The sequence below is a fragment of the Acartia tonsa genome, chromosome 6, assembly GCF_053477335.1.
Source record: "Acartia tonsa isolate MP-2025a chromosome 6, ASM5347733v1, whole genome shotgun sequence".
Taxonomy (NCBI): domain Eukaryota; kingdom Metazoa; phylum Arthropoda; class Copepoda; order Calanoida; family Acartiidae; genus Acartia; species Acartia tonsa.
In genome coordinates this window covers 38,421,542-38,565,720 of record NC_137265.1, presented here as the reverse complement: position 1 = coordinate 38,565,720, position 144,179 = coordinate 38,421,542, and the positions used below count along the sequence as shown (strand labels likewise).

The following is a 144,179-nucleotide window of genomic DNA, read 5'->3' as shown; positions in this document are numbered from 1 at the left end:
ACTTGATGGCCCCTACATCGCTCCTACATCGCTCCTACATCGCTCCTCCATCGCCCCTTCATCGCTCCTTCTCCAAATTTATATAACATTGCAACTTGATGGCCCCTACATCGCTGCTACATCGCTCCTCCATCGCTCCTACATCGCCCCTTCATCGCTCCTTCCACAAATTTATATTACATTGTACTTTGATGGCCCCTACATCTCTCCTCCATCGCTCCTCCATCGCCCCTTAATAGCCCCTTACCTTAATTTATATAAAAAAGCCCCTACATAGCCTCTCCATCGCCCCTTAATAGCTCCTTACCTTAATTTATATAACATAGCCCCTACATAGCCTCTCCATCGCCCCTTAATAGCCCCTTATCTTAATTTATATAACAAAGCCCCTACATAGCCTCTCAATCGCCCCTAATAGCCCCTTACCTTTATTTATATAACAAAGCTCCTACATAGCCTCTCCATCGCCCCTTAATAGTCCCTTACCTTAATTTATATAACATAGCTCTTACATAGCCTCTCAATCGCCCCTTAAAAGCCCATTACCTTAATTTATATAACATAGCCCCTACATAGCCTCTCCATCGCCCCTTACCTTAATTTATATAACATAGCCCCTACATAGCCTCTCCATCGCCCCTTAATAGCTCCTTACCTTAATTTATATAACATAGCCCCTACATAGCCTCTCCATCGCCCCTTAATAGCCCCTTACCTTAATTTATATAACATAGCCTCTACATAGCCTCTCCATCGCCCCTTAATAGCCCCTTACCTTAATTTATATAACATAGCCCTACATAGCCTCTCCATCGCCCCTTAATAGCCCCTTACCTTAATTTATATAGCATAGCCCCTACATAGCCTCTCCATCGCCCCTTAATAGCCTCTTACCTTAATTTATATAATCCTTACCTTAATATATATAACATAGCCCCTACATAGCCTCTCCATCGCCCCTAAATAGCCCCTTACCCTAATTTATATAACATAGCCCCTACATAGCCTCTCCATCGCCCCTTAATAGCTCCTTACCTTAATTGATATAACATAGCCCCTACATAGCCTCTCCATTGCCCCTTAATAGCCCCTTACCTTAATTTATATAACATAGCCTCTACATAGCCTCTCCATCGCCCCTTAATAGCCCCTTACCTTAATTTATATAACATAGCCCTACATAGCCTCTCCATCGCCCCTTAATAGCCCCTTACCTTAATTTATATAGCATAGCCCCTACATAGCCTCTCCATCGCCCCTTAATAGCCTCTTACCTTAATTTATATAATCCTTACCTTAATATATATAACATAGCCCCTACATAGCCTCTCCATCGCCCCTAAATAGCCCCTTACCCTAATTTATATAACATAGCCCCTACATAGCCTCTCCATCGCCCCTTAATAGCCCCTTACCTTAATTTATATAACATAGCCTCTACATAGCCTCTCCATCGCCCCTTAATAGCCCCTTACCTTAATTTATATAACATAGCCCTACATAGCCTCTCCATCGCCCCTTAATAGCCCCTTACCTTAATTTATATAGCATAGCCCCTACATAGCCTCTCCATCGCCCCTTAATAGCCTCTTACCTTAATTTATATAATTTTTACCTTAATATATACAGGGTGCGCCACATAAATCCGGACTTTTTCTTATTTTTAAACAAATGAACATAAAATCGTCAATTTTAAAGATTTTGTGGAATTTTAAAAACTGGAAAGCAAATTAGGTATATTACTATTAGATTATTCAATAAAATCGCCGCCAGAATCAATCATCGCCTCTACCCGCCCCCTGAACCGCCCGCCGACCCTGGTCACCATGTCCCTGTTCAAGCAGGCGAAGTTCTCCATGATAGGAGCAGTGAGAAAGGTCTTCTTGGCATGGGCGCGTCTATTGGTTCATGCTTTAATGGCGCTCCAGGCGCAAAAGTCCATTGAATTAAGATCGGGGCTGCTGGGAGGCCACATATCCTTAAGGAGTGAGTAACAGCAGGATCCAAATTAACCCATCTTTAAAGCTACTCTTTGACACGGCGGCTCTCATTTGGGTCATAGTTAAGCTAGAACAACGTTTTATACCTTTTTAAAAATGGCATGAAGATTGAGATAGGGTTATGAGCGCAATACATAGTCTAAAACGGGTTTCAAGGTTCCATATGGGCCCCTGAAGTCAAGAACTGAGAAATTTTCAAGATTTTTGACGTTTTTGACATCTTAAAATCTATCACGATCCACTTTGTCGGAGCACTACAGCCAAGTCAGCTGGGATAGAGAGCTATAGTCTTTTCTAGTGTTTTCACTAGGTATCTGATAGTATCTTCAGCAAGTTTCATTAGTCCATCTCACCTACAGATGGGCTGAGGTCAGATTTAGTAGGCCCAAGTCATAAATTCACAGTAATTTATCTGCGCAATTCGAATCTGCCTTGTTGAACATATGCGCGGCCAGCTCGGCGTACAAGTCCTCCATCGTCCAAAGATTTTTATGGGCAAAAAGGTCATTGCCTAAGCTTTTTATAGTGGGGTCAAACGTCCTGATTGGTCAAGTAGTTTTGGCGCTATGGCCGTTTAAAAAAAGTCCGGATTTATGTGGCGCACCCTGTATAACATAGTCCCTACATAGCCTCTCCATCGCCCCTAAATAGCCCCTTACCCTAATTTATATAACATAGCCCCTACATAGCCTCTCCATCGCCCCTTAATAGCTCCTTACCTTAATTTATATAACATAGCCCCTACATAGCCTCTCCATCGCCCCTTAATAGCCCCTTACCTTAATTTATATAACATAGCCTCTACATAGCCTCTCCATCGCCCCTTAATAGCCCCTTACCTTAATTTACATAACATAGCCCTACATAGCCTCTCCATCGCCCCTTAATAGCTCCTTACCTTAATTTATATAGCATAGCCCCTACATAGCCTCTCCATCGCCCCTTAATAGCCTCTTACCTTAATTTATATAATCCTTACCTTAATATATATAACATAGCCCCTACATAGCCTCTCCATCGCCCCTAAATAGCCCCTTACCCTAATTTATATAACATAGCCCCTACATAGCCTCTCCATCGCCCCTTAATAGCCTCTTACCTTAATTTATATAACATAGGCCCTACAAAGCATCTCCATCGCCCCTTAATAGCCCCTTACCTTAATTATATAACATAGCCCCTACATAGCCTCTCCATCGCCCCTTAATAGCCTCTTACCTTAATTTATATAACATAGCCCCTTCATAGCCTCTTCATCGCCCCTTACCTTAATTTATATAACATAGCCCTACATAGCCTCTCCATCGCCCCTTAATAGCCCCTTACCTTAATTTATATAGCATAGCCCCTACATAGCCTCTCCATCGCCCCTTAATAGCCTCTTACCTTAATTTATATAATCCTTACCTTAATATATATAACATAGCCCCTACATAGCCTCTCCATCGCCCCTAAATAGCCCCTTACCCTAATTTATATAACATAGCCCCTACATAGCCTCTCCATCGCCCCTTAATAGCCCCTTACCTTAATTTATATAACATAGCCTCTACATAGCCTCTCCATCGCCCCTTAATAGCCCCTTACCTTAATTTATATAACATAGCCCTACATAGCCTCTCCATCGCCCCTTAATAGCCCCTTACCTTAATTTATATAGCATAGCCCCTACATAGCCTCTCCATCGCCCCTTAATAGCCTCTTACCTTAATTTATATAATTTTTACCTTAATATATATAACATAGTCCCTACATAGCCTCTCCATCGCCCCTAAATAGCCCCTTACCCTAATTTATATAACATAGCCCCTACATAGCCTCTCCATCGCCCCTTAATAGCTCCTTACCTTAATTTATATAACATAGCCCCTACATAGCCTCTCCATCGCCCCTTAATAGCCCCTTACCTTAATTTATATAACATAGCCTCTACATAGCCTCTCCATCGCCCCTTAATAGCCCCTTACCTTAATTTACATAACATAGCCCTACATAGCCTCTCCATCGCCCCTTAATAGCTCCTTACCTTAATTTATATAGCATAGCCCCTACATAGCCTCTCCATCGCCCCTTAATAGCCTCTTACCTTAATTTATATAATCCTTACCTTAATATATATAACATAGCCCCTACATAGCCTCTCCATCGCCCCTAAATAGCCCCTTACCCTAATTTATATAACATAGCCCCTACATAGCCTCTCCATCGCCCCTTAATAGCCTCTTACCTTAATTTATATAACATAGGCCCTACAAAGCATCTCCATCGCCCCTTAATAGCCCCTTACCTTAATTATATAACATAGCCCCTACATAGCCTCTCCATCGCCCCTTAATAGCCTCTTACCTTAATTTATATAACATAGCCCCTTCATAGCCTCTTCATCGCCCCTTACCTTAATTTAAATAACATAGGCCCTTTATGGCTCCTGTACAGCCTCTGTAATTGTATTGCCCCTTCATTATAGAAGGTAGGGCATTAAGGTAAGGAAGGAATGTGACCCTCTACAGTTTTAAATTTAAGTTTTAAAAGGATGACAAGGATGACAACATTTATAAAAGCAAAGCTCTGAAACGGTAGAAAAAAGTTTAATGAACATTAATAATGTAGAGTGTCAGAACTGAATAGTCAGAACATAAATTTAAAATTCGAAACAAAATTGTAAGTAAATTTATTGAGAAATTGCTTACATGCAGGAAAATGCTTAAGGACGTACTCACATTTTTTGGACTTGATTATAGATATGATTCGCTTATAACATTCTATTTTGTTGTCCTAGGAATCAGTATCCCAGAAATCAGATTAATCGGATAATTTTGATACATAAAAATTTGTTCTAAGTTAATAATTAGTATGCTTAAAATGGACGTACGGATATTCTGATAATGATTATAGACTTTCTAAATCGTACCTTTCTACTACAGGAATCACATGCCTAAATTAACGAAAATAGCTAACCGTTACAGACGTACGGACTGATCCTTAATATAGAAAAGCTTTGCTTTTAAAAAGTTAAAAAGATTTTTTGAGGGGATTGGGTAATATTTTTCTTGGGGTGAATTTTCTGGGAGGGTGGAGATACCCTCCCTCGAAATAATTATAAACCCTCTATGAACTTAAAAGAAGCTTCACTGTAAAGGAGAACCATATAGGTTCAGCGGTTAGCTTTTCTACAGACAAAAAAAAGATTACTACTTTATATAATAGGTTATGAAAAAGGAAAAAAAAGCAAGATAACAAGGATAACAACATTCACAAAAGCAAAGCTCTAAAATCAGGAGGTCAAACATAAATTTTGTTAAAATTAGCGTAAATCTATAATACAAAGTAGAATGATGTCTGTCCATCAATCTGTCTGTCTGTCCGTCTGTCTGTCCGTCTGTCAGTCCTTAAGATCTCGGTAACCACTGGACCGATTATATTCTACTATTCAGGGAATATACCTACTGGTCCTGTGGTGGTTTTAGGCTATTTTCTTGGGGGGTGGGATACCCTAAACCCCCCCAAAAACAAAAAAATCCCCCCCCATTTTTTTTTTGCTGAAGATTTTCTTGGTCCTATTACGAATTTCGCCAAAAAAAATTTTTATCACCTCTTGGGGCAAAGCCCCTAGAGGCTAGGGGCGAATCTGCTAGTATAGAATATAGTAAAAGGGCATAATTTTATTTTTAGTATTTGATTATAATACTAAACCTTGTTGTCCTAAGAAACATTACTCCAAAACCCAGATGAATGGGACAATGATATTATACAAAAAAATGGACGTACATACTTTCTAGTAATGAATATAGTATTGTACCCAACTGTTATAGAAATCATTCTGCAAAGTTTGAAATCGATAGGATATTTATAACATGTCTAAATTAAAGAAAATGTCGTCAAACCGTTTGGACGTACGGACAAACCAATCCTTACTATAGAAAAGTTTCGCATTTAAAAAGGAAAATTATAATGAAAATATAATGAATTAATAAAATAAATATAAATAATATAATAACATAATGAAATAAAGAAAAAAAAATAAACTAAGAGAATGAAATTTTTTAGTTAAATAGAATATTGAATAAGGATCATATAATGGACAAACAGACAAAGTAAGTTATAGAGCAGACTTTAAGAGAATATGCTATTACTCAAAGATTATCACGAAACCTAAGTCTTTTGAAGCATAATTGAGAGACAGACAAAATAATTTATAGACTGGATATACATATGTCATGGGAATATTCACTAAAAATCTCAACAGTCTATCTTTAACAATAGCAGAGAAAACCACATGCTTAACTTAATGAGAAGAGCAATGACGAAAGGACTAACCCTAATTGTAGAAAAGTCTCTCTTTTAACAAAAAAAGTATTTTTTTTGGTCTGAAGCTTAAAAATTTCATAAACTGACTAAATTCTCCATTTAAGGGAAGCTTCACATAGGTCATGGGATGGTTTTTTGCTTTTTCATTTTCAGATTTAAGCCCCTAATTGGTTTAGGCTATTTTTCTGCCTCCTTACATTAAAAAGAGCGCAGCTGCAAGTGAATAAGAAAAGAGAAATATAAAAGAAGAATACATATTATCCTATTATATAAAGTAGTAAAACATAAACAAACGTTGGAGTGGACAAACCTAGGAATGGGACAATCGTCGGAGTGGACATTGCTTATGTAAAACGCAGGAGTGTCTTTTATTTTATTTATAAGATAAAAATCTTTCAAAACAAAAAAAAATCTTGAATATCTTTTCTCACAGACTGAAATTTTAAAATCAGTCTAACAGTTTTCCAAAGTAGGTAAGTTCTATCGAAAGGCAAAGGTTTGAAACAGATAGAACATTTCATTAAACTAAAACATATTTTTTTCTCACATTGTTTACAACTGTCAAATATGTTTTTTTATATGCCTAACCCCTGCAGGGGGCTTATTTGTATATTTATATCTTAACCTAACCTAACCTGTGTAGAAATAACTAAACAAATGTTGTTGAAACCTAATTTTTAAGATATTATAGACACTTCTGCGTTTTACTTATATAATGTCCACTCCGACATTTGTCCGAAACATCCTGCGTTTGTCCACGTTAATAAGGCTTTCTGTTCTGAAACTTAAGATCTCAATAACTACTAAACAGATTGGGCTTTCTATTTCAGGTAAGCTTAATATTTGTCTTGTAATGGCTTTAGGCTATTTTATTTTAAGTCGAGGGATGGTTTTAGGCTATTCTATTTTAAGTCCTGGGAAGGTTTTAGGCTTTAATTCATTCCCCTTTGAATACAGAGCCAATAGATGCTGGGGGCGTAGCCGCTAGTCGATATACAAAGTTTTTTTTTGTCTGTAGCAAAGGATCTCGTTTGCTGCTAAACCGATATGATGTATGTCTGTCTGTCTATACCGTAGGATCTTGCTAACCGCTGAGTCCTGAGATGATTTTAAGATAGTTTATTTTTTTTCCTTATAATAAAATAACAGGATATTTGTCCATATGAAGCGAAGCAATATCTTAATTTTTGTTGTTGGAACTGTTATTCAGTTGATTATACCAAGGATCTAAAGGAATAAGACAATGGCCGATAAATTTTTATCCATCCCTAATAACGATACACAAAATTGCAACACTACAACCAAAATATGACAAAAGTCCCCAAAGTTTTGAGCCAACGAATAAGAAAACTTCATTATAAAACTTTGGAGACTATTGTAAAAATTGCCTAATGTTTCCTTTCTCCCTGAGATTATACAGACTATCCTTAAACTAATATTTACATTAACGTAACAGGATGTTTATCAGTATCAACTGAACCGATATGCTTCTCCTTTACATTGAAGCTTATTTTACTCGCAGGAAAAGTTTTCATTTTGGGGAGGGGACCAACACTTTCAGCCCCCGGAAGGTATCACTTCCCTTAAATTCTTAACCTTCCCCCTCCCCCCCCTCTCCACCACATCTATTCATTAAAGTACTCCTAGGGTCATCTATGGGATTAGCCGTTAGTGACTTAAAAATAATTCAAGTGCAATGATATATTTACCAAATTAATACGATAATTTTGTATACATTTTTTATGAAAAAAAATTATTTTGCCAAAGGCAGCCAAAAAATAAGCAGCAAATATTTCAAAAATGCTCTGATAATCAGAGATCTACAGGGATAAGACGATTGTCGATAAAATGATATATATACATATATACAGTGTGTTTTTTATGAGAACTTTTTTGAAAGCAATTTTACCTTACTTATAGTTATCAGAATTTAATGATTAATGGCTTATTCTCTTCTTTTTTATAACCTTTAATAGAAAAGCAAAAAATATTTCAGTTTTTATTCAAAAAGTACAGTAAATTAAAAAATTTAAAACTTAGGTGTCAACATCTAAAAATGGTTTTAGTGCATTTTTCTTATAATCTACCTTTGCAAGAATGGCTGCAAAACGCTTCAAAGTTGAGATATAGAGCTAAAAATTTATATAGATACTATTTGTGACATGTACTAGAACATTTTGAAATTTGAAGGCCATATCTCAACCAGGGAGGGAATACTGGCCCCCCAATGTACTCCCTCCATTCTTGGAAAGGGTAGAAGATTTGAGCATAAGAAAAATGCGCTAAAACCATTTCTCGTATTCATTTGAATCCGGTGGATAGGAACCGGTTCTCATCCATACGAAAAAACTATGTCTAGCATCGTATTATATCCAGCTTTCTACGAATATAGATATGTACAATCATAAGATTAAACCCAGTTTTTTTAGCCGGTGCCTTCGGCACCTCGGGCCTAAAAAAACTAGTTTTAATCTCATAATTGTACTTTTTATATCCGCGGAAAGCCGTTTATAATACTATGCGAGAAATAACTATTTTAGATGTTGACACCCATGTTTTGAAATTTTGAATTTACTGTACTTTTTAAATAAAAACTGAAATATTTTTTTGCTTTTCTGTTAATGGTTATAAAAAACGAAGAGAATAAGCCATTACTCATTAAATTCTGATAACTATAAGTAGGGTAAAATTGCTTTCAAAAATGCTCTCATAAAAAAAAAACACTGTATATATATGTATGTTTATATATTAATTATTCCCATTGATGATTCACAAAATTACCCCTTCTTTAGTTTAGAATTAGTGGTTAAAACATTTAGACACTCAACTTAATGAACTAAACAATCACAAAACAATAAAAAGTCCCCAAGGTTGTTAATCTAACGAATAAGAAAACGGTATTATAAAACTTTGGAGACTAGACAGCACTCTTGGATAAGCCAACTTATAACACTTTGGGAACTATCCTAATCCTCCCTGGCGAAATGACAATGAGATTTTTTGGTAAATTTGTGGCAAACTTTATTCTTAATAAATTAGCACTTGCCAAAATTATACTGGAGAGATATTTCATTGAAGGATAAATCTTTTTTTTTGCCCAAACTTTTCATCAGCCAATAATAACAGATAAGTTAAACATTGTAAAAATAATATAGTAACTTAACTCGAGTTGTCAACGGCAGAAATTAGGTCCTGAGATGGTTTTAGGCCTGGAAAGGTTTATAACAATTTTATCTGTATTTCTTAAAATAAATTAACAGAATCTTTGTCTGTATGTATGAATGTCTGTCTGTACCGAAGGATCTTGCTAACCGCTGAACCAATATGGTTCTCCTTTACAGTGAAGATTCCTATAGGTCCTGAGATCGTTCTCTTTAATAGGGTAGCTTCTCATAGGTCCTGGGGAGGTTAATAACTATTTTATTTTAATCCTTATAATAAAGTAACAGGATCTTTGTCTGTATGTATGTAGAGGCTATGTTATATAAATTAAGGTAAGGGGCTTTTAAGTGGCGATGGAGGGCTATTAAGGGGCGATGGAGAGGCTATGTTATATAAATTAAGGTAAGGAGCTATTAAGGGGCGATGGAGAGGCTATGTAGCGGCTATGTTATATAAATTTGCTATTAAGGGGCGATGGAGAGGCTATATAGGGGCTATTTTATATAAATTAAGGTAAAGGACTATTAAGGGGCGATGGAGAGGCTATGTAGGGGCTATGTTATATAAATTAAGGTAAGGGGCTATTAAGGGGCGATGGAGAGGCTATTTAGGGGCTATGTTATATAAATTCGGGTAAGGGGCTATTAAGGGGCGATGGGGAGGCTATGTAGGAGCTATGTTATATAATTAAGGTAAGGGGATATTAAGGGGCGATGGAGAGGCTATGTAGAGGCTATGTTACATAATTAAGGTAAGAGGCTATTATGGGGCGATGGAGAGGCTATGTAGGAGCTTTGTTATATAGATTAAGGTAAGGGGCGATGGAGAGGCTATGTAGGGGCTATGTTATATAAATTAAGGTAATGGGCTTTTAAGGGGCGATTGAGAGGCTATGTAAGAGCTATGTTATATAAATTAAGGTAAGAGGCTATTAAGGGGCGATTGAGAGGCTATGTAGGGGCTATGTTACATAATTAAGGTAAGGGGCTATTAAGGGGCGATGGAGAGGCTATATAGGAGCTTTGTTATATAAATTTAGGTAAGGGGCTATTAAGGGGCGATGGAGAGGCTATGTAGGGGCAATGTTATATAATTAAATTAAGTGGCTATTAAGGGGCGATAGAGAGGCCATATAGGAGCTTTGTTATATAAATTAAGGTAAGGGGCTATTAAGGGGCGATGTAGGGGCCATCAAGTTGCAATGTAATATAAATTTGGAGAAGGAGCAATGAAGGGGCGATATAGGAGCGATGAAGGAGCGATGGAGGAGCGATGTAGGGGCCATCAAGTTGCAATGTAATATAAATTTGGAGAAGGAGCGATGAAGGGGCGATGTAGGAGCGATGAAGGAGCAATGTAGGAGCAATGTAGGGGCCATCACAGTACAATTTAATATAAATTTGGAGAAGGAGCGATGAAGGAGCGTTGTAGGAGCGATGGAGGGGCGATGTAGGAGCGATGGAGGGGCGATGTAGGGGCCATCAAAGTACAATGTAATATAAATTTGGAGAAGGAGCGATGAAGGGGCGATGTAGGAGCGATGAAGGAGCGATGTAGGAGCGATGTAGGAGCGATGTAGGGGCCATCACAGTACAATTTAATATAAATTTGGAGAAGGAGCGATGAAGGAGCAATGTAGGAGCGATGGAGGGGCGATGTAGGAGCGATGGAGGGGCGATGTAGGAGCCATCAAAGTACAATGTAATATAAATTTGGAGAAGGAGTGATGAAGGAGCGATGGAGGGGCGATGTAGGAGCGATGGAGGGGCGATGGAGGGGCGATGTAGGGGCGATGTAGGGGCCATCAAAGTACAATGTAATATAAATTTGGAGAAGGAGCGATGAAGGGGCGATGTAGGAGCGATGAAGGAGCGATGTAGGAGCGATGTAGGGGCCATCACAGTACAATTTAATATAAATTTGGAGAAGGAGCGATGTAGGAGCGATGGAGGGGCGATGTAGGAGCGATGAAGGAGCGATGTAGCAGCGATGTAGGGGCCATCAAGTTGCAATGTAATATAAATTTGGAGAAGGAGCGATGAAGGGGCGATGTAGGAGAGATGTTATATAAATTAAGGTAAGAGGCTATTAAGGGGCGATGGAGAGGCTATGTAGGGGCTATGTTATATAATTAAGGTAAGGGGCTATTAAGGGGCGATGGAGATGCTTTGTAGGGCCTATGTTATATAAATTAAGGTAAGAGGCTATTAAGGGGCGATGGAGAGGCTATGTAGGGGCTATGTTATATAAATTAGGGTAAGGGGCTATTTAGGGGCGATGGAGAGGCTATGTAGGGGCTATGTTATATATATTAAGGTAAGGATTATATAAATTAAGGTAAGAGGCTATTAAGGGGCGATGGAGAGGCTATGTAGGGGCTATGCTATATAAATTAAGGTAAGGAGCTATTAAGGGGCGATGGAGAGGCTATGTAGGGCTATGTTATGTAAATTAAGGTAAGGGGCTATTAAGGGGCGATGGAGAGGCTATGTAGAGGCTATGTTATATAAATTAAGGTAAGGGGCTATTAAGGGGCGATGGAGAGGCTATGTAGGGGCTATGTTATATAAATTAAGGTAAGGAGCTATTAAGGGGCGATGGAGAGGCTATGTAGGGGCTATGTTATATAAATTAGGGTAAGGGGCTATTTAGGGGCGATGGAGAGGCTATGTAGGGACTATGTTATATATATTAAGGTAAGGATTATATAAATTAAGGTAAGAGGCTATTAAGGGGCGATGGAGAGGCTATGTAGGGGCTATGCTATATAAATTAAGGTAAGGGGCTATTAAGGGGCGATGGAGAGGCTATGTAGGGCTATGTTATATAAATTAAGGTAAGGGGCTATTAAGGGGCGATGGAGAGGCTATGTAGAGGCTATGTTATATAAATTAAGGTAAGGGGCTATTAAGGGGCGATGGAGAGGCTATGTAGGGGCTATGTTATATAAATTAGGGTAAGGGGCTATTTAGGGGCGATGGAGAGGCTATGTAGGGGCTATGTTATATATATTAAGGTAAGGATTATATAAATTAAGGTAAGAGGCTATTAAGGGGCGATGGAGAGGCTATGTAGGGGCTATGCTATATAAATTAAGGTAAGGGGCTATTAAGGGGCGATGGAGAGGCTATGTAGGGCTATGTTATATAAATTAAGGTAAGGGGCTATTAAGGGGCGATGGAGAGGCTATGTAGAGGCTATGTTATATAAATTAAGGTAAGGGGCTATTAAGGGGCAATGGAGAGGCTATGTAGGGGCTATGTTATATCAATTAAGGTAAGGAGCTATTAAGGGGCGATGGAGAGGCTATGTAGGGGCTATGTTATATAAATTAGGGTAAGGGGCTATTTAGGGGCGATGGAGAGGCTATGTAGGGGCTATGTTATATATATTAAGGTAAGGATTATATAAATTAAGGTAAGAGGCTATTAAGGGGCGATGGAGAGGCTATGTAGGGGCTATGCTATATAAATTAAGGTAAGGGGCTATTAAGGGGCGATGGAGAGGCTATGTAGGGCTATGTTATATAAATTAAGGTAAGGGGCTATTAAGGGGCGATGGAGAGGCTATGTAGAGGCTATGTTATATAAATTAAGGTAAGGGGCTATTAAGGGGCGATGGAGAGGCTATGTAGGGGCTATGTTATATAAATTAAGGTAAGGAGCTATTAAGGGGCGATGGAGAGGCTATGTAGGGGCTATATTATATAAATTAAGGTAAGGGGCGATGGAGAGGCTATGTAGGGGCTATGTTATATAAATTAAGGTAATGGGCTTTTAAGGGGCGATTGAGAGGCTATGTAAGAGCTATGTTATATAAATTAAGGTAAGGGACTATTAAGGGGCGATGGAGAGGCTATGTAGGAGCTTTGTTATATAAATAAAGGTAAGGGGCTATTAGGGGCGATTGAGAGGCTATGTAGGGGCTTTGTTATATAAATTAAGATAAGGGGCTATTAAGGGGCGATGGAGAGGCTATGTAGGGGCTATGTTATATAAATTAAGGTAAGGAGCTATTAAGGGGCGATGGAGAGGCTATGTAGGGGCTTTTTTATATAAATTAAGGTAAGGGGCTATTAAGGGGCGATGGAGGAGCGATGGAGGAGAGATGTAGGGGCCATCAAAGTACAATGTAATATAAATTTGTGGAAGGAGCGATGAAGGGGCGATGTAGGAGCGATGGAGGAGCGATGTAGCAGCGATGTAGGGGCCATCAAGTTGCAATGTTATATAAATTTGGAGAAGGAGCGATGAAGGGGCGATGGAGGAGCGATGTAGGAGCGATGTAGGAGCGATGTAGGGGCCATCAAAGTACAATGTAATATAAATATCATGAAGGAGAGATGAAGGAGCGATGTAGGGGCGATGTAGGAGCGATGAAGGGGCGATGGAGGAGCGATGTAGGGGCCATCAAAGTACAATGTAATATAAATTTCAAGAAGGAGAGATGAAGGAGCGATGTAGGGGCGATGTAGGAGCGATGAAGGGGCCATGGAGGAGCGATGTAGGGGCCATCAAAGTACAATGTAATATAAATTTCAAGAAGGAGAGATGAAGGAGCGATGTAGGGGCGATGGAGGAGCGATGAAGGGGCGATGGAGGAGCGATGTAGGGGCCATCAAAGTACAATGTAATATAAATTTCAAGAAGGAGAGATGAAGGAGCGATGTAGGGGCGATGTATGAGCGATGTAGGGGCGATGGAGGAGCGATGTAGGGGCCATCAAAGTACAATGTAATATAAAATTCAAGAATTAGAGATGAAGGAGCGATGTAGGGGCGATGTAGGGGCGATGTAGGGGCGATGTAGGGGCCATCAAAGTACAATTTAATATAAATTTCAAGAAGGAGAGATGAAGGAGCGATGTAGGGGCGATGAAGGAGCGATGAAGGGGCACTGGAGGTAAAGGACTATGGAGGGGCGATGGAGAGGCTATGAAGGAGCCATCATGGGGCTATAGTATAGCCTCTTAACGCCCCTTCAAAGGAGCTATTAAGAGGCCATGAAGGAGCTATAGCATAGCCTCTTATCATAAGAGGCGATATGAACGCTCCTTAAAAGGGGCTATCACATCGCTCCATATGATAAGAGGCTATGCTATAGCTCCTTGAAGGAGCTATAGAAAATCATCGCCCCATATGGAGCGATGTCATGGAAAGGACTATACCCAAAAAATCTTATACTAAAAACCATATATAAGTTATAGGATAAGATTTATTTAAAGATTTTTTTTATTTAGCAATTTTGATTTAGGATCAAGCAGATTTCCATCAACCCTAGGTCAGTGCTTGCATTTTGTAACAAAGATTAAGTTATAAATATTGTACAGTTAGTACTCATAGTATTTTTTTCTTCATGCATATGACATAAAAATAGTCTCCTTTCAAGATGAACTTTAATTTAATTAAGTTATTTGCAGCTAAGAGCAATTAAGAAATATATTTGTTTTTGTATTAATATTTTATGCGAATAAAAATAAGCATTTCTACTTAAAGTACATTTAATCATATTGTACAAATCTTAAAAATGATCCTGTGCGTTCCTTATTTGTCTTTAAAGTGGTTTATGTCAAGGCATTTAGTTTATTGCATATAAATAAATATATAAAAATGCAAACTGCATATATCCGCATTCAGGGGTGCCAGAAAGTTACCGTAAAGTTACAACAATTTTTCTAGCCCGACACACATTTATTTCACTTTTCTAGTGTATTAAAAGTGTTCTAATTAAAATTCTTTACTACGCGTCTAAATACCAATAAATAGGTTAAAACCACCAACAGTTTAAAGTATGTTATCATGGTGTATGTCTATACTTAATGACCTTATAGTTTTTTAGTTGACAAAGCATCGAAAGAATGTTTTAAAAAGCTTATTAACAGGTGACCTTAATGGAAAAGACAATTGACGATATATTGATGTACATCCCCATTACACATAAAACGAATCAATAAATAGATTGTATTTTAAAAGTTTTTAAAGTAATAATCATCATGTAAAAGATGTTTTTGCAAATAATCCATGTAATTTGTTATTCCTTTAAACAAAATAATTCTTTAAATTCTTTGCAGTCATTCTCAGGGATCTTGAGGGATAGGACAAAACACGATAAACGAATGTAAATCTCCAAAAGGATTAACAAAATTACCCCTGTTATAGATCGGTTAAAAAGTGTGCTAGTCTGAACTAACCAATCAAGGTTTGACAGAAGTACCCAAAATTTTAGGTTAAAGAATAAGAATAGTTATTTCTCGCATCGTATTATAAACGGATTTCCGCGGATGTAAAAATGTACAATGATAAGATTAAAACCAGTTTTTTTAGGCCCGAGAGGTGCCGAAGGCACCGGCAAAAAAACTGGTTTTAATCTTATGATCGTACATTTTATATTCGTAGAGAACTGGATATAATACGATGCCAGACATAGTTTTTTCGTATGGATGAGAACCGGTTCTAATCCACCGGATTAGAATCAGTTTCGAATGAATACGAGAAAGCTTAGTTATAAAACTTTTAAGAGCATCATAAATTACATTACAATGTCCCCTGCCTCCCTGAATCATACTACTTCCTCCCCTGATTTAAGAACGGGCAGAGGTCTTAATGTTTTATACATTTTATCTCTTTGTCATTTTTAGGCTAGCTTTGAGACCTTGTAGGTCCTAGGGAGGCTGGGTACATTGGACTGTAAATTACACTGTTACCTAAAGTTTTGTATTCACGTTATCTCATTCGTTGGCCCTAAAACTTTAGTAATTTACAGGGTAATTTTATTTATTTGTATTGGGGATGTTTGTAATTTATCGTCCATGCCTTGTCGTCTTATCCCTTAAGATCCCTAAGTAGTTCCCTCATTTATTACAATATTATGACCAGGTTAGAACATTTTGATTTGAAACAATTAAACGCTTAAGACTTGAAATTATTTGGTGCTAAAATTTTTCAAACTATTAATCATTCCTTATTCCTGCTGTCTCTGATGTGACTATCATACAATGTGCTAATGTCAGGGTGGACTCTTAATTATGCTATAACCAAACTTTTAAAGACATGATCTATCCATTCGTAGGTTAAAAATTAATTTTGATTAATGCTGATAAGGTCCAAACTTTTCCACCGATAATTTTAATTTAAAGAATTTGTAATTGTGTCAGGGGTGTAAATCATTTCATCGTCTATTGTCTTATCTCTGACTACTTTAATTATGTTAGTCACAAGTATTGTTCACCTAAAAAACTGGTTGTAGATTTTAACACGTCTTAAAGGTATATAAATTTTATATGTCTTTCTAGATGCACTTTACACCTCAAGGAAGCTAAACAATGTTAAAAATGTATGTAAAACTTTTTTATATTAATGGAAAAAATCACGAAACCTTACATTGTTGGTTTTTTATTATCTGTAAAATTTCTGTGATACGATACTTCATATGATTTTTCAGTATGGCTAAGAACCGGTTCTAATTCAGCGGATAATAATTGGTTGCGAAGTCACACTGGAAAAGTATTTCAAATATCAAAAATTCTTAAATATCCTATAAAATATCAAAATAGTTGACCAAACTAATTATAGGTTCCAAGTAAAGTTATCTCCCAAAACTTTTAATAACTTCTGTGATAGTAATTTTTAATTTAATACATTTAACAAATCCTTATCTTACAAGACATAAGTTTTGTGAAAATCCGCTCCGTTTTCTAACGCATAATGAACGAACTGTTTATTTATTAAGAATTCTAAATAGATAAAAAAAACACTTATTGCTAAATTGTTATTTTAGCCCAAAATTAGAAATAAGAACATAGTAGTTAAAGGTTTTAAAGTAAAAGGATAATTTATAAATTGCTTTTTCCTGTTGACTAAGACAACACACCTTAATAAATTGCGCATTAATTTGCTGTAATCCAAGCATAAGAAAAAGGCAAAAAATCTAAAAGCTTGAATCTAAAAAAGTATAATACTATCTCGAGACCTATACGAAGTTCTAAAAAAAAGGAGAACTCAACCAGTTAAATAGTTGAAAACCCCACTGCTTTATATAATATAGGATAAAAACATTGTTGCTTATGTACGATTAAAGTTTTTGTCCTTGTGTCGAGAACTGTTGACAGGGCTGTGGTGAACAAAAAGCACCGCCCATTATAAATCTTACTTATTTCAATTCAAAGATACAGACAATTATTATCAAATTATTGTAAGAGGTGGCTATTAGTCATTTAGGCTATCGTATTGAGACAAAACCATTTAATTGCACGACTATCCTATTATATTAGGTAAGTAATAGGTTTTTTTAGTTTGCAGCTTATAAGTTTAAAAACTACTAAAAAAATTAGTTATTCATTGATGGTAGCTTTACATAGATCCCGGAATAGGTCTAGGCTATTTTTTTTTTAGATTTAAGTATTTTCCTATTCTTTCAAATACTGAGCTCCTAGATGCTAAAGGCGCAGCCACTATTGTCAGAAAAAAGTAAAAGTTGTGCTTTGAATGAGCTAAAACCTTCTGATCGTACACATGATATACAAGAAAAAGTACCAGAGATTGTAAAGCCTGTTTTGAGATCTTAAATAACACAAATTCCTAGACTAATTGTCTGTGTGTGTGAAATCAATTCTTAAAATGTCAACGTAGCGCATCTTTAATACTAGATATTCATTATTAGAATGCTTATCAAGGGGTTACACTATATCATTTCGATGATCCCATGTATGACTAACCATCATGATACACAACATTTCCCCTTCGTAGATTTCATTTATTGGTTGAAACGTTTGGACAATCAAATAAATAAACCAACCAATCAAAATTTAATTAAAGTCCCCAAAAGTGTTAAGCCAACGAATAAGAAAACGTTATTATAAAACTTTGGGGACAAGCGGAGTAAACATCCAAATGTCCCTTCCCTTCCTGACAAAACTTACATTTCTAGACCAGAGATGTCGTGTCATCGTGAGTTTTATTTAGGGGTTTTTAGTATTCTTTGTTAATCTGTTATAACAGAATCCCACCGGTAATTTTGGGTTACACTCACAGTTACATATATCATGGAGGTTAAATCAGGGTCTAATTTTATACAGAATATAAAAATGTATTTTTTTTTCGAGATCTATATGTAACTAGGGGATGCGCTTGTATCATTTAGGGGGCTCTTTTTACATGAGATAGTTAGCAACAGAAAAATTGCCTAAAAACATCCAATAACCTTTATGAAGATTCCCCATAGAGGAGATATCAATCACTTTAGTAGTTATTGAAATTGTAAGCTTCATTAAAAAAAACCTTAGTACTTTATATACTAGGATAGAAAGAGTTTATTGAAATGAACAAAGCAATTTCGTTTTTAAAACTAAATATTATTTCAACTTTCAAAGAGAGACATTATTTCAGTGGTTATATGGCCTTGTATTGCCTACATTCTCTGACTCTTGGTTATCTGTCACCACAAATATATATACGCACTCATCGATGTGCTGAAATACGATTGCCTATTTCTTCCCTAATTTCCAAAGTTGTACAGCAGATAACCCAATTATTGCAAACGCTATTTTCAGCTACTCCGGTCAAAGGGAAAAGCGATACAATGTATAAAAGGTTTATACAGTATACATTCAAAATTTTAACTTTTCAAAATTAGATTTTTTTAGAAGTTTGAAGCTTTTTTTTAGCTAGTAGTAAATATTGAGATTGGACGCGGAAGCTAGGTACACTTTCCGTAACTAAAATTCAGTACATCCACTCATCATTTACTATTATAAAGCACTTTAAAAAAGATTATTTCAATCTTATTTGTAAAATCAAAATGTATATAGCATTCTTAAAAGCGAAGCTTTTCTGTAATTTAGGTCAGTGCGTCCGTACGTCACGGACAGTGAGCTCTTTTCGTTAATCTAAAAATGTTAGATTCCAAACTTTGCGTGGTGATTCCTGTTGTAGTTAGGTACAATTTTGAAATTGTAGTAACCCTATAATCGTTACTAAGACAACAAAGTACAATTTAATAAGAAAGCATCTCTATTCTAATCCTAAAAATGTGAGTATGTCCTTAAACTATATCCAGTTTTTAAACAGACTAACTTATAATTTTTTTCGACTATTATACATTTATTTTCTGATTGTCCAGTTCTGACACTCTACAAGTGTTAATGTTCATTTTGTTAATGTTGTCATCCTTGTTTAAGTATATTTCTCTAAAAGAACTAACTAATATATTTTTTAATAAGCTAATAATATCTATTATCATTCTTATTATCATAAAATCCCTATTTTTGATGTTAAGTTTTTATTGCATTACCAAATCAATTTTAGAGTGTTTTGCTTATCCATAAATGAAAATTGATGTTGATGACATTATCACAAAGTTTTGAACCTTTTATTCTAAATACGACAATACATGACTTTAGATGCGAAGCTTTTCTATAAGTCTTGGAGCCTTTAGTCTACATGATGATCTACTATAATTTGATTACTGACGTCATTTTAGTATTCTTTACTGGCCGTAATTACTCAGGGATGTTAAGGGATTCGACTATGGACTATATATTGATATACTTACTTTCCATGGCACAAAACATCCATCCTTTTCATTCTCCTATGAACAAAGGAGAAAACGCGCTCTCAGAGACAACAACAAACTCACGCACTCAAATGCCGCACTCTCGGAGGTAAATTTAAAGGAAATGTCGTCTTTTCTGATTCAACGGAATAAGGTTTTAAAAACTTGGGAGATTTTCACAAAGAGCACGACAAACAACCCAAGGAATGCTTCCTTTCCGATACACTTACCTAATAATGAAAAAAATACATATTATTTAGATTTCAATTATTGGGTAAAAATTTTCCAACCTACCAATCACTAACAATTTGATAAGAGAACCCAAGGTATTTGTGGCAACGAATATAAATACGTGTTGTATATAAGTAAGACTAGTATTGACTTAAAGGGTTTTACTATGATATGACCTTTATTAAAAATGAGGGAAAAAATGAAAATAAGAAAATGCACATTTTCAACAAGTCAACAAGGACTGTCATATCCTATAGTAACAATAAGCCGCATATATGTATATAAAGCTTATTGCTTACAGCTTATAGACAGCTTTTCACGGATCAAATGAAAAAACATAAGAACTTAAACCAGTTTTGTTATCCATAAGGGGCTAAAGGCCTGAGCTAATAAAACTAGTATCAATTTTATGATTTTTATTTTAAAATTTGTGGAAATTGTCTATAATACGATGCATTTTTTGTATGCCTGAGAACCGATTCTAATCCAACGGATATCAATCGGTTTCGAAGCAATACTAGAAAGAAAATTAGCAATACTAACAGTAGAACAAACTAATATAGTAGCCTTGCTACTAAAAACAGTTTTTAAGTCTTTGGCAAACATACAAATATTAAAAATTTACCAATTTAAAAATTGTGGGTGTATAATTTAACACGCTAAATAAGGCATTAAACACAACCAGGGCAGGGGGATAGGGCATTTGGCTGTTTATTACACAAGTCCTTACAGTTTTATCATAACATTTTATCAACCGTTGGCTTAACAACTTTGAGAACTTTCATTGAATTTTATTGTTTGGTTAAATAAGTTGAAGATCCAAACGTTTTAGCCACCAATTGTAAACTACATCAATTTATCGGCCTTTGTCTTCTCCCTTTAGATCCTTGAAACTTATCCCATATTGTTTCTTCAAAAAATTTAGATAACAGTATCTAGTAAATTGAATATCACCAAAAACAAAATAAATGTTTTTTCAAAATGGCTTTGAAACCGATTGATCTCCTTAGGATTAGAACCAAATCTTAGCCATATCTAAAATCAAGTATAAATATATCGTATTACATACAATTTTCCACAAATATCCCTTAAAAATTGTGAGATTAATAACATATGTGTTAGCCCGGGCCTTCAGCCTCTCAGGGCTAACGAAACTGGTTTTAATCTTATAATGTTTCATTTTAATATCCGCGGAAAGCTGTCTATAATAAGATACGATGAATAACTATCCTAAATTTTGATTTTGAATGTCATCCATCAATAATTTGATTTGATTGGAAATCCTAATAGGATCTGTTAAATGCTGTTAAAACAAAACAAAAACATCATAGATTTAATTGTATCTTTCAAATCTTTCAAATAACTAGCCAAAAAATTCTAGACCATATTATTCGGATTCATTCGAAACCGATTAAAATCCGATGGATTAAAACCGGTACTAATCCATACAAAATAACTAAGTCTAGCATCGTTTTATATCCAGTTATCTGCATTTCGGGGTTAAAAAGACTGGTTTTATTCTTACTAGCGGAATTGCCCCTAGCCTCTAGGGGCTTTGCCCCAAGAGGATTGATCAAACCAATTTTTCGTATCTAAGATTTAAAAGAAAAATGGAGAAAAAAAATTTCTTTGGGGGGGGGGGGGGTAGTCGACCCCACTATTTTAATTTTAGTTTTAAAAAGAATTTTTTGGGGGGCTGGATATTTTTCATTATAGGGTGGGTTGGGGGTGTCCCACCCCCCAAGAAAATAGTTCTAAACCTTTCTGGGACCTATGAGAAGCTACCCCGTAAAGGGGAACCCGATCGGTTCAGCGGTTAGCGAGATCCTTCGCTACAAACAAACAAACAGACAAACAGACAGACATCGTTCTACTTTGTATTATAGATTTATATTTAGTAAAAGGTTTCGTGATTTTAAAAATTATATTTTATTTTATCATTAAAGTTGGTTAGCCAAAAAAGAGCTTTTTTTCAAATAAAGAAGGATTCTACAAAGTAGACTATGGATCAACAAAAAAAAATACATTTTACCATGAAAGAGACAAAAAGTCTTATTTTATGAGAATGATTCTTTAATATAGGTATAAAATTCTGCATCTAAAACGGTAACAATGATTTTTTTCTATTTTTCTACTATTTTTGTGATTTTAATTGACAAGCAGACATCTTACAATGTTCATATTTGAATATGTTATATTTAACGAAACAAATATACAAGTTTTTTTTGAAGATATTCAATGCAAGCTCTTGTCAGGAATATGGGAAAAAGTAAAATATAAAATATGTAACTTATGTTGTAAAATACACCATACACAATGACACATGTTCTGTAAAAAACTATATATTTTACTGTCTATGATACTAGGTGGGATACTGGGTGGTAGCTTAAACACCCTTCCTCTTAATTCCAATCTCATTAAGTGATTTTATAATTTTAATGGTATCAATAGGTTTTGAATATCATAATCATGTTTTTTTTATATCAGTAAATAAAAAGTAACTGATAGACAGACACGTCAGATTAACGTAGTTTCGCCAATGAAAAATAACTACACAAACAATTTCACTATTTTACTTATCTTCTAATTGCTGATATTTTTATGTTTATTATGTTCATCAGACAATATTGGATCAATATACATACAATGTATTTCAATTTCATAGAGATGTGCCGAAATTTTATAGTATCATCGATAGATTTATATATTCTTATATGGGGAGATATTTTCAATTAAATGACAACATCCATAAGAAGCGAAGCGAAGCCAAACAAACAAGAGGAAAATATTGCAACAGAAATGATGTAAAATTGTGAGCTAAATTTTTACCAAAAAATCAGAATTCTTTCTTAAAAAGCAAAAGAAAATATTCATTTTCCTATATAAATTTTATGCCCCCTTGAGCAATAAAGATAGACTTACGGTCTAAGTGAGTTATAGAGTAGATGCTCACTGTGTTCAGAAGAATCTTCACACAAAAAATTCAACCATCTATCTTGAAAATCACGTTCCCCCTAAACGTAGATAACAGATGGACATTACGAGTTATAAAGCAACATCGCTACTTGAAAGCTTAGCACTAGTTCCAAAAGTCACAGAATTAGAATCAAGACGAACCATCTTACATTCTGCTTGGTCTAATCACTTAGAGGTAATATGTAAAAAAAAAATTATTTAAAAGACCTAGCTAATTTTCCTGGTTTGTACTTTTGTGTTTGCATGTTTGCCAAACTCGCCAACTATGTAAATTGATGTTTAGTTTATTATTAAAAAATTACGGTATTTTTCCTCATTTATGCCTAAAAGGTCAAACAAGTATGACATATACCCATAAATATCACAACAAAACTACGGACTATCAGGTTGAAATTAAATCGATTTCAGCAGTCTATCTCAAATAGCAGATGATTAAATAAAAATCTTCCCAAATAGTATGCTTGAAGGAAAATTATTGATTGTTTATTACTTTAGGTTGTAAGTTGTGCTAAGATGCCCCTCAGGATTAAGGCACATTAGTTAAAGCCCCCCCCTGCAGGGGTAGTTAGGCCTATAGAGAAAAACATTTCCTCCTTGCTGCTAAAATTTTTGAGTGTGTTTTTAATTGGCACTTTGATTGAAAGCACCGAAATCCTAATGCAAAATTTTCGAAAATAAATAAACAGACGAGTAGATCATATTACCCCTATGTATATTGTATATACAGGAAGACAGACATGGTGGATATAGAGTAGTTGCACTTCTAAAAATAACCCAAACTTTTCGCATAATTTACGCTAGGGTTATCATGGAGTTAAAAGCTGTTTAAAAGCATATTCAAAAAAATAAAAAAAACAAGGACAATCTTGTACATTACCTAGGTAATTACATTGAAGTGGCTGGATTCTTTTTCGATTTTCAAGTGCTCATCTAAAGAAGCCAGAGCATCTTAATCATAAAATGCGATATTCTACCGCCTACTACATGATATTATGCTAAGTAGCATCCAACAGACAACCAACCCTTTGATTGCAAGACCCTTGTCTGGAAGTCCTAACTGTGCATGGTAATGAGTTCCACCTGTTTATTGGCAAAGGCACTCTCCAAAAAGTCCTTATTTGTGACACGTGCAAGACATAGCAGCAAAGGCATCATTTTTAACGTCTTAAGTATGACGATGGGTGGACTGCAGGGATAGTAACTAATAGGGATTTAGAGCCCCTGGAGAATCTTCAAACTTAAAACTTATTAAAATAGTTATTTCTCGCATCGTATTATAAACAGCTTTCCACGGATATAGAATGTACAATTATAAGATTAAAACCAGTTTTTTAGCCCCGAGGTGTCGAAGGCACGGACTGGTTTTAAACTTATGATTGTACATTTTTATATTCATAGAAAGCTGGATATAATACGATGCTAGACATAGTTTTTTCGTATTCATGAGAACCGGTTCCTATCCACCGGATTCAAATGAATACGAGAAAACTTATTAAAAGTTGAAAGGGATTTAGATTTAGGATCTTCAACTGTACCCATGAAAGTCACTGTTATAAAAGTTTATCTTGGCTTTTAGAGCAGCTTGGCTCCTAAACAATGTAAGATAAAAGCAAATTTTTAATTTGCATCTTATAAATAACAAAGATAAAAGCAAGGTGTAGGGACATTTATTTTAGGGGATGCACAAAATTAAAATCTCCGAAAACTTAAAGATTTAGACTTTATCAAGCTTGAAAAAAAAAGTAAAATTGATACTTAAAAGATTTGGCTAAAAAATATAAATATAAATTTGTATACCTGTTAATAATTATAGGAAGCTTTCTAGTAAAGGGTAGTCATACCGGCTCAGCAGATGACGAGATCTTTAGGTACAAACAAATAGACACTTGTATATAGAAATTTTCACACGCCTGACATATCCGAAGAAGTCAACCTTTCAACCTAATAATAAAATTCTTTGTAAATTATGCTTAACGTAAAAAAATCTTCTAATTTAAAAAAAAATCTCTGTAAACATTTATTTAATGCATAACAATAAAAGTATTTTGTATAATAAATCATGCTCTTTAATTTCATACAAAGAATTATATAAATTAAATGGCAAAGACGGATGTTTAAATGATTTAATCATTTATCATAAAAATAAAAAATCACCATGTTTAAAGGGGACATATGGACTTTCTGGTAACAATTGTAGAGTTGCTTCGCTTCCTAAACCATACCTACCTGTTACAAGAATCACCACGAAAGTTTTAAATTTATAGACAATTCAAAGTAACGTAGGGACGAACTGACCCTAATTTAAGAAAAGCTTTGTTATTTAAAAATAAAGTTATTATGCAAATACTCTATAATGACGTCTGCTAAAAAACTTCAAAAATAAAGGCAGCTAAAAAATTAAATAAGGTATTTTTTAAGGATTAGGCTGAATCAATCTTCCTAAGTAAAAAGTTGATATAAAGAAATTAACAGTTTAATCAAATTATTCATTGATTTCTTCAACATGAGTACACACACACACTCAGTAATGTGGAGCCGGAGCTAGGAACATCCAAGCTTTTTTTATTTTGGAGGATGTAAAGATCTGGATAGGGCTGTTATTTCACTCTTGAGGGAAAATATTAATGGGAAAAGTACTACAAGGATAACAACATAAAAGTGAAGCTTTGAAATCAAACAGTAGATCAAACGAACATGAACACCAATTGTTTCAATAATTAAAAAGCATATTGTAAATATAAAAGTATTAATATATTTTACACTAGCGGCTTCGCCCCTAGCCTCTAGGGGATTTGCTCCAAGAGGTTTGATCAACCTAATTTTTCGTATTTTAAATTTAAATTTTTTAAATTTTTTTTTATTTAGTTTTAGAAAAAAAAAATTTTGGGGGTTGGGGGTATTTTTCGTTTTTTTTTTGGGGGGGGGGGGTGTCCCACACCCCAAGAAAATAGCTTAAAACCATCACCGGACCAGTATGTATATTCTCTGAAGAGTATTGTTACAGTAATCATTACCCAAAGTTTGAAATACAATAAGACAATTCTAACATGCCTAAATTAACGAAATGTAAGGACGTAAGGACAAACAAACGGACATACAAGCCCTAATTATGGATAAGCTTAATTTTAAAAAATTATGGGAGTTCAAAAAACCAAGCAAAAATGTGCAAACTTCAAGATGCTGAAAAAAAAACGCGGGGAGATGAGCGAAGCAGGGAAAAAAGTAGACGCTGAAGAAAGAAGTGATGCACGTAAAAAGCACTTACAATGGCAGAATAAAACACAAACGTGAAGGGAATAATAGTTATTTATCGCATCGTATTATAGACAACTATCCGCGGATATTAAAATGAAAAGTTATATGATAAAAATGAGTTTTGTTTGACTCTAGGGGCCGATGGCCAAGGTTAACAAAACTGGTATTAATTTTATGTCTTTCGTTTTAAAATTCGTGGAAAATTGTCTTTAATACATGGTTTTTTAGTATGGATGAGAACCGGTTCTGATCCAGCGGATAACACTCGGCTTCGAAGCATATAGTATATATTTATATGTGAAGGGGTGAAAGAAAAACAATTGATTGAGTAAAAAGGGATGGATGGGGGTGTGTAGTTGACGACAATTGCTGCTACGTTTTTACAAACTTTCATAAGAAAAATAAATAGCTGAGATTGTTTGTTTTGAAATTAAGCAAAAACAAGGATGACACCTTGCATAAAGCTAAGCTTCTAAAATATCAAATTAATAAAACTAAATTTTTAAAATCTAGTTCAGAATAGCTCTTTAAAATATTGAAATTATTATGAATGTCATAGTTTTAAAGTTTTATACCAATCAGACGATTCTTTTGTATCTGAAAAGTCATAATGTTAAAGAGATATAAATGAAAATTGCTAAAAAAAAATCTGCCAGTTTGTAAATGTACCGACTTTAGTGGCGGTTGTTTGAGTTGTGTTCTCGTGTGTGTATGTGCGTGTGTTTGTTGTTGATTGTGCTTCGGGACCGCCAACAACATCTATTTAACTGATGAGCTGTTGTATGTGCGGTGTCAGTAATCAACAACAGATCAATCCCACAACATCTTTTTATAAAGGTGTGTTTTTGTGCTTTTTTTGTGGCATTTTTTTTTTGTTATAGGCTTTGTTGATCATATTGTACAAAATTGATCTGGCATATCTGTAATTACATATGTGCGTCCGGATAGCGGATAATTTTTATCGTTAATATAGTAATGTTAAAATTGTCCTAAGAATTTCAAACCTTGTTTTTTACTATTTACTCTGTAATATAGAATGATTATTTTAAATTATTTGGAGACTATTGGGAAATAGCTAGAATTTTGCTGAATGAGCTACTTTTAAAAATTAAACTTTACTTCGTTTTAAGTTAATTTTAGACATAAAAGATTTAGTTTTTTATTCAATATTTATATGCATAACACATAATGTGCTGGTTTCATTTTCTAAATTATTCCTTTAGAATGTTATTTATAAAGGAAATACAATTTTTCATTGAATTGATAAGTTGATGCTATGCTATCCTATATTATAAAGTAGTAAGGTTCTTTTGATTGTAGCTTAAGATTTCCATAATTACTGAATCGATAGAGTTCTCCATTTTATGGAAGCTTTTTATGGGTTCCTGGATGGTTTTATGCTATTTAATTTTTTTATCCAAGTTTGGTTTTAGGCTGTTTTCAAACTTTCCTTACTCTTTCGAATACATAGCTCCTATATGCTAGGAGCGCAGCTACTATTTTATCATATACTAATGGAAAAAAATAGCCTAAACCTAATTTTAAAAATAAAATGGGCAAGATCTATCATGTGAAATACATGAAGCTTTTCTAATATAAAGAAATCAATAGATTCCGTGGTTATCGCTATCTTAACGGCAATAGAATAAAGTAAATCCAAACTGCAGGCTAAAATGCGATTCTGGCTATTGTATGTAAATAACAAACAAAGCTACTCTGACTCATAATGATTTTATTAAATGCTGATTAAACACGTAAATTGCCCTTGCAATTCTAAGTTATAATTTCATCTATTTTCCAAAGGTATTTTACCGTGTTTTAAGACCATAATAATTTGTTCGTTTTGGTGACCGATTGGTATAAATGGAAGAATTTTTCCCTAAATTATATTTCAGAAGGGACTATCAATATCTTCTTGAAAGAGATTTTTGACTTCTTTTGTAGTTTATGATTGCTTTTAATACTGCATATAACTTTTTTTCATAACAAAAAGTATACATTGCTATGGAGGAAAAACTCATTTTAAATATGAACAATCATTTTAATGAACAAAGTTTACTATCTTTTTAACGAGATAATAATTGCACCCCATCTTGGCAACACATAATTTGTAAGGAGGGAGGAGATATTGGACTGTAAATTATACTGGTACCCAACGTTTTGTAAACGCCTTCTCATTGGCCTAATTTTTAGGGACTTTTATTTAATTTTTATTAGTTTAAATAAACAATGCATAATATCTATCATAATGAGGGTGAAAAACCATGTATCGTCCGTTGTCTTATCCCTTAAGATCCCTTCATAATTTGTACACTGTGTTTCTGGTATAATTTAGGTTAATGGTATTTATGAGGTTTTATGCTTTAAATTCTATCATTTTAAGCGAATCAACTGAATAAATCTTACATTCTTCTAAAGTGTTTATAAATTTTAAAAAGGTTATTTGTAAAGATTTTAAGGCAATTCCAAGTAATATTACTGCGCTACTTTTCAACAGTTTTTCCTTGTTTTCCATTATTTTTTTCTCATATTTGTAAACAAAGCATAATTATTTAAAATTAAAGTTATTTCCACCACCCATGGTTGGGATTGGAAATGAGCTAGAGATCAAGAGATTGGTAAACTCCTAAGATAAATTTTCCTGAGTTTAAAGGAATTATTTGATTCTACCCATAGATATTGATTGAAAAGACAATGGACGATAAATAAATATAAGACTTTTATTACGATAATCAAAACTATCCTTTTTAATGGTTATTATTATTGGTGGAAAAGTTTAAACACTACTTATTATTAAATTTGCATTTAGGAGAAAAAAGTGCTGTAGATTAATATAAATGTAATTGACCAATCTTTAATTGATCATATTTTTAGACTGATATACATTCCCCTTTTTCCCATGATGTTGGGACGGGCCCACACACTTGTTGTATTTTTATTACCCAAACTCCATTATCATGTTACTGCCATAATCAAGGATTTTTATATATTAGCTTAAAGGTTTAACTTTAAGCTAAACTTTTGAGTTTTTGTATTAGTTTCTATTAAATTTTCAAACTTGTATAGAACTTTTGGTCAACCATCTACATGATTGCCTCAGTAAAAGGTTAGATGAATTCTCCTAATAAAAATGAACCTCTTCCTCAAAAATCCTTTACAGTCTACAATTTTACTTTCGGCTGCGCCCCTAGAGGCATGTAGGGTTACTATAGGAAAGACGGCAGTTTACTTTCAATTTTAGTTTTAAAGAAAAATGTTTTTAAAAATTAGGAGCCATGTCTTTTTAAAGGGTGGAGGTACCCTCCCTCAAAATAGTTATAAAACTTTTCCATCCCTACAGACATAAAGACAACCTGTTACTTCAATATAAGAATTCACAATTTTATTGTGTAAATGAACTAGATTACACCGGTGTATCAATAACAATGCCAGAATTAAAAACCTTTTTTCCCATTTTCATTTCCATATGAGTGAACATTAACTTTTTTTACCGTTAATGTAAACTTAGGCTGGCAACACTAGCAATAATTAAAAGCGAAGCTTTTCATCCATTAGAGGTCTGTACGTCAATGACAGTTAGGCCAATGAAAGGAAAATTGGACGTATAACATGTATAGAATCTTTTTTAAAAATTTTATACGCGTTTATGGTTTTTGTCATGCTTGTTTGTATGTATAAGATATTTTTTGTCTTTTTAAACTAAAGGACTTTTTAGTCATTTTATCAAAAAATAAAAAGACGATAGTTAAAACGGTGTAGCTATCATTTTGAAGGCTGAATAGTTTTTTTCTTGCGATGCAATATCCATTTCTGCATTTAAATGCAGTTTTTTGATACCAAGGGCATTATTATTAAATAGATAGTTCTATCAAAAAATGGTATATTTATATTTTTCCTGCTTCCTGATTTTTGTGTTCTAAAAAGTAATATTATATGTTGTATTTTGACTTCTTGTGATGTTTACAATATCTAAAACTGTCTTTAATGTTTCATAGTATTATAATAATTAAATGCTTTGATTTTATTGATAGCAATTCTAAACTAAACTATCTATGACGATGACTTTTTAAGGATAAAACTCTTAAAACATAGTAAATATTTTCATACAACATATATTTTGTGTGCTATTTTGTATCCTAATATGCGGGAAATCTTTTGTTTAAAAAAATCTTCCCTTCCTTGAACATCCCAATTATACAAATGTTTTGGATACAAATGATTTAAATAATTAAATATTTAAAATTATTATTTTGAGAATCTTTTCTTGAAGACAGTATGGTTAGGTAATATTTATTAGTTTACAGTCCCAAAGAGAGTGTAGGGGGGTCTCTAAATTCTTTAAATCATATTTACCAAACCCAAAACTATAAAACACATATCTAGTATATTTTATGGTAAATTACAAACAGAGAACAGAATTATTTATTTAAAGAAAAGTGTATTGCCGTCAACTTCTCGGTACGTATAAATTCAATTGAATGTAGTATTATATCATTGCGGCACACTAATATACAAATAAACCACAAATTTACCCAGATACCTTGGCTCGAAACAGGCACAACTCATAACTATACACATTTAGGACTTTCTAACAAAGGTCTTGTAATGAAGGGGTTGGTTGTATCATGCAAATTAATAGCAAGATTAGGTTCATACATACGCCATAAATAAGATCGTATGTGATTTATTTTATTTTTATTTGTGGTGAAAAAAAGAGTTAAAATATATTTTCTTCAGAATAAATATACCTCCCTAAAAGTGTACACTAGAGATTATGGACTATGGTATCTAAAATGGGATCGTAAATGCAGGATCAAGAGGCTAATAACTAATATATTCAACTTGGCTGCTTATAACCACCAATATTTAAGTATTAGGAGTTGTCAAAATGCATTAATGGCACGTCCGATACTTAAACATATTTTTTTTGTTGAAAATTTAACTCCTTATTAATTTTATGTATTTTTGAAATCTATTATTATGGTAGATATATATGCTTCTAGTAGAACTAATTCAGTTAAAAACACTACGTTAGGACCATAGTTATTAAAAGAACCGAATATGGTTAACAAACAAGAATATTTTTTAAGAATCCATCTTTACTATGTAATTTATACACTAGCTTGGTCATTCTATGAATTATGCAAAATACCTCCTACAAAATCCTCCTCCCAATTATTTGGCAACATCCCTTTCACCGCCTATGGAGCAATCAAAGCCCCCCAGCCCTAATATTGAAGTTTATTATAAAGAAAAAAGCATGTGTTATGAAAAGTTATATGTTGGGCTTGTCTTTTACTGGGATAGAAACAGTTTTAAAGCCTAAAAATATAAGGGAGGAGGGATATGGTTAAAACGTTGATTAAGTGGATTTTACCCACAATTTTGGCAAGAAAAATATGATTATTATCAAGTTGCAGAATCACACACACTTTTGTGTGGGATATGATGGGGCAATTTTCCCTGTGAGATTGGAGAATCATGTTGACATACATTTTTCTTAAGTTTTTTTTATAACATGGTATTGACAAAGCCCAAATTGTGTAAAAATTGTGTCAAATATGATCTATTTGACGTAAAAAAATGACGGAGATGAGAGGAGAAGGGGGAAGCAAACCCCTAAAAAGAGATGGATAGATATTAGTCCCTCATTTTTATTACGTCACAAAGATCTTTTTGATACAATTTTAACACAATTTGGGCTTTGACCATGGTATAATTAAAGTGGCGATAATGGACAAGTTTTCATAATTCTGTAATGGAAGTTAATTTTTTTCTGTTGTTTAATATTATTATAATTCGTATATCATTTTTAATTTAATCTAATTTGCTTCCTTGAATTAAATCTAAAATATTTGATAATGCAAATGCGCAAATCTATCCTACTGAAATTTTGCGAGATTTGCAGTTTAATCATTTTCACACACACTTAAGAAACAATAGGATAGATGAACATTTTAACATTTCATTTTAACATTGTACATAATGGAACTTGTATCAACTATTGTTTGTTTGTGCGATTTATCTATTCTATCTTTTAATGTTTAGACCTCATTCTTCCTTTTTGAGTTAGTGTTATTTAAGTAAACAAAATTACCCCTTATGTAGATTTCAATTAGCAGTTAAAACGTTTGCACACTCAACTTAATGAACCAACAAACGAACTTTAATAGAAGTTATTAAGTTCTTATCCTACCCTATAAAATACCATTGCATTTTGAATAAAGTCTGCTATTGTCAAGTTTAAATTCGAAAAACAAAATGTTTTGTTTTCTCATTCCTTTAGGAAGTAAAAAAGCCTTCATGCAATTTTGTTTTATTATTGTGCTTTATATGACTTTTTAGTAATTAATAAAGAACTTTTTAAAGAGCTGGTATACTTTTAACAAGTTATCATTATCATAAAAGATAGAAATACATAACTACTAGGAAGATAGACTTGTTAAATTTATATAGGTATAACTTCCTTGAGATGTGTTGATCTATATTTTAGATTTTAGTTTAATCGGTTGCAAAATTCTGTGCCCGCCACTGATTACTATCCTATATGAAGATAGGCATACCTATATTATGTACCTATCTGTGTGTTTGTGTATCAAAGAATCTCGCTAACCGCTACACCGACATGGTTCTTATTTATACAGATTTCTTTCCTCTTATAGGTCCAGGAAAGGTTTATAACCATTTTTGAGAGATTACCTCTTACCTGAAGTGGTCATAGTGGCCTAATATCTAAAAATATATTAATTATGATGGTTTTTTTCAGATGCTGTCCCTCACCCTCCTTCTCCTTGTCCCCTACTCCCTCGCCCTTCCCCAATATAGACAGAACTTTGATAACTTCCCTTCCGTAAGTATATCTTATTATTAGTAACACAGCTACTCTATAATCATATCATGTCAGTACGTCTAATAGACAAATTGTAACTTTTTGCCCGCCCTTTGATAAAGTCTCTTCGTTAATTATATTTGTCTAAAGCGCAGCAACTCTATAATCAATTAATGTCAGTACGCCTAAACATATTTTTTTTTAAATTCGATTCATTATTCAGCTAAATAAAAATAATTACAGTAAGTTTCCAATTTTATACAGTAGCTGTTTTGTAATTTTTATTTTATTTTTCTAAATAGACTTATTTCTAAAAACAATACAATGAAGCTATATATTAAAAGCGAAGCTTTTCTATAATTAGGGTAGGTCCGTCCGTACGTCCGTAACAGATAGCTTTTTCCGTTAATTTAGGCATGTTAGAATTGTCCTATCGATTTCAAATTTTGCATGGTGATTTCTTCAGTAGTTAGGTACGATTTAGAAAGCGTAGGAACTCTATAATCATTACCAAAATGTCCGTACGTCCATTTTAAACATGTTAATTTTTTTTACTTTTTTAACAACAAATTTTTATGTGATCTAATCATCGGATTGATCTGATTTTTGGCATATTGATTCCTGGGACAACAAAGTATAATGTAATAAGCGAAGCAACTCTATAATCAAGTCCTAAAAATGTAAGTATGTCCATAAAAATTATCCTGTATTAAGCAGTTTTTCAACAAATTTACTTACAATTTTGCTTTGACTCATAAATTTATGTTAAGATAATTAAGTTATAACACTATACAAGTGTTAATGTCCGTTTGTCCTATCGTTTCAGTGCTTCGCTTTTATGGATGTTGTCATCCTTGTTAAATCCACTTTTAGACGCATTATTTTACTGGATATCATCTTTTGTACTTTTTTAACTAGTGTACATTTTCGTCCAACTGGGTATCCTGCAGTTAAAAGGGCTTGTATGCATAAAAGTTCATAAAATCCATATATCTTTAATCCCCAAAATGACATATCATGAATCTAATCCCTATTTTAATCTTTGTTCAGGGCAAAGCTTTTCAGTAACTAACTACAATCTTTTATTTTGTCAAATTTTGGTTTTTGATTGTTTTATGCACTATTATGAGACATTACTATAATAAAGTCACTATGGCGTTATTATGAATAAATAGTTTTTGAAGCGCGTTCAAATTTTTATCTAAAAGGTTTTGATACTTTAACAAAATTGTCAACGCATACATACGCATTTTTTCTTTAAATGCATGAAATAACATCTACTTTATAGATGTTCTTTCATTTAGAAATCACGTTCTTGTGTCGTAATCACGTGACATATCATGATCTCTTTTTATTATCTGTTCACAAGCATGTAGTTAGGTTCTTAGGCATGGTGATCACAAACAGACTTAATTATATGTACACTATGAACTACAGTGAACACTATTTATCTTTATTATCTGTTCACAAGCATGTAGTTAGGTTCTTAGGCATGGTGATCACATACAAACTTAATAATCTGTACACTATGTATTACAATGAACAATACATAGCATAATTATCTGTTCAAAAATACATATGCAGTTTGGTTCTTAGGCATGATGATCACATACAGACTTAATAATCTGTACACCAAGTACTACAGTGAACACTATTATCACAAACGCTATAGTATAGTTTCCGTGTTATAATCTTTCATCGTGTCTAATTGTGACCTTTAGTGATTCTTTACCAATGCATTTTATGTATACATGCATACAAACTATACATGGTATTGTTATTAAGCTTACAAGGATTATTCTTAACCTTTTCTTCTTAGTGTAGCTAATCTAAAAGTTTTATTGTTATTTAAATCAATAAATAGTTATATCGCATCGTATTATAAGAGTTTTCCGCAGATATTTAAATAAGAAAACATAATATTAAAATCAGTTTTGTTAGCCCCGAGGAGCCAAAGACCCAGACTAAAAATTGTATGTATTTTGGTGTTATAAATAATTTTCAGTATGGCTAAGAACTGGTTCTTATCAATCGAATAATAGTCGGTTTCGAAGCCATACTTGAATTAGTATTGTGTCATCAACACTTTATAGATTAAAGTTTCAAATACCATAAGGTTTTGAGCCAATGAATAAAGGAACCTGATTATAAAACTTTGGGCACCATTATCATTTACAGAGCATTTGAGTATCCTTATAAATATTTCAGTACCCCGAGCTAGAGAACATCAATGCTGACAATGAAGAATTTGTAGAGGATGCTGTTAGCTACACCCCTCAGGACAGAGACGCCAGACAGGTTGATCTGGTCCTCCCACAGCTGGATGATTACAACAACTATGATGATGCCATCTTCGACGAGGTATTATGACGTTATTTCTTGCATGATTTTTTAGATTGGCTAGAGAAAGTATTTAATTACATAATTATAGTAGATTTCTTATAATTTGTTACAAAACCTTTTTATAACAGCATATTATGAATCTAGAAATGCGTTTTGGCAGTCATTCCGCCCATCAGAAGTTTTCACACCTTCACTTTTAGACAAGCTTCTAAAACTCCTTTTTAAGATTACCAAGGCAATGATCATCTACAAGATTATCTCATTTTGTATGTTTGTCTGTCTATAAATCTGTTTATAATAATGGGAAAATATGGTTTTAATTGGGGAAATGTGATTTTATATACACAAGATCCTAATATTTTTTTGAGCATTCTCCCAACTCACTTAAACCGTCGGTCTGCTTTGCTTCTAATAATTAATTGTCATCCTCGATATTACCTTAGTAATTATCTAGAAAATCCAGAGCATCATCCGCTTCTAATGGGTTGCGATATTCTAAATCCATGCACTATGGGACAAATGTATATGTTTTGTTTCATTTTTTCCCTGCTTAAGATAGAGATATGAAATATGTCTCGATTATAATCTATGGACTTCAAAACAATATTCTTTTAAAAAAATATCAAAAAAGATTATTTATTTGCTGTTATTTTTCATTTTTTCATAACTTAAATTTTGCTATGCACAATGACGACATACTTAATTCATTTCGTCTTCTTATGTAATTTCAAAGGGTTGGGATACAAAATATTAGTTTGAAATTATATTTAACCAATCTAATTCTTTTAGATTCTATTATAAAACATTTAGAATTTTTAAATATTTTTTTTACATTTTAAAAGTCAATAGTTTAATAATCTGATTTTTATTTAGTACCCTTTTTTACATTAGTGCTTATATAGAAGAGATTTTTTTGCTCCAAAAAACTAGTTGAGTACCTAATCTTTAAATAAAACTAGCAATCTTTTTAATATTCATAAACTATCATACTTAGTAAAATAATTAAGAAAGGGATAAAAAGTATGTACCTAACAATTGTAAAAGGAAAGATGTGTGAAAAAATTAAAAATTCTCTTCTGATCATCTTATTATTATTCTCATACATTTCTATGTTTATTTGCATAGTGTACTTACTTAAAGGTTATAAAATTTGATATCTGTATAAAATATAATTAAGATATCAAACTCATTTTTAAGATTTAAAGTTTGCTAATTGAGAGCTCTGTTAAGGACATATTTATTACTTATTGTCTTTAAATCTAATTATAGAAATTTTACAATCTTAGAACATATGATATTTCCGATCCCATCCCAGAAATTTAGGGGAGGGGGAAATTAGCACCTACCAAGGTGGTCTTACATTTCAGCAAAGTATTTACTTATTTTAGCAACTTAAAAATATATTGAGAACAAAATATGACTTTGTATTCCATCTGTTTCTAAGAATTAAAAAATTAATAAAATTAATAATCATGAAAAAATGTTATAAGTATTGTATGAACACTCCCAGCTGCACATAAAGAAAGGGGAATCTTATTTCTACAAGCTAAGAGTAATCACTTAAAACTAAAACTTTAAAGAAAGAATTGAGTCATATAGTTATGAGGTAATTCATTATTAATAAGAAAGAATAAAAGTAAGGAATAAAATATAATATTTTATATTATGCATTTTGTAAGGTTAGTTAAAATTGTTTTATTTTTAAATAGGTAAATTTAGAGGGTAATTTTGACATTTTATTCAGTTTTTAACTTTTAGATTAAAATATGTTTGATTATATAAAATTATACCTCACAAGTAAATTTTATCTTGGTTAATTAAAATTAATTACTAAATGTTTAAAGATGTTTTCATCACATTTTTTCCCCTTCTTCTGACAGTTAATCTTAGCCCTGTTTCTTAAAAGTCCCCTCCCTTTAACGCACAACACACCCCCTAGTTTTGATGCGATCATACAACATATGAATGTTATGCAAACAAATGTCGTTGCACTAAAATGTATCGTTCAAATCATTTACTTTTTAACCAAAACTTTAAAGCCAAAAAAAGCATAATAGTCGGGACTTTTACCTAAAGTGGATGAAATAAAGTCAAATCTACTCATCAAAAGCTACACGTTCATGTAAAAAATTCTCTGAGAAACTCTGAGAAAAAAAAATTTGTTTTGAAATGTCCCATAGTGCCATGTCATTATACAATGTAACCATTAAGGTTGAAGCTCCCGTAGAGACTCGTGCTGAGAGAGATGGTGGAGCCCACGGTGGTAACCATGGTAGGCAAGGCAGGAGACAAGGTGGCCGTAGGAACAACAGACCTCAACAACAGCAGGTAGTTACAGGTTTCTAGTAGACATAGTAAAGCCCATGGGGGTAACCATGGCATACAAGGCAGGAGACAAGGTGGCCGTAGGAACAACAGACATCAACAACAGCAGGTAGTTACAGGTTTCTAGTAGACATAGTAAAGCCCATGGGGGTAACCATGGTAGGCAAGGCAGGAGACAAGGTGGACGTAGGAACAACAGACCTCAACAACAGCAGGTAGTTCTAGGTAAAAGTAGACATAGTAGAACCCATGGGTGTAACCATGGTAGACAAGGCAGGAGACAAGGTGGCCGTAGGAACAACAGACCTCAACAACAGCAGGTAGTTACAGGTTTCTAGTAGACATAGTAAAATGGTAGGCAAGGCAGGAGACAAGGTGGCCGTAGGAACAACAGACCTCAACAACAGCAGGTAGTTCAGTGTGGAGTAATAGGTTTCTAGTAGTAATTTAAAGTTAATTTGCTTTCATCGACAATATGACATTTTAAGCGTTGAATGACAATTCAAGATTAAGACAAAATAAATTAGTTGTTTTACATTTTTAATAAGCACGACAACATCCATAATGTGCAAAGCTCAAAAACAGCAATGGAATGGAAAAAACGGACAAAGTGGGTTCAGGTCTCATTAAATAGAAACGAAGAGAGAGAATTCGCAAAGACTCAAAGATAATCTTAAAACCTTAAAAGATAAGGTGTATGTCTTTTGAAGCATAACCAACAGACAGATGGACATAACAATGTACATTTTAGATGCTCATCATATGTCAAAAGTATCTTCACGAAAATTTTCAGCTGTATCTTCAATAGCTACCAAGAAACACATTTCATTCATAGCGTTACGGACTGACTGACTGAAGAACAGACAGGCAAAGTGAATTATAGAGTAGTTTCGCTAATAATAAAATATTTGAAATATTTGCAGGTTGCTCAGGATGATTTTGAGCCAATCTTTGATGAGCCCAGAGGAGGCAGACAGACCGGTGGTACTGCCCCTGCCCTCGGTAATATATATCAATAAATTTTTATTCCGTAAATTCTTCAATTCTCCCTTCTACAAAAAACCTTAAAACATTCTAAGATTGGGATCTACATATAAATTCAATTTGAAAGTAAAAATAAAGTGCACATATTAGGAAACTTAAAAGGGACTTTTAAAAATAAACTTTTGAATAAAAATTTCTTGATGCCAGACAAAAACAATTTTTTGTGTCAGGTGTTCTGAACAACCCCCCTGCTGAAGATGGATCTTACAACTTCAAGTAAGAATTTTAAATTTTATTTCATATGTTATTTATAAACAAATACAATTGTGAAATTTCCAGTCATTAGGAAGGACAATGGATGATATTTAAATATTTTCCCAAACCAATTTAACCTAATGGCAGAACGAGTTTTGGAAGCTGTATCATTGGTTTGTAGCCCATTTTTCCCCTCTGTATCTCAGTATTTTGTCTAATGTGCGTAACAAAGATCAACAAGGAACTATATTGTTTAGCTTCGCTGATGACCAAGGATCCACCAGAGAAGAGAGCATGAGAGATGGATTTGTGAGCGGCAGCTACAGCTACATCACCCCTGAGGGAGAACAGGTAAAATTTGTGAGCGGCAGCTACAGCTACATCACCCCTGAGGGACAACAGGTAACATTTGTGAGCGGCAGCTACAGCTACATCACCCCTGAGGGAGAACAGGTAACATTTGTGAGCGGCAGCTACAGCTACATCACCCCTGAGGGAGATCAGGTAAAATTTGTGAGCGGCAGCCACAGCTACATCACTCCTGAGGGAGAACAGGTACTATTAGTGAGCGTCAGCTACAGCTACATCACCCCTGATGGAGAACAGGTAATATTTGTGAGCGACAGCAACAGCTATATCCCCCAGAGGGAGAACAGGTAATATTTGTGAGCGACAGCAACAGCTATATCACCCCAGGGAGAACAGGTAATATTTGTGAGCGGCAGCAACAGCTATATAACCTCTGAGGGAGAACAGGTAATGTTTGTGAGCAGCAGCCACAGCTATATAAACTCAGACGTATATATTAGCCCTTGTTTGAAAGGAATACTAACAAAGTTATATATATATTTCTAGATCCAAGTTTCCTATACTGCTGACGAGACAGGCTACCATCCCTCAGGTCTGCCCCCAATGCCCGCTCATGTCCAGAGACTGCTGGATCATCTTGCCAAGGTCAACGGAAGACGTTAACCAACCAACCGATAGACCAGAAGCTTGAAGGATTTTTAGCATCCCCTATATTTAACCTATTCGCTAGCTCCCACCACAATGCAATCTTGTTGTGTGTCCCTTCCTAGACTCCCCCCCCGCCCTCCCTATTTTTAAAATTCCCAAATCCATTTAACCTCCACTAATTAATCCCCGAATCCCCCTAATGTTGTTGAATTATATAAACTTAGATGCTTTATTTATTAGAATATAAAATAAAAGTTATTATTGAAAATGTGTTTATTTTATTGATTCCAATATTAATAGAATTTAGATCGGATTTTAAAAATCATATTAGGTGCGCGACTTAAATAGTTAGAGTAGAGGGAATGCCTTGGCCCAAAACAGGCACAACTCATTACCATGCACAGTTAGGACTAGTTGTATATAGAGCGAATTGACCCTTTACACTACAATTAAGACGCAGAGTATGTTTCAAGGATCTAGAACCCAAACCGATACCAAACCCCCTAGAGATCAATGGACGTATTGAAACCCCTAACAATATATATGCTACGATACTAAAAATAATAAACATTATATCCACACAATATCCTCTATATATTTCATTTAATTAATTACACTACTGGATATCTTTCTACTAGTAACAACCAATTCATTTTTTCATCAATAAAACATTTCTTACACACGGACACTAAAAAATTCTAAAATTTTAATTATTTTGATAAATAGACTATGTTTCTTTAAATGAAATCTATTTTGATGAGGTACTTTCCCATTTAAAATAATGATGTTGAAAAATTATTTTATGATTATGATTACCCGTGTTTATATTATTAAATCCTTTCAGTGTCCGCGCAAATCATTACAAATTAAAAACCATGATTTTAAGAAGTAATGTATCAAACGCCTTTGTTAAATCTTAAAATCATAGTTTGTCACTGTTGTACAATATTACTACACATTTGTTATGTTGTTCACAAAGTCATAATTGTTATATTATATAGCGATATATATTTTTCACAAATTATTGTATATATCATAAATTTTACAATCATTTATATTACAAATTCTCATATATCAATTTGAAAGAAACTTAAAAAACAAAGTGGTGATTAAATGAATATTTGAAAATTATGAAATTTCATGATTTAAAATTGAATGTAAAAAGATATTGCTGATTGTAGTTACTTACAACAACTTTAGGTGAAATCTTTTATAGCGTTAGTAAACCACCAAAATAACCTCCTCACAAAAAAATTATCTCACATAAAACTTTCTAGCTCTCCTTATGAAACTCTTTTAAAAAACTTTTTGTCTATAAAAACACTTACTATGTAAGTGGGGTGGTTATAAGATTGATAAGGAATGGTTTACTTGCTATAAAAGGATTTTTAGACAAATAATAAACAATATCAGAATGTGAGTTAGATAAGAGATGTAGGTAATCGCATAAATAATAGGTACATCTTAACAAGATTAGTATACCTACTTATGCAATGCCAACATACATTTCTTCTCTACCACTACTGTCACAAAAAATAACAAATATCTTATTTTTTAATAATCCCTCCAGTTTTAGTAATCAGTCCATCAGAAAGCAAATATGTTTCATTTTTTCATGTTTATTTATATGTGCCTCCAACCCTACTTTAATAACTTCAAAAATATCAACATTAATTATATACATGGAATCACTAGGTGAACTTATTATAGTTATATATATCAAAGAGTACAGGCAATGAGGCATGCCTAACTTGTTTATGATTCCACTATCTGTATTTTTCCTCAGGGTTATAGGCAGGTTAATATTTAAAATTGAATATTATTCAGTCAGATTTAAGTACATTTTCTCCCCTTTACAATAGGTGAAATAAAATATTTGTAGGTATAACTAGCTTAATTATAGGTACACCTAACTTTTATTTGATTCCACCCGGTGTTAATCATATATAGTTCATGTACATGTTAGTTAAATACAATATTTTACTACATTAAATATACATTTAGTTTTAACTCTAGTCTAGTAAGGAATAGATACAGACTTTCAAAAGTTTCAAAATTAGATAAAATAGAAAGTAATTATCCATTTTTTGCAACAATAAAAGAAATGCTTATATCTGGGTTTAATATTTTAGGTTATAAAAGACAGTAAAAAATGTTTTCTTTTAAATATAAAAAATTCAAATAATAATATTAAACAAAGCAAATAGATTATTACAAAAAAATAACAATAAATCTTAAATGTAAACAATAGAATTAAATGAAAAAACTTTAAAATTTATAAAAATTCAACCTACATTTTATATGCGTGGATGACAGCACCAAAATCTATCAAATTATGTACAGTGAAAAATGTACACTCTCTTTAAGTAGTTTGCCAAGAAAAATTTCATATGTTTGTATAGACAAATAAATTAAACTTAATAATTACCAATCAATTTAAGCTAAGTTCATTATGATAACACAAACATAGAAAATTTTTCTTGTTAAACTTAAAAGTTTTCATGATGATGAGCTAATTTATTTCTAGATTCTCAAATAAACTATATCTTTAGATAGACATATAAATAACTATGTTAGCTATGAAATACAGAGTAAATAAAAGATTTAACACTTTTCTAATAATCGAGAAAAAAAATCTTGAAATTTAAAGATATTAACTGAAGTTACATAAAATTTAGATTATTCTATCTTCAAATAGGTTAAGACTCACATCTCTTATTAAAATTAACAATTTACAAATTAACAATAGACAACATAGATTAGACTCCTATGCTCTTAGGATAGCTTAAGACTGGAGTTGTATGTGGTTAGACGATAGTGTGTGTGCACAGATAATTTAGACAGATGTTTCTCCGTTATCGACCAGTCTCTTTTTTTCATCTTCGTTTCCCTCCTCAGTGGCGGCCACAGTCGCAGGGCTCTGGAAAATAGGCGGGTCAAACGCGTGTATATGAAAATAGGAATATAGTCCCTTTCGTAACATCGCGCCTTATGGGGCTATTCTTCGTATTTTTCACAGTAGCTTTTCTCCTATTTCTAGCCCCTGCGGGGGGCTCTAACCCTGCGGGACCAATTACCTAACCCTGTTGGGCAATCACCTAACCCAATATAACCTAACCTAACCTAAAATAACCTATAAAAAGCCATTTTAAAAATACGACGAATCGCCCCTTATGGGGCGATGTTACGAAAGGGACTATTCCCAAAATATCTCTTTTTACCTTTAAATTGACTCGTACTAGCGAGGTTGGTGTTCACAATACTGTAACGAAACTCAGGGCAGTATTTTTCCCTAACTTATTCAAACGCCCGGGGTATTAGGTGAACTTAGTTGCACAACCTTTGTCTAATAATCATAACTTTGTATGGTAATGAGTTTTTTGGCCAAATCATTCCAAATGCTCTTACTATTGATGTCACGCGGCAGCATGTACCATTTTTACCATCTTTAGAATGACGTGGCGTTGTACAGGCTTGAACCCGTCACCTCCTCAAAAGAAAGACAACACGTTACCAATTACACCAAAATTGATAACTGGTTGTATCTCATTTCTATGCTTAAACTATATTAAAAACAAAACAAAAACAATTTTATGCATTTGTTTACGAAAAAAAATCTTTTTACCTTTATAACAATTCCACCCTCATCCTCTTCCTTCACAAGACTCATCTTTCTTCCATTCTTCTTGCGAGCAGCCCTGAAAAATATTTCATTAAAACTTTTGGTCCTTTAGTTCGTTGTCATAAAGAAAACATTTTGTATTCTATTCGCTTTCATTTGCTGGACCTGATGTCAAAGTGGACAGCAGAATCACCCATATGAGGTACTTTCATCATTTAAAGTTTATAAAAATTATGTTTCCATATTTTAAAAAAGCATTACACCCTGTGATACTTTTTTTCCATTATATATGAAGCTCTTCATAGTGTCTTTAAAAAAAGTGATGTCATACAATAGAAATCACCAAAGATAGTCCATTACACAGACTAAATTACCATTGGCAGGCCAGTATACATTTTAATTGACCAATGGTAGAGCAGTATGACGACATTTTTTATAGGAACTATAAAAAAAACTTCATTAGATACTATCCCAAGTAATTATTTCAGATGCTAAGGTTCTAAGAAATAAACCATTCTTGATTTTTAAAAGCGAAGCTTTTCTATAATTAGGGTCGGTCCGTCTGTCCGTCCGTCCGTCACATAGAGTTAGCTCTTTTCGTTAATTTAAATAGGTTAGAATTGACCTATCGATTCCAAACTTTGCATAATGATTCCTGTAGTAGTTAGGTACAATTTAGAAAGCGTAGCAACTCTATAATCAATACCAGAATGTCTGTACGTCCATTTGAAACATGTCGATTTTTAACTTTTTTTAGAACAAATTTTTGTATGTTAAAATTATCCGATTCTTCTGATTTTTTTAAAACTGATTCCTAATACAACAAGGCACAATATTATAAGCAAAGCATCTCTATAAACAAATCCAAAAAATGTATGTATGTCCTTAAACATCATCATCTATTTATGCAGTTTTGCAACAAATTTACTAACTATATTGTTTGTACTGATGCATTAATATTCTGCTAATTCAGTTCTGACAATCTATAAGTGTTAATGTTCGTTTGTCCTTCCATTTCCGAGCTTCGCTTTTATGGATGTTGTCATCCTTGTTTCCTTGAGCCTAATCAACACAAATAAAAAATTTTAGATTATCCTTAAATCTGACATGAGTAAGGGGATAGGACAATTAAGAAAAAAAATATTTTATTTCTTTAATTATTACTAGCGACTACGCCCCTAGAGGCCTCTAGTGGCCTTAATTTTATTTTTATTTTAAATATCTAATTTGAGAAATAATTTGTCTATGGTCAATCAACTGTTAAATTCATGTCTCTACGCAGCGCCACTACGCTAGCGACACTATGCGGCGGGAATATTTCAATTTTTTTCGATTTTATTGTGATTTCTCTTGGGAGGGTGGTGGTACCTTCCCCCAAAATAGTTATAAACCTTCCCAGGACCAATGAGAATCTACATTGCTTAGGAGAACTCGATCGGTTCAGCGGTCAGCGAGATTCTTTGGTACAGACACACAGACAAACAAACATCCTGTTACCTTAGTATAAGGATGAATGAAATTATACTTAGTAAATTATTATTGTTGGTAATAAAGAAATGTATGTAGATTAATATTATTCACAAAATTGTAATATCCCTTTTTGCAAGAATGGATTAATTCTAGGAATAGAATGCAAGTTTATTTTGGCATGTCCTTTATTCAGCCCTATAGTCCATATAAAAATAGTAAATGGCCCGAAAATGTACATAAAGTTTAAAAAGTACAACGAAAATAATGCTTTAGAAGAGAATTTTGTTTTTAAACTCTTTGTTTGGTATATTCTAGAATATAAATGGTTAAAAAATATTTGTAAAACTCAAGTATATATCTGGTAAATATAATGTACATAATTGGCTCCTTTAACAGACCATGATTCTATAGTAATACTCATGCCATTTCTCTTTATTCGCAACAGGACTTTACTGCTGTAAGAAAAAAATAAAACAAATGTACAAAGTTACAATCGTGTTATAACTATACATGGATCTTTGAAAGCCCCAAATATTACCGGCATTTTTTGCTAACTTATATATCAAATGTAATAAGATTTTTGGCTGCAGATAACTTTTTGATTGAAGAACCTTTGTTTGAAAGTTTGGTTATAGTCCCTTTCGTGCCAACGCCTCTGAAGGGGCGTTTCGTCTTATTTTCACAGTAGCTTTTCCCATATTTCTTGCTCCTGCGGAGCTCTAACCCTGCGGGGCAATCACCTAACCTAACTCAAAAGCTACTGTGAAAATACGGCGAAACGACCCATCACAGGCGTTGCCCCGAACGGGACCATACCCGAAAGTTTTAACAAAGGGAGAGGTCATTTTCTAGTAAATCCCGTAAAGGTGTGTGTTATAAGGCCTAAAAATAGTAGTAGAACGATAAGGTGCTCTATATATTTGTATTTCCTATTGAATAGAACAATAGGGAAGAAATTTTTTTTTTTTTTTTTTGATAACCGTACCTGGAATATCTGAAATTTCTATCAAACGCTTTGTTTGGCTCAAACTGACACAAATAAAAAAAAATATAATTATAATAAATCAACCTGTAAAGAATGACTTCTTCCTTTGTTTAATGGTATAGATTGTTCTTAACCTTTACCTTGTACCTATAGAAAACATTATTATTATAATTATATTTTTTTTAAATTTTTGTCAGTTGGAGCCAAACAAAGCGTTTGATAGAAATTTCGTATTTTTTTTAGATAATCCAGGTATGGTTATCAAAAAAAAAAAAAAAATTTCCCTATTGTTCTATTCAAAAGGGAATACATATATCTAGAGCACCTTATCGTTCTACTACTATTTTTAGGCCTTATAACACACACCTTTACGGGATTTACTAGAAAATGACCTCTCCCTTAATAAGTTTTATAAAAAAATTATATATATATATGTATATTTGTACAAGGTTAATTTAACTTTTTTGTGTTAAACTCACAGCCGACCCAACAACTAGCCTTTTTCGATCAGCAAGGAGTAATGTAAAAAAAAATATTCGACAAATTTTTAGCGTACAGTCCTTTCTGAACCGCCACATTCGCAGATATTCTGATCACATGTGACCTTATCTTTCCCTAATGGATTTGCATACAATTTTAAATATATATACCAAACATAACTGCAGATAATTCAATTATTTTTTAGCACGAACAAATTCATATATTCAGGAAATTTAATTAGCAGAAAGGTTTGTTCACTCTGCAGACAATATTAATCCTTTTTTTAAAGTAACCAACTGCCGCAGCCGGTAGCTTGAACAATTCAGCAATATTTTTCTAACAATGGCAGCCAAACATTGTCAAGGAGCAGTTGCAAGAAAGTCGCACTGCTACAAGACATTCAGCAACCGATTAATATCCGCTGGATTAGAACAAGTTGTCAGCCATACTGATAAATTATAGCATCGTATTACATAAAATTTTCCACGAACATTTAAACAAAAACCATAAAATCAATACAAGATTTGTTAGCCGAGCCTACAGCGCCTCGGGTCTAACACAACTGGTTTTAATCTTAAAATTGTTTCTTTTTCATTTACGCGGAAAGTTGTCAATAATATGATTCGATAAATAACTATTATTTATTTTTAAATATTTTTTTTTATGTAGCTGTGCTACTTAGAAACTATCTGTTCTGTATTTCCTAGTCAAAAGTGGCGCACCTAATTTTTAAATATATTCAAGCATTATATGTATTTATTTGTGCACTCTAAAAAACACTTTCATCATAAATTAAGTGTTTTTGAAATTTGTAAGATAAAACAAATTTTAGCTTCAACTTTTATGCCAGTCACAAAGCTATTGTTATTAAAATTTAGTTATTGAAAATAAACAGAGGTGGATATTCTTTAAAAATTAGATTCGGCAATCCGCAATGATAACCAGATCACTAAAATTTTTTTTTTTTGTAAAAAGTCCTCCAAAATCATAAAAAATCTATAAAAAAAAATAAAATCCTAATAACCCTTCTATAATTTTAGAACACTTTTCTTTTTGTAAATAAAATTTGTTCAAATTAAACTTTGTGAATTGGCTACCATACCGATTCAGCGATGCTTGGTTTTTTAAAGAACCCACCTTAGTATTTCTTAGCCTCGCGCGGCTTACGAAAGTCAGCCTTAGCCGCAGCTAAGCTATAACAGCCTCATGCAGTTTTTTTATTCTTAAAAAGATGAAAACTTTTTTTTAAATTTAGAGAAAGAGGGAGTTTTTTTTATAGTTAATCGAATGCATTTTTATAGCACAGATGACAAATCTATATAGCTAAACTAATGTATTGCACGATATACTTTTCTATATAGAATCATTTTAATTTGACATAGGGTTTTATCTACAGTGTTTATCAGAGAGACAGTGACATAGATAAAGGGGACATTGGGCTGTTTATTACACAAGTCCCAAAAGTTTTAAATAACGTTTTCTTATTCAGTGGCTTATCAACTTTCGGGACTTGTATTAATTTTGATTGGTTTGTTTATTAAGTTATTGTCAAAACGTTTCAACCACCAATTGTAATCTACAGAAGGAGTAATTTTGTGTACATCATTTGGACGTACAACAATTGACAATTTATCGGTCATTGTCTTATCCCTTTACATCCATGGGACAATGGACAGTATTATGCTGACCGCTAAATATAATCCACTTGTTATGTCATCAGTTAGCTTATAATCTTTTTGAAGCAAGAATAAATATGTTAATAGTGTAAATAATAGTGTTTAAACCTTGCCACCAATTATATTAATCTATTCAAGCCTAAGGTTCCACTGATTTATAGTCTACTAGCTTGCTTCAAGAAGTTTGATCAGCCTCATTTTACGTATTTTAGATTTAAAAGAAAATTTTTAAAAAATTTATTTGGATGGGGGAGATTTCTTTTTTTTTGGGGCGGGGGGTGTATTTTCCTAAAGAAAATAGTTTTAAACCTTTCCGGGACCTATGAAAAAGGAGAACCCGATCGGTTCAACGGTTAGCGAGATCCTTCGGTACAAACAAACTGACAGACATCGTTCTACTTTGTATTATAGATAATCATATCCCTGTATCCCATTCGTTTATGAACAAACAAGGAAGTTCACATCTAGAAGTAGTGAGGCTACTTATTATAATAAGAAATTTAAAAAATATTGAACTAACAGTTCCTTGTCCCAAACACCCGCATAAAGATCAAGGCATTTCTCTCAAACAAATTCAATAAATGTGCATACTAAATAATGATCACAAAATTGCTCCTTGTGTAGATTAAAATTATTGGTTGAAATATTTGACACTGCTAGTTTAGAATGACTAATGATGATTTAATAACATTTCTCAAAGCTGTAGGAGAACGGGTTAACAAAATTTTATGTACCAATGTAATTCAAAGTTGCCTTATTCCTCCCTGCATTTTTCCTAGCTTATTCTTATTAATCTGGATCTTAAAATTGACTTTTTTTTATGGTGGTTAACAAACATTACTGGATGGTTTCTTCAATTATAAAGGCAACAGGACGCCAGCCAACTTTTCTGGATTTTTGCCTGTTTTTAAAAGTTTAAGAAACTTACGCTTTGTCAGCCGAGGCAGCGCTGCTGTTCTCTTCCAAAGATTTCCAGCAGCCACTCTTGTTCATCTCCTCGGTAATGTTGATGTTGTTGTGGGGGATCTTCAACACGTTACCGTTGAATATGGGCACCTGAACATGGGTTACAAATAAGATTTAAATAATGGTAAGCTAATCAAGAAAAATATTTTACCTCTTCTTTCACCTAGTAGGACATGTTGTATACAAATGACAAATCCTGTACATCATGTTTTAAACTTTTTGGTAAGCAAAGCATTCTCATGACAAAAGTATGTTATTATGTAAAAGCTGTCTACCAACCGTCTATAACCCAAATATTTTTATAAAAACGAATTGCATTTTATTTGTAGCGAAACTAGTCTATAATTAACTTTGTCTGTACGTCAGTTCCTCTGAAACACTAGTGGGCAAATATAATTTTCTTGACTGCTATCTAAAAATATCGATGAAATCATAGATGATGATTCCCCGTACCAAATAGTATCCAGTACTTGGCCCGTCTGTAGGCCAAAAAACTTCTACAAACAGAGAAAATTATTTATCGCATATTATTTAATGTTTTTTTATGACAACTGGACATCTGCTCTGTGACTAATTTTGTCAGTCCGTCCATAATTTTCTGTGTTTCACTACTTATGGATGTTGTCATCTTTTTTTATAACAAAAAATGACCATGACAGATTTAACAAATAACTACAACAGGACCCAAAAATAAACAGTCTTATAGTTTTTACTCCAGACAAAAGTACGGACTAGACCTGATTTTAGTTTAAATTCAAATGTCTACCTCAATAGAAGATTTAGTACTCTTGATACCCTTAATATCATCTCCTTTAACAGCAGTGTCTCCGCCTTCTGGCTTCTCATCGTCCTGGTTTTCAAATACGTTGTTTTATTTATTCAATCCGCTAGTTGTAGGAGTCTTTTTGATTCGAGTTAGAATTAAGTATTGTTTTTCTTGTTATTTTAGTCGGATGACATTAATAATAGGAGTAGGGGGAATGTTTTGTTCTAATACCAGGTACAACTTCATGACCTAGGAAAATATCTAATACCTTTTACCCTCCCACCTCTTTTTAATTATCAGTTATTATGATATTTTTCTCTTGTGGTGAATATATATGCCAAACAGCTCTTTAAGTACGTCAATATATGGTCCATATTGTCGACATGTACAACCAAAATTTTATATAGTGAGGAGAGGGGTTAAAAATTAACATGATTTTTTTTTAAATTAAAAAAGTGGTATTATTATCTTTTCATCCTCTTTAGACGTCCTGTGATTTTTTTTAAACTAAGTTTTTGTGCCTGATTCAAAGCTTCTTCATCATCAAGACGTTTGTGTCGCTTAAATTCTGGCAGAATATCATCCAACACCTGGAGAATATTTTTTTTGAAAATGAAATTGAAAATTTGTTATCCCAATAATCTACCCTAAAGAAAATATATATAAAAGTAATAATATTTTTGCTATTTTTGGTTTAATGCACGAATAGAAAACATAAACATATAAAAGGAAAAACTTCCAACCTCATTAATTTATTCAAAAGATTTAGAGACTGACGCTATTAAAGAAGTCTAATTAAGTTGATATTAAAAGCAGCTGCACTGCTAAATTCCTCACCTGAAGTTCCTTCTTCGTAAAGAACAGATCCAAAGCCTTTCTGATTCCAATCATCACAACCAACTAAATAAATTCAAGTTAGATAATTAACAAGATTAAGCTATAAGACAACAAGGTAAGCACAGTAGTAATAATGAAATGGCTGTATTGAAGTAAATGTGTAAAGGTTGACCATAGCTGAAATGTAATTAAACTAACAATTTATTACGCTTCCAACATTTTAACTCAGGGTATGCATTTTTCCAAACCATCTTGTTACTAATTGTATGTAAGATTAAAAGTTGACTTTCAGAAACTTTAAAAAATATATCGTTACATACATGTTTACAAAAGTACAGAGTATAGTAGTCCCTTTAGGCAAATAAAAGCTCTCCATAAAAAAAAGAAAAAAAGTTTTTTTTCTTAAAAGATTGATTTCGTCAAAGAGCAACAATTAAATTTGTATATAATAAAAACAAGGATGACAACATACATATGTAGCGAAGCACAAAAATTCGTTGATGGGACTGACCGTCATTGTATGTTTTCTTCAAACGACGAGAAATTTAATTTTGATATCTTTAACTGACAAAATTTTGAAAATCGGACCATAAACACCAAAGATATGGGAAAAAATGTGGAAAAATAAAAAAATAGCCTAAAACCTGCTAAAAAGCCGTCCGACCGCCATTGATGTTTTATAATTAATTGTGCTTCTTAATGATGGGAATGTTTCAAAAATTCAGCATTCTATCTTTTATAGGAGCTGAGTAAATCCCATTTCCCCCATAGCGTTACGGACGGACAGACAAAAATAATTATAGAGTAGCTTCGCTACTAAAAAAAACGCTACAGACATAGAAATAGAGAGAAGGAATATAAGCTTTATAGAACATACTATTTAATACAAAATGTAAAAAAAACTCACCATAACCGGGAAAAGAATGGAGGTTGCTTTGAAAGATTTGATTAGCCAGAGAGCAATAAAGCAGAGAACTTGAACCAGAGTGAACAAATGAACTCTTTTCAGCTGAACCTAATTAAACAAAAAAAGTAATTAATGAAAAGTAGGTACACGGATAAGTAAATAAGATATACTATACTTTTTCTAAGCGCAGATGCTCTAAGTTCATATAATGTCTGTACATACAAGAGTATTTAAATAACAGTTCCTTGTTTGTTAAGCGATAAAAATACCAAGGATATAGGGATAAGACAATGGCCGATAAATTTATGTATATTCCCAATGATGAAACACAAAATTAAACCTCCTGTAGGTTACTATTAGCGGTTGAAACGTTAAATCCCTACCTGTCTGAGATACGGGTAGTCAGGTTGATATTTCTTGGGCATAAGGAACAGCAGGATCCTGTCGAAGAACTGGAGACCATTGAGGGAGGCCACACCCATGTACAGGAACACTCCGTACAGCACAGGCATGGGAATCTTAATAAAAAAGAAACATTGCATTGCTTTATATTTTGCTTGCACTAGCGTATTCCTCTAGAGGCCTTAAAAGATACTTAGGAGAATGGAAAAGTTTTTTTTTAATTGCAAGATTCATTTTTCTAGGGGCAATTTCCATTAGGAGAGTAGGAGTGACCCCCCTAAAATAATTATAGACCTGCCCTGGACTAAAAGAAGCTTCTTTGTAAAGAAGACACATGTCGGCTCAGTGATTAACGAGATTCTTCACTACAGAAAAACAGACACCCTGTTACTTTCATATAAAACATAACACTTAGCAGGATGTCAAACCATGATCTATAAATAACAAGTCAACCTAATTTCCAGTATTAATTTTGAGTTACAGTAAATTGGATATTGTCTGCTAACTGTCTTCGGCAATAAAATAAAAATAGTTTCTTCTTAATATTAGGTTTTGACATTAAAAACAAAAAACAATATTATTTTTTTAAATCACGAAACCTTTCAGTCAAATTTTTAATAGTTATTTCTCGCATCGTATTATAAACGGCTTTCCGCGGACAAAGTTTTTTCGTATGGATGAGAACCGGTTCCTATCCACCGGATTCGAATGAATACGAGAAAGTAAATTATCAAACCTTACCTTACTCAAAAGTGGGGTCATGAAGACACTAAGCCCAACAGTGATGAAGATCAGAATATGAGTTACACGCTGTTCCCTGAAAATAAACTTGTAAGATAAAATCTCACAAATTCATGTACAATATTAATTTTTTATTGTCATAGATCTTAAGGGATAAGACAATAGCCGAAAAATTGATGTACATCTCCAATGTGAAACAAAAAGTGCCTGCAAGGTTTGTACATTCAACTTATTGAAACAGCCAAATTTGATAAAAGTCTCCAAAATTGTTAAGACAACGAATACGAAAACGTTATCATAATTCTGTGATAACTAGGGAGGTAATAATCAGCTTAATGACAATATCAAAAAATAAGGTATCAATAAGATATCTTTAACGCATATTATTAAAAAATTATTAAATGATTTTTATAATAAAATTGGAAGATTTTTTATTTTAAATTTTATTCAGAATGTTTGATGCTGTATAATGTGTATGAAAGATGCATGCTTAAAGTTTAAAACTCATCAAATAATTCTAATCCTTTTTAATATTTTCATTTTCCTGAACATTAACCATAAAGGAAATAGTATAGGTAGATAGTAAAATTAGAAATTGATAGCTAGAGAGAAAAATTGAAAGACAAATAAACATAGTTTAATCCTCAACAGTCGGGCCCCTAGCCGCATTATTATTGGTATAGACGGGGGCGGGGGGGGGGGGGCGTTCAAATGTTTATCTTTATGTAATTTTCATATCAGAAATCTCAAAACATAATTTTCGGCGACCGCAGCTGTACTTGGCAGTTTTTATTATGTTATGTAGACATGTAAGAAAGTAAGAGAAGCTTAAGGTTATAATTTAAGGTCTCTAAGTCAAAAATTGCGGTCAGAGGAGGCTATTAAAGATTGAACGCCCCCCCTAACCCCCGACCTTTAACGGTTAACGATAATCAATCCATAAGAACTTGTAAATTTACTTTTTTCTGAAGATTATCATCTGAAGGGGAAAAATAAAATAAAACATCCAAAAAAATAATTTGACTCAAGGAACATAATAAAAGGTGAAAGATAATTACCTAATTCCAAGGAATTGGGGTTTTTCACCAGGAGCGGCGCATTCAGATTCGCGGGTCAAAGATCTAAAACATAAAAATAGTGAGTTTTGTATATCTGGAGGGCATGAGTGTTGTTGTTAGCCTTAGTTTTTCATAAGTGAACGGCAAAACAATGGTCAAATGTTTTGTTAAGGTCGAGATTTATATGTTAAGTTTTTTTATAAATAAGGAATTCAACCAAAAAGATCTATATATCTAGGATTTGGCCAGGCAGTTTATTAAAATTAAGTTATTTTATTCACTAAAATATTATAAATTTTGCGTATGTAGCATAGCAATACTCTATTTTTAAAATATTATATAAGCGGTACAATACATTCAAAATGTACATCAAAAATGCCAATCTAAGTTTAAATATGTAACTACACATGAATCTAAAGGGATAAGACAATAGCCGATAAATTGGTGTACATCCCAAACCCCCCAAAAAACAAAAAATCCCCCCCCCCCCAATTTTTTTTTGCTGAAGATTTCCTTGGTCTTTTTTTTGCTGAAGATTTCCTTGGTCCTTTTTTTAGAGGCTATGGGCGAAGCCGCAAGTGTAATGAACAGCTCCACTCCCTCCCTGGTAACAACAGCTGACCTGACATGATTGATGGACAGAACTGTGGCAGCCACAAACCAGGGAATACCAAGGATAGAGTTGACCACAATACAGACAGCCACAATCAACAGGTCAAGATGGTAACCTCCTCCTTTCTAAACAGTTCATACAGTGATTAACTGATTCATGGTATACAATTGTCAATATTCCATTTATTTTGTTTGTTAAAAACTTTAACGCAATATTTTTTTTTTTTTTTTTGGGAGGGGGGGATAAAATATCCTATCCTGTAAATGACTCGGAGATAAGAAAAAAACCTGGTTTTAATTTTAATTTTCAAAATTTAATTTCAGCGGAATCTGTCTCTAACACGATGCTATAGTGATTTTTCAGTATGACTGAGAACTGGTTCCAATCAAGCAGATATTTTTCGTTTTAGAATCCTTACTGGGAAAATATTTTTTTTCATTTCTTTAAATATCTTAGAGAGAAAAGGATAAATATTAAATTTAGATATTGAAATTAAATTCTCTAAAATAACCAAACCTCGTACACTTGAAAATAAATATTTACAACAAAAACCATGCTCAAATATAGGTACTATTTACCTACTCATTTTTCTTCTTTAAAAATAAATTATTTTGAACAACAGTTATGAAGATATTATTATTTTTGTATGCTAAAACAAAAACACAACAGTATTATTGGGGTTTAACAACATATTCTTACTTACAAGCTTCTTAAAAGTTATAAAGCAAAATTATATTAAACTGAATATAATAGATAGAAATGAAGTGCCAAAAATAAAATCGGGGCTTTCTTTCAAAGTCCATATCGAGCACTGACAGGCCCCTCCTATTAATTTTTTAAGAAAATAAAAATAGTAGCAGGAAAGTTTTTTTTTATATATGCCTAACATCTGCGGCACCCATACCTGCAGTATCCTCACCCTGCGGGGCTAACCAGTACTCAATAAACATAAAATTATAAACAAATACAAAAAAACTACCACTCTTATTTTCAATTTTGAAAAAAACAAGGAGGGGTTCTATACTTGATAACATTAAATGTTAGTTGTAATAGATTTTAAGTCTAATGTGTACGTAATTGAAATGAACTTTTTATAATATATGGAAGGGAACGTTCTTGTATAACACTAAAATTCAACTTACCGTAAGCTTATGTTCCTTTCTGTTGACAATTACAGCTGTGATCTGTTGATCCATGAAGATGAGAATAGAACCTTGAAACAAAGAAGTTATTTTTTGATAGTTTAGAATAAGTTTCCTTATTATCGCAGATGGACCAAAACCAAAATTTAAAAAAAGTATATTCAATGTTTATTTTGGGTTAGGTTTGGTTTAATAAGGCTTCAAGATCTAAAAACATCTTTAAATCATTAGATTATGAGGGGAGTTATCTGTTCAATTTTATGTCTGAGTGAAATAACCAAGTAATTTGTTTTAGTATAAAGGTAGTTTTTCATGTATATTATCAAATAACTGCTATTTCTTTAATGCCAACAAAACAAAACAGATTACAGGCTAAAAATACACCAATCCAAATGTTAAAGACAAGGCATTTCCTCAATAATTATTATATATTGTAATCACGTAACTGGTAAAGTAGTTATTTAAATTTTTGATGACCTGCCAAACTGTATCGAGGACCGAACCCTTTAGCCTCCCGGAAGAATAGTTATTAAAATGAAAAAATTGGAAGATTTAAACCAGGTTTGTTAGATTATTAATAATATCATGAATTTTATTTTAATATTCGAGGAAAATTGTCTGTAATAATGATGTTTATAATTTTTGTGTATTGCTGAGAACCGGCTATAATCCAGCGGATATTCATTGGTTTAGAAGCCATAATGAAAAAAGTTTACCTAGAATAGCTGGTACAACGGCCACCGGAGCTGTCCAGACAGGATTACCTCCCAGGGGATGGATGACCCAGTCTCTGGTCGGAAGAGTTGGAGCAAACTTGTCTGGAACCCTGTAACAATCCATATATTATTACTTGGATGTTGCACTAGGTTTTATGATAAAATCATTCTCGGAGCTGGATCCACGTAGATCCTATATTCATTCCTGTAACATTTTGTGAATAAATATGACATTAATCATGGTCATTTTAGTATTTTTTAACCAGCAGGGAAATTAGTTTTAAACCAAAATTAAACAAAATACTGAGAATGGTGGTCATTTTTTTTTCAGACAAAATTCCAAGGACAAGAGGAAACGACAGTCTCTGAACTGTGTAGTCGAATAGAGAGAAGCCTCTGATTATAATGACTACTTTTAGTCAGGTTATGTTAGGTTATATTGGGTTAAGGGTAGCCTCGGCGGGTTGTTACAATCATAATTATAGTCCCTGCAGTGTAAGGGTTCTCAGCAGGTGTCAGGCACGAAAAAACCAACCCTGCTCCACCTTTTTACAGTTTATTTTAAAAAATGATGGGGAGTTTCTATGCTAGCAAGACACTTGGAGGGATAGATAGCCTAAAAATATACTTACGATAGTTTAGGAGTATCTACACCAACCATCATATCCATTATTGTCATAGACACAATCGCAATCACAACAGCAAAATCACTGAAAAATATAACATTATAAACAAATTATTGCTATCTACTATATGAGAAGATGCAGAAAGTAATGTATTTTGTAGCATTTAAATATTTTTTTGGATGGGGGACAGAAAGAAATAGTCTTAAACCATCCTAAGATTTTAAAAATGAAATACCCTAAAAAAATTGGATCCCGGGACCAATGGTAAGCATCCCCAAATGAAGAACTCAATTAATTTTAATTTACTTTTTTTATAGAAACAGACTTGCTGAAAATCTAACAAAAAATTTTGAAGCAAATTAGTTTTTTTTAAGATGCCACATAACTTCATTTGGTAACTTACAATATTCCACGAAACATGATATTTAATAAACGAATTCCCTTTTTGTATCCGGCGGAATTGAACCGGATCCATTCAATTACCTAATATAACTTCTGACAATGGCCGGGAAGAAGTTTTGACTCTTGAACTGTTTGAGATGATAGGAGATGAGAAAGGTGAAGAGGAAAATCAAGCAGCTCATCAGGAAGGCGTTGGGCACATAGTGACATCCTACAGACTCAGATCCTGAAATGAAATTCATCATTTAATAAATATTTAGCCATTATTTATTAAATTGTAGATTGCAAGCAAAAAATATTATTGGGTGGATGTTTGCAAATATATATGTCATTATGGTAAATATGTTCTTCCATGATCCAAAGGAGGAGATGGGGTATAGTATTAAGTTGAGAGGAAGGGAATCGTCCACAAACTATTTGAGCCAAAAAATGATGGATTTTGTTTTTATAAAACTTCAGATTTTATATTCATTTTCAGTGAAATGGGATTTCTTTAGTGGATGGGTTAAAGCTACCCCCATTATTATTTAAGTGTATTTTTTAGTTCCTTTCATTCCCTACTAGAAGCTGCTCTTTTAAACCAGGGAGTAAGGGAAGGGACAATTGATCAAATATTCAATTATTAGGGGTCTCAAACCTTGAGGACCTGCCAAAGTGAATTTTCAGGTAGATGCTTTTTTTGGGAAAATTTTTTTTTCTAAATTAGATTACCGTGAACACTTTAATATTTTCTTTAAATTTTCTGGATAAATCTGGTTTTCATTGCCTTTCCTCGAAAACTCTTTGATTGAATTAATCGCACATTGTCCCCTCCATTACTCCCTGCTTTTTAACTCAGTTTGTCCGTCCATCTGTCCTAAAATAAAAATATACCTTTAAATATTTCTTGTGCGATGGTATCCGTAGCTGTAGAGTTTCTAACAATTGAACAGGCCTGTTTCATCTTCTCACCTACACCTCCCTCGCCAACTGTCAGTAAACTGAAAAAAAAGTAAAGCATATAATTTCAGGGATCCAAAGGGATAAGACAATGACCAATGATGTTACACAAAATTACCCTATCTGTAATTTACAATTAGTAGTTGAAACCTTTGAACACTCAACCTAATAAACTAACCTATCAAAATTCACTAAAGTCCCCAGTTGTTAAGCCAACGAATCAGGAAATGTTCTTATAAAAGTAAAACTAGGGGACTAGTTTAATAATCAGTCCAATGTCCCCCCCCTCCCTGATATAATAATTTTGGAATAATCAATTTATGTTTCAGACAGGAATAAATATTTTTCATAATTCTTTTTTTTTAAGTTTAAGGGCTTTCATTAAAAAATAATACCTACTGGAAATTTTACCCGAATTTTACCCGTACGGACAAACAAAGTAGATAACAGAGTAGCTTCGCTACTAATATTTACCTTTGAGTAAAGTTCCATCCCTCCAGCGGTTCAGCAGGCTTACAGTAGCAGGGTGACGGGTTGATGGGATAAGCCTTCTCAATGGAAAACAACTTTTCTAAACAAAAATCATATTTTTGTACCTTTTAACATACTTTTTACTTCGCTTATAATTTCAAGGGGTTTGATTTTGCTATTATTTTTAGTTTATAAAATATGCATTTGTAGTTTTGTGCTTATGACATGAATCAAGTCTGGAACCATTTTAAACTGTTTTTAACCTATTTTTGAATGGGGGGTCAAAAATATACAAGGACACCTATAGAATCAGACTGCAGAGCCCAAATTTGAATTAAGTCCCCAAAAAACTTTTTTTGGGGGATTTAAAAATTAATTTTTAGTGTTGCTGTAATCATTTTGACCGAAGCAAAAGCTCTTTTTTTACTTCGGGTAATATTGTGGCTTACAGAACATTTTTAAATAATTCACTTTATATTGATACAATAAAAAAAACATTACTCTGTTCATTGGAAATATTTTTTTTTTCCAAAACAATTAATTTCATTGAAAAATCTAACATTTACAATAAAACAAATAATTCTGAAATCTAACCAATAAGAAGTCTTGTTTTATTTCAATTCCTAACAATTCAAAAAAAGAGTGTTTTCACAAAGTGACTTATTTCCATTGTAGTTAAATAATTTTTATTTAATTAAAATGAAAAGAATGAAAACCATACACATAAAAGATATATTTTTAAAAAAAAATATTTTAAAAATAAGTTTGAATAATCTTATTTTATAACACATTTGTATATGTGACAAAAATAAATTTGTTGTATTGCATAAACATTTGTTGTCATTTAACCCTTTACAGCCATTTTTTATGTTTTTAAAATAAGTGAGAGAACACAAACATGTTAATGTTAATTCGTTGATATATTATAAAGAATTAACTTTTTAGTGAATTTTTATAGTAAAATCATAAGGCCTAATTTTACTCTATACCAGAATACAATATTTATGAAGCAAAACACTCTAAAAGCTACGAATTTTACCCAAATAAAAAAAAAACTTTTGCTTCGGTCAAAATGATCACGGCAACAGTAAAAATTATTATTTAAATCCCCCCAAAAAAGTTTATTGGGGATTTAATTCAAATTTCGGCTCTGCAGTCTCATTCTACTGGTGTCATAGTATATTTTTTATATACGTTTTAAAAATAGGTTAAAAACAGTTTAAAGGATATAATAATTATAACAGTTAACAGTTATGTCGTATTAGGAATCTTAATTTGCCTATAACCAAAGACACACATCCATCTGCTATACTAAAAACCAACGTGTTATGTTTTCTTTCCTTAATTTATTTTTGAGTTTTTTTTTGCCATTTTACACTATACATTTTAATCAAAAGGGATAATACAATGGCCGATAAATTGATGTACATATCCAATGATGAAACACAAAACTACCCCATCTGCAGATGGCAATTAGTGCTTGAAAAGTTTGGACACTAAATGCACCAACCAATTAAATTCCTACAAAAATCCCCAAAGTTGTAAAGCCAAAGAATAGGAAAACATTATTATAAAACTTTGGGGGCTAGTGTATAGATAGCCAACTGTCCTCTGACAAAACTATATTTTTGTTTATCCTAAAATTTACCTATTGCTTTGATGATAAATATGACTGCAATGAGCGTTGCAAAGTTCTCCTCAGTAAACCTGAAGACCAATACTTAAATAAATATTTACATATATTTTGTCAACAGGACCGATCCTTTATTCAAATTGTTAACATTGTTATGGTTGTATATTGATTGTAAAAGTAAAAGAAAAATTTAACATTTAGAATAATTTTTACTTAAGTTGGATTCTTAAACAAAGGTGAATAAATATTTAAGTATTGATCCCTGGTAATATAGCATACAAAAGCGCTAGCATCTGTAGCCACCAGAATCAACAAGATCACACCAATCCAAAGTCCAATGCACATCCTGAAAAATGCATTTAAAAAGAAAAATAATCACACAAGATGGAAGAAAACAATCTGAGATAGAAAAACCTTTCATGTAGTAAAATATTTAATATTTTAATCTACCGTCTAAAGAGTTGGAGTTTAATTTTTAATAGGGGGGAAGTGGTTTAAGTAAAAGATATGTTAACTTTTTGGTGTGAGGTATTGATTTCCTCTACTACGCCTACAAGGCAGATTTTTAAAATCTAACAATTAAAAGGACCATTAATCTATTTCATATTCCATAGCCCTATCCTTGTATCCCTGAGCATTAGAAAACCCAATTTGGAAATCTGAGGAAATTGAAATGGACGAAAGGAACGCAATTTGCCAGATTTTTCAATTTATTACTTTTCCAACACTTTCCACAACTTCTTTATATATTTTCTAGAGGTATAAACAGAAATAGGATGGTAACATCCATAAGAAGCGAAGCACATCAAAAAAAATAAAGGATGGTCAAGCGGACAAAATGAGTTCCAGAGCAGATGTTTATGGATTATAAAAAAAAGGGGGAGAGAAAAGATAATAGAGAAAAATCACGAACCCTCTAACCCTTAATGTATCTAGCAATTAAAATGGGAAATATAATTGTTGAAAGAGATATACAAAAAGAAAAGTTCTAAAACTGTTTGAGTGTTTCTTCTTCTTTTGGAGGCTGAACACATACTTGTGTACGTGGTTTCATTTGATACAGCAAATTATTTAATACCTATATTTGAGACAACTTTTATTTAATGAAATCTTCCAATTTTTAACATGTATAAAACGGCCTGCTTTATTGCATCAAGATCCATGACAGATCTATATAGGAAATAAACGTCTATAATCAAGCTCGAGTCTTCCAAGCATATAGTGTTAAAAACTCATAGTGCTTCAATAATCCCTATTAAACTCTCACTGACCAGAACGTTAATACCCATTATTCTACTTTTTGCATCATAAATTCAGTTTTTTTAATTCATGTTGCTTTTCAATTAACATTAAAGTATTTGATTTCTATTCTTAAAGCAGAAAACTTAAATTTTAAAAATAGTATATCTTAGAAAACTTAGTTTTAAAATAAATTGATTCGTGCGACACTCCCGTAAATGTGTTCAGATATTGAACTAAATGTTTTAACCCTTTCAGGACAAAAATTTGAAATGAAAAATATTAGGATTTTAATCTTTAATAAATGATTTTAAAAAAGGAAGCAAAACGTTAAATCGTGTATTTTTAAATTGGGTGAAAATATAAACTAATTACTGAATACTCAGTTAAACAAATATTCTAACGTAAGACATTAAAAAGTCGTAGTAACGAGACAGAGAGAGGGGGGAGAGAAAGAGAACGGGGGGGGAGAGAGAGATAAGGAGAGAGAGGGGGTAGAGAGAGAAATATAACGAGGGGGGGGGGGAAGAGAGAGAGAGAGAGAAAGATTAACAAGGGTGACAAAATCCGTAAAGAACTACTAAATACTAAAGAACATTAAGAAATATAGAGTAACTGCACTTAAAAGAGAAAATATTTATATTGCAGCAAAAATTTGAGTAAATATGTCATTTAATACCTTAAATACAAGTTATTTTATTTGGACATACTAACGTCATGGTGATGGGGAAACTATGTAAAGCAATGGTAAAAATTTACTTTGACTTCATTGCAGGACAGTTTCATGAATTTTATTGTCAAGTTTTAATTCAATAGAACAATTCTAATATGCCTAAATTAACAATCAGAACTTTCTTTTAGGGACGTACGGATGGACAGAACAACTGTAGAAATAGATCATTAACATTATACAACCTTTCTACCCCATTTCCTTCCCTCTTACTGGATGAACGAACTGACCAATAAATGAGGTCCACACTGACAAGCTATGTAGGGAATATTTACACAATTTTTCAGGCATTGAATTGAAAAATTGAAGAGAGAAAATCACATTTCCCCCTAATCCTAGCCATCAGACGAACGGACGGACATTTTGAATTATAAATAAGCTTCGCTACTAAATAACAGCGGAATTTGCAAATGTTCCATTATAATCTTGATAAAAAATTTAAGCCATTTAATTTTGATAGCAGCTGAGAAAACAAATATTTTAGCTATTAAAATATGATGTCTCCAAAAGACTAATGGACCATATGAATTTAGAGGAAGAAGGATAGTTTCAGTACCAAAATTTCTTTTCCTTAGGGAAGGAGGGAACATTTAACTGTAAATTACACTGTTAACCAAATTTTAGTAACCACGTTGACTAAAAAAACTTAATCAGTGTTTCATCAGTTCTATACATACTAGAAGTGTCCAAACTTAAATCAACAGAAGGCTTACCTTTGTTTATCATCATTTGGGATGTAAAATAAATATAGAACATTATCTCCTAAGATCCCTAAGTTTAAAAATCATCAACAATGATGATAATATCCATAAGTAGCAAAGTTCCTAATAGTAAAAGTAAAAACACAAAAGTTAAAAGTTAAAAGAAGAAAACGCGGTATAAGCGACAGGCAGACGAACGATGATCAGTGCAGTGGTCATACATTGGTCTAAAAAAAAATCAACCTTCTATTTTAAATAGCAGAAGGGAAAATAAACATTTCCCTTACAGTAATTTTATTTATTTCGAAGCACTATAGACAGAATAACAGACTAAGTGAGGAATAAAATTATTTAACTTAATATTAATTGACTTTGCTACTAAAATTTAACAGGTAGATAAGGATGACAACATCCATAACCATAGAAGCTCTTGAATTTAAAAAAAATAAAAGGCAAAGCAAATGAAAGCAAAAAGGGTGCACAACAGACAGACATAGTAAGTACACAAAAAAATATCTTCGATAAAAGCTGGGAAATTATTTAAGAGCATTACCAATAGACCGACAGACAATATTATTCTTAGAGTAGACGTGCATTGGTCAGTAAACATAAAATAAGCCTTCTGTCTTAACCCTGAAAGATCGGGCCCTCTACAAATTCTTAATACATAGGATTTTATACCTTAATAATTGCATCAGACTTCTACCTTTCCAGTAAGGATATTTAATATTCTTAAGAGCATTACAGACCAGCGAACAACGTGAGCTGTAGGCTAGTCAAAATATATAAAGCTAGGAAAAGCTAAGATTTTCTTACCAAGGATGTTCAACCTTTTTTTTTTGGGGGGGGGGGGTAAAATGAGGGGGTTTCAAAGGCTTGATGTGTGTAATCTAATGTACTTTTTAAAAAAAATGAGGGGGTAAAACAAGGGTCTTAAAGGGGAGCCTTACTTATGTATAAAAGAATATATAAAGACCTGGAAAACCCAATGATTCCTATCATAAAATATGAATTTTTTTAGTATTTAGCCCGTGAAGTGATTTTAATTGTTATTTTAATTTGCAACCTGTCTAAAATATCTGAAATAGGACGGGTCGATTTGCAATCTTTTTTGGGTTTTCACATTTGTAGCCATTGGCAGGGGTTACTGAGCCAATATAAAACCCAGTGAAACTTAAAAGAGGTTTTTTAATCCAAAAACAACGGGCGCGCGGGGGGTATAAAAGTGCCCACCCCCTAATAAAACTAAAAATTGAAATTTCTTTAAACACTGGCATGTTGCATTGAAATGCTGATAACGAATCTGAAAACCGTTTCAAAAAATATTGCTTCTAGTTCGAATAAGATCTCGTTAAGTACCTGAAAACAGCTGATTAAGTCAAAATTGTTTATTTTGGTAGGTTATTTAAAAAATCATTTCAGACTGGATCAATATTTTTTAATACGGTCATTTTGATATGCAACATGCCTGTGTTTGAAGGAATTTCAATTTTTGATTTTAGAAGGGGGCGGGTACATTTTATACCCCCCGCGCGCCCGTTGTTTTTGGATTAAAAAACCTCTTTCAAGTTTCACAGGGTTTTATATTGGCCCAGTAACCATTTCAATGTCTACTAATGTGAAATTCCAAAATCGACCCACTCTTATCTGAAAGCATAAAATTATCAATTTATCTAAAGCTAAAGCTTAAAAAGGTTAACATATATTTTATACTGGTTTGTGTTATCACCTTCTTATAGTTATAATAGAAAAGTACGAGAGTTCTTGCCAATAAAATTTGGAGGCAGCGCAAATTTAGAAAATGGAATCAGGTAAATTATGGAAATGGAAAAAGATTATATGGCTTTTGTAGACAAGAAATAATGTTACAGGGTATTAAATGATCATTTACAGTCATTGATAAATCAAAAATGTATTTTTCTTGTACATTTGAAATCAAAAATATAAAAAAACTTAATTACATTTTGAAAAAAACTACACGTAATTGATTGATTGGAAGTATAGAAAAACTTCGCTGAACCTTAAGGACAAATCTTTTAAGAAAACAAAGAATGTTTTTTCTTCACATTTACATATTAAAAGCTTAATTTTTTTCCACATGTTTAGTGGTGTAGTTTTAAATGGATTTTCTGTGCTAAAAAATAAAAAAATATTGTATATACTATGAAATAAACCCTACAAAAAAATAAATTGATGGGCCTTTTCAAAACTTAGCTAAAGGTATAATAAAAACTTTTAAAACTCAACTAGAGGGGGGGGGGGACATGTGGCTAATTGACAATTTGTTGGATATCTTTTTGTCAGGAAATCTGCACTAGATGCGGAGGAAAATTTATTTGAGAATGTTGGATACTGACATAAATGTTCTTTCTTATTATACTGCACTTTCTACAGGGTTCATATAGGAAACGATAAAATTGATGTACACACCCCTCATTATTATAATCAAAAACACACCTTTTGAATATAAATTAATATTTGAAATAACCAATCAAGATATGATAACTTAATTATAATTATATAATTGAAAAATTATAATATTATTTATAAATTAATATTATGATTTTTTATCTTATTATTCTTACAAAATTGCCTATAATACGATACGCTACATGATTTTTTCTTAACCGTTTGTATTCCAGCAGATATTAATCAGTTTAAAAGCCATACTGGAATAGTTATTTATCGAATATTATTTTAAACAATTATACCATTAAAACCAGTTTTGTTAGTCCAGAGATGCCGGAGTAAAGGAATAATAAAACTATATCATGATTGTACATTTTTATATTAGTTGACAACAGTAAATATTACGATTCGATACATGATTTTCCAGTAGGACTCATATCGGGTTCAAATCCAGCAGATATTGATCGGTTTCGAAGCCATACTGGAATAGTTATTTCTTTCATCGTATTATAAACGGCTTTCCGCGGATATAGAATGTACAAGTATAAGATTAAAACTAGTTTTTTTAGCCCCGAGATGCCGAAATGTTCTAGAAAACTATGTTCGTAGAAAACTGGATATAATACGATGCTAGACATAGTTTTTTCGTATGGATGAGAACCGGTTCCTATCCACCGGATTCGAATGAATACGAGAATAGTTAGTTCTCGTATCGTATTATAAACGGCTTTCCGCGGATATAGAATGTACAATTATAAGATTAAAACTAGTTTTTTTAGCCCCGTGGTGCCGAAGGCACCGGCTAAAAAAAACTAGTTTTAATCTTATGATTGTACATTTCTATATTCGTAGAAAACTGGATATAATACGATGCTAGACATAGTTTTTTCGTATTTATGAGAACCGGTTCCTATCCACCGGATTCAAATGAATACGAGAAAATTTATTCTAATATCTTCTCCCTCCCAGAGATTCTACATATAATATGGATAAAAATATAGGAAAAAACTTTCTGCAAATATACAAACTTTATGGGATGAAGAATAATTATTTTAAATAGTTTATGAAGACTAACTTGATAATGCTATTAGTTTTATAAGATAGGTATACATATTTTGAAAAAGAATTTATGTAGTTTATGTAGTTCAGCTATATGTCCGATTGTCAACGCGTATGTTAATCCGTCACACCGTTTAAGTACTTTATAAGCTTACAAGAAAGATTTAGTGAGTTGTTTTTAAGAAAATTAACCTACTGATATAAAATTCTACTCTTTCTTTTAATTTAAATTACAAGATTTTGTAAGATTTTAGTAATTTTATCTACTCACATTTATTTCTACTACAATCACTTTAAAATAAAAAACTAATAAGATAGAAATATATTTGCTGTTCAGTTTTATTCACACTTCTTCTGGATGTAGTTGTCCTTGTTATAAAATAACAAGTGACACAGCGGCCTTAGGCCGCCTTAGGGTCCGAGTTATTAGAAAAAAAACAGAGGAATATTTCAAATTATATAGTAGCTTCTCTACTAAAAAATATTTTAGCAGAAAATCTTAAATGAACTTTGTATGTCTTTCTGGTACACAATCAGAACTATGTTTTACTTTAAAATAAAAATAGAAAGCAAATTTGTCTGTGAGGATTTCGCTGACTAAAAAGCATCATATATTCAATTAACTTTGTCAGTCATTCCGTCTATTATGCTAAAGTTTTAGTAATTAGATTTTTATGGTTTTAGAGATGTATGTTTAAAGTTTACTGTATATATTTCTATTGACATCTAATGTTTTAACCACATTTTCTATCTTGTTGGATTTTTATTAACTTCACAAAGTTTATGGATGTTATCATATGTTTCTTTGTACTCTAATTGAAATGTCTGTCTGTCTGTAAGAAACCGTAAAGGAGTAAACGTGAATTTCTCTTCAGTTATTAAAGATAAATGGCTTGAATTAAAAAAAAACATTCCCATGCTGATGATCATCCAGTATAAAACTTACTTTGTCCGTCCGTCTGTTGGAATGCTTTGATATGCATCTACTATCAAAGATATTGTATAAATTCTATTGTAAACCTTTCCATGTTTTTTAGCTTTACTAAGGACTTATAAATGATGTCATCCTTGTTAAGCTTTAAAATTTCTTAGAAATTCTATATATTCTATAATTAATCCTATCAAGAGTAAAGGCACATCAAGTGTAAACCTCGGTGGGTTAGGGCCCCCTGCAAGAGTTAGGCTTATGGGAAAAACCTATCCCTTCTAATTTACAATTTATTTACTAAGTATATTTGCGATAACTTTTATTTAATGAAATCTTCCAATTTTTAACATGTACAAAACGGCCTGCTTAATTGCTTCAAGATCCATGTCAGATCTATATAGGAAATAAATGTCTATAAACGAGCTCAAGTTTTCCAAGGAATATTTGTTTAAAACTCATAGTGCTCCAATAATCCATAATAAACTCTCATTGCCCAGAACGATAAGACCCATTATTTTACTTTATAAAAAATAAATTCCTTTTTTTAATTTCATGTTGCTATTTACCTTATATCAATGTATTTAATTTCTAATCACAAAAAAGAAAATTTAGATTTATAATATAATAAATTTAAGAAAACTGTGTTTTAAAAGAATTCGATTGTGGCGACACTTTGTGTGTTCAAATATTAAACTAAAATTGTAATCATCATCATTAACCCTTTGGTGATGGTAATGTAAAGAAAAAAATATAATTTAAAAAATCTCTTTAAAATCATTTAGATTATTAAATATTTACTTTCTTTTAGATAGTAATGCCGGGTGAGGAAAATAGATTTATTGAGAAATAGATATGCATATAGAAAACTAGCCAATAGGGAGATAATTATATCGAGCCAACTCTAGTTTATAAAATATGGAAGTGTATTTTCAATGCTTGATATGTACTCGATGTGGGAAAGCACCCTAAACCTCACTTTGGCTGTCCTTGCTTAATTATTATTAAATATATTTTTTTACGCGAAGCACCTCTATAATGTCCGTCTGAGGGTAAAACATAATTCTTCATCTGCTATTAAAGATAGACGGCTTTAATTTGTGAGAATATACTCTATACCTTTGAGCATCCAATATGTGATTTACTTATTCCGTCAGCCTGTCGGAAATACCCTGCAAGGCATTTAATTTAAAATGTAAAATTTTTATTTATCAAATGCTAAATTAGATAGACGATAGATTTTTTCTAGAGAAGATTTTCCTGAGAAATGAATATCTATCTACCTTATTTAGTCGGTTAGTCTGTATGTAACCCTCCATATGACATCAATTTCTGTAGGGAAATGTGCATTTTCTTTTATTGAAGATAGAAGTCTAGCCTCTAGTCCATAAATAAAGTAACAGGATCTCGCTGTGTGTGTGTGTGTCTGTCTGTATTTAAAGATCTCTATTAACGCAGAATCGATATGGTTCTCCTTTACAAATAAGCATCTATTATATAATTTACCTGGTCTGTTGTCTATCGGTAATGCTCTGATGGTCATTTGATTAATAGAAAGATGACTTTTTCCCGGGTAAATTTTTACAGGGCGATGAGCACCTACTCTACATCTCAATTGGCCGGCCAGTCTGTTTGCAGTAGTATAGAGGCCACACATTTTTACCGTCGGCCTGTCAGTATAGTTTTTAGTATTTCCAGGGAAGACTTTATTATCTTAGCTTCTATTCAAGTTTTGTATGATTTACAACATACAACAATAAATAACTAATAAAAATATTTTTATTTGTAAATATATTGTCAATTTGATTTCAATGTCTCATTCTTAATATCTAATCTACTTAACTGATTGGGTTCTCTATTTTATATAAACTTAACATCGGTCCCGTGATGGTTTTAGGCTATTTAATTTTTAGATTTAAGTCTTGGGATGGGTTTAAGCTTTTTATCTAGTCCGTAGATAATAAAGGGGCAAACGTTAATAATATATAAAGTTTTTTTGTCTGAAGGTTAAAATCTCAATAACTACTAAAGCGATTGGGTTCTCAATTTTAGGTAAGCTTCAAATAGGTCCCATGAGGGTATAAGGCTATTTCATTTTCAGATGGTTTTAAGCTATTTTTTCTAGCCTCTTTCTGCCCCTTTAATTACAGAGCCCCTGGAAGCTAGGTACGCATCCGCTAGGTATGCATTTTTTTATTTAGAATTAGAAATATGGATTTTGTTAAAATTTCCCCGACAATTCCTATGCCCTTTTTTTTGGGGGGTGGGGGGGGGGTTCACTGTATATTCACAGGGGAAATATTAGAAAATAAATATAAGTATATTAACTTGCATATAAATATTACTTCAAGTTCAACTACTTATGTTAGAATTTCTGTCTGGCTGATTTTAGTTATTTATTTTATAATAAAAGCCTTTGATACTATGAACGTAATAACATTCTGCCTTAGCGTTTTCTTGTTTGTTTTTTTAATCTCTCTCACACTTGCTTTTTCTTCCATTTTTCTTTTGATTTCTTTATTTAATCTTCCGATACGTATTTATAACAATGCTTTTTTCATTCTTTCAAAAATGCAATTCGAATTATGGAATTTATTTTCCAATATATATTTTTTTAAATAACCGTCATGAAAGGGTTAAAATGTTTTTAATTTTTGTTTGTAAATCTGAACACATTAAAAGTGGCGCTAGAATCAATTTATTTTAAAACTAAGTTTTCTTAAATTTACTATATTATGAATTTAAATTTTCTGTTTTAAGAATAGTAATTAAATACTTCAATATTATGTAAATAGCAACATGAAATAAAAAAAATGAATTTATTCTTAATAAAGTAAAATATTGAGTCTTATCGTTCTGGGCAATGAGAGTTTATTATGGATTATTGGAGCACTATGAGTTTTAAACATTCATCCTTTGGAAGACTTGAGCTCATTTATAGACATTTATTTCCTATATAGATCTGACATGGATCTTGAAGCAATTAAGCAGGCCGTTTTATAAATGTTAAAAATTGGAAGAATCTATTAAATAAAAGTTATTGCAAATATACTTAGTAAATAAGGGAGGGATATGTCACTGTTTAAATCCGGACAAATTATTTACCTGAATGATAGATAGTTGAGACCATTAGAATGACAAAAGTCAAACACAATACTCTCAAACACAAGTACAGGGCCTATAAGCAATAATATTAAGATTATTATAGTTATTTCTTTCATCGTATTATAAACAGCTTTCCGCGGATATAGAATGTACAATTATAAGATTAAAACCAGTTTTTTTAGCCCAGAGGTGCCGAAGGCACAGGATAAAAAACTGGTTTTAATCTTATGATTGTACATTTTTATATTCGTAGAAAACTGGATATAATACGATGCCAGACATAGTTTCTTCGTATGGATGAGAACCGGTTCCTATCCACCGGATTCGAATAAATACGAGAAAAAAATTTTAAATGCGACATGGATAAATGAAAGTAACATGCTGATTGGATATTTTTTGTCCACAGTCCGATCATTCTACAAATTTCAGGGAAGTTTAGTATTGTTATAAAGATATGTGAGGCTTACTCAAACTCAGGAATAAGACTGCAATGGATAGCAAATTGATACACACTCAATAAAAGTAATATATTCCGTGATTTAAATTATTGCTTGAAAAGTTAGTCATCTAAAGATTAAAAAATTGTTGTTGAAATGTTTGAACACTCAGCTTAATTAACCAACCAATCAAAATTTACAAAAGTCCCCAAACAATAAGAAAACGTTGTTATAGGACTTTGGGGACTGGTATGATAAACAGCCCATTGTCCACTCTCTCTCTCTCTCCCTCACTCTCTCTCTGAAAGATAGTACACTCCTAGTTTGACCCAACCAATTTATATTTGATAAAAGTACCCAAATTTCTAAGCTCTGACCTGTGGAGCCAAGAATGGTGAGAGGTTGTCCAGAGAAAAATCCAAATAGAACTCCACATATCATTCCAGAAACTAGAGATTCCATGGATGCCATGTTGTTCTAAACAAAATATTCTATGTATTATTCCAGACACTATAGATTCCATGGATGCCATGTTGTTCTATACAAAATATTCTATGTATTATTCCAGACAATATAGATTCCATGGATGCCATGTTGTTCTATACAAAATAATCTATGAATTATTCCAGAAACTAGATATTCCATAGATGCCATGTTGTTCTAAAAAAATATTCTATGTATTATAACATGGATAATTCCAGACAATATAGAGTCCATGGATGCCATGTTGTTCTAAGCAAAATATCCTGTGTATTATTCCAGAAACTAAAGATTCCATGGATGCCATGTTGTTCTAAGCAAAATATTCTATGTATTATTCCAGACACTAGAGATTCCATGGATGCCATGTTGTTCTAGACAAAATATTCTATCTATTATTCTAGACACTAGAGATTCCATGGATGTCATGTTGTTCTAAATAAAATATTCTATGGATTATTCCAGATACTAGATATTCCATGGATGCCATGTTGGTCTATACAAAATAATCTATGAATTATTCCAGAAACTAGATATTCCATGGATAACATGTTGTTATGACAAAATATTCTCCCTATCATTCTAGTCACTTGGTATTCCATGGATGCCATGTTGTTCTAAATAAAATATTCTATGAATTGTTCCAGATACTAGAGATTCCATGGATCCCATGTTGTTCTAAACAAAATATTGTAAGAATAATTCTAAAAAAAAAAGAGATTCCATGGTGTCAAGATTCCGAAAAAGTTGATAGTAGTTAATACTAATGATAACTTTTATTATGTGAAATGTTGAAGGAATTAGTTTCATTCAGTTTCTATTGTATTCCTTATCCTATGTTATTCATTATTCTACATGCCTTTAGTTCTTAATTGTTAGATTAAAATGAGAGCTGTAATTGAACCCCAATTGAAATATAACACTTCTAGGTAACATGACTGGTTGATCTTTTAGGATGACAACATCCATTAGTAACATGGATGGGAATACGGACAATGAAAGTTTGAGAGCTCTTGTTAAAATAAAAAATTCACGAAACATTTCATCACAAAACCTTTATCACGTATACATAATCATATATTTTTCAAAATTCAAATCTATATTTTGTTGCACGACTGACTGACAGATCGACGGACTAAGTAAATTACATACAAACAAAGTTAAACGTCTATCTTAAATAACAGCTGAAAAATTCATATTTTCCCATATCGTAACGACGAACTGACTGATTAACGGACGGACAGACAAAGTGATTTATAAAGTAGCTAAAGTAACTAATGTGAAGATATTTATATCTCAGCACAAATGCATGAATTGGATCTAATAAAGATATTTTGTCAAAGAAAGACATGAAATTTTTCAATTAAAACTTTTAGATAAAAATAGATGCATTCTAAAACTTTTCTTAGAAATAAATTTACTTTTTACCTAAATCTTTTTCATCAAAGTTTTTAATACATTTAAAAAAAATAGCTGAAAAATATTGAAATAAGTTTTTTTTAATAATAATATTAAAAAAAAATTACTATTTTTAAGTCCCAAGTTCTTAAAAATATAAATCTTATACACTGAAACAAGAGAAACTAAAAAATATTTTTGGATGGCGAAGAATTGGTTAAAGAGATAAATCAGCCAATCTTTTTAAAAACTAATTAAAAAGAAAACTTACTTTGATATAATGTCAAATAATTCTTTTAAATATACAATTTTCATAAAAAAAATATTCAGTACTCAATTTATTATAGTATCAAGGTAGAAGCAATTTTTGACGTTAAAAGAATTTGTATTATTTCTCAAAGAATTCACGATATTTGAAATGTTATAACATTGAGCATTTTAAATTCATTGTAAAGTTATTAGATATAAGGAAAACTAATGTCATTTTGATGTTTGGTTAATGTAACTTTGACTTTATCAAAGCATTTGAAGAATATTTTCATAAAATACAAATTCTGTAAATCGTTAAAGCTTTTTTTCAATTATAGTTTTATACCTCTGGGGACGGCTTATAACAACGAATGGCACTGACATCCGTAACTTACTGTTGCAGACAACCAACAATTTGATTGCACGATCTTTGTCTGGAAGTCCTGACTGTGGTAATGTGTTGCACTTATTTTGTACCAAGGTATTCTCCCCTACTCTACTATCAATGTTGCAACATCTGACGTAGCAACAGTAGGTACAACTTTAAACGTCTTTAGGTATTGCGTGATTTGGGCTGAGAAAGGAACCCATTACCTAACAAATATGTTACCTTTGTAGCGTCGCCAAGAAGCCCACCAAAGGTGATGATGGGGGTGAGACAGGCAAAGTAGATGAAGAAATACGACGCCACGCACTGAAGGGACAGAGCATCCTGAAAAATAAACACGTTGGAGTCTAAAAGAGATATTTTACTGTTAAATGTTTTATGTCATAAAATCCTGTATGATTTTATGGGTAATTATGGGATCCTCCCACCCTTTTTATAGCTGTAGACATATCAGCTGTTTGTAAGATCTAGTTAGACAGATATCCATTGCAAAAAAACTTCAATGGTTCATTCATTTAAAGTGCATATCGTGCCATGAAAACCCTCGGTATTTTTTTAATATATAAAATAAGGAAAGTTATTTCCCACTCCCTAATTCTGCTGTGGCCTGTTTTGCGGGGTTATAACTAAACCCGTGGGGCTAAACAGTAACTAATATCAATTAACCCAACCTGATGGCATCAAGTAATAAACAAAAAAAAACGAAATACTACCCTCCTTATATTCAATTTAATTCAAGGGAGGGTTTCTGTGCTCGACTAAGCATTTTAAGGAAAATTACCTTCGCTTTCTATTAAAGAAGAATATGGTATGTACTATATGAAATAAATGTATGTTAATGAATCCACACAGTAGGTATGCTGATTAGGACTAATAAAGTTATACCTTTAGACATAGTACACATACTTGGGAGGGATCTATCAACTAAAGAAAAACTGCTTTGCTAAAATATATCTGCATATCTATAATACAAAGTAGAATGATGTCTGTCCGTCCGTCTGTCTGTCTGTCCGTCTGTCCGTCCCTTAAGATCTCGGTAACCACTGAACCGATTGGATTCTACTCTTCAGGGAATATACCTACTGGTCCTGTGGTGGTTTTAGGACACCCCCAACCCCCCCAAAAATGAAAAAAATCCCCCCTCAATTTTTTTTTTATTATTTAAAATTTGTGGGGGCATCTCCAGAGGTTATTATTTTTTTTTCTTTAATTACCTCTTGGGGCAAAGCCCCAAGAGGCTAGGGGCGAAGCCGTTAGTTCAATTTCATAAAGTAGCAAGGTTTTTTTGACCTGAAGCTAAGGATCTTTGAAATTACTGCTCTGAATAAGTTAATAAGAAAGCTTTATCAATCGTTTGTCTACAACCTTACTCTTGAGGTTAGAAGTGAAGTAACTAATTAATATATAATCTAAGAATCATATTTATTAGACAAGTAAATCATACATTCATTTTTCAATACAATTTCTTGCTGTATTTATTATTATATAAAACCATTTTTCAGGGAGAAAAGGGACAATGGACTTTTTAAATAGTAATGTCCCAAAAAACCTTTCCACTACTAATATTAATCTACAAATGGGTAATTTTGTTTATCATAATTGGAGGTTACCCTAATTCATCATCCATTGTCCTATTCCTTGAGATTCCAGGTATTTATTCATTTATTGGATATTGGTATTTTTACTTTGTTCTTAGAAAATGTCGAATCAATACGTGTGTTTTTATTATATACAAGTACTTATGTTTGTGTATAAACAAGGCAAAATATTACAATAAAACAGAAAAGATTGAAAAGAACGTGTCCAAACTTTTGGGATTTTTGTTTAACCCATTCGTGACGAGATCCGAAAGTTCAAAGTTTTGATTCACCGGGCTTCAACAAAATAGATTTTTTTTAATAATTACTCAACAGAATTCTAAAAGTAAGGTGTCAAATTAAAGATCTTACTATTTTGTTCATAATGGCAATTTTCAACTTTTTGGTTACGTTTTAGTAACTTAAAACAAACTTTTTTTTAAAAACTTAAATTACTTCAGAAATAAGAGGTCTACAAAAAAAAACGATTGCATATCTAAATTCTATGGATCATTTTATATCTACAACTTGCTATAAGCACCGACTAGCTATTTTTTTTTTGCTAAAAGCACCGACTAGCTATTTTTTTAATCACAAAAGTTTGGACACGTTCTTTAAAGATTTTCCAAAAAATATAATTTCAAATAAAGCCGCCTGAGAATAAGAAAAATTATGAAACTTTATTCTTTTGATATTTTGATTAAATTCAAAAGATGTCAGAAGCATAAAGAAAATAAGTTTAACAAACTTAATATGAAAATATGAAAACAGTCACACAAAATTACATTCGTAACAGCGAAGTTACTGTTTAACTATGGCCATCTACATGGTCTGTCTGTCTGTCTGGCCAAGTAAGTTAACTAAAAATAGATTTTCTCAGAGCCTGTAAAAGATAGATTTCTGATTTTTCTTGTGTAGATTTCCCTAATTATAGTTGGTTGACCATTGAGTTCTTGGTTTACTTTTATATTATTTCTAGACTTGTATTCGAACCTTATTCTGTACGGGGTAATATCCCCACGGGACTCTTAGAACTTCTACTAAACCTAACCTTAAAATCTGAGATGTAGAAAGGTTTCTTTCTCTTGATATCGTTGATGAGACCACCACAAAACCTTCCTGTCCGAGTCAGCCCAGAGTCTTCCCTGAAAAAATAATTAATGATAAATTTACAAAAATATGAATAAGATGAGACACATAAAACTAAGTGCTTATTAAGTTTGGAAATATTCTCTACAGCAATAAATTCATTAACTTCCTATAAATGCAGATAATTAGAATATGGCGCTCAATGGAAATAATCATCAAATTTTTTTTGTTGGCCGGTAAAATACTGTAATTGTTAGTTTTTATAAAAAAAAACAATGATAATATTTTTAACCAATGTTAGAATTTAGGATTAACCTTAGCTGATACTTGTCTGATATTAGGCTCTGTGTTTCCAATTTATATCAATATTAGAATAGCTTTTCATGATAAATATGGCTTTTCAATTAGAGTGGCAACATAAATTTCATACTATTGTTTATGCCAAATCACTATAGTAATACAATGCTTCTTAGTATAACAATACCGGGCATTATATTATTAAAACTTGCTATGATGGTGTTAAACAAAATGAAAAAAAAAAAATTTTCAACAAAACTATAATATATTCTGAAACGGTTTGGCCGAGGAAAAAAACAAGTACCAATATGTTTTCCTTTCGGTGTTTTTATTCCAGTCTTTTAAACAATAAAAAAGGGTTTTTCACAGGGATCTTAAGGGATAAGACCTCCCAAAATTGAGTAAAGGTACCCAGAGTACATTAGCCAATGAGAGATCGTTTGTACAATTTTAGTAGCAGTGTAATTTACAGCCCAATGTCCCCTTGGTTAAAACCTTTGATTTTAATATCCGCGAAAAGCTGTCTATAAAATGAGGTGATGAATAAATATTCTCCAATTGACATATCCCTCATTTCTTTCAATTACATAAATTGTATCATACAAAAAAAAGAAAAATATTATTGGTAAAATGTTTTTTTCGCGCATTAAAGCTATGTGCGTATATGTTAAATAGGTGTATCCAGGGATCTAAAGGAATGACACAATGGCCGATAAATTGATGTAAATCACCAATGATGATACACAAAATTACCTCTTCTGTACACAATTAGTAGTTAATGAATCAACCAATCAGAATTCAAAAAAGTCCTCAAATTTGTTAAGGCTACGAATAAGAAAACGTTAACATAACACTTTGGGGACTAGTGTAATAAACAGCCACTATTGTCCACTCCCTCCCAGGTGTAGATCAGTCTGTCGGTCATGCAGAGTATAAAATTACCTGAGTTTTGCCTCCTCTTCCTCTTCGTCGATCGGCTTCGGGGTCTGGTTGGGGTTCTTTCTCCCCTCTTGAGATGGAACCTTAAATAATAAGTAATATAAAGATAGGATTCGGGGTCTGGTTGGGGTTCTTCCTTCCCTCTTGAGATGGAACCTTAAATAATAAGTAATATAAAGATAGGCTTCGGGGTCTGGTTGGGGTTCTTTCTTCCCTCTTGATATGGAACCTTAAATAATACGTTATTTAAACAATAAGCTTTAAGTGTCATTATTATTTAAAATTGGTTAATGCATGTTTTGGCATTATAGCATTTGTTATCCTAAAGTTGGGTATTTGGTTTTAATTGGTGACGTTATTTTTTTCATAATAAAAAAATAGGATTGGGAAGAATATTTGTTGATACTTGCAAAAGAATAAAGAGATATTAAAGTGCCTTAAAATATTAAGGTTTTAAATATCTTACTTATTTTAATTATGTAAAATGAAAGAGGTCAAAGAAACATGAAATAAAAGAAAATACAAAATTGCAACTAATTCATATTCAGGCAATCTAGTGTAAAAAAGTTGCTTACAATAGAAGGAGGTTCAATCCTGATGGAAGGATCCCACTCTCCAGGTGGCAGGACGGTCACTGCGTCCAGAAATTCATCTAAACCAGCCAGCAGATGGTCACGTTTCATCGCCTAATACGAAAGTTTCTGTTATTTAAATCCAATTTTAAAAAAAACATAATCAAACTAATAAACTTTCGGTGCCGGTTGAGCAATGATATATCCCCCCCCCCCCTCCTTATTTTTGGAATAAATTGAAAATAAGGAATAAATTGGAAATAAGAAGGTTTCAATAACTAACCCAGTGCGGCCTAAACCTTCGGTAACTTATCCCTGGGGGGCTACATAGAACCCAATTCGACCTCACCTATCCTTACCTAAAATAATTAACAAACAAGTACTACTATCAGAATAAGGTGTGTGTGTGGGGGGGGGGGGGAGGGTTATTAGTGTCTGAGAGGATACTTTGAGTGATCATGCCCTGCTTTTTTTAGGGGGGTTGATGGGGGATAAAAATCTATATTAAGCTTTCAACCATGGCTTTTTTGGAGCTCAGTGTTTTTTTTTACTTCTGTTATTACCCCTCAATTAAAAAGAATAATTATTTTAGAACTTACCTTATAAGCGACATCATGAAAGATTTCATCCGACATAACCGTGGCCACGGCACGACCAATTTCATGGTACCTTTGCAGTCCACCCTAAAATTAAATTTAGAATTAAGTTTAGGTCAATGACATTTTTGGTCAATTTATCGAAATGTTATCTTATAAAAAAAACATTTGAGTAGCTAAAGATAGGTCTGCTTAAATTTAAAACTGTATACAAAAACAGGATATATAGACAGATTGTATGACTAATAATAGGCAAGAATAGAACTAGCGACTGCGCTGCAGCATCTAAGAGCTCTTTATTTGAAAAATAGGAAACTATAAAAAAAAAAAACTTTGCAAGGTGAATCTGAAAAATAACAGAGCATATAGCTTGTTTAGCTTCCTTAAAATGAAGAACTCAATGAGTTCAGTAGTTCTCGAAATCTAAAGATACAGACAAAATAAATCTTACTGCTCTATATAATAGGATATGTAAACATGGTAACACTTACAAATGGTCCTAGAAGGACAAACAAGAATCTGGTGGGTACAGGAACCTCAGTGAGATCTCCAAGAATGGTGGCTTCTTGCAGCCTGAAAATATAATTTTGTAGCAGTAATACTCAATAACAAAGGTATGCTCGTCCGTCCAAAAATTGAGAAATTTTGTGCATCCTTTTAATAAATTTTTGATATTCTAAGTCTTGATCATAGAGATGCTTTGCTTATAACAAATCCAATATAACTAATCGTTCCAAGTATCATCATTCCAAAAAAAGCATATGAGTCAAATACTAAAAATAGTGTTGAAAAATCAATGGACTTTCAGGTAAAGATCACTCTATCTAAAATGTACCTAATTGTTGCATGAATCATAAAGTTCAGTTTGATATATTCAGAGACATATATTAAGGATAATTCTAGTGCTTAAAAGTTGTGTTTTGTTACCAATATTTTGAGCTAAGTAGAAACATAAAAACTGTTCACTTGATGTAGTTCTGAAGTTGCAACAAACAGAACATGAATATTTTATTACACAGGAAAGAATGCACAGTACAAAAAGTTCTTTATAATTTGTGTTTTACTTAAATAACTTGAAGCTTCGCCCCTAGCATAATTCATGTAAGCTTTGTTTAAAGAGGAAAAGAGGGATTGAAAAAGAGATTAAAACCGTCTCTAAACCTTTTTTTCTAAACACATCCCAGAAGCTTCAAGAATATTCCCTAAAATGTAAATTTTGGTTTAGTGTGATTATTGAGATCTTAACGGACTAAAAAAGTAGATTATGATTTGTTTACATAAATAACGACCCCAAGAGTCCTCTAGGGTCACTTGAGGACAAGTTTCACTGTTAAGGAGAACCATATTGGTTCAGGGGTTTGTGGGATCCCTCACTACACACACTGATAAGAGGACATCCTGTTACTTTTATACAAGGATAATTAAGGAAATCGGCTTTTAATTAAACCCTCATGGGAAATTTATCTACCTTTTACATTACATATAAAGTCTCTACGGAGCAATAAGACTATTTATAATCACTAAGAAACTAAACATGAAATACATCATATTTTTGTCTAAATATTAGCTGTTGTTTTTATTTGAATGAATTAAGTTATTTAAAAAAATAGTGGACTAGATTTATTGAAACAGGTTTAAACTATTTTTGTTTCTTCGTAAGACTATACCTCCTCTTAACTCAACTATTTTATGATTAAAGTATTTATTATGGGTAAAATTCTATGAGAAAATAAATTGGTTTTCAAGAGAATGGGCAAAATCCCACTAACTGAACAAAGGACCCGTAATAAACACCCCTCTCCACATTTATTTTCCACTAGAGAATATCTAATAACCTTACGGACCTCTCTAATTCTTTAGAAAACTACCAAGGGCTGTTTAAAACGTTACAAACATTATTTATTTATTCTAAGAGAACCACTCACAACTATTTATAACCCTTAAAAAAATTATAAGGGGGGAGGGGGATAAAAGTTATACACTATCCTTAGAAAGGAAAAAGCCGAGGTTTCACAGCATAATACAGATTTTACATTTTTATACGTCTCTTCCTATACTGAAACTATTTTTAATAAAATTTATTTTTTTTGTAAAAATTTAAATAAATAAGTTATTTTTTCATTATATTAAAAAGTTTATAAAAACTACTCAAGTTTTATAAATACATTTAAGTTAGAAGATATTTTGGTAACTTTTTAGTATTAAATTTACTTTTTGGAAGTTTAATGAATACACAATGTTGTACATTAAAGTTGAAATATTAATTAAATTTGCCTCTAGTAAGGTTTCTGTTACAAAATTTAAGGTTAAAGATTAATATGTAAATTTCAGGGAGGAAGGTAGTATTGGACAGTGTTTTATATTAACACTTCTCTCATTAGGGATGTATATAAATATATCTTCCATTTTCTTATCCCTTTGGTCTTAATACATCGATAATTTGTTGATAAAACAACATAAAAGCATAACGGTTTGCTTGAAAGTAAGAAGTGTTTTTGGTGAGATGTATTTATAGGACAAATTAAAGAATGACTTTGTTATAGTGCTTGATATAAAAATTAAAACTTCATAAACTTTCAGAATTTTTGCATTTCTAGAGGCAAAATCTTTTATATTTGGAGTCAGTTCGTCTTTTACGTCCGTAAAGAAAAGCTATAACTGTTGATTTAATCATGTCAGTATTAACTCATTGAAAACTTGTAGTTTTTTACATGGAATTTTCCTGTAGCCTAATTATTTGTTTTAATCATAATGTTATCATCAATTTAGGAATCCTGTGTTCAAGCATCATGGAATTTTCAAACAGATTTTTAGGTAATATTCGTTGCTTTTTAAAAAAAATTCAAAAGTATTGTATATCTATATTTGTTAATGTTCGTTTGTCTATCTTGAATATTGTCATCAATATTTTCAAAATGATTTAAACCTAACAAAATATATAATGTATTACCTAATAAATGCAGATAAAGGTTTATCAAGGAAGTCGACTTCTCCAACCAAGATATTAGAAGCTTCAGCTCCCTTAGGAATCTTCTTCATAAAGTGACTATTCACCTAAATATGTTTAATTAGCACTTCATATCAATATATAGTATGTAAATAAGCCAGTTTGAAATGGATTTTAAAAACATTTGAAAATTTTTCCTACTGCTATTATAAAAGTGTGTGCATAACCCATAAGGGCATAAAAATAAGGGTTTTGTAATAATAGCCTTTCTGAATACTAACTTCATGTTTAAGAATAGTATCAGAGCCATTCTGAATACTAATCTTATGTTCAGGAACAGTATCAGAGCCATTCTGAATACTAGCTTCATGTTTAAGAATAGTATCAGAGCCATTCTGAATACTAATCTTATGTTCAAAAACAGTATCAGAGCCATTCTGAATACTACCCTTATGTTCAAGAACAGTATCAAAGCCATTCTGAATACTAACCTTATGTTCAAGAACTGTATCAGAGCCATTCTGAATAGTAATACTAACCTTATGTTCAAGAACAGTATCAGAGCCATTCTGAATGACATTCTCATCAGATTTGTTTCTAGGCAGGCCTGTTTCTGGGTTTATAGTGGAGTTACCTATAAAATTTAATTATTAGAATAGTTTTTTTTTATATACCATTTTCAATAAATATCAAGTATAAAGAAAATAAAATGATAAAAAAATTGGACTTCTGAATTTATTTGTTATTGTCTTTTTCATCAAAACAAACACAATAAACCCACCACATAAATTTAGATGAAATAATAAAATCAGAAAAACATAGTTAACAGTATTTAAAAATAAGACGATGGAAAATGGACGATAAATCAATCTTCCCTGAAACTCTTTAATGTATGTATAAAGAAAGCCAGAAGTTTGATTTACCTTCAATTGTCCTATCTCTCCAATAATGAAATATTTTCCAAACTCAATTTTTCAGATTTCACAATGTTTTTTTACAGATTAGTTGTATTTTTCTATCTAAACTTAGGATTAGTAAACTAAAAAACTAAAAAGCAAAACAACTAAAAATTATAGAAAACTAAATGTTAAGTCTTTTGAGTCTTAGGAAGTTGCCAATAATTTTAGAAAAAAATTATTGCATGTTCTTTTCTTTGACGCTTTCGGACTAAAGGGTATACCCTACAAAAAATGCATTGCATTGCATATACATATTAACAAAATTATACAGGAATATGACTACTAATGATAAATTTATCTTCCCCAATTTCATATAAAACTCCGTATCATATGATTATTTAGATGAAAAAAGAGTTGTATATCAATATAATCTATTGTCCTATACCACTCTAATACCATGATAATATTATAAAAACCAATGACATGTAAATCTAAAAATAGCCTTACTGCTGCTGTATATCTGTGCATCGAAATAAGGATTGGGGGACTTGTTCTCCAAAAAAAATTAAAGACTAAGTAATTTTGTCCCAAAGAAGCAAGAATAAATACTACTTAATATAAAAAAATAACAGTAAATTGAAACTGATTAATTTGCCAAGCAATACCAAAAATGCCTATTAAGAAAAACTTTAGAATTCGATTAAACGAAGGGAATACAATTGTCTAAGTTATGGAGTACCTACTCTAGTAATATTAATAATATACAGTTTTGGAAAACTTTTCCATTCTTGTGTTTACTTTATCCCATCTCCAAGTGGTGTGCCAACTGCCAAAACATGTCATAGTGTCAAAATTAATCAACTCAAGTCCCCTCATGTGTTATGACAGGTAAATATAATCTAAGATAATGATGAAGCCACTCTGCACATCTAATTGATTTTTGACAAGTAATTTTAGAGAGAAAAAAAATTTGTTGAAAATAATTCACTCAAGTAAGCTTACACCTTATCCAACAACTGAATTAATTTCCAAACCCACTATATAAAACTAGAACCACAAATTTTTTTCTCTAATTAATTCAATTCTTGGTTTACACAACATGATATGCTAATATAAAACAGATCACATTAACAAAGCTTCTTTAATTGTTTTAGCAGTTGAAGTCAAGTTACCCTGTGTGTAAGGAAAACATATAAATAAATATTGATGTATTCTATGGTGAAGTCTTTTTAATAAGAAATTATTAAATTCATTGAAAGTAGGCAAAAACATAAAAAAAAGTAAATAAATATGAGAATACAACTATCATATTTTCAAAAGAATAGAAAATATTTCTGGTGGCCAGTATGGAATATATCCAAATTCTGTCACAGTACAATAATAAGGGCATACAATAAATAACTGTTTTTTTACCAACACCAAAGTGCAACCTTTGATAAGTAGACTGTGCCCCCAAATACTTTATTGACCTTATTTACATAGGAAAGAAACATAATCAAACATACACAGCATTCTTGACAGTACGTGATAATTTAATCTTAGTGATTAATTAAGTTCTTATACATTTATTTTGTTAAGTTAAAAACTTTTTATTTTGCATTTTTTCTTTTAAAGATGAAAATAAATTTATTGTTATACCCCAAATATTTTTGACAAAATAATAAGAAAAAAAAATAACTCATAATTACACTTAAACAATAATTTCCCCTGCCTCTCCCTAATAACGTTAAAGAAAATATCAGCAAATCCTAAGGCCATAAACAAAATCCTTGAAGGACTATGTTAATTTTACTAACCAAATTTTTTTTTGTAATAAGATATTTTTGTCATGAGTAGTCCAATGTCGATATAAAAGATTTTGAGGATAAGATTATGATAATCCTCCAAAACTCATTTATATTATTTTCTTTTATGTCATAAAAAGCTCTTAGAATAAAAGATACACTTACATTCATACATAAAAAATATTCTTCCATATATTATACCAAACAGAGTGTATCAAGATAGACATAGAATCTAAAGATTATTATTTCCTCTTCTACAACTTTTCTGCAAGCAAATAATTAAATTTTATTGCAGAATGTAATATTTTTACTGCTAATTTTTTTAATCTGTACATTTAGTTTTTTTTTAATACTCTTCTTTTGAACATTTTCTTTTACAAATAGTATGCATTATATACATGTAAGATCCAATTTGATTGAATTAGGTATTCTCAGATAGTAAAAATCTAATAAGTTATTTTAATCTTGAACTTTCATATATTTTAATGATAGACACAATTTCTTGTTAAGTTTGTTTCTAATTATTGAGAAAAAAATTTCCTTGTTTTGAAGGATAAAATATCTTCAAACATAAAATAAGGAAGAGAAATTACTCTTTTATTGATCTAAGATAAAGAAACAATAAAATTTTCCCAAATAATTTTTATATCTTTTAGTGACTTTTACCCTATATTTCATTTCAGATCCCAGAAATCAATGGGTTATAGTTTCCAGCAATATATTTTTAATTGAAATAGTTTTAACATTAAGATAAAACAAAATATAAGGATAGTTGTTAAAAAAACTAAATCCCGACCCCATGGACCCTGTGCCACCTTTAATTGGGTCTTTGAACATCAGCTAATAGTGTCAGAATTATTAACACAGCTAACTTGATACAAAAGAGCCAAAACTATTTTGCTAGCAGACAAAAGGGTCCCCAACACTGGATCCAGGCAGTTATCTGGATTATATATTTATACTTCTACATTTTTGTTTCAAGAAAGTAAAAAATGTTTAAAAAAATAAAAATTAGACTAAGATTATATGAGAGGAAAATAAAGAAAAGAAAAGATACATCTAAGATTGACGTAGGATAGTTCCGTTTTTAGAACTGTTATGAATTGATAAATTTGAAAAATAATCATTTCGCAGAATCTATTTATTCGAAAAGTCTACATGTTAATGTGTTTAATTAATGTGGTGGAGAAATGCTTAACAAGTGTTGTAAAGGCAAACTTATTTTAAAAAATGATATACCTAAATATCTCACATAATTCTAAAAGTTTTATATAAATGATTTATCCTGTATTCAGAGAATCGTCTCTTCATTATTCAGACAATATCTTCATTAGTAAGTTCTTATCAAGGGTTTCATACTCTTAGGTTAGAAAAATGAAAAACCTAAGGAGAGGCCAATATTTCGTAAATTTAATGTAGATAATACTATACATATCATACTATTATCTAAAGTACTAAAGTTTTTTTGATTGTCTGTTAAGATCTCGCTAACCATACAACCATTTTGGTGAGCTTCACATAGTTTCTGGGTTGGTTTTACGCTATTTTCTGGCTTCTCCCTCCCCCTTTGATGACTAACTGATGGGCGCCTCCGCTGGCGCACAGTTAAACATGATATGCTAATGTTTACCCAAGAATTTTGAGACTTAAAATAATCTAAATTTTATGTAAATATTTTTTATATAGGATCGAGTTTGTGAATGAATTGATAGAGCTAGAAAAAAAGTTGGAGATATCTTGGAAAAGTTTTTCATTAATTTAGACCTAATCAACATTAAATGCTTGGATAAATATTTTAGGAAAATGTGGATAGAGAAAACCAAACCAAAACAAACAAACCAAACAAATAAAAATTTGTTGTATTATTGTTTTTTTGCTTGAAGAAAAAGTCGGTTGGATCTCTTCTATTGCAAAAGGACCACAAAAGAATAGAAAGATTGTGTTGCTTATTTTAGGTTTGGATCTGTATAGTCGGAGAGCCATACATGATTTTTGCGACGCAGAGTTAGGGCCCCATTAGGCAAAGGGTGGGGGGAGGTTTAGTAGTCAAAAACTAGATTTATGTGAGAGAACTAAAAAGTTTTGTTTTATCTAAGTAAGCGTGAAAAAAAGTGTCCAAACAGAAAAAAAGGGTCAAGAAAGAATAGTTAATCCCAACTACTTTTCTTTTCCGTCAAGCAATATTCCGTAAAAGTATTTTTTCCTTTTGGGACAAAGGGGCTCAAAAGAAACCAGGATTTTTAAAGAATTAGCAGCGTTTGCTATTTCATCAATTAAAATTGACAAGCAAGGCATCTAAGAAAGTGGAGATAAATATGAACAAGAAGATATTTTTGCTGTTTACTTCTTTGTCCATGACTTTTTTCACAAACATAGTGGAAACACGAGGAATACAGGGATAAGACAACAGCTGTTTAATCTTGCATTGTATTGTGAACTGTGGAAAATAATCTATTAGCTGTTAAAAATGTTAGCAAAAGAAATGGGTGTCTTCCATAAATTTCTGATTGACCTTTTGTTCCCTAAAAAACAGGAAGGCGGGGGAGACGATCGGCAGTTAATTACACTGGTACCCAAAGCTTTATAACCACTTCATCTTATTTGCTGGCTCAGAAACTTTGGGTACTTTTACTGAATTTGATTAGTTAGTTTAAAAAGGTAGTGTCTAACCGTTCCAACCAATAATTTTAATATACAGAAGTAATCTTGGTTTTATCATTGGGGATGAATATCAAATTTTTGTCCATTTTCTTATCCCTTCCGATCCCTGTTGAAAACACTAGATGTTGGTGGTAAAAGGAAAACAATGTAGAAAGTTATTGGCTTTTACAATAACAAATTGGATCTATACATAAATTATGGAGGAAAACTTCCTTTGTTCTGTAAAGGTGCGAAGTAGAACAATAGTTTAACATAACTTTAGGATTTTCTGTATGTCCTAATGTATAGAGACCTCTTATTTATGGCCGGTTAGGGTTTTAAATTAGAGTAAATTGTAATTTTGTTCAATGTAACTTTATCTAACTATTAGAATAGCGTTAATTTTCTAAAAGGAAACTTTTAATTACACCAAAATAAAATAACTATGAGGTAGGTTAGGTAAGGTATAGTTGAGAGTAGTCGCATAGCTAGGCTTATGTCCCAGGCAAAGACTTGGGTCTCAAGTAGGCAGTTATTGGGGTCAATCACAAAATGGTAATAACCCTTAGAAACGAAGGAAAATATATGTACTACCACTTCAATAAAACACCACAAATCCTTGAATTGTTTGTCAACACAATATTTCAAGTCCTACAGGATACTATCCAAGCCTTTTAGCCACAATCCATTAGATTTCTTTGTATAGCGTATAACTGATGGCAACAAAGTCAAAGATGAGAAAATACTTGTCTGTCTTACACATACACACACACACATATAATCACACACACACTATAACAGGGATATCAAAACTGAAAAATAATTTAAATGAAATAATTTGGCATCCGCTTTGAAAAAAAAGCTTTAATCCAGCCAGTCATATAGTCTAAAAATTGTCACATCTCCCCTCATAAATCCCACTAACAAAAAAAGGATTTCATAATTCGCGTTATATTTTTAGTGGATAAATGTTAATGGACATTGCAGGGCGTTTATTTTCTTTACTCTCTGAAAGCAATCCATTTTCATGGGAAAATGTACAGATTATATTATTTTTAGCTTCAATAGTCTTTTAATCTATCTGTGTATGTTAACACACAAACAAGGTGTAAACAAAGATAGATTTTCCATGTTAAACTATATTACTTTTAACCTAAAACTAATGGATTTTTAGGATTAAATTTTTTACAATGTTTTTCGCCAGTAAAAAATGCTCATTGAATCATTATATTAATTTATTGGTAGGTTTTTTTTTTAAGTTTGACTATTGGATTTGGGAGGTATATGGTTTTTTTCAAATATAATGTCGACGCTCTTATACCTGCTTCTTAAAGTGGACAATAAACGATAATTAATCTTGTACAACCCAGTTGATGATATACATACTTACCCCTCTTTGAAAATAAAACTATTGGTTAAAATCTTGGACATTGCTTGTTTGAAAGATGAATAAAGGTGCCCAAAGTTTTTAAGCGTGTCAATGAATCAGGGAGCATGCTTATAAAACTTTGGGTACCAGTAAAATGTACAGTCCAATGTCCCTTCCCTCCTGAACTTTTGTACACTACTTCACAATACTAGACCAAACATATTATAGCTGCTGCATTGTAACATCATTACCAATAATCTGGGCAGGGATATTACTTCTAAAGAAAGAATAATTCTTTTTTCATAACTTATTCTCAAGACAAAAGGTTATTATTCTATATTAAGAGCTGGGATCGTTAGGAGCAAGACAATGGATGATAAATTGATGTACTTCCCAATGATGATAAACAAATAATTAGTTGTAAAATTTGACCCTGGTAATTTAAACTTATCAATAAAAATTTAAACAAATAAGAGTTTTTTTTTTTTAACTTTGGGTACAAGCAGGATTTATAATCCAATGTCCTCTCTCTCCATATTCATTATGCAAAAAAATACAATTTATCTTAATTATGTCTATTTCTAACTTGCAAATGTGGTCCTGTTTATTAAGTTGAATGTCCAAACGTTTCAACCATTAATTGTAATGTCCAGAAGTGGTAATTTAGTGTTTAGCACTGGGGATGTACATCAATTTATCGGCCATTGTCTTATCCCCTAAATCCCTGGATCCTGTGCCATATACCTGTACCTGTCAATAATAAATATAATCAGGTCAGAAAATAATAATGTATTTTGTTTTTGTTACTTTTTTACATAAAATCAATATATTGTTTTTGCTTTCATATTTTTTTTTACAAAAATAACTTCTTTAGGTATGAATATTTGACTTGCAGTTTATACATCACTAGCGGCTACGCCCCTAGAGGCCTCTAGTGGCACTTTAAATGTTTTTGTTTGTTAAAGTTAATTTTTTTATGTACGATACCACCTTATTTGACGTTGAAGTCTCCCCTAAATTTTGAAAAATTTCGATTTTTTTGCCATTTCTCTTGGGAGGGTGGTGGTACCCTCCCCCAAAATAGTTATAAACCTTCCCGAGACTTATGAGAAGCTACCCTGTTAAGAAGAACCCGATCGGTTCAGCGGTTAGCGAGATCCTTCGGTACACACAGACAGACAGACACACAGACAGACAAACATCCTGTTACTTTAGTATAAGGATTACACCTGTAAGCATACAAAAATAACCTATTAATGAAATTCAAAAGTTATGTTCCTTCGGAATGAAATGCAAGATCTAGTAAAACCCAATACTTTGTTGAAGTCTAATATATAGAAATAAAAAAATATAATGGATTCTAATGGACATTAGCTTCAGTATATAGCTAATTGTATGATACACTTCTTAATTTTTAATATTATATAATAACCACAACTTGTTAATAAATCCTATCATATCGAGTACTAAGGTTTTTTTGTCTGAAGCTTATTATTTTACTAACTGCTAAACTGATAAAGTTCTGCTTTATAGGGAAGATTAACATAAGTCCCGGGAAAGGTTTTAGGCTATTTGATTTTAAATTTAATCCTTGGGATTGCTTTAGGCTTTTTTGTTGTTGTATATCTACCCATTTAAATATAGCGCCCTAGATTCTAGGGGCGCAGCAGCTAGTGATTTTATAAAGTAAAATATAAACACAGTACACGACAAACTATTGACAACCAAACTTGAGTGCATGTTTACTTTATCTTCACTTGAGTAAACAATTCTCATAGATGATCATTGGCTTCTAGTCCTCTTAGCAAGATGAAAGGAATAGTTATTTATCCCATCAAATTATAGACAGATTTCCGCGGGTATTGATATGGAAAATTATAATAATACAACCAGTTTTGTAAGCATTGAGGTCTACCAAAACTGGTTTTAATTTAATGATTTTCCATTATAATGTCCTTGGAAAGCTGTCTAAAATTTAATGGGATAAATTGTATGTAAAACGATACTATGCATGATTTTTTAGTACGGGTGAGAACCTGCTCTAATCCTGCGGATATTAATCGGTTTCGGAGCCGTATTGGAAAAAGATTTATATTTTTTTATTTAAATCATTTAGCATTTAAATGCACCTTACACAAACCAATCAAAATTGTAGAATTTTTTTTCACATAGCAACAATATGATGATGAGAGAAATAGCTATTATAATACAAAACATGTTATCTAATCACCAAACCCAGACCAAACTGTTTAGGGATAGGTCAATGGATGGTACATTAATCTACCTTCAATTCCCTAAGTGTTTAGTTTTAACACAATAGGAAAGAGAGAGGTATAGATTGATATAATCATCATTGTCCTATCCCTCCCTGTCAATCTGTACAAGACGCATTTTCGGTCTTCAAGACTTAGTTTCAAGACATACAAAGTACAAAGTGGAGAAATCTTGAAAATAATTCTCAAAACCCTTCCACAGACTAGACCCACAACCAATGCTTGTTTTCTTTTGCTGAAATATTTGTGCAATAATTACTTGAAGAAAATTGAGTAGAATGTATGATTTGGACAAACAGATTCAAAAATTTTTTGAAACAATTTAGCTTGAAATACAAAAAGAAGTTATTGCATATCATATTTTGCTTGAACAAAAATGTATTTTCTAAGAGTAACAAAAAGATAAATACTAGAAAATCTAAATTTTACCCAAAGAAAATCCTCAAAAGTTTACATTTCAAAGGGGATTTTGAATCATAATTTTAAAAAAGATATTAGTAGGTTATAAACAATTTAAGGCGTTTGAGTATTGTAAATAATTTGTTTTTTCTTAATAGTATTAATAGTACGTACTCATTAAAAATAACATTTATTTTCAACTAAATATATGACAAAATTTCAGCAAAAAAGTTGATAAGTTTTTCAGTGCAAGACCAGAATTGAAATATAATACACAAATGACGACTTGGCTGTAGCTACCTGATCCCGCATCCATTAAGCGGGATGGAAAACTTTTAGCGTAAAAATCTCGTAATTTTGTTAAACCTATAAAACATTTAATTTTAAGAAAAATGTAAAATAAACTATAACAAAACACACACAAATTTGTAAGCTTTGTTAATCAAATTAGATGGTATGTTAATGGTTCTTTTCAAATGGTTTAAACAGGGTAAAAATCTTTGAAAAAATAAACTTCTTATCCAATCCTTAAACGTCAGAGCGCTGCAAACGCCAGCCAGCCGCTAATTGACTGCTGTGAATTAACCGCTTTGGCTGCACAGAAAACAAACTGTTGGAAATGGTAGTTTTCGCAAAATTCCGTAAAGTTGTGAGTAAGATTCCAGTCAAACGTGCTTATTAGGTCAAACTGATTTTAAATATGCGTTTAATTATACTTTGCGTTTGGTCAACATTTAGAAAAGTTAGACTTAATAATTGCATTTGACTGGATTCTTACTTACAACTTTACGGAATATTGCGAAAGCTACTATTCCCTTAGTTAAAGATTGGAAAAAAAGAATAAAATTATCAAACATTTACGTACTACTATCCTCAGACCCTTTTCTGGACATGTCTAAAGTAAATTAAATATTAAGTAAAACAATTAAATAACTCAAATAAACTTAAAATAAATTAATAAATTAAGTATGCTCTTTAAAACTTTAAATGTGCTGTAATGACAATAATTCTATTTGTTCTTTTCTTTAAAGTGCTAGGATATTTTTATGAAACTTTACTGTAAGAAAAAGACAAAATATTAAAATTAAGTCTTTTAAAAGTCTAGAATATAAATAAATTCTAGCAAAGAGGACTATCCACGAACAAGAGCACGTGATTCTAAGTACCTTCAAGCATTGATCCTGAGTATTTTCTTTCAAAATATAATAGGTCACTATTAATAATTAATATATTGACGAGAAAATTTATGTTTCACCACATCAAGTTGAAGAAAAGTAAAAAAATGTTCAGGTTTTTTAGTCAAAATTCTATCAAACGTTTTGTTGAGTTCGGGGTGTCTTTAATTGTCCATGATGTCAAATGATAAAAATTAAAAAAGTTAAAAGCACATTTACTATATCTCATATGTATGTTTAAATGATGCTAGTATAGATTAATTTACAATCAATATAACACGAGTATTCGCATATGTATCATCAAATATCCATTTTATTAAAAGAATTAGCTTCATCAAAGTTTTCAAAATCAATTAAAATACCTAAAAAAAATATGGTGAAACATAAATTTTCTCGTTAATACATTAATGATATATGGTGACCTATTATATTCTGAAAGAAAATACTTAGGATCAATGCTGGAAGGTACTTAGAATCATGTGCTCTCGTTCGTGGATAGTCCCCTTTGGTATGTATAAGCTTAAAGTATACCTTGCTTTAATCTTTTATTGGTAAATCCAAAATAAAAATATTTTGTCATTTTCTAACAGTGCAGTAATGGGGAAAATAAATGGATGTTTTGATTTTAAATGAAAAAGTGGGGGTTATGAGTAGAATTATAAAAACTTATGTGTTTATTTTCATACTATTATTTAACTTAATATATCAAAATACTGTTTTTTATGCGTTTTAAGAAAAAATCTCTTTTATCAATACACTTGTCTAAAATGTAATAAAAAGAAAAATCTAAAACAGAAATGCACTTAGATAGAAATAACTCTACTCATAACCCCAACTACCAAGTTTTATATTTATTTCACTTACTCTTAGATGAAGAATGAACTTTCCCAATGTCAGCCAGAGATCTAAAATAGATATCAAATTAAATAAATTTAAAAATTGCATTCTTTAATTTAGAGAACAATATAATCACGTTTTTAAACATTAGAGTGTCCGTTTGTTACTTAAAAAAATCAAAAACAGCAACGCTGATTGGTCTAAATTTGTAGAGAATCTTTTACAATATCACATTCCGTTAATATTCTTTGTATGTTACACGTTAGTGCAAACCAAAAATACTATAGAAAAAAAAGCTTAATTTTAACATACACTGTAGCACAGTATTAGATTTTAATAAAGCAAGGAAGCTAAAAGTTATAAAATTACTATGTTCATGATTTTTCTTATGTTAATAAAAGAGAAAATGGGTGCTTTATCTCAAAGTACCTGCCGAAAACTAAAACTCCGCCCCTTTTATATAAAAAAGAGGGGGGATCCTATGCCTCATACCTGTGGAGGACCCAAACCCTGTGGGGCTATCTAGTACAAAATACAATATAACCTAACCCAAAGTAACACATAAAAAAACACCCTCCCCCTTCCAAAGCCTTCATCCTTATTTTCAATTTATTTAAAAATTTGGAGTATAGAAAGCAGTGTTTCGGAGCCGGAGCTTGAGCCGGAGCCGCACCAACATCAAACGGCTCCGAAACACTGATAGAAAGGATTTCTGTGCTCAGCAAGGCACTTTGAGTAAAAATGCAAAAAAAAAGTATAATTTCAAAAATATAATAGAAGTAATTGTTAAACAGGAGGCCAGAGTATTATAAGCAGGAATTTAGGGATAGGACAATTGACGAAAATCAATCTTAATTTTAATATAGAAAATGTTGTTGTCATTTTTGTGGAGAATTTGATTAACATTATCGTTTTTTGCTCCTTAGCTTAAAGGCTATGACAATCAGTAATTAATGAAAAGGAGATAGATAATTAGAAAATTACAAAATATACGTCAAATAAATTATGTTACAATGTGGTTAAACAAGCCTGTTATTATTTGTTAATGAAAATTTTTTTGTTATAATAAGTGTAGAGTTGTTTTTTCATGTTTAAGATAAGAATATCCCCATCAAGCAAAATAAGTTTCAGTTTATCTCTTCCTTTAACCAATTTTAGTTACTTCACCCCTAGCCTCTAAGGGAGGGTGGGGGAGACCAGGAAAAAAACTACCCCAAGATATTTATAAAGCTTTAAAAAAAGTACATTTAATTCGGACCACCAATTTCCGAGATCTTTAGTTTCAGACAAATGAAAAAACGCCGTACTACTTTACATTACAGAATATATACTAACATTTTCAGCTGAGCTGGATCTTTAAATCGTTAAGTGGTGCGCTAAATCGGGGCGATCCAGTTCGGCGCACCTAGATATTATTAGATTTCAATCTTTAAATCAAAATGGAATGGGCGAATCAGCGCGCCCAGTGGCGCGGTACTGGCGCGGCAATGTCACTCGCCCCGATTCAGCGCACCACTAAACGATTTAAAGATCCAGCTCTGGTAGCGAAGCCAAGTAGAAAATTAAAGCAAAGTTTCACAGGTAAATATTTGTTTGGGATAAAAAAAAAAAAGGGTATCACGGCAGGAATCTGGAAGGATAAGACAATGGACAACCCCAATGATATTAAACAAAATTACCCAACTTTATTTATTGAAAAGTTTGAAAACTAACTGTTTTGACCCAACAAATAAAAATACAATAGAAATAACCACAATATTTGAGTCAACAAAAAAGAAAACGTGGTTATAAACTTTGAGCACCAGTTTAATTTACTGTCCAATGTCCCCTCCCTCCGTCCCTAGTATTAGGAGGATGTTGTGTTAGTATTTTGAATTGCCTGAGGCTGGAAAATTCAGTGTCTGTATGCCAGATTCTGAAATCAAGTCAGTCATGTCACTGCTATGCAAACCAAAGAAAAAAGAAAAGATAGCTACACTTATTTTGCCAGTCGAAGACCCATTAACCCCCTCCTTATTCTAGCTTATGCGGGAAGCTTAAGCCATTTCAGATACTCTAGTGCTTTCAAATAAACATGTTTTTGAACCATCTAAACCACTCGTTATTTTAGCCTTTGCAAGGTAGCTCTCATACTACAACTAATCAAAATATATAATTGATAACATGTTTTAATAAACTATTCCTAACCTAAATTTTTTAAAAACAATCAAAGGAAACTGTGGGTTGGGGGTGTATTCCACTGGCAAAATAAGAGACTAGAAAAAGTATCAAAGATAGAAAGATATATAAGAAGTAATAAATTAAGTTATTTTCTACTAGTTTCTATTTATTTACAAAATGCATTATTATGGCTATTCTTCCTTTTTAGTCTAATAGTCTTAATGAAGTAAAAATGAAAAGCGTGCCATCAGGGATATGCAAATAATAAATGCCTTCCTTAATCTGCACAACGACAGGTTATTTTCTTAACTGTGGAAAAGTTATAGCAATTTTCATGGATACTTTCTGATTGTTTGGTTGTTTCTCAGAATTTGAACTATAGTGTAAGTTTCACGACGCAGTAGGTATCCTAGATTTGCTTATATCTTTAGAAGGGGGATTTGTAGGAAGCTAGAATACTGCGTTTCAACCAATTTTAATCATGCTTTCCCATTTCCATGCTCCTCATTCATATGAGAGTGCCATTAATTAGGGTAGCTTAATATGGCACACCTGTCAAAACTCTAGGACAGGGTGATGTAATAATTGAGTAGCTTCCACGAGAATTTCGGGTCAGCTTGTTATGTAACATAGAATCAGCTATGCGAGAAGCTTACCAATCAAAGATTGGCTAAAAGATTCCCACTTTCAATCTCCTAATTAATCCTAATTTTAGAGAATCAGGGCATACATATTACATACATAAAGTTTATCTTTAAAGATATTACCTTATAATGGGAAGTTTAGCCATGTTAGTTCCGCTTCCATTATCATTGCTTTGCTTCTTCAACCCTTCAAACTGGTGACGATGCCTTTTTAGCATGGCTTCTTTTACCTAGATACAAATATCATTTTACGTAATAACATTGAACATAATGAAAATTTTACCCAACATTCCAGAAAGTTTTTTTTGTCTAAAGTTTAAGAGATCAAAAACTATTGAACTAATTGGGTTCACCATTTTTTGGCAAGCTTTGCATAAGTCACGTTTCAGGCTACTTCATTTTTAAATATAAGTCTTAGGATAGTTTTAAGCTAATTACTAGCCACTTTCTACCCCTTTGAATACAGAGTCCTAAGATGATAGGGGCTAAGCCTCTAGTAAAAGAACAAACAATCAAACAATAGCCTAATAAAAAAGAAAAATGCTTAAAGACTGTAGATTAAGTGTACAATAAAATATAATATAATCTATTAGAGATAGAGCAAATGATACCACACTTATTTTTATGTGAATTAGTTTGGAGGTAGGTCATAAATATTGTTTTCTGATTAAAATAAATTCTGAATAATGAGACTTTTAAATTATGTAGTAATTAAAACAATACTTTAATTCAACTGACAATTTTAAGTCTACCAATAATTACAATTGTGACATGACTAACATATTGACATACTGTAGTTATATAGTAGATGCGCTATCAGAATTAAAATACCTGTTCTTTTTTCTCTTCTGGCAAGCTTCCACAGTTAATAAGTCTGTCAATAGTGAGATCTGCTATTTCCTCCAGGCTAGTAGCATTCATATCCAAACATACTGAAATATAATTAATTAAAAGATCTTATATTTAGTCCAGTTCAAGCACATTATGACTGTATAATGGGAAGTGGTTTTTCATTTTTAAGGAATTAATAATATTTTTTATAAGCGTCGTTTCATCCGACTAAAGGCGTAACGTATAATAAAAAAAAGGCATGGTATTTTTAAAAATCCTTAAACGATTACATAAAAATTAGAAAATGTAGCAATAACTTTTCTCTTATCATTAGTTAAATCATTAAGTAAATCAAATATGAAAAGCCTAATGCTAAAACGTTATTTAAATTGCATAATAAAAGTACACCAGTTTGAAAGATGGACAGAGATGAAAAAAGTATGTTTACAAAATTACACATTCCTTTATTGTTAGGTCAGTAATAGCCCTCTTTTCCATCTTAATCAGTGTTTTATAACAACTTCTAAGAATCAGAATGCTAAAAACATGAGAAAATAATCATATTTTGATACTTATTGTTAGTTAAGTTAGGTTAAGCAAATGTTAGAAAATCCCCTAACAGTTAAAGAGTGTTTTTCACTAATAAATAAAACAACCGCATTACAATTTTAAATTACAGGAAGGCAGAAAGAATCGTCCACAGGCTAAATATTGGATTTTGCCAAATATATTTTTGCACGAATGGAATTTATATCGGGAGAAAAAATTTGCAAGCATTCAACTGTCTGTATCCTAATATCAGGAGGGGATATGGACCCTGAAAATAAACTGCCCTTGTCACCATATCCTTATACTAAAGTAACAGGATGTTTGTGTGTCTGTATGTTTGTATGTTTGTGTGTTTGTTTGTACCGAAGGATCTCGCTAACCGCTGAAACCGATCGGGTTCTCCTTAACAGGGTAGCTTCTCATAGGTCCCGGGAAGGTTTATAACTATTTTCTTGGGGGGTGGGACACTCCCAACCCTTCCCAAAAAATGAAAAATTCCCCCACCCCACAAAATTTTTTTTACTTTTTCGTTAAAAATCTAAAATAAGAAATTGGGTTATCAAATTCGACTCTCCTAGATTGAAAATCATAATATGTCAGACACTGATTTTGTAAAGCGAAAAAGTAAAGGGCCAAAAATTTCTTCAGATAACAAACGCATCCCTGGTTTACCTGGATAAAAGGATATTGATATAATCCAGGTAAGTTTGTGCTACAATTATTTTTTTTTTAATTTTTAAAAAAACTTTAAATTAAAACTTTTAGTTATTTCAAGGGGGTTAATAATCCAATGGGTTGCTCTGTTAAAGTAAAGTATATAGGATATACGTGGATATATATTGACAGGGAAAAAATTATCGTCAATTTAGCTCCCTAATATGGACCTCATTCATTAGTACATTCGTTCATCCAGTAGGAGGGGAGGGGATGGGGAAAAATAAAAAACTTATTAGGGGTTTCGTTATTTTAACCAGCTGCGAGCATCGCTTAATAGCATATATAAAACTGGTGCAATTATTGATTATTAAAGTATCTTTTTTTTAAATGTATCTTTCCGTTTGCAAAGTCGAAACAAATATGCATAAAGCAATAAATTAAGCGTAATATTTTACACAACACAGATTTTTTCTTATTTTTCTGTACTTTTCAACATATTTCATGCTGTCAGCTTCGCCTCTAGTTTAATGGCTTTGTCAAGTATTTAAGAGAAATATAAATATGTCTTAAAAAATGAAATGTGTGAGTTATTGGGCTTTAATCGTTCCAGAGATATTTTATAACAAATTACCTAAATTATTATTGTTTAATATATGTAAAATTAAAATTTAAAAAAAAAATCGGTCTGGCCGAACTATTCAAGAAGATAAAACACAAATTCAATTTAATTTTCTGTCTTTGAATTTGCTTAATTAGTCCTGCAGCAACGTTTTAATTAAAAATCTAGAAAATCTTCAATTTACATTCATAAATGAATACAGAAAAATACATCATCATATATGGATACTAAAAAATATTAACATTGTTTGTTTTGTAAATTAGAAAGCATAACATAACAAAACATAATGTATTTCTTATTTCTGTCTATGTATTTAGAAATAAAGATCTTGACAATGCTTAAAAGAAATGCACAAGAAAAGAAGTGGTATGAAGAATGTAAAACACAACTTTAATTATCAAATGTGTTATTTAAGTCAAGGTGTTAATACTACTAATCTAATACTGCGACTAAGGCGTAAGTTAACAAATAACGTATCTGCTCCTTTTTGGGAAGTCAAAAGGTTCGAATCCCATCCTCTCTCTTAATCATTAACTTATCTTAAGTAAAATAAAGATTTTTGGCTAGATAATTCAGAAATATCTGGTAAAAGCTGGGTTGATCATCTAAGAGAACATTTATGATAAAACTAACCAAAGTATAGTTTGATGATGTATGAAACTTTTTGTATGAAGTTATAGGATATTTTCTAATATGGAAGGCTCTGGTTTTAGAGTAAAAAGACGCAAAAAAAGAAGAAATAAAATTGTATAAAAAGTAGGTTGAGTGTACAATATATTGGACTCTTATCCTATAAACCTACAAGTTACAAGCATTGTATAATTCAGGGAGGGAAGGGACATTGGACTTTAATCTACACTGGTACCTAAAGTTTTTCTTATGTTCTCTTATTTGCTAGCTTAAAAAATTTGGGTATTTTTATTAAAGCTTGATTGGTTGTTTCGAACTAGCAGTGTTCAAACTTTTTTACCAAAAATATTTTAGCATACAAAAGGGTAATTTTGTTTAACATAATTGGGTAATTGTGCAATGCATGTACAAAAATACCCATACTTAAAGCAGTTTTTTTTAAATCAAAGTAATAAATGAACAAGTAATAATCAGCATTTACTATTGTACTTTGAAGAACAACATATATTCATTATTATGGAGTAGTGGCACTGGAATAAAATTTAATCTTTAAAAATCTCTGAAAAGGATTTCCATTTCATGTTCAGGCCGTAAATTTGACAATGGCCTTCAGGGTTACAGAGATTTATACAATATTCTGCCTTTCATATTTTAAGCAAATATTATGGAAGAATATTTAGAAGAAGATTGATTGAATTAATTACAAATGTCCTCTCCCTCCCTGCAAATACAAGGGAGGGTAGGGACAATAGACTTCAAATCAAGTGCCTCCAAAGCTTATACACTCGTTCTTTTATGTGTTGATTTTTCTTTGTAGCTGATTGGTTTGTACAAATTAACAGTGTTTTAACTTTTCAACCGATAGTTTTAATCTATAGGAGGATTTCTTGGTTATTAAATTAGCGGGGGGGGGGGCATATTAATAAATCGTCCATTGTCCTATCCCTCAAGATTCCTGGAAAATCCAGAAGTAAGAGAAGGAAACTTGAACAATTGTAAAGGAAAGAATAAATTGGGATCGTTAAAGAGACAGGATTTAAAGGAAGGCTCCCTTAGATTTCTCAAAATGGATCAAATCCTTTCAATTTAGAAGCGCAGCATATATCTAATGCATGCGCGTCTGTTCGTCCTTAAAAGTAAAAGATAACAAATCTACTATCAAATTAAAATTTATTGGTATACATCAGTAATGTTTTCAAATAGCTTGAACTGAAAATTGAAAAAAATGATTATAAAACTAATAATTCTTAATAAACCTAATTAGGTAAGGCTATGTTAGTTTGGTTTACTATAGCTAATAGAGTTGTAATTTTATAATAAAAAATACCATTTCTTAAAATAAGCAAATAAAGCTTGTAAAAAAAACATATAGCACTTTTTTTTGTAAAATATGGCAATTTTTATGACTGATTCGTTTGATAAAGCAAGGGTTGAAGAAAGGAATATGGTATAACCAACAAGCGCAATAAATCCAAAATAATATTTGGGGGGCAGATGTAAAGGTCTTCAATTATGCTATGTGTTAACCCCCCAACGACAGCTGAAAAACACATACAGGTTTCGTGATTTTTTTCCGAATTAAATTCGTTGTTTGTATAAGCTGGGTTAAAGATCCCCAAAGGAAAATATTGAAATAAATAAGAGTTGATTATGGTATGGAGTAGCTGTACATAGTGCCCTAGCAAAATTGGGATAGTTGTCGCTGCTTTAGGCCTACCTATTCTATTGACGTCAGGAAATACCCTATACCCAACTATATTTCCCCCTTACCTTTTTTCCCTCTACTATAACGTCAATTGAATAGGTAGGCCAAAAACGGTGAAATAAATCCCCTTTTTCCTAGGGCACTAAACACAGCTACGGGAATGGAGAAAACTGTACCTGTTCCATTGAGCAGAAATGATCTGAGTTCAAAGAGAGAATGAAGGGAAAGTGTGGCAACATGAGGCTTACTCCATCTATTTCCGCCCTCTTCTACGTCTTCCTCAAACTTTACCCATCTAAAATAGATAAGATATATAGATATAGAGATAGATAGATGGATAGATTGATAGATAGATAGATAGATAGATAGATAGATAGATAGATAGATAGATAGATAGATAGATAGATAGATAGATAGATAGATAGATAGATAGATAGATAGATAGATAGATAGATAGATAGATAGATAGATAGATAGATAGATAGATAGATAGATAGATAGATAGATAGATAGATAGATAGATAGATAGATAGATAGATAGATAGATAGATAGATAGATAGATAGATAGATAGATAGATGAATGGATAGATGAATGGATAGATAGATGGATAGATAGATGGATAGATAGATGGATAGATAGATGGATAGATAGATGGATAGATAGATAGACAAAGAGATAATCAAGAAACAGGGTGGCCACATGAAGCTTACTCCATCTATTTCCACCCTCTTCTACGTATTCCTCAAACTTTACCCATCTGTAATAGTGGATAGATAGATATAGAGATGGATAGATAGATAAATAAAGTGGTAATATGGGGGAGGGAGCTTACTTCATCTATTTCCACCCTCTTCTACGTCTTCCTCAAACTTTACCCATCTAAAATAGATAAGATATATATAGATATAGATAGATAGTAGACATAGGATACTCCATGTAGATATTCAAATACACAGATAGAGAGACAAACTGGCAGACAGAAAGACAAACTGGCAGACAGAAAGACAAACTGGCAGACAGAAAGACAAACTGACAGAAAATCTGACATATTGACAGACTAACAGATAAACAAGTAGACATTAAGACAGACAGTACAAAATACAAATATACAAAAATACACTAATATAGAGATAAACAGACTGACAGTCAGACAGAAAGAGATAAAGATTAAAAGATATTTATAAGGTATGTGAAGAATAGATAAAAAATATATAGCTGTTGAATAAAAAATTGCGAACCTAGCTGTCTCTTTCCACTCCATGTTACCATCCTCCCCGACAAAGAGCTCCTCCATCTCCGAGAAGACGGGGTGGGTCTCATGACCAGGCTCCTGACGACCCTCCTCACCAAGGATAAACTGGACACGCTGAGCGGGGGGTGTCACTACAAAAATAATAATTGTCTATATATTATCTCTAAAAGGCTTATTAGTTTTTACTATTTACAATAATTTGGTTAAGTACTACTTTTCTAACTCTAAAATGAATTTGGTCTTTTAAAATATTCAAATTCTCAATTCAACAACTCACAACCTTCTCCCCTACTAACAAAGCTGTACCTACGTTGCGTTTAAAACAAAGTCTGGATTTTTGTCCACAGGGGAAATAGGATTTTGTATAAAAAAAAGAGCCAACAAACGAAAATAAAGACAAATCATGTCCAATTCTTAACTATAGCTAAGGTTTTTTAAAACATCAATTTTATCTTAATTTTCTAAAATTATCTTATTCTTCATAACAATGTAACAAAACCTAAAAATTTGAGGCTATTTTAAATTCTTCTGTATAAAATATTTTTTTTTTTTTATTTTAAATTCACACATAAAATGTCATGCATTTTGTTGCTTTGTTTATAAGTGTTTGAAAAAAAATATAACCTAAATGTTCTGATAAAAAGAATTTTTATATTTATTTTAATTTAAAATCATGTTTTTCATTTTGACTTTCTTAAACCTAGGGCGACATAAGTTTTTTAGAGATCTCGTAAAACTCGGTGCTTGGAACATTTTAGAAACATCCTAAAGCTAAAAATTCTCATAAAGCTTCCTCTAAATAGATTTTATATGGAAATCTATGGGTTCCCGGTTCAAGCCCCGCCACGTGCAAAATTAACTCTGATGAATTTAGCCATACTAATGAGCCCTAAAAGGGCGAAACACTGTGTCTATGGATTTTAGATAAATAGGTTTTAGGAAGAAAAGTTGCAATTAGCATAAACATTACGGATTATTTACCTTAAGATTTTTTGTCAACAATTTGTTGACTTTGCAAAGCAAATGTTAATTCTCGTTTTTAAATCTTTATTGAATTATTAGCTTTCAAGAATATTTTGAATGCACTAGGTTTGACGAGATATCTACAATAGTAGTGTTAACCTTTACAATCTTGAAAATTAACTGTTATGATTCATGCAAGCATTCCCATTTACCTGGGTTTAATATTTACATATGGGTAAACATAAACATTAATCTAAAATTATTATAATGATAATCTTTAAGAAACTTTTTAGTGTCGAAACTACTCTATAATTCATGTTGTCTGTATGTCCGTCATACCGTAAAGCTACAAAAATATTTATTTAAGAACATGAAATATTTCTTGATATTTTCTGTTGTATTCTAATCTTTAGACTCTGAACATCTGATCGTTTAATCCTTTATCCAAAGATTTTTGTACTAGCTACTTAGGGGGAGTGCTATTCTTGTTTAAACATAATTTACCCAGAAAACTTATTTTTTTTATGAGTGCGTATCTTGTTATTGCTTTAAAAAGTGCGTATAAACAGCATGCTATTTTGCTAGGTAAATTTCATGGACATTGACTTGGCATCTGTTTCAGTACAATTTTATACTTATCACTGAATCATTGGTCGAAAAGTTAGAGACAGGCCAGTTTTTCTGTATTGCCAGATTTCTGTTAATTATGTACTGATACCAAAAGGAAAAACTATTACTTAAGTACTTAAAAAATCACAAGATGTAAAACTTATAATTTAATTGTTATTTAATGACGCAACCTTTGATATAAATTTTAATTATCAAAAACAAATAAAATTCTTTCGCAGGAATAAATGATTATTTAAAATAAATTTTTAATTATCAATAAGTAAGTTTTTTAAACCGAAGAAATTTAAAGGCTGCCAAAGTGACCAAACGGTTGAACGTACATCGTTATAACCGGCAATAGAAGGCATTCAATTTAAATTAATTAAAATTAAGCATTTAGCTAAAGAAAACGGAAGATCATTTTTTAATAGAAATAATATAGATTCTAGCATTAATTTACCGTGATCTAAATAATATAACATTTACATAGATTTTCGTCAAATAAACATCCCTTACCCCTGAGATTAATAGCCAGCAATTAAATAAAATTAAAAGAATGCAAAGTTTCTAATTTTACAACTTAAACAAATAATTTTAACGAGCCATAAATGCTTATAATCTTTTAAACATGATTTATTCACGTTTTTTTAGTATCGAAGATACTCTATAATTTACTTTGTCTGTCCGTCAGTCTGTAACGTGAAACATGATTTTCTCGACTCCTATTCAAGATATAAAGCTTAAGTTTTTAGTGAAGATTCCTAGATTTTCAAGTTTTTGTGATTTTCTCATTATTGGTTGAATCATTCATTAAGTAGGAGGGGAGGGGATAGGGTAAAGGGTGTGTATTGAAGGGAAGGGTCGTTTTTTTGTCCAGCTACAAGTTTCACCTTATTAGAGTTTATGATAATCTGGTGTAAGATCAAAGTATTAATTAATCAGTTTGATGCGATATCCAATTACAAGATTAGCCTTGTTGACTTAAGATCAAACTTAATATAGAACAATTGGATTGATCCTACAGGTAAGCTACTCTATAATTCAGACAATCTGTAAACAAAAAATGTGCAGAAAAACAAAAAATATTGTGCTCTATTTTGAAACATTTTTTCCATGCAATTAAAATACAAAATACCCATTTGGTAGCTAAAACATATTTTCTTTTAAAAGTAAAGAGGGAGAAAGTTTGAAGTTTTTTTTATAAAAATATAAAGTTTTAAGCTTTTAAACATACGATAATGGGTATTCTGGAGTATAGAGACACTATTTGACTTTGGTATTCAATAAAGTAATGATTTTTAAAGAAAACATAACTAAATTCTAAGTTTTCAATTAAAAATTTAAATGTAAGATCTCATTTTGTTAAAACAATATGACCTTTTAACAGGGCTCAGCAGCCGCCTGTAAGCCTCATTGAAATAATTCTTTTACAATTTTTAAAATCATATGGAAGTTTAAACATAACCCAAATATGACAATCCCTCTATGAGTCTTTTAAAGAAAAATTTTAAGCATCCAAAAGGGTTTAAATTTGAGGCTAATGCGCGGCTGCCGAGCCCTGCTTTTTCAAGAACCAAAGTCGTTAAGTGACCTTTAAATTTAAATATTGAACTAAGCTAAATTTAAAAAAAAACAGCAATGATGAGAAATACGTACTAATACTTCCAGAAACACTCTCTTTTCGAGCTAAAATTTGGAATTAAGGCTTAATCATTTTAGCAGAATAATGTAGTTATAAATATTTAAAACCATAGCTGACAATAAATATGTAACAAAGAAAATATAACAACAAAACATATATAATGAAATAGATATTAAAAGGTATAAAGCTAAAAATGATAATAAAAAAGCAAAAGTTTGTGTTGAAAAAAATTGAATGAGTTTTAGGGGAATAGTCCCTTTCGTAACATCGCCCCATAAGGGGCGATTCGTCGTATTTCTAAAATGGCTTTTTTTATAGGTTATTTTAGGTAAGGTTAGGTTATAATTGGTTAGGTGATTGCCCCACAGGGTTAGGTAATTGGCCCCGCAGGGTTAGAGATCCCCGCAGGGGTTAGAAAAAGGAGAAAAGCTACTGTGAAAAATACGAAGAATCGCCCCATAAGGTGCGATGTTACGAAAGGGACTATACCCAATTTTAGAATTATAAAATAAGGCAAATTCATTGAAAAATAATATTGGTTTTACTTCGAGCAAGATAAAGTCAGATAGGAGTATTTAATCTGAAGATATTTTGCAAAAACTTTCCACCTATCAAAAATACAATTTTCTTTTATTTCTAGTATCTTAAAATATAAAGAAGTAAGGCAATCTGTTAAAATTTTGCGATTGAATTGATGGAGTTTTTTACTGTTTCAGGGAAGTTTTATATGTCTTGGACAGGTTATTAGCTTTTTTTCTTCTAAAATTTAAGCAGTTTGTAGGAAATAAAGCCATAGAGGCAGAGCCGCTGTTTACGAGTAAATAAGTTTAGGAAAAAAAATCCAATCTTCAAATATTCCACTTAAGAAAACAAAATACTTTAATGTCAATATTTGAAAGGTTCTTCAGAAAACTCAAGAGGATAAAATCCTAGGGAGGGGGGGGGGATATTTGGCTGTTAGTTTCACTAGTCCCCAAAGTTTTATAATATCATTTTCATATTCGTTGGCATAACAACTTTGAGACTTTTATTGATTTTTGATTAGTTGGTTAATTATATTGATTGTCCAATGTCCAAACGTTTCAACCACTAATTGTAATCTACAGAAGATGTAAATTTGTGTATCATCATTGGGGATAGAAATACATTTATCGGCCATTGCCTTATCCCCATACATCCCTGCGCTTTTCCTTCTGAGAATTGTATTCATTTACTGCAGATTGTACATATTTGATTTTCATTTACTTTTCATGAATTAACATGTTATAATCTGTTCTTTTCACTGGCCAAAAAGTTGAATAAAAAATTTGTCTTCCTGTGAAATACCCATTTGGACAAATTATAATAGTTTGATAGACCTTTATTTCTGTTAAAAAAGAACAAAGAGAAAAAAGGTACAAATTGTTTTTGGCAATCTGCTGAAAAGTAGATGATGTGTAAAATTGAACAAATTTGGAAGGGGAGATAATTGTATAATAGTACAATTTTGGTATTTTGAAAAGTAATTTTAATTTTTCTTAATATTTATTTACCTCAAATAAACCTTCTTAAAAAAATATTTCTATATGCTTATTATTAGTTAGGTTAGAGATACCAACATTGATGATTTTCCGTAGGGATATGGCCCCACAGAAGTAACCCCCCCCCCCAAAAAAAAATGAAGAGGCTAAGGGGGGAGGGGGGGGGGTCGATGTTTGACATGTTTTAGGGTGGACAAACCAATTTAGAACTCAATCCAGTAAGTGCAAAATTATGTAATTATTGATCATTTTTTTTGGGGGGGGGGGGGGCGGGGGTTTATCATTTTTCCATTGTCTTTTCTCTCACTTAAATACATAAATTTTTTCACCATACGTATAAACTGAAATTACATAAAAATACGAAGGTAATTCCTATATTCAAAATAGGTTAAACTACCAATTACGTAGGCTAACTTATCTTGAGAAATGGTTATACCTAGTTTTATAATTTTAATTGACCATAATTCTTTTTGTAACCAAATTTGCCTTTAAAAGGCCATAATATTAATTCTGCTGTAAAAAAAAAGAATTATAAGGAGTATCAAATCAAAATACAAATAACATACAAGGGATTAATTAGAATATAATAAAAGGGGTGTAGGATCAAACAAGGGATTGGCACGGCCATTCTGTACCTGGTCTGTTCTGCTGTTCATCAAAGGGAGCCTTCAAGTGTTTTGTCTTATGATGGCGATGCCTAAAAAATATAAATGATTAGAAATATAAAAATCTGAAAAAGCCAGGAATAGAGGTGTCCTGCTCTTGGATGTTCTTGGATTGTAAATTATGCTGGTCCCCAAAGTTTAAAATGCACGATCCCCAAATCGTTGACATGAAATCTTTCGGAATTTTATCAAACCTTGATACTAGCAGCGTTGAAAATATTCTACCAATAACTTTAATCCAGGGATAACTTGGATTATCATAATTAGGGGTGTACATCAATATTTCTCCCATTGTCCTATGTGCAGAGCAATGTCGATATATTAGTCCTATCTAATTAAAACCTTGTATAATCTACAAAGCGAATTATATCCAAAATTATTAATAAAAGTCTGCTAATTTCAGATAATAAGATAACAAATCTAGGATTGATAAAATCATCCTATTGATTTAAACATATTGGGTGTTTATAAAAAAAGCACCTAGAATAAACTCTAAAATTACAGGGGGCATAATTTAAAAGGGCAAATTAAACAAATCCCTAGACCAGACGAACATACAGTGACTTAGAATTTAATATAAAAGAAACAGAATATTTTTTTCGAAATGTGAACAAAGATTTTAGACTTGATTATAGAGATGATTATAAAATTGTACCCAATCGTGAAAACCTACCCATTTCGAGTTTCTTTCTCCATTCCATCCGCCCACTGTCCATGACCGCGTTTGCTGGGCATATGGAAACCGACATAGTGGTGTCGGTGACCAGATATCTCCTGGTCAGAAACAATCGGTCCTGAAAAGCAATGTTATTTTTAAAAATTATCATACAGGAACGTTTACTTCCATAAAAGGCGCTGCAAAATTATTTTTATTGATTTATAAATAATTCAACTAATACAGCGTAAAGTTGTAAAACGTTCTCGATAAAAAAATTTAATCATAAAAATGTTCTACTTAAAGCTACAATATCCACAATATCAAAAGTTGATTTAGGGGTTAACTGTAGATCTTTTCAAATTTTACTAATTTTTAAAAAGTTTCATTTTCCAAAATGTTAAAACAAAAATATTTTTCCAAAACTAAACATTAACTAAACTTTATGAAACAGTATTTAAGTGGAAATTGGCTTTTATAACTTTTTATTTTCAGACTACTAGGTGTCTCTAGGTGGTTTTAATAAGTTGAGTAAACAAATTCTAATTTAAACGATTGGTCGCTATGCATTAATAAAAACAGTGTGAAATTTAGTTACTTTTTAATTCTTAGAAAATTCAAATCTTACCAAATTTTGGAACTCTTAATATGTATCCCCTACTTGGTACTATATGGAGAGGGAGGGTTATATTACCCTTACTATCTACTTTTATCATTTCTAACTTTAAAATGAAAATCACAGCAACATCACTTCAAAATCTAGTTAACTGATAATATATCATGTAGAGCACATTTGTAAATTTATCACTTCATCAAAATTTTTGATAAACTGAACCCATTTTTCGAAGAAAATCTACCATTTTCCTAACAGTGTTCATTCTTTTCCGCATTTCAGAAAATACGCAAGTGTTTTAATTCGCAAAAAAATATATTCTTATAAAAGTAACGGGATATCTCTCTGTTAACCACTGAACCAATATGGCTCTCCTTTACAGTGAAGCTTCTTTTAGGTCCAGGGAAGGTTTCATAGGCGTCCAAGGGGGGGGGGGGGGTAATGGGCCATTTGGCACCCCCAAAATTTTGTGAACAATACCCCCCCCAAAAAAATTTACCCCTACCTTGGGGGTGCCGTAGGCACCCCCAACGATTTTGGGGGGGGTATTTACCCCCCCCAAACCATTTTGGGGGGGGTAATTACCCCCCCCCAAAATAAATGTTCTTTAAAAAAAATTTTTTGGGGGGGGTATTTACCCCCCCCAAATTGAATGTTCTTTAAAAAAAAGTTTTACTGATAGTTTATTTTAGGATAGGTTATATTGGTTTAGGTGATTGCCCCACATGGTTAAGCAATTGGCCCCCCGCAGGGGCTAGAAATAGGAGAGAAGATTGTGTGAAAAAAACGAAGAAACGCCCCTTAAAGAGCGTTGCCACAAAAGGGACTATACCCCAATATAGTCCAACCAGTTAAAACAGTTCTCAACCATGATAACAAAAAATTTAATAGTTTGATCATGTTTTATTTGCTTGGGCCTTTATAAGGGCTAAAACCATCCCGGGGATCTATGATGTAATTGTAAAGCACTGAAGATTCCATAAAATAGATACATAACTAAATTAAATATTTCATTAAATAATGAAAAAGAATTTCTATAGGCGATTTCTTTTGGGAAGATGTCAGGGTGTCTCAAAACTAGTTATAAAACTTACCAGGACCTATAAGACGCTTCACTTTAAAGTATAATCATATTGGTTCATTGGTTAGTGAGTTAATTATTGTATTTTTATGTTCTAAAGAATGAGATACTACTATATATTTGAATAGTAGTGGCGCCCTTAGCATCTAAGAACTCGTGTTTTCTAAAGGGTAAAAAGGGAGGAGAGAAATAGCCTAAAACCACTCAAAGGATTGACCTATAATAGTGTGGAACCATCATGGGATCTATGTGAAGCTTTCCTAAAAAGGAGAACTCAGTATTAAAAGTAATGAAATCTGAAGCTATAGTCAAATAAACCTTACTTACTACTTTATGTTATAGGATAGTACTTATTAACTTAATAGATTAGGTAGGTGCTTTTTTTACATAATTAAATTACCCCCCCTAAAAATTTTACCCCCGGGGTAAATTAGTTTGGGGGGGTAATTACCCCCCCCAACAGATTTGGGGGGAGTATTTACCCCCCCCCAACAGACTTTAGGGGGGGTAATTACCCCCCCCAATCAAATTTTACCCCCGGGGTAAAAATTTTGGGGGGGTAAAAAAAAATTTCGGCGCGCTTCGCGCGCCATTTTACCCCCCCCAAACACGAATTACGCCCCCCCCCTAAAATTTTTTACCCCCCCCCAAAAAAAAGCTTGGACGCCCCTGGAAGGTTTAAAAATTTCTAAGGAAATGATAACTTTAACCTCCCAAGAGAAATCACCTAAAAAAAATGTTTTACTTAAATCAAAAGTAGATGGTCGATCAACCACACCCCCTCTTCCCTGAAGTGAGCCGGCGCTAGTTGAAAATAAAAAAATCGTTGCTTTCTAGAAAAAAAAGATTTTTTTTTGTGGGCAGGAGGGAGTAACTGTATATAATAATATGCGATTCTGATTTTTGACAATATGATACATGTGCGGAAATGAATGTAAGCCTTTCTTAATTTGATGTTTTATAAAATCTGCAAAAGAACCTATTTTTGCTTTTTATAACATAGTTAGTTTTTAGTTTAATAATTACATAAACAGTTAATAGAAATGTCAATCTACAAAATTTGCATAATTTCCTAAATTCCAATTCTATATGTTTTAACCCCAACCTCACGTACTTTTATTTGCTAAAATTTTGCTTAATTAATTGAACACCCTTATCATTGACTTAACCCTTTTCCATAAATAGATTGTACTTATTATACTTATACTTTTTATTTGTTTTGACTACTGATATTGTAAGGAATAAATGTATATGTAAATTATTGATAAAATCATTTTACAACAATTATCATCAGGTAAAATAATTCATTAGCATTATCCCTTAAAACTTTAGCTGCTTGATCTCACTAGAAGCTTTAGCTGCGTGATCTTACCTGGAGCTTAACCTACTGGATCTAACCTAGAGCCTTGGATCCCAGATCTTACCCGGAGCCTGAACTGCTGGATCTTAACTGGAGCTTTACCTACAGAAGTTGGACCCTACCTGGAGCTTTAGCTGCTGGATCTTGCTTGGAGCATAAGTTACAGGTCCTTTGGCTGCTGAATCATACCTGGTACTTTAGCTGCTGGATCTTACCTGGAGCTTTAGCTGCTGGATCTTACCTGGAGCTTTACCTAGTGGTCCCTACCTGGAGCTAAATCTGCTGTATTTTACCTGGAGCTTTAGCTGCCGGATCCTTTGGACCTTCCTCTTCTCCGGGACTAGACTCCATTACCCACGGTCTGAAATAAAACATACAAAATAAAGTACATTATATATTCAAATGATTATCAATGCATGGCTAGCAAATTAATCAATTATTTTAAAAGATTTAAAAACTATTAATTATTTACAAAATTGGCAATTTTTAAAATAATTACTTGAGATGTTTAAGTATTTATAATATTTAATGTCATCAAAAATATTTAACAGAGGCAAAAAATGTTGTTTAAAAAACTGTATAGATATACTATTCTATATAAAAATGAGTGGCTGAAAGTCGAGACACTACAGTTTTTTAGTAGCGAAGCTACTCTATAATTCCAAATGTCCGTACGTCTGTACGTAATTGATGAATTGGGGGAAACGTGATTTTCTCGGCTTTTATTATAAGCTGAAATTGTTAGTGAAAACTCATAAGATAGGATATGCTCATCTAATCTATACATTGTTATGTCCGTCCGTCTGTAAATTGGGGTGCTAGATCGATTCCTAGATTTTTACATTTTTGTAATTTTCTCGATTCCTGTTCAAGATAAACGGTTGGAATTTTTGGGGATTATATAAATCCAAACTTTGCATGGTGATTGCTGTAGTGGTAAGGTACGATTTAGAAAGCGTAACAACTCTATAATCGTTACCAGAATGTCCGTACGTCCATTTTAAACATGTTGACTTTTAAGTTTTTAAAAAAACATGTTTTTATGTGATAAAATTATCCGATTGATCTGATTTTTTTAATACTAATTCCTAGGACGACAAAGTACAAATTTATAAACGAAGCATCTCTATAATCATTCCTAAAAATGTAAGTGTGTCCTTAAACAATATTCTGTATTTAATCAATTTCTAAAAAAAAAATTACTTACAATTTTGTTTCGACTTTTATACATTTATATTCTGATTACTCAGTTCTGACACTCTAAAAGTGTTAATGTTCGTTTGTCTTACCGTTTCAGAGCTTCGCTTTTATGGATGTTGTCATCCTTGTTTCCTTATAATTTATCTTGTACTCATAAACTTTTAGTTTTTATCAATATTGATTACAATGTATTTCTTGGAAACTATCAAAATTAATTTTCAAGAAGACAACTTTGCTAAACACTTTAGTTATTAGTGTTTATTTACATTAGATTTGTTTTGGCTTAAAAGAGACTTAAGACGTCTTAGAAATAGACTTTATTTTAAAAATAAGTTTTTTGTTACAGTTGAATAAACTTATTGAAAGTCTGTATAATTTTCTGCAAAACTATTATTTCAGATAATTTGTGACTATCAGGCAGACATTTCACTACGGAGCTTCTGGGTAATTATTAAAAATATATCAAGGGTTATTTCAAGGTCTTATTTTGTACAGTATGTTGTCATATGGGGTTTTCTTAAGTTATAAAATTATTTTTTTTAACAATAGAGATTTTTAAAGAATTATTTCTATTACACTTTAAGAAGCAATATTTTACTGATTATTTGATTGTACTTTCTATTGTACATTATCTGTCTACTGGATGTCTATCACTAAAAAAAATTTTGGAAACATGGACAATTATGTCATTTAGCATTCTAAAAATAACAAGTCAACTATATTTAATACTAGCCAAGAGCGCGCTATGAGCGCGCTATTGGCTGCGCGTTTCTTTACTATCTTCTGATATATTATTTGTAGGATCAAATTATTATTTTGTATTTCAATTATTATATATTACAAATATCAATTCAAATTAATACATCCTTGAATACAATGTTATTTACATAATCATCAATTAATGCAATTTTCAAATGTTCTGGTGATCTTACTCTTGAAATTTTTCAAGAAAAATCGTGGTGCAGGCACCACCTAAAAAATTCAATTATTTTATTGTCTTATCCCCAACTAATAGCTATTTATCCCTGACTATTAACCCTTTACTTTCATTGTCGTATACCTGACTATTAACTCTTTTCTTCCAATGTCTTATCACTGCCTTTTAACTCTTTTCTTTCATTGTATTATCCCTGAATATTAAACTTTTTCTTCCATTGTCTTATCTCTGACTAAGAAAGTAAGAAAAATAATCAAACTACAAATATTCATATTTTTTAAAGATTTAATGTCCCTCTCTATCATCCCTTTTCTTCCGTCTCTTTATTAGTTTCATTATTTTATTTAAAAACATATTTATAATTTTGCCTCTCTTTTTAAAAAATATTAGGTATGAGATCCTACTATATTTTTTAAATTTTTTTTTTAGAAAAAGGAAACATGTTATAAAACTCAAAATGTTGTGTTGCGATAATCACGCAACTCCCAAAATGTTAAATGTAAAATCACGCAACCCCCCTGATTTTATTTACCCTTCAAGGAAGATTTCTTTATCTTTTTTAGTGTACGAAGCATTCAAAATAATTAGTGGGATTTTAAGTTTATATTATAATGTCTCATCCCTCCCTGATAAAACTTTTCTTTTCAAAACACAAATCTATAACAATTTCAGTATTCTAAAAGATTCCTTCTTCTATTGCATTGGCTGAGTGATTTTGAGGGTTAAGGCGTCTGCTTATATAACTATTAGAGGCCGCGTTCTAAAATTATCACGCGATTGGCTAGATTTATTCAATGTTTTATTTACTTTCTTTTGGTTTTACAATGTATAAGATTTTACACAAAAAAATTCATAATAATATCCTTGTTTATTATTTCCATTATGCAAAAATTATGCCCACCAAACCTCCGTGATTAGATCAGCTGAAATAAATTTCCTATTCGAGCCCTAGTTTCCTAAAGTGTACAGCAGATAACCCAATTATTGCAGACCCTATTTTCAGCGACTCCGGTCAAATGGAAAAGCGATTTAATGTATAAACGATTTATACATTCAAAAATTTTAATTTTTCAAATTTTGATTTTTTTTAAAGTTTGAAGCTTTTTTAGCTAGTAGCAAATATTGAGATAAGACGCGGAAGCTACGCACACTTTCGGAAACTAAATTCAGTTCATCCGTGATTAACACAGCATGAGAGAGAAAGAGAGAGAGAAAAAGAGAGGGAGAGAGAGGGGGTATTGTAGAAATTCCTATTTCTCTGTTAAATAGATTGTTATATTATAATTAGTTAATTTAAATAAGTTCCTGAATTTCTCTTCACCTTTAGTCTAGGGGCTAGTGCGACAGTCTTGTATTGGAAAGGTTCTAGGTTCAATCCCACTAAGAATTAAATGTCAATAGGTTTTTATTCTGCAATGGACAATGGACTATAATGTAGTGTTTCCTCTCATTTATAAGTAATATTTCTTTCAAGAAAAAAAAAGATATAAAATAAAGGTTGAATAATAATATAAGGTGTAAAAAAGTTAGAGGAGATTTGCTCTAGCAAAACTTACTTTATTTTTATTATTATCACCTAAATTTTTGTCTAACATATCTTTATACCTACTGTCCAGTGCTTAGTGCGGCAGTCTCATGTTAGAAAGGTTTTCGGTTCTAATCCTCCAAGTATTACAAACGAATATTTTTAAAGCCTTGTAGTAAGTATGAAGGGTTATTTTGATTGTAGATTAAGAATTCGATAACAACTGAACTGATTTAATTCTTCTTTTAAATCCAAATTTTTGAATTTTTTTTAAAAACTAAAATTATAACTGATGGTTGCTTGACCTCTCCTCTCTTTTCCCACCAAAAAATAACTAAAATCACCCTACCCCCAAAAATCAATTCGGGGATTAGAACCTGGATGATAGATAATTCTCTGCAGTCACTGTACCAAAGAACTATTAGAACTAAATTGTTTTAGTAGAAAATTTGTCCTATTCTTACATCAGTAAGTAAAATATGATGTCCATTAGTTTGTCTATCTGTTGGTAACAAAAGAATCTTGCTAACCACTAAACCGATATGGTGCTCTTATACAGGATAGTTTCTTATGGGCCCTGAGAAGGTTTATAACTATTTTGGGGGAGGGTATTATCACACTGCCAAAAAAATCACGTTAGAAAAAAATTACAATCCACCCCAAAATTAAAAACTTAAATTAAAAATGGAGGTTAATTGGCCTTTCCCCCCCCCCCCCTCCACCCCACCCAATAAAATCACAACTCCCCCAAAAATTTGATGAAAGATTGGGGGTTGGAACCGGAACTCTAGATCTCACGTTACTGGTGTTTAACCACAGGGCTATTGGCACCACCATATTTTGAAAATTGGTCTATGTGTAAACAATGACTATGTAAATAAAATATTGTCTACTATGTTTTAATATTAATTTAATTGAGTTCTTCTTTTTCTAGTATCGCTTCTGGTGGATAAGAAGCGGATATCAGTCATACTGATAAATTATTTGGGATCATATTCTATTCAGTTTTTGTTGGCATCGGTGCAAAAAATATCATTTTTAATCTTACTTCTGTACATTTTTATATCCGTGGAAATCTTCAAAAAATTTGTGTTTCTTGGGATTAAATATGTCTATTTTCTCCTTGCATTTAAGCAACGACGTAGCTCTGTGGTAGAGTAACAATAATTTTTTTTTTTAGATTTTACTTTATCTGTAGGTCGCGTGTTCAAATCTCCGCGGTCAAAGAACAAAAATATTTATTTTTTTATTTTCTGAAATTTTCTCTCTCTCTCTCTCTCTCTCTCTCTCTTTCTCTCTTTCTCTCTTTCTCTCTTTCTCTCTCTTTCTCTCTTTCTCTCTTTCTCTCTCTCTCTCTCTCTCTCTCTCTCTCTCTCTCACTCTCTCTCACTCTCTCTCTCTCTCTCTCTCTCTCTCTCTCTCTCTCTCTCTCTCTCTCTCTATCTCTCTCTCTCTCTCTCTCTCTCTCTCTCTTGCCGGTTCGAGTCTTGGCTAAAATATTTTTTTTTAATTGCTTTTTCCAAGATTTTAAGTGACTTTTTAAAATTGGTTTTATTTTTTTTTACTTACGATGTTATCAATGTTAAAAAATAATATTTTTGTTCACTGAGGTGGTTTCGATCCGATATGCTTCACACTGCTGGGATTAAAACAATAAGTTGAACTTATCCACTGAGCTACAGTGTAGGTTACTATAATATGGTGAATTTAAACAATAAGATTTGAAAATGTTGTCTACTTTGTCTTTTTCACCAAGAATGTTCGGTTGTTTTCGTAGCTCATTGACTTAAATTTTACTGTTTTATACCTATTCTTCTTTTAGAGGTTATCGTGCTAGTTGGAAGGTTTTAACTCCGTGTCAGCTAATATTTTTTTTTGATTAGAGAGAGAAATGTTATGAAAATTATTATGTTGTCTTTTTTTGCTATACTTATATAAAAATCACATTAAATTAATTGTGCTGCTGTAGTCTTGGGGCAAATTTTTACGTAACTTATCTAAGAATTCCAGTTCAAATCCCGGCAAGTAACTTAAAAGATTGTAGCTATCATCCATATAATAAAGTAGCAGGATGTTTGTTTGGCTCTCTGTTTATTTATTTGTACCAAAGAATCTCACTAACTACTGAAACAATATAGTTCTCCTTTACAGGTTAGCTTATCATAGTTCCTGGGAAGGTTTGTAACTATTTTGAGTGAGGGTTCCACCACCCTCCTAAGAATAAATTAAAACCAATTTTTGAGCCCTTGCCTTTGGCATTTCGTGACTAATTTAACTGGCTTTGATCTTGTAATTGTACATATTTATCTCCGTGAAAAGCTGTTTATAATACAATGCATAACTGGATAGTCAACGTTTTTTGGAAAAATTCTTTTCTTTTTTAGTCTTGTGGTTAGCGTCAAAGTGTTGTATTACAATGGTTGCAGGATCTAGACCGTGCAGGAAAAATTATTATTTTATTATGGGATAATAGACATCAAGTTGTTCTTCCTTTAAAAATAACATATAACAGTAGTGCTTCGAAACCGATTTATGTTTGTTGGATTATAACCGGTTCTCAGCCATACTGAAAAATTATGTGCAGAGTACGGGAGAGAGAGTATTGTATTCTATACCTAAATTTTCTTGCTAAATATCTTGTATTCTTTAGTGTAGGGGTTATCGCGTTAAGGTATGGATAAGAAGATTGCAGGTTCAACTCCTCCAATGTTAAAGTTTTACTATTTTATCAATTGTCATGATATCTACTCTCTATACAAATTATAAAAAAGCTTTTTTATATTTTAAGTGAATGTTGTTATAATGTACTTTTTAAAAATATTATTACTTTTACCAAATATTACTTGTTATCTCAGACATTGAAAATTATATTTTGAGGTTGGGTAGATTTGAACACACAACCTTCCAACTGGAACCTCACCTCTACCCCTGAGCCAAAATGACAGACATGAAAATCCATGAAATTTTGAAGTATACTATAAGAAATAAGTTTTTGTTTACTATGTCTTTTTTCACCTCTGATAAATGGATTCTTTCATAGCTTAATTATAGAATGTTGGTTTCCTTATCCGTGAGTACCGGGTTCGATTCTCTCCGAGAGGGGCGGGGTTTTTGTTGATGTTAAAAATTGGAAGAATTTATAGAATAAAAGTTGTCGCAAATATAGGTATTAAATAAAACAGGAAACAATAGTACAGCAATAAAATTGTATCCATATTTCTTATTGATTACAGAGAAAACCAGCCCAAGGATGTACCAAATTTACTTAGTACTAGGCAAATAACTTCTGAGATACTTCTTCTAATAAAGATAAAATGAATATTATGAAAATCTGATTATATATTCTACTAAAATAAACCTTTTTTTAATGTTGGTCAAAATCGAATAAGGTCCTTTTTTAAAAATAAGATGTAATTTACGAATTTTGGCCCTTAATTAGCCTATCATAACGGAAAGATAATCTAAAGCTGCTTTAGAGAAGCTGCGCTAATATAATTAAGGTCAGCTATGATTGATAACATTAAAATGGCAATATTTTTAACTTAAAACTGCAATGCAATTTTAAACTGATCAATATTAGCTTTCAATTATCATAAATCAAAACAATCCTTAGCTGGATCTTTAAATCATTTTAGTGGTGAGCCAGATCGGGGTTAGCCGAATTTCAGCTAATCACAGCGCGGCATTTCATAAAATGCTGTGCTCTCATTGGTGGAAAGTTGGCGCACCCCGATCTGGCTCACCACTAAAATGATTTAAAGATCCAGCTCTTGAGACTTTTGCACGTATAACGTGTGAGATCTTATTGGTTGGAAAATTTATCAATATTTGGTTTTAATAAGCTCTTTGTTATGTACAGTTTAGTACTTCAGGGATATTAGGGGATAAGACAATGAACTCGAAATACACTTCTAATGATGATAAACAAAAATTAAAATGGCCGTCTTGGAAATAAAATCATTTTCCTATATATTGGACGGTGATAGTTTAAACTAATTAAGATTTCACAAAAAGTATTAACAAATGAGAAAACGTGTTAACAAAACATTGAGTACCAGTGTAAATTACAGTCCACTGTCAGCTCCCTCCCAGGGTTTGACCTAGATATTTCTTTATTGTTTGGCGTCTCTCTGGAATAAAGTGGTTTTCTCTAATTATTGGCAGTTGTAGAAAAAGATGTTTATTCAAGTTTGTACAACAACAAGAACAATTTTGTCCATTTGCAATGCAGCAATAACAATTATAGAATAATCATTAGTCAGTTGTCATAATATTGTCTAAACTCTTAGTAATTTTTATGTATTCCAAACGATATCCAAACGATTTTATACATAGATAGAAAAGGTAGAACCATCATTTTTAATTTTGTTTTGTCTTGACTTTTAGTAGATTAAATTTCATTTTACGAGTTATAAAACCTACTAGCGGATTCGCCCCTAGCCTCTAGGGGCTTTGCCCCATGAGGTAGTTTAAAAAAAATAAAAAATATAAAAAATTTCTCCCCCCATACTCTTCCCCCCAATTTTTTTTGAGGGGGGGGGGGAATTTCATTTTGGGGAGAGTTTGGGGTGTCCTACCCCTCAAGAAAATAGCTTAAAACCACCACAGGACCAATAGGTATATACCCTGAAAATATATAATCCGATCGGTTCAGGGATAAGGGATGGGAAACGTAGGAAAATATTATTTCAGGCCTATTTCAAGCCTAGGCCTAATAAACCAGTTTTGGGATGACGCAGTGGTTCGTCCTAAACGCCAATAAAAAAGCTGTGTGTGTGTGTGTAGATAAAGTACAGAATCAAATTCAGGTAGCTAGTTTAAAGTAAAAAACATTACTTTATAAATGAAGTTTTTTCTCTCCCAAAATTTTTTATCTTTTACTTATTAATTTGAACTGTCAGAAAGCTATCGTTGGGTTTCCCTCAGACAGATTTTAGTTTGTATTATTTGCATTTTTATTAATAGGTAACAATTTTATTTGAAAATTTCATTGCTAATTAAAATTCAAAATAAATAAATAAATATGCACTTGGGTAACATTCTATCAAGTTCTTTGGTTACTATAATGTAATGATATATCTGTACTGTGTTGTATTGTACAAAAATTAGGGTTAAGGTGTTGTATCAATTCCGTACTAAATTTTTAAAATTCAAAATACAACATCTAATTTATAAACTACCAAATGAAAATTGGTAGCTACCTTCTTTCCAAAAAAATAATCCCGTTATTTTTGTTTTTTCTATATGGCCCTTTTTTAATGTTTAACTCTAAGCAGATTTAATAATTAAACTAATGTGATCTAACACCATTTATATTTATTTTTTTGTAGCAGACGAAATCATTATTTTTTCTAGAATTGTCTGCTTCTAAAATTTCCGCCATCTGTGATTTGGGCTTGTTTTGTATCACAGAACACTATTGGTTTAGAGCGGTAGCCAATATGAGCCGTCCGCCAGTAAGGTCATTAAATTAGGCAAATGGTAAAAGTTGCATGATCCCTTTCAAAACCAGGCCGAGACCTAATTTATGGCCAGGTTTCCTATCCCTTATCCCTGGATCGGTTCTGTGGTTACCGAGACCTTAAGCTTCAGACGGACGGACGGACAGACAGACATCAATCTACTTTGTATTATTGATGAAGGTTGCTATCATCTATTCGCAAGTATTAGAATTATGTGGGTATGTACGATAAGTATTTAGTAAGATCTTGTAAAAAGCTGATACGAGTAAAATGTTGGATTTTTATCTTTAAGCTGTTAAGCTGGAGAAAGGGGGGAGATGGGATTGAAAATATACTTGTTTTAAACGGTGAAATTGTTAGAAGTGCTTTTGAAATCAATTGTTAGGTATTATCTATAATGAGCAGTAATGTTAAAACACTAGATTTAGATATCTCTGTGTGATAAAAAAAAAGATAAATCGATTGAATAGGACAATACACTTAAGGAGCAGATTGTGTTTGTTCTACAATTTTAATATTTTATCAAACGCTTTAAACCATGGGAGAAATCTATTTTAAAAAGATATTCAAACATGTTATATGTTAGGGTGATAGGACAAAATAGAACTAAAACCATCCTTCTTGTTGGCACTTGCTAGGAAACTAAAGTAAAACAATAGAGGGGGATAGGTTTCAATAACTGTATGTCCCAAACCCCGTGGACTCTGTGCCGACTTTCATTAGTGTCTTTGAATATCAGCCAATAGCGTCGTTAATATTAACACTGACAAGTCGCTACAGAAAGGAAATTGCTAGCAGACGAAAAAGGTCCCCACCACTGGAGCCAGGAAGTTATCTGGATTATATATCTTTACTTACACATTTATTGCTAGGAATATGCTTTGAGTCAAATTAATTAATGTGAAAGTGTTTGATATCAAGATGTTGTAGAGGTAGTAGATATCTATTTGTTGAATAGAACTAAAATATATATGAATATATATCCAGTGGAGTTCTTTCATACCACTTTCAATAAATGTACAGTTTGACTTTTTTGAGTTTCAAAAATTACAGCCATTAAAATGATCATTAAATGTCTATTAGAATCAAGTATTCAGCTTATCTTCAAAAGACTTTGTTTCATTATTGATCCAATCATAGTGGAATACTGGATCTATTATTACTTGGAAGTTACACCACATTTTCATGTTCTTTAATAAAGTTAATATCGCATCGGGCTCAAAAAACGATACCCCCCATCCACCCCGTTTAGCCCATTCCCTCCTCTCCAACTGGATGAACAAACTGACCAAAAAATGCGATACATATTAGCAATCTAAAGTGACAACACTTTTTCTACTGTCATAATATCCATGTATATTCAATATACATTAGTTGAATTCTATTTACGTGAAATAAATGAGTTAAATAAGAGTATACAAATCAAAAAAGGGTACAAATCTCAGAAGTAAACCTGTCTGATAATTCATTTCATATTCTTCTTTCATATCTCTTTTCATTCCTCACATCTATATATTTTAGACTTATTCAGTATTTGACTTCTTTTTATATTGACAACAAAAAATGTATGTGTAAGTAAAAGTAATTTATTGCATCGTATTATAGACAGCTGTCCGTAGATATTAAAATAAAAAATGATAAGACTATAAATAGTAGTTTTGTTAGTCCCAAGAGTAACGAAGGCATGGGCTAAAAAAACTGGCATTAACTTTATTTTAAAATTCGTTAAAAATTGTTTTCAAATGTTTCAGTATGGCTAAAAACCGGTTCTAATCCAGCGGGTATTTATTGGTTTCAAATCCATAATGGAAAACTTTCTCTGAAGTATTTTAAAAGAATCAGCAGCCTCTAAATTCAAATAGCAGAACACACGTTCTAATTAAGATGAAGTTAATCTTTACAATAAAAGGTGTTTGTTCCAATAAATAAACATAGTCTTTCATATTTGAACCTTATTATATTTGTAGTTTTGACTTAAACAAAGTAGGTTCTTCTTAGTATTTATTTCATTTATAAGAATAAGAAAGAAATAAAAAAGTTACGAAAAGAAACAGATCTAAACATTAAGTTTGTTATAAATAAAGACTGTTCAACATTTTTGAGGATAAACGTAACTAGACAAAGTGTCTCAAAAATCAGACATGTGACGTCATAAAAATGATGGAGATGAAAGGAGAAGTGGGAAAGAAAACCCCTAAAAGTTTCGGATATCAAATTAGGGATGGAAGAATATAATCTAATATTTTGTACCAATTTTGTAACAATTTAAATAATGCTGTATAATTATATGAAATTAAATCTATGTGAAACATATTTCCTAATCTTGAATTCTGCATATTGTATGCTGCTGGGAAAGAACTACTGTGCATTTCAGGGAGACAGGTATAGGGTATTGAAATTATTATTTCTCCCTCCCGTATTCTTAAGCTCAATAGAGACAAGAATAATTGTACCTTCCCTCCATTTACAAGTATAAAATAAAGGATTAATATAATATTTCTTTTCTCTGCCATCAAAATACAAAAAAATTGTGTTTTAATTAAAATAAAAATATTGTATCATTTTACATTGTATTTTAAGTTAAAAGTTTTAAAATACATAAAACAACTAAAATCCCTTAGACCAAAAACAACCTATCCTTAATTTTGATCAACCATAAAAATATTATTCATGATATAATTTTTTTGAATCAGGAGGTAGTTAATAGCATTACAAACGATTATCCCAATTGCTGGAAATTCAAGAATGTGATATAGCGGTTGTCAATACCTTACCCAATCTTGCTATAGATGTTAAATCCAGGGATGAGTATATGGCCGATAAATTAAATTTACCCAATGGAGTCTCAACTTCATGAACCAACCAATCGAAATTCAATAAATTTACCCACAGTTTTTAAGCCAACGAGAAAGAAAACGTTATTTTAAAACTTTAGAGACTAGTGTAAGAAACAGCCCAATGACCCATCCCTCCCTGTGTTAAAATAAACTTTTAATCACTTAAGATCAAATGCATCTAATATATAATTTATAATTCACAATATGTATTCTGAATCTATACTAAATTTAAAGGGGATAATTGGCAGGGATGTAGGGGACATTTTAATGTAAATTATAAAACACGTTCTCTCATTCGCAGATGTTAGTTAGGTTTATCAAGATTTAGTCCACAAAGTTTTGATGAATAGATTATTATTAATTGGATCTTCTGATTATCATTTACTCTAATAATGTGGAACATGTAGCTGGCTAAAATAACAATCGAGATGATCCACCCCCTTTACCCCATCCCCTCGCCTCCTACTGGATGAACGAACCGACCAATAAATGATGTCCATGTTAGCAACAAATAAGAGAACCTGGAGGACCTGACAGGTGTTGCCTGTGTGCAGCAGGGATAAATGCAAGGGACTTAATATATGACGAATTACTTTATGTACATCCCCAATAATGATTCACAATATTACCACTTCTACAGATTACAATTAGTGGTTGAAACGTTTAGACATTCAACTTAAAGAACCGACCAATCAAAATTCAATGAAAGTCCCCAAAGTAGTTATTCTAAAACTTTGGGGACTAGTGCTATAATCAGCCCATTGTCCCCTCCCTCCCTGGATGAATGCACAAATGTCAATGAAATAATTCATTACCAGAAGCAACATATTTATTTGAACAATTTTATAAATCTCTTTCTTCCTTATTTCAAATATATCACAAAACTTTCTGCCATTAAATATTTGTATTCAAATATTTCTCAAATAAGTATTTATTACATAACAGTATTTGACCTATAACAAAAATACGAAATATTGCCAAAAAATTTTTTTTGACTTTTTTCCTATTAAAAAAGAAGTAAAAATTCAGCCTAATTCAATAATCTGTACGACCTATGGCTTTGCTTTTTAACACTGACTGAGATTATTCTTATCAAAGCTCTAATCAAATATTTTGTTGTAACAAGGGTTGCATCCTATAAATTTTGACATTAATTGCCACCTTACTTTTTACTTGCACTGTAAAAAAATTAAGGATCTTATTTAGATAATAATTAATATACTTTTTTGAGTTAGATTTTTAAAGAGATTTTTTAAGAACTGTTAAGGTTTTTATTGTTCTGTATGCATTATACTAATATAAAAATAACAGGATCTGTGTCTGTTTGTCTGTGTTTAACCAAGAATCTTGTTATCCACTGAACCGATATGGTTATATAATTTACAGTGCAGCCTTTTCTAGGTTCTTGGAAGGATAATAGCTATTTTGGGGGAGGGTACCATCCTAAATTTTGATTAAAAAGCCCAGGGCCTTAAAAAAAATTTGCAATCTTTTTAGAGTGCTATAATTTTTGTAAAAACACTTTTTATATAAAACTATAATGTAACATAGACAATATATGAAATATGAAGCTAAAAAGTGCAAAGCTTAGCCAGTCTTTTAGTATCATATAACAAATGCTAAGTTTATACTCTAAATAAAGACATTCATCTATATATTTCTTATTTCTTTATTCAGCTTTTTTTGCAATAGTTGCTTTTTTCTTCGTTTTAAATGATTTAAAATGAGGGTGGGGGAAGGGCAAATAGCTTAAAATCAATTGATCGATGACCAATACCAAACGTCTCTAAAAATTGCAAAATTTGCATTCTAAAAATCAAACGGATTTCACAATGGAAAAAGTATTTTGGTACAGAAAACAGCGAACTCTAATACAGAAATTATGATGAATATTATTTTAACTCCGCGACTAATGCACATAACTATCTTTGTGGTTTCTTGTACTATGAAGATTCTCATATAATTAATTTGTACATGTACATATTATTTCTTTATATGAAGATGGGATTAGCTTTTCCATGTTAGAAAATCTTTACTTTTAATTAACTAGAATTCTATATATTCATTCTTCTTAACATGCAATATTAAATGGATGTAGAATATAAGTGGATAATATGACAGGGGAAAAATTGTCGTTGCTTTTTCTTGCTATTTATTGGCCAGCTCGTTCATCCAGTAGGAGGGGAGGCAAGGATGTAAAGGGGGTATATGGGGATCGTTATTTAACCCACTACAAGTTTCACTTTAATAGAGTACACAATAAACTGGTGTAAGATCCAAGTAATAATAAATCCATTGTAATATTAAACATATGTCAGCTATAATAAACAAGAATAACACTGTCCAGAACATGTAAGATATCAAAATTAATGGTTTTTACCGCGACGACTGTCATATAATATAATAAGGTTTTTGATATAATCCTAAAAAATTACTAGAATGTCTGTTTTTCTACTAAAGTTTCTACGTTAGGCCTGTTTTTTTCAAGGAAGCTAATTATGGTGCTAGTATCATTTTGCCTTTTAAATGAACTGGTTCCCAAAGTTTCATAACATGTTTCCTTATTTTATTAAATCTTTATTGGGTTTTGCAAACTGACAGTTCTTCAACTTTTCATATACATAATTATAATTTATAGAAGGGATAATTTTGTTTATCATAATCGGTCATTATCTCCTAGGATCCCTGCTAAAAAGGGTATTTAAACGTTTTTTAAATTAACTTTTAAAGTAAAAAGAAAATTTTAAAAAATAAGTAAATTTTTTTTGAATTTTGAAAATCTTGTAAATTTCAAAAGTTCTGCTAAATTTGACCTTGTTAATTTAAACAAATCACTTTATCATAATACATCAAATTCACTAAATAAAAATATTTTTAAATAGATTAGTTAAATTAACTTCACTGAATATTTCTGCTACTAAAATCACAACGTCATTTATTTTGGCCGGGGGAAAGTTTCGCAAGCGTAAAAAACGCGCGAGAATGCTGGTGCCAGAAATATTACACTTGTCTACATATAGTACACAATGTTAGTAAGGCATGACCGACCAAGTTTCGACTGCTGGATGGAAGGCCTCTGGAGTGCTAAGCCCCCCTTCCATCCCATTCCCTTCAGAATATAAACATTCTATATAACATATATATACATTTCAACAATTTTCCTTCTGTTCATAGCTTTAACAAAACTATATTAGGATAAACTGATAAAAAAGTATCTGTGATTTTAAATAAAAATGGACAATAGAAACCGCATTAGCCCTCTCACACAGTAGGCAGAAGAACAAGAGAAAGAGATATATATAGAGAGAGAGGGTTAGTTAGAAACATGCAAAAAAAGAAGGAGGGAGGGAAAAGGGAGCGGGGGCGTAAGGCCCAGCAGCGAAGGCCTGTTAATGTGGAGGTGTAAGTGTGTGTGTGTGTGTGTGTGTGTGTTTGTGTGTGTGTGTTTGTGGGCCTCTGAATCACGCCGACGAAACCGTCTGCCCTCTATCTACACTCTAAATACGTTGTTACAATTGCAGAAGAAAATATTTTAAAATTTTTATAAATTCCTAGTTTTCTAGTTTAGTGCTTTTTGTTTTTATGTAAGCAGTAAATAATAATAATTCATGTTTTAACATTTAAAAGAATTTATGTCTACATACATTGTCTTTCAAAGTCCTCCAAAAATTAGGATATTTAAACAGGGATCTAAAGGGATAAGACAATTGCCGATAAATTAATTTACATCCCCAATGATGACACACAAAATACTACTTCAATAGATTACAATAAGTTGTTGAAATGTTTGGACACTAAATTTTATAAACCTAACATTTAAAATTTAATAAAGTTACTAAAATTGTTTAGCTATCGAATAAGAAAACCTTGTTATAAAACTTTGGCGAATAGTGTTTTAGGGATTTTCTTTCCCACTTCTCCTCTTATCTCCCTCATTTTTATGACGTCACATGGCTGACTTTTAAGACACTTTGTCCAGTCACTACACACTCTTTGAACATGACATTTTCAGCTTTTTAAGAAGTGATATTTTTTTTGTAAAATTGTATGCACATACCATCGAGAAATAAAATTGGATTGCAATATTTAAAACACCTACTCGGAAAATGAATACGGCTCTGATTAAATTATATAACTTCGATTTTATTAAGCACTAAAATCCTTCTAAAGTTGACCTTTGACTTTTTAAGTTAGAGAAATTTTCTCGATAAAATGCGGTTGTTTTAAAAATTGACTGATTTATGAATACGTTTAAAGAGCATTGATAAAAGAACCTCCTAAACATATTTTAAAAATTTTAATAAAAATCATAATAATTAAAAAGCATACACAAATAAATATTTTTTAAGACTATTTTGTTAGCGAGTACAAACACACAGACATACATCATGTTACTTTTATATAATGACCTGATGATGTTTATATTACATAATTAGGTCATGTGAGGTATACAGACATTATGAGATAATAAGTTCTTTAGAAACATAAATAGAATAGTATTTAGATCACAAAATAGTTAACACTTTTATATAAGTAATAAGGGTTATTTATGTATGTGTGTGTACAAAAAGATCTCGCTAACCAAACGACCTACCAACAAACATTTTTTTCATGTTTAAACTAAAATTCAAATTAGTGGTTGATTTACTTTACTATTAAGGGCGTAGCCGCTGGATACTAATTATTACGGAATTTATATTTATCCCTCTATAAAACCCTATTCCGTAGGGCTTCAATAATCAATTTTCCGTTGAATATTTGGGTCAGAAAATTTTGAAACTTTATCTTTCACACAAAAAGCTTCAGACGGAGGGTGATTTAAGCAACCCCCCCCCCCCCCTCCCCTAGACTTGGGTTAATTGGGTAAAAGTATCAATCAAATAATTTTTAAAAATACAATTTAACATCTATCTTTTTCTGTAAATGTACTTTTCACCAATTTCAAACTGCATTTTATAAAGATTGCATTATTTTGATTATTTCACAGAGATATCTCACCACAAGAATGTAAGAAATGCACCCGTAGTGAGCAAGTAAAATTCACTGAATATTTTGCCTTTTTCTTGAAACTATCAATGGTCAAAAATAAGATGTGTGTGTGTGTGTGTGTGAGTGGGCGCGTGTGTTGCATTTTCAAAATTTGTTTATCTACTGCTTAATCTTTTACTTAACATTGCTCATTGAAAGAAAAAAGTGTTACGTCTATTTGTTGTAAAATTTACAGGTTGGAGATTTTTTTAGTTATGATAAAAAATTTTAATCCAGTAAGGACAAACTTTTTGGAGACCTAGGTTTTAAATGACCTTATGGCCGTACGAAGGACAACAAAGCATCAAAAAAATATTTATATAATAGGTAATATTTTTTCCAGCAATTCTTAGAGACCGATTAATATCCGCTGGATTAGAACCGAATCTCAGCCATAATGAAAAATCATAAGAATAAAACCAGGTTTGTTATCTATAATACAATAAGATATAAAACATTTAAAATCTTCATGAACCAGATTTTTTCGATTTCTTATGAGCCGAACAAATTTATATGAAACATTATTTTTGTTCATAATAGAAAATATTTTATAAAGCTAGCTTTATCTGAAACACTCTTCAATAAATTTCCTCTTATCTCTTATGTCTATTCCCAAATCTCTAGGGGGTCTTCCGTATTAGCCCCCCCCCTCACCCCCAACCCTCCCAAGTCTCTGATTTAGAAGCCCAAGAAAGCGACGTATATCGGACGGAGCCGGCATTATTAAATCCTCCATACCCCTGCAGCAAAGCTTCCTTTTTTTGCTCTCCCTTTCCACAAACAATTGCCCTCCATTAGTGTTATAAGGTGTTTACCCCATTGTAAGTTATCCAAAACAGCGTAAATACTCGATGTTAGGGTCCTGTCCGTCCACTTGTCAGTCGTCACTCAAAAATGCAGTAGCTACACCCCTGCAAGACTCTAGGGGCACTTGAAGTAATGGGAGAGTGCACCACCGCCCCTTATTTATCATTGCAGGGCTGAGGTTCACATAAAAATAGTTAAAAACCTTCCTTGGACCTACAAAAAAAAGAAGGCTCATATCTGTAGAGCGGTTAGCGAGATTCTTCGCAACAGACAAAAAACCGTACTACTATTTAACATAGAAGGTTCATACATTATTTACGAAAGAAAGTTGAACAATCATCGTTTCAGTGTTAAAATTGATAATTATTGTTTGTCAGATTGTTGCTATGGACCTTTAATAAATTGCGATTAAAATCTAATTATGATTTGCTATTCTTAAATTAAAATTGGTTTTATTAATTAGGCGCTCTCTCTACCTCTCCCTTGGGAGGACGAAAATACTCCTCATGGAGTACCCCTTCCCCCCCTTCCCTTCACTCCTTAACATACATGTTTGTCGGAGCGGCCTCAACCTTGAAAATCAATCTGAATTTTTTCATTAATTCAAAGTCACATTACTTTATGTGTAATAGTGAGAATTTTACAATTGTACACTAGCTAACTGTACACATATGCACTGTACGCTTTGCACTTGTACACTGTACGCTTTGCACTTGTACACTGTACACCTTACACTTGTACACTGTACACTGTACACTTGTGCACTGTACACTTGTGCACTATACACTTGTACACTGTACACTTGTACACTGTACACTTGTACACTTGTACACTTGTACACTGTACACTTGTGCACTATACACTTGTACACTGTACACTTGTGCTATGCATCATAGAAGCTCAATGTTACTTCTGTTATGATAAGCATTACATGTTCTTAGTAAAAATTAAGGGAATGCTTTGGCCTATAAACAGTGGAAGATATAATTCACACAAGCCAATTAAATTATTTAAATTTATATGTTTTTAAAAAAATAAAACACAATAACAAAATTAGAAAGGGTTAATTAGCACTGATCCTGTGAACAATAGAGTGCAATTAAAATATTTGGCCGGTGAAACTAAATTGACCGCTAAACAAAGCTAAAGCGTAAATAAAAGTGTTCAGGGTCAGCATTACGCAATTTTTGTCTAAGAAGTAGTTATTTCAAATTACAGCTAAAATAAAAAATTAGCAACAAACGACTGTTTAAAATCCCTTTTTAAAACTTGGCATGGAGAAGAAAACAAACTCTATAATAACGTCCTTATAATATAGGTATATCCTCAAAAAGTATAATTTATAAGATCGTAAATTTTTTTAACAAATGTAATGTTCCAAATAAGATGATACACATTAAACAAGTATTTTTCTAGGATTAAACTTTTGCTTTAGCAATGCTGAATTAGACGTAGTGTATGTCTATCTGTGTGTGTGTGTGTCGTTAGCTTAAGATCTCGGTAACCGCTGGACTGATATGGTTCTACTTAACAGTTAAGCTTAGGTGCAGGAAATTTTTTCTCCCCAAGATAAATCCCTCCTCCTAAAAAATTTTTTTCACTCCAAGATAAATCCCTCCTCCTCAAAAAAAAAGGAAAGTGAAGAGCCGACGTCCCCCCCCCCCCAAATCAAGAGTCCTTTTAAGGTGTAGCCACTTTTTATTTTTAAAAGCGAAGCTTTTCTATAATTAGGGTCGGTCCGTACGTCACCACAGACAGTTAGCTCTTTTCGTTAACTTGAACAGAATTGTCCTATCGATTCCAAACTTTGCATGATGATTCCTGTAGTAGTTAATTACAATTTAGAAAGCGTATCAACTCTATAATTGTTACTAGAATGTCCGTACGTACATTTTTAACATGTTGATTTTTAACCTTTTTAACAACTATTTTTTTGTGATAAAATTATCCAATTGTTCTGATTTTTGGAATACTGATTCCTTTAACAACAAAATACAATATTATTAAGTATCTCTACAATCAAGTCCTAAAAATGAGAGCATCTCCTTAAACTATATCCTGTATTTGAACAGTTTTTCAACAAATTTACATACAATTTTCAACTTTTATTCAGTTCTGACACTCTACAAGTGTTAATTTCCGTTTGTCCTATTGTTTCAGAGCTTTGCTTTTATGGATTATGTCATTCTTTTTTTTGTATTTAACCATAATTATTATAATCACTGTAAAAGCAAGCTAGGCTAAACACTACTAATAACTGATAAAGTGTTGTAATTAATAAAACTGATTAGTTTTTATTAGCGTACTATTAACAGTAATAAAACATGCAAGAATAATCAATTACAAAGGAGCAAAATGTTAAATCGTAGCTCTCCCAGGGATCTAAAGGGACAAGACAATGGCCGATAAATTGATGTACATCGCCAATGATGATAAACAAAATTACCACTTTTGTTACAATTAGTGGTTGAAGAGTTTGGACACTCATCTTAATGAACCAATCAATCAAAATTCAATGAAAGTCCTAAAGATGTTAGGGTAAAGAACTAGTTTAATAAACAGCCCAATGTCATTCCCTGTTGGTTTCTTATGATTTTTTTTATAAAATTTAAAAAATTGACAAAAAATGGAAGTTTTTATGGCTTTGTTTTAATAGTGACGACCTAAAAGGTGAATGTTCGAGTGTTATCCACCAGGGAGTTTTTATTTATGAAATAATATTTTCTGGAGAGAAAAAAATTGTTAAAATCATCATAACAAATTAAGTTTATTGACTTTTGTCTGCAATATTCAAAACTAACAAACGAGTTAGCGGCATTTTGAGCGCTAGTACCCAAAGTCTTGCAAATTCCCTTTAAGCCAGTACCCAAAGTCTGAGACTCCTAAAAATTGAATATTCGATCCATTGCCCCCTCCCTTACTCCCTGGTTATCCACACCGTGTCAAACTAGAGAAGTTAAAATGTTATATGCCATGTCAGGTTAAGATAAGGAGCATACCTTTAAAGATAAAGGTACTTTTTTACTTTTACAATATCTTTTTTAAAAAACTTTTTCAATATTATTTTTGAGTGTTATAACTACTTTTCTGATTTTGGTATTCTACTTTTTTATAAATATTTTGAATTTTCTATTCTAAACCAAAGATAGTGAACGCTGTTATAAAAATATCTTTTTTCTTTAGATCATTCATGAAACACAAAAAAATTTAATTTGTATAAAAAATCACGCAACCTCGTATTTTAAATAAATTACAAAAAATACTTTCTGTCAAAAGAAATATGTATTGCTTAATTAAATCTGCTCTTTGCACAATTGTCTTTGTCCGTCCGTCGGAATGCTCACCTTCCATTGACCGCCTGTTGGAGAGAGCGGGGTGTATCAGCCTCAGGCATTATTGTGGCTGCTATTCGAGATACTTTACAACCAGTATAGTTATATCACGGTTACAACCTGAATTAAATGATAATTATTAAAAGTGAAGCTTTTCTATAATTAGGGTCTGTACATCAAGATACCAATATACCAGAGCTTGTTAGATTTACATTATAAAAAGGAATGATCTGATTATTGTGAAACTCGACAAAGGTTTACATATTATATAATAAATTTCCTTGCTTATGGATAAGTCCACATATTTTTTTCCAGTATGGCTTCGAAACAGATTGATATCCGCTGGATTAGAACCAGTTTTTGGACTTAATGGAAGAAAAATCATGTATCTATAAATATCTCACATATGATAATATAAAAATCATAAGATCAATACCAGTTTAGTTTTACATTTTACTAACTTCGGAAAGCTGTCTATAATATGATGCGATAAATAACTATTGCTTGTTAGAAGACTCAGAAGTCAGAATTTTAAAAAAGAAGAGAACTCCAAAATTTATTACAAATCTGCATCTGTTAAAGTAATTTAATTGATAAATATAATAATCATTTTATATAAAATCTATACATTTTAAATTGATCTTCAGCTACTAATCATATTTAATTATTTTTTTATTTCAAAATTTAGTTTCTCTAAAAAATCTGTGAAAATGAAAGTAAAATTGTCGGAATTACATCTCTAGAATAAGTATTCTTAAAAATGATTCATGAAACTAATAATAGTTATTTATCACATCGTATTATAGACAGCTTTCCGCGGATATAAAAAATCAAAATTAAACCAGTTTTATTAGACCTGATGGGGCGAAGAACCGGGCTAAAAAAAACTGTTATTGATTTAAAGATTTTTCATTTTAATATTCTAGGAAAATTATCTGTAATACGAAACCATACATGAGTTTTAAGTATGGCTGTGAGCTGGTTCTAATCCTGCAGAAAACAATCAGTTTCGAAGCCCCACCGGAAAAAGTTTTAGGTAGCTTCCTTTTATACCTTTCATGTCAAACATGAAATTATTGTGTCAAATAGAAATATAAATGAATTATATCGACTACTTGACATTTAAAAGTTGTCAAGATTGACCTTTTAATGATATAACTATCTTAAATAAAATTAATTTAGGTATTATTCCATAGCAAAATTTTGAATTTCCTGAATTTTACACTATTTTCAGGGAGGGAGGGGACATTGGACTGTAAATTATACAGAATCTCTAAGTTTATATACTCGTTCTGTGGTTTGTTGGTTAAAAAAATCCTGAATTTATCATTAGATCTTAATATGATTTTAGAAACTTAAACTTAAAGAGTAATTTTATTAATCAAAAAGGGAGTATACATCAATTTGTGTCAATTGCCTTACCCCTCAACATACGTTGCTGTTATTGATTTATATATAGTCGACATCATAAATAATCATATGAATGTGTCAGAAATGATCACTTTTATTAAATGCAAAATGTCGAAATAAATCAGTAAACATAATGTTTCTAGATATAAAAGAAAGAGTCAGAGGGGACAATGGGATGTTTATTATACTAGTCCCCAAAGTTTTATAATAACTTTTTCTTATTCGTAGACTTGATAACTTTGGGGACTTGTGCTTTTTGATTGGTTTGTTAAATAATTTGAGTGTTCAAACGTTTCAACCACTAATTTTAATCTACAGAAGGGGTTAATGTGTATTATCGTAAGGGATGTACATTAATTTATCCCTTTAGATTCCTGTATTACGGCGCTCAATTTTTACTAATCTACATTCCTTTCTCTGTCAGAATGGAGTTATTGTTAGAAAAAATGTTTGAAAATTCTCATGCATTTACAAATTTTGATTGATAAATATGTAGAAACATTTATCTCATAATTATCTATCTATTTATATTTCTATCCCTCTATGTGTTTGTTAGATGCGAAGCATTATTATAAATATCCGCTTTGATGATCAAGCTTTTAGAGTGTTTATTTATGTTAGATGACAACCCTTTTAATATTTTTATATAATATTCCCTTTTACGACGGTGACAGAATAAATTTACTATTTCATTTATGGCTATATTCGTACTTGTTCTCCCTACAACTCTCTCTTTACCGTCTATCGCGATCTGATGTTTAATTTTTATTTACCAGGTGTCTAGGGACTCTAGAAGAAAGGGAAGGAGGGACCATTCCTTTTACATTTCAGGTTTAGAAAGAAAAGATATAAATTATTTTCCATGGGGGATTTTTCTTGTTAGGGTGGAAGTACCCTTCCAAAAATAGTTATATACCTTCCCTGGGTCAATGAGAAACTTCATTGCAAAGAAGAATAATATCGTGATTAGCGAGATACTTTGGTAGATATCCTCTTACATTTATGTAACGATTAAATTTGCCAATTTTTAAAATTGTAAAAAGAAGATATTAAGGTTCGAAAGAGATAATAGTTTCAATAAAGTTGTTTCCAGTATGGCTTTAAACCTGATTATTATCCGCTGTATTAACGAAAACTGTCTATAATACGATGTGATAAATAGTTTGTTTAATAGACAGTTGGACACAGGATTAAGCATTCAACTAGTATTTCATTATCTATTCCTTCTTATAACAATACAGAACATGTTTTTTCTTCACAGATTGTAACCGGTTTCTAATCCAGAAATACTTATTAAAGTATAATGTGATTCGTATTATCAAGAGGGGTACCTTTCTCAAAAAGTTTTCTTCTGAAAAAGAGTACATTTTCTCAGGAAAATTCATAAGAATATATGATTGCATTTTTATCTTATCTAATTGCATAGTAATAGGAAATATGATAAATGTAACCTAAGTTAGTTTCACACTTCCTACTCTTAAACTTTATATTATTAGTATTATATGTATTATTTATTTGATGTCCGTCTGTAGGGGGAAAATTTGATTTTCTCGGTCGCTTTTCATTTTGAGAAAGCCCAATCTGTCCCGATTTTGTATCACTTTTAAAAGTGCGATTCCAGTTACGTCATATACGTTTCGGGAAAGAAAAAGGGAAGGGGGAAGAAAATCTCTTCAAAAGAGATGGGAGAAAAGGGACGAGATTTTCTTCCCCCCTTCCCTTTTTATATGACGTCACAGGAATCGCACTTTTCAAAAGTGATACAAAATCAGGACAGATCTGGCTTTCTCCTCATGTTGGATAGCTGAATTTTGAGGGAAAATTCCCCTCACCAGTGTGTATCTGGTGTACAAATCAATTGGTCTGTTGGTTTGTCGCTCATGCTCATGGATGTATTGGTATATAATATACATGAGAAAAGTAAAGTAGTGAAATGTCTTGTGTTTATTTCTCTTACCACTTAGCATATGCTGTATAACTTTTTAGTTTGTTGTGGTTTGTTGCGGTTCATATTGATGTTGTCGTCCTTGTTTTTATTAAAAACAAAATATCCCTAATAGTAGTGAATAAATCTTTATTCTTATTGTGAAGCATACTTAATTGCTTAGTTTTAGGTTATATTCCTTGAGTAGGCTAGGTGGGGGGTTAGAAATCACCTTTACTCCCAATCAATTTGACAAGTTTAAGGCAAGAGGCAATGCTAATAAAAGCTATAAAAAGGGGTTGTTCATGTAAAAATTGCACAGAAATAAAAAGATATTTCTATATAACTTTTCTATCTCTACGGTACATTAGATATACAAAATACAAAAGAAACCGGGACAATTTTGTTATAAGGTGGCAAATTCTGTAACTCTTTTGTAAAATTTCGACATACTCAAATAAGTCAATATAAATTATCCAAGATAACAAATTTTAGAGGGTATTTTTTTATTGGATAAGATTCTGTAAAGTTATATATTCTACGACTATGAAACAGAATTAGAATGCTTAAACAATTGCTCTTATCATTCGAAGATTCAATGAAATATAGGAGAAGATATGCTGAAAATGGATTGCCTATTTCTTTCCTAATTTCGAAAGTTGTATAGCAGATAACCTAATTATTGTAAACGCTATTTTCAGCTACTCCGGTGAAAGGGAAAAGCGATAATTTGTATAAACGATTTATACATTAAACATTAAAAATTTAAATTTTTCAAATTTTGATTTTTTTGGAAGTTTGAAGCTTTTTTAGCTAGTAGCAAATATTGAGATAGGAAGCTAGATACACTTTCGGAAACTAAAATTCAGTACATCTAGGAGGATGATGTCTAAATAGCGTTCATAATATGTATAAAAGAAAGCGACAAACGCACAGAACCTAAACTAAAAACTTGCGCTGAATATGTACTTTTAGAAAAATGCACAACAAAGTGCAAGTTAGATAAGAATAAGATTTTCATTAAACAAGGGTTAAATTGACCAATACTACGGTGGAATTACAACAAATTGGAGTGCATGTTGAAAATAACTGTCTAACTATCTAATAACTTATGATCGCTAAACTATTTTTGATGGATTTTGAGATAGGGATTTAATCCATGAACAAGAACACCTCCCTTCCAGGGATCTAAAGGGATAAAACAATAGCCGATAAATTGATGTGAATCCCCAATGATGATACACAAAATTACTCCTTCTGTAGATTAAAGTTAGTGGTTGTAACGTTTAAACACTCAGCTTAATGGATCAATCAAAATTCAACGAATAAGAAAACGTTATTATAAAACTTTGGGGACTAGTGTAAAAAAGCATTTTTCAATCTCTCTCTGCCTCCCTCCCCCCCCCCCCAAAAAAAAAAAAAGATGTTGAAGTTTCGTGTATTTAGAACACGTTCTCTCATTCATTGGCTTAAAACATTAGGAAATTTTACTAAATCTTCGTCAATGTAACTTAACAACAGTTTCCGAACTTTTCCACCAATAATTAAATCTTCAAGAGGGGTTATTTTGTTAATCATAATTAATTAGGAGGGTGCATCATTGTCTTATCTCTTAATTTTCCTGAGGCAAAGCCATCAGTATGAGTAACAGCACTGGAAGGTCAAGTCGCAGTTAAATGACATTTTTACATCCAACAGACCATAAAACCTCTAACCTTAGATTTTAATCAAGCGTAGAATAATTCAGAGAAGATATTAAAAGAGAAAAAGAGATCCTGCTTTCAAACAACAAAATCTCTCTCTTTTTAAAAGCGAAGCTTTTCTATAATTAGGTTCGGTCCGTACGTCCGTCCGTAACGGTTAGCCCTTTTCGGTAATTTAAACAGTTAAGAATTGTCCTATCGATTTCAAACTTTGCATGGTGATTCCTTTAACAGTTAGGTACGACTTAGAAAGCATAGCAACTCTATAATTGTTACCAGAAAGTTCTTCCATTTAAAACATGCTTTGTTTACTTTTTTGTATTTTGTATTTTAAAATTATCCGATTCATCAGATTTTTTGAATACTGATTCCTATTTAAACAAGGTACAATCCTATAAACGAATCAAGTGTTATTGTTCGTTTGTCCTTCTAATTCCGAGCTTCACTTTTATGGATGTTGTCATCCTTGCTTGATGATACCAGGATGTATTTCAAAATTATGACTGCTAGAGGCCCAAATAAGGGTCTCTTAATTCACAAAAAAATATTATTCTTATTTTAATAAGATTTAATATTTTGTAATAATTCTGATTTATCCTATTCTATAAAGTAGTCATGTTTTTTTCTGGTTTTCTCTCTCTTTTCAGCTCTATAACTCGTTCTGTCTGTTTGTCCATATATGACTTTTATGTGCTTCGCTAATCCAATTTTCAACTCTTTAAAGTAGCTGTCTATAGTGCCCTAGCAAAATGGTGATGCATGCCACTGCTTCTGGCCAACCTATTCTATTGACGTCATGAAATAACCTATACCCCATCTCTTTCCTAGGGGGTTTCTTTCCCTCTTCCCTTTCTCTTTTCCTCTACTATGAAGTAAATAGAATAGGTAGGCCAAAAGCTGTGATATGCATCCCCCATTTTCCTAGAGCACTAAACACAGCTACCTGATTTTTCATTTCAATTTAAATAACTTGAATGAATATAAAACTTGCTTGTCTACACTGCTAGACTCGACTGGAGATAAAATGGTTCCAATTTTAGATACAAAATTCAATTCGATACATTTTAAATTTAAATTTCCTCTAAACGATTTCTTTATAGTAAATTGAATTTTTACAATGAATGGAAGAATCAAAGGTCCTTGAAATTTCAAATAAAAATACTTTAATTTATCAACAATTACTTTAAACTTGTAGAACAACGCATAAAAAAGAGCCAACTTCTTAAATAATTTAAGTATGAGAAAAATGAAAAATGTTTAAGATGTATAAGGCTCATCTTCAATTGTAAGCTCTTAAGAGATAAGACAATGAACGATATAATGGTGCACACTTCTAATTATAATAAACAAAATTACCCACTCTAAGTATAAATCGTATGTGTGAAAAAATGTGGAGACTGAAATTTTGTACCTACCAATAAAGGTTTCAGAAGAGTATCCAAAGTTTTTAAGTCAACGAATGAGTAAAGATGTATGTAAAACTTTAGTACCAGCATAATATATAGTCCAATGAACCCTCCAACCCCTTAAAATTTATGTTCAAATAAAAAAGAATACCTTTTATACACAATCCAAATGTTCTGAATTCAGCTTGAAAAAAATCACTTTTAAAACTTGAGATTAACTATACTTTGATATTTCAACTGAGGAATATATGTTTGTATATGTATGAATATGAATATCAAGAACAATATCACTTAGTTAGGTAGCGCAGCTACTCTATAACTGGTTGTTATTAGTGTTCCCAATATCCCTCAGCGCCAGGTTGGTACATAGGAAACAGACTCACTCGCATTCTAAAACCCTCCACAGGCTATCACCATCACAAGATCTGAAACTTTGGTTACATATTAAAAAAAAATAAAGTAAGAGCTTTCCTTCAAAGTGCCTAGCGAGCGCAGAAATCCCCAACCCCCCTAATTTTAAAAATTGAAGAGAATGTCATTTTTCTATGCCTTGGGGCTACCCAATACCTAATATAACCTAAACTAATCTGGCCTAAAGTAATAAATAAACGAATTACAAACAAAATGCAAACACTACTTTTTCAATTTATTTTAAATAAGAAGGAGTGAGAATTAATGCTCAACATGGCACTTTGAGAAAAATTGCCAATATATCAATTTTTTACGCGCTAGCTAATGGTAATAATTTACAGTATTTATAGTGTAAATCACATTTTTTGGGTATTTATATGTGCTAGATAACCATAGGAAGATTTCTAATGAATAATGAATAAAATCAAAACTGTATAAAGTTGAAGCTAACAAAACTTTCCATACAAAATTAAAAAGTTTTCAAATATAAAATGTATAAACCAAGGAATCTAAAGGGATATGACAATGGCCGTTTAATTGATGTACATCTCCAATGCAAAATTACCTTTTCTGTAAATTACAAATAGTAGTTGTAACATTAGGACACGCAACTTAATGAACCAACCAAATTATGATTCAATCCCCAAGTTGTAGGGCCAACGAATAGGAAAATGTTGTTATAAGAATTTGAGGACTAGTGTAATAAACAGCCAAATATCCCCTTCCTCCCTGGTATACTCTAAACCAACCACAAAGTTAGTTATCTAAGTTTTATAAAACTGTGGATGACAAAAAGCAGGTGCAGTGCAGTGGTAAGAAATGCTTTGGTAAGTCTTCAAAACAAATCTATTGGTGGTAATATAATAAGCAACAGGATATCTATTTGTGTCTGTAGCTTAAGATCTCGTCAACCGCTCTGAAAAAATATTGTTCTCCTTTGCAGTAGGTCAAAAAAAGGTTTATAACTATTTTAATGAGAGGGTTACCTACATCCTCCCAACAGAAATCGCTTATATTCAAGTGCCCTAAGAGGCGTCTAAGGTCGTAGTGTGGTATTCGGCAACCGTGAGCCATGTCTATGGCACCCCTGATCTGGGGTTCGGTGGAGGGTCAATGGCCCTCCCCCGAGTCCTGGGGAAGGGGTCTAGTGACCCCCTCCCTACGCTTAGAATTAATGATTTGAATCTGTCATGTTTATTATGGTTAACTGTATTCTTAATTCTCCCCCACCCTTTCCAGGGATGGGGGAATCATTATTGCCCAAACTGACCATTGTATATATATTATTTATGCTTTTATGTTATGATTATTTATTCCTATCCATGTAATTATTGTTTGTTGTATATAACTCCAGTATATCTTAAGCCTTCAATAAAGTGACAACTAAAAGTAGATGTTGATCATTATCTAGTGAAAGCTAGAGAAGCGTAGCTTCTCTATAGTAAGGTGTCCACGTCTGTCACACTGCCATAATCTAATTGAACTCCGGTGTCTGCCATTGATCCTCGGCGGATACCACAACTTTGGTGTCAGCTGTGTGAGATTACGGCGAACCACAAGTGTAGAGCAGACGCGCATCTGAGGCTAAGGTACTCCCAGCAGTGAATCTGGCAAAACTGACGCAAGCAACCTGAATTACCCACCCTGGACAGCAAAGTTTAACTCTGCATCCGGCAGTTGTGGAAGCAAAACAGCGAAATCTGACGAATAACCGCGAGCAGCGCTGATATCTAACGGAGAATTGAGCGCCAAAAGGGCTGAAACAGGCCTGCGGACCGGCTGAAACAAGCCAAATACGTGTAGACGGCTGAAAATAGGCCAACTTTACTGCAAGAAATAGCAGGATCCGAACCAGTGGCGCTAGCAGGACGGGACATTCCCTGCCGCCGATAGGCTGAAACATGCCACATAGCTGCAAGCTGCGAGCTAACATACGGGTGTAGTGCACCAGAACAGAGAAAAACTACGTCAACCCCGAGTATCCTGAGAAGCTACAACGCAGCCACCCATCTAGAAGACAGATATTATATCACATTTGCAGGGATTACCACCCTAATGTGATGACCAAACAATAGATTTATGAGCAAAGCTTGGCAAACAAATTGTTGTGTTGTGATAAATCTAAGAATAGAACAGGCTTGGATTACTGTTTATTGTGATAACAGCTAAAAATAGAACAGAGTTGGTCAACAAATCTGTTATGTAATTGTGATAAGGACAGCAATAAAAGTTAGATGTAATATAATCAAAACAATTTCAAGCCCACAGCACAATAACAAATACACCCCTTATTCCAAGGGAAGGGGAGGGGGCCCCTCTCCATTTGAAGACAAATACAATCAGGGTTATATAACAGATAAGCCTAAGATTAAGAAGCAGAGGCCCCATTACACCAACACACAGTTACCCCCTCCCTCACAGTGGGAACGGACGGAGTTACCCCCGTCCCCTCACGCGCTTCCCCCTTCCTACCCACACTAGGCCAAGTCCGTCTGTAGTGTGGAGCTAGCGATCGGATATACAGAGCGCCATTCACGGGTAGCGCAACAAAGTGCGGAAAACATCATAAATCTAACGGACGAAGCGGACCAATGAGGGAGCGAGCTGAGGGGTGAGAGCGCGTTTTCCCCGTGTGCGCGGATTTGACGGCGCGAACGCGCGTTACAAGGACAGAAGATTCCACGTACACACACACACACACACACACACACCTTCACACCCGAGCAGAGCTACTCCATAGCATCTAACAGGGGTATTTTTAGCAAATAAAGAATTGCAAGTTTCTTTCCTCCTAGCTCTAGTGTGATAAGGGAAAACCCAATCAGTTCCTGACAGCAGTTCAGACCCTCAACATCTATCTACCTCAACATCTAACCATTGATAAGTACAGCTAAGTTATACCTTTGCAACTAAAACTCCCAACCTAGTGATACAAACAGTGTTGGCTGTTAGGCTAGGAAGCCTCAAGTGACAACCCATTCATTGTAGTCCTGTATAACTTTGTGCCCGCCGTTTCACCGTTGACCCAATGGACCAGCATCAAGTCCCAGGAGGTGACCAAGCCCCAGGATGGCTCCAGGATGACCCTCAGCCGGCCCCAGCCGAGTACCGCAAGCTGATGCTGAGCAATCTGCCGGAGTATAGAGGGCCGCCCAAGCAGTCCTGGTCGGCACATATCCGCCGACTGGAAATGTCATGGGCGGCTTACCGCGTGCCACCTCATGATTCCCTCAACCGCCACAACGCCCTACTACTGTCATTGGTAGGGCAAGCGGCGGAAATGGCGTCCCATCTGTTTGGCGAGGCAGGCCAAGCCTTGACCTACGAGCAGGTCAAGACCGAGTGTGAATTGTTATTTCGTCCTGCTTTTGAGTCCCAAACGCTTAAACAAGCGTTTAGGGACTACAAGCAACACTCGACAGAACCTATACAGGCGTACATATCAACAAAGTGCGCCTTGTATAGGGACGCCTACAATCATGAGGATCTTGAATTGTTGGTGGACGAATTAAACCGTGGAATTCGTAACGCCAATGTAAAACGCCTCATGATGAACCATGAAATTGCGAGTGTACCTGAGTACACTCGCAAGGCCATGTTCACCGTGACCATGGTTACTAAGCAACTGAAGGAGGGTGTGTGCTTAGTGGACTCGACCGACGGGCTGACTGGATCTGCCTGCATCCAGTTGCCCCAATATGACGAGTCGGAGCCAATGGAGATTGGCTCCTTGGCTCCGGGTCTCCACCAGATGGGGAAGGTCGCTCCAGATGACAAGGTTCCAGGCCGCTGCTACCGCTGCCAGGGGAGAGGCCACCGAGCTCGAGACTGTCCAACGCCTATGGAAGTTAGCCTAGAGGAGAGGCGCACCCAGCCACGCCGTGACCGTTCTGCCAAGTGTGAGCGTTGCCACTATGACGGCCACACGGCGGCCGAGTGTAGAGCTGACTGGGCCCAGGTAGCCAGCCGCAGGCGCACCGCCGACAAAGGTGCCCCTCCAGGGAAGCCCAGCAGAGTGGCCCATATGGAAGGGAGCGCGCCCCCAGCACCACCACCGCAAGCAGCCGCCTCCAGAGCTGCGGACCGAGCCGATGGGATGCCGCAGTTCGGGACTGTCCCAGCTAGGATCAACGTACTGGGCGGCGCGGCTGAGCCCAACCGGGTTGGCCTAGGCTTCAGTCTTAACCATCTGGGGCCAGAGCTGATACAGCCCAACAACATAGCCGAGCCAGAGGTGCTGAGGCCCCAGCCTTTCAGTCTCAATATGATGGAACCTGCCCGACCGAGCCTACCCAGCAAGAGTGGAGGGGCGCTGCCCAGCGTCCCTGAGACGGTGTATGGGGAGGCCCTGGCAGCCGCTGAACGAGAGAGGCAGGAGGTGCTAGCCAGCACCTCTGCATCGATGTATGGGACGCCACCCGGCGTCGCCACCTGGGATGATGGGGGGGTGCTATCCAGCGCCTCCCACCGTGTGCCTGGGGCGACAACCGTCGCCGCCACCGAGATACCTGGATCCTGGAACGAGCCAGCCTCCAACCTGATGTCTGGGGCGACCCCCGTCGCCGCCACCGAGAGACCTGAGTCCTGGAACGAGCCAGCGGTCCCAGAGGAAGGGGTGACACCCGTCACCCCCAGCCAGCCAGCGCCACCAGCCTGCAGCGAGAGCCCAGCTACATGCCAGCCAGCGCCACCAGCCTGCAGGGAGAGTCCAGCTACATGCCATCCAGAGCCCTCTACCAGCCAAGGGAACCCAGCGGCTCACCATCAGGATAAGTTGAATTTGTTAAATGTATTGAATCCAAAACCTTGTAAACACCCAGCCTTGCCTGTGCCCCCTGCACTTGAGGCTGGGGAGATTGAAAATTGGGAAAATAAGGGCTTGCCTGTGCCACATGCACCTGAG

The 144,179-nt window shown here is 32.5% G+C and overlaps 2 protein-coding genes across 11 annotated transcripts; one reads left to right on the top strand and one right to left on the bottom strand.

Moving 5' to 3' along the window:
• Nucleotides 1-27,215: 27,215 nt before the first annotated feature.
• LOC145322601 (uncharacterized) lies at nt 27,216-42,609 on the top strand. Its single transcript, XM_080164751.1, has 8 exons — nt 27,216-27,316; nt 33,246-33,329; nt 35,517-35,669; nt 37,863-37,979; nt 38,900-38,978; nt 39,191-39,236; nt 39,473-39,566; nt 40,071-42,609. Exons 2-8 carry the CDS (start codon nt 33,246-33,248, stop codon nt 40,185-40,187), a joined length of 690 nt encoding a protein of 229 aa, XP_080020877.1. The 5' UTR covers nt 27,216-27,316; the 3' UTR covers nt 40,188-42,609.
• On the bottom strand, nt 40,748-139,297 carry Ndae1 (Na[+]-driven anion exchanger 1). 10 transcript variants are annotated; one of them, XR_013880764.1, is made up of 43 exons: nt 139,017-139,297; nt 132,435-132,542; nt 111,588-111,655; nt 108,259-108,379; nt 107,556-107,617; nt 105,415-105,444; nt 102,173-102,317; nt 101,109-101,227; nt 96,773-96,873; nt 96,065-96,171; nt 95,017-95,052; nt 93,165-93,205; nt 91,426-91,491; nt 82,301-82,395; nt 81,765-81,868; nt 79,306-79,387; nt 78,818-78,901; nt 78,222-78,332; nt 77,650-77,729; nt 76,373-76,466; nt 73,967-74,068; nt 71,607-71,706; nt 70,793-70,865; nt 60,890-60,970; nt 60,640-60,701; nt 58,995-59,091; nt 58,455-58,561; nt 57,663-57,807; nt 57,186-57,263; nt 56,554-56,663; nt 55,838-55,908; nt 54,705-54,820; nt 54,083-54,145; nt 53,025-53,100; nt 52,265-52,399; nt 51,882-51,989; nt 50,975-51,037; nt 50,659-50,727; nt 50,138-50,221; nt 49,334-49,461; nt 43,798-43,870; nt 42,639-43,092; nt 40,748-42,532 (listed from the first exon to the last, which is right to left on the bottom strand). XR_013880764.1 is itself a non-coding variant. In XM_080164746.1 (42 exons), the coding sequence occupies exons 2-42, from the start codon at nt 132,482-132,484 to the stop codon at nt 43,009-43,011; spliced, it is 3,585 nt and encodes a 1,194-aa protein (XP_080020872.1). In that variant the 5' UTR covers nt 132,485-132,542; nt 139,017-139,297; the 3' UTR covers nt 40,748-43,008. The 10 variants fall into 10 exon arrangements, 9 of the variants coding, with proteins under 9 accessions (XP_080020872.1, XP_080020867.1, XP_080020874.1 ...); XM_080164746.1 differs by lacking the exon at nt 91,426-91,491 and adding an exon at nt 91,991-92,020 and having other exon boundaries at nt 40,748-43,092; XM_080164741.1 differs by having other exon boundaries at nt 40,748-43,092.
• Between the last annotated feature and the right edge of the window lie 4,882 nt (nt 139,298-144,179).

What these genes read in the sequence shown, in the direction of transcription:
- LOC145322601 (XM_080164751.1), top strand. Translation starts at nt 33,246, where the DNA reads ATGCTGTCCCTCACCCTCCTTCTCCTTGTCCCCTACTCCCTCGCCCTT. An exon ending in ACAGACCTCAACAACAGCAG is followed by an intron (nt 37,980 to 38,899) that starts GTAGTTACAGGT and finishes AAATATTTGCAG; the next exon opens with GTTGCTCAGGATGATTTTGA. An exon ending in GATGGATCTTACAACTTCAA is followed by an intron (nt 39,237 to 39,472) that starts GTAAGAATTTTA and finishes TATATTGTTTAG; the next exon opens with CTTCGCTGATGACCAAGGAT.
- Ndae1 (XM_080164741.1), bottom strand. Translation starts at nt 132,484, where the DNA reads ATGCCTGAGGCTGATACACCCCGCTCTCTCCAACAGGCGGTCAATGGA. An exon ending in CACCATTCTTGGCTCCACAG is followed by an intron (nt 70,866 to 71,606) that starts GTCAGAGCTTAG and finishes TATTGCTTATAG; the next exon opens with GCCCTGTACTTGTGTTTGAG. An exon ending in ACTACCCGTATCTCAGACAG is followed by an intron (nt 51,990 to 52,264) that starts GTAGGGATTTAA and finishes TTGTTTAATTAG; the next exon opens with GTTCAGCTGAAAAGAGTTCA.